This window comes from Castor canadensis, chromosome 6 (genome assembly GCF_047511655.1).
Source record: "Castor canadensis chromosome 6, mCasCan1.hap1v2, whole genome shotgun sequence".
Taxonomy (NCBI): Eukaryota; Metazoa; Chordata; class Mammalia; order Rodentia; family Castoridae; genus Castor; species Castor canadensis.
The window spans coordinates 168,785,253-168,907,148 of NC_133391.1; the positions used below are offsets into that span (position 1 = coordinate 168,785,253).

The window sequence follows — 121,896 nt, forward strand, 5'->3', positions numbered from 1 at the left end:
CTGCTGCTTGTGCTTCTCCGTAGAGTGGGCAGTTTGGCTCTACAAGAATGGCAACCCAACAACAAAGGCAACAGCCAATGAGCATCCCGTGTGAGGAGCAAGACCAGGGGTGCTTTCCGTGGCCGGGAGAACAGCATGATGCTCTTGGAGCCGTGTCTCATTGTGAAATAGTACCAGAGTGCTTTTCCTTCTCAGTAACTCTGTTTGCTTTTTGTTCTGGCCCTGCAGCCCTTCCCCCACTAAAACAATATGGTGAGGCAAGGCTCATTGCCCCAGGGAGGAGCTGGTCCCACAGAGGCAGCAGAACAGGTTACCAAACTGTGGATCTGGAAGCTAAAGAAAGGACTTCTGGGAATCAAAAACAGAGGCACAGTGTTAGAAACCAGGGTTTGAGTTGTAAGCTCCAGACAGAGGAGAAGGAAGAGGGGTTTTTGTTGTATTCCAAGTAAAACCAAAAGCCAGCCTGAGGGAATTCAGAGTAAAGGACTCAGCACACAGTTCTTCCTGGGTAAGGCCTTCCTTGAGCTCAAACCCAGCAGATTTGAAGGTTCAAAGCAGAGCAGGACTGTCTGAACATGGAGTGTCCTGAGCCACGTGGCGGTGTGGCACTCAGGTTTCACCAGAAAAGCAAAAGCAACACAAGATGTATGTGCACATATAGATAATAGGGAGATAGCGGAGCGGGGGCTTCCCTCTCCCACCCCTTTTGATTCTATTCAGACCCTCAGTGTGTCAGATGGTGCCTACCCACACTGGGGAGAGCCATTTGCTTTACTCGGTCCATTAATCCAAATGCTGATCTCTTCTGGAAACTTCCTCACAGACACACCCACAAATAATGTTTAACCAGATATCCGGGCATCTTTGGTCCAGTCAAGTTGGCACATAGAATTGAGCATTCCAGGTGACTCCTGGAGCCAGAAATGGGAGCAAAGCTGAACGAGGCAGTTGGGGCACTGAGGTCACCCAACCCTCATTCCTACTCCCCTGGAGTCCTCAAAAGTTGGAGTGAGATTAAAGGAAGGGAAACTGGGGAAGGGAGAAGTTGCCATAACTGACAGGAAAGGGACTTTACTATAAGCCCAGGGACCATGGGGCAACTCAAGCTGGGGACTAGAAGAGGACCTGGCAGAATCCATGGAAGCTGAGCTAGGAGCTAGGCAGGCACAGAGCCAGCCAGGGTGACTTCCCAGTCCCCTGGGTCACCCACATCCTGTTGCCTATCAAGGTCAGAGGTCAGCTCCCAGCCCAGACAGTTTGCCTCCTTTCCATGCTTGCTAAAACGCAGATCTCCCCTGGTGAAAGCAATGTGATGTCCTGAACTAACTGATCACCTGGCCAAAAGATGCCAAGCTTTAAACTAGGACTGCCAGCATTGCCTAGAATTGGCAAGATTAAGTTCTCTGCTATCAGCAAAAATGAGAGTTTGTGAGCTAAATTAAGCTCAATTATAAAACAATAAAGAAAGTTACATTTCTGCACACTGGAGTTTTATGGTTGTAAAATTTGTACCTGCCATGCAAGAACTGTAATTGTAATTCAAGGCAATATGTGATATGTGCCATATCAACTACGGAAGCAAAGTGGTTTATGAATTCAGAAAAAGTATACCTAGTGGAGTTTTAGAGGCTGCCTCTGTTTATAGTTCAGCTTCTCCATCTTATAGATTACCTGACACCTTTCAACAAACCCAACTTCCCATAACTGTATTAGTTATGATTCTTTCTGCTGTGAGTGACAAAAATCCTAACTCAAATCAGCTTAAGAGAAGGAAAAAGAATTTATTTGCTCACAAAACAAAAGAATCCAAGCTTCAGGTATAGCTTGATCCAGGACTCACATGAATTCACAGGAATGGAACAGGAAATCTGTGGATTTCTCAGCCCTGCCTTGTTAGGCTTAGTTCATGTGCTCACAAGACATCTGCCACAATTCCAGCCCTATGATCCTTTCAGACTCATGCCAACCGAAAAAGGAAGTATAGTTCCCTAATAATTCCAGCCAAAGCCTAGAAATTGATTCTCTTTAGTTACAATGGGTGGGGTTTGTGTCAGGTGACCATCAAGAAGCCAATAACTCTGGTCAGAAGGCCAGAACTTGCTGACTGGCCTAAACGTAGAGTAAGTTTTACTCACAATGCATCACTGGAGAATGATGAAGCAATGGTTCCCCAAGGGGGTAAGGAGAGGTTGCTGGTGGCAGAAATAACAGATGCCCAGTACTCTTTTCTCAGACGAGAGCACATGGTATAGCTGCTTTTCCTTCCAAGGTTGAAAGACTTCCTGAGCCTGGCAAATATTCTATTTTTTTCTTATCATAAAGTTATGGAAAACTGATGAGTAATATAAATCAATGTAAGGTCCCTTAGTGGGAAGGAAAGGGGAGGGGAGAGGAGGGGAGGGGAGAGGAGGAGAAGGAGGGGAGGGGAGGGGAAGGGAGGGGAGTTTTTTCCAGGCCCAATGTGGATATAAATCTATTCTTATATACTAGGGAAAGTTTTTCTCAGACACAGCTTGCATTCAAAGGTTATTTAAATCATCAAAATGTATTCAGATTTGCAAATCAGTGAAGATTGCAGCAGTACTAATGTAAACAGGGAACAGGTGCAGGAAGCTGTGAGCGATAACCAGACAAGAGTGGCTGTGCCATATTGAGTGACAAATGGGAGGGGACTGAAGTTAAGCAGAAAGCCTGATTGCTGAGTAATACGTGACTCCAATTACTGTGTGCATCAGGCAGGTTCCAAGCAAAGAAGTAGAACCTAGGATATGCATGGCACACATATGTACGAGTGGATCGATTCCACTTATATACCATAAATTGTGTTCCTGTGTGATACAGTATACATTTTACATTATATACTATGTATTCTGTAATTACATAGCATATATGACAGATAATAAGTACCTCATATTATAAACAGGGATTTGACCTTACACAATCGTGGGAGCTGGCTAAGTGGCCTCTGTAGGGCTGTTGTCCTGGAGTGCGATGCTGGAGCTTGAAGTCTATCAGGCAGACAGTCGGGAAGAGAAGCCGCTTATAAACTAGAAGGGGTCATGAACAAGCTGGCACCTCAAGCAAGCTGGATCCCAGCAGGTGCTGGATCTATTACCTTTCATCTTAATGACATAGGTGTCCTGAGGAAGTCTGACCCTTTGACAGACTAAATTCACATTAGCCCAGGAGAGCTAACACAGGCCTGGTTGCCACTTCAAGCCCACAAGTCAACAGACCAGTGACAGACATGTGAGCTGAGCTTCAAAACGGCCACCACTTCACTTTGCCCCCCAGTCTCCTGCAACCGCCGAAGGCACACCCTGACCAAAATGTGCAGGGAAAGAGGTTCTAAGAAATAAGTTCAGCTTACCCAACACAACACATATCAAATCACCCCACAGAAGGTCATAGAAGAAACAATAAGTGTATGAAGAGAAACTAATAACCCTAATTCGATCAATACATGTTATATCCACATATGGAAATATCACACTCTAGCCCTGAATATGTACATTTATTACATGTCAATTAAAATAAGATTATATATGGTGTGTGTGTATTTTTAATCGCCACTTAAATAATTAGGCTGAAACTCAGTGGTGTGAAAAACCAGTAGCGACAGTCAGTGGGTCAGGAGTTGGGATCAGGCACTGGGACCATGGCTCAACTCTGCTTCACGTCATCTGCAAGCTGAAAGTCTTACTCACTCACAAGTGTGGAAGGTGATGCTGGCAGAGGCTGGGCCCCAGCTACTCTCTACACAGTCTCTCCTTGAGACAGTGCCAGGGAAGCTGCATGCCTTTTACTTCCATATTTTCTCCAGATTGGAGCATCACAAGACTCACCCATGTTCATAGAGAGAAAACATGGACACCATTTCTCAGGAGAGAGATGGACAATTGTATTACAATAAGACAAAGTGGGAGTCAGATACCAGTGGCTCATGCCTGTAATCCTAGCTACTCAGGAGGTAGAGATCAGGAGGATGGCGGTTCGAAGCCAGTCCGAGGGAAATAGCTCACAAGACCTTACCTCGAAAAAAACCCATCACAATAAAGGGCTGGTGGAGTGGCACAAGCAGTAAGAGCGCCTGCCTCGCAAGCGAGAGGCCCTGAGTTCAAACCCCAATGCCACCAAAAAAAAAAGAAGAAGTGGGGTGAACTGAATCTGTATGTCACTGTCTCTGGAGAACCTAACTTGCCACAATGACAACGGTCAACAGTGACTGTGATTCTTCCACAGAAACAGGGAAAATCGCCCCAGTGTCATTTTGTCTGATTTGGAAATCAGCTTCATTCTGACAATACAGAATTAAAAAACAACCAGCTCTTACTGAAGGTTTGCCATGGTCCTGAAAGTCGGAGCAGTGGAACAATCCAAGACTTCCAAAGGCCATGAGGAGACAAAAATTGAGTAAAGATCACAGCCTTGCATGTGCATTAAGACACTTTCAGTTGAAGTGTCAAATACCCAACTCAAACTGGCTTAAAGCACAGAAGAGAACTTACTGGCTCAGACAAAAGAATTTGCCTGCTTTCAGCTAGAGTTTGACACAGAGATTAAGAATTCTGACCAACCCTCTACCTCTTGCTCCAGCTTGACCCCTTCATTTTCATTGAGGGTTTTTTGTTTGTTTGTTTGTTTTTGTTTTAGTAGTGCTTGGGTTTGAACTCAGGGCCTTGGGCTTGCTAGGCAACTGATACACCACCTGAGCCATGTCCCAGCCCTTGTTGCTTTAGTTATTTTTCAGATAACATCTGAGGCTTTTGTCCAGGCTAGCCTTCAACTGTAATCCTCCTACTTATGACTCCTATATAGCTAAGATTACAGAATGTGCCACCATGCCCGGCTTTTTTGTTGAGGTGGATCTCACTAACCTTTTTGCCTTGGCTGACCTCAAACTGCAATTCTCCCATTCTCTGCCTCCTGAATAGCTGGGATTATAGCTATGAGCCCCCACACCCAGCTCAGGACTTCTAATTTCTGACAAAAGTGATTTTTTTTTTCCCTAATCATGCCAGAAAAACTCCTGGGGAACATTGTGATCGGCCTGTCTTGGGCCATAGCTTATCACTAAACCAATTACAGTGACGAGAGTAACAGAATGCTTTACTGGCTGTCCTAAATACCAGTGAGCTCCAACCACAGCATACGACAGAGCAGGAACCTGGATGGTGGTGCAGGAAAGAGTGTTGCAAATGAGGTGATACAGAGCAGACCAACATACTCAGCTCCACCACCCAAACAACAAGCATATACTCATTAGGTAAAAATATGTCACATTACTTAAAGTTTCCCAAAGGAAATTTTGCACTAACATTAGTTATAACCCAGCCACTGAGGACACTTCACACCTTGTTGCCTCGTACTCACACGCATGGGCTCAAGAAGCTGGCTTAGGTACTACTTTGCTAGGAATACTGTAACAAAATATCACCAAATAAGTGACTTAAGCAACAGACATTTATTGTCTCACAGTTCTGGAGGCTGGAAGTCCAAGATCAAGGTGCTGGCAGGGCTGGTTCTTTCTAAGACTGTGATGGAGAATCTGTTCCATGTCTCTCCCTGGCTTATGGTATTCCTTGACTTGTAGAAACATCATCCTGACTTCTGCCTTTGTGCCACTTAGCATTCTCTCTCTCTCTCTCTCTCTCTCTCTCTCTCTCTCTCTCTCTCTCCCCCTCTGTATGTGTATGTGAATTTCCCCTTTTTATAAAGAAAACAATCATGCTGAATTAAATCCTACTCTACTGACTCATTTTAGCTATAAAGACCCTCTCTCTAAATAAGATTGCATCCTGAGGTTCTGGGGCATAGGATTCCAACCATTTGGGGGGACATAATTGAACTCAAAATAGCTTCATTTAACAGTAGAGAGACTAAATCAGATGGGTAAGTACCCTTAAAATACAGTTCGCCCTCCCTAAAATCTACAAGTCATAGAAGCATTTTATTAAAGACCATTCTTTTCTTCTAGAATACTTCCTGCTACCATTAGTAGTTTAATCTCTCTCTTGTTAGCATGTGATCACTGCATACTTCTTGTTATTTAGATATTCTGTAAGATGTTAGACAACATTTTCCTCTATCTACAAGTACTAAAAATGACCATAGTCCCAAACCTAGCAGAGCAGGAGCACACGTTACCTGTGTGAAAGTAATCAAACTGCCTTGCCATTCTCTGCAAGATTGTCAGGCATTTTAATCAAGTATAACTGATTACTTGGATGATAATATAGTGCACTTGAAAACTAAATCCAACACAAAGTCTTGAGATACTCATTGGCTCAGATGAAGTCCACTCGAAACAAAATTTATACGTTATTTTCCCAAGATTTATAAGATTACATTTCTCCGTAGTCAGCAAAAATAGTGACTTCCTTCTTAAATGGAAAAAGAAAGCCAACGTGTGTCGCAAGCTCACCAATGTAAGTAGGTCTTAGCCACTGCACCTCCTGAGAAATGGAGACTGGAGTCCTGCCTGTTCACTGTGAAATTTTGTTAACTGTTAAATCTCTTCATCAGAGGCTGCATCTGTGAATTATTGATTAGCCCTGACTTTAACTGGACTTTTGGGGGAGATCCAGAATTCTAATTCATGGAGGTTACAACTATTTGCCTATAACTTTCAGTCTTCATTTTCCCAGTCAGTCCACAACATGACTGTACTAACTATATTAAGGGATCCCAGTTTTCAAAGTATTAAAAAAAAAAAAAAAAAGATCTCTGTCCCTATCAGAGGGACAAATGCTTCCCAAGGAAGTAGAAGTAATTCAGTAGGGTATTTACCAATAAATATTCAATGTTTACAGTTAAACAGATGATAGGGAATACTAAATTGTTAGACACACAAATTCAAACTGTTTTTGTCTGCTGCCTTTTTATTGGTTATACAGGAATAGGGGAAAAGTTAAGCTGAATTCATTTCGTTTCTCATTAAGGTGTGATAGCAGCACTGTGGTTACTTTCAAAGATTACTACTTACTTTCAAATGGTTTTGCATAAAATATGTTTATAATATATGTTTATACAAAAATCATATATACATATCACTTTAACAATTGTCAAACTTAGAGTTGAGCTTTTTATTGTTATTCTTCCTACTTTTCTTTATACTTAAAACTTTTTTAATGAAAAGCTGGAGAGGGAGACTAGAGGCATAGAACATCTGTTTAGCAAGTACAAGGCCCTGAGTTCAAATCCTAGTACCACCAAGGAATGAAAAGAAAAAGAAAGTTGGGAAGGAAAAGGGATGTGAAGAACACTTAGTTCGTGACTACCACTTCCAAAATTCACCTCCTCTTCCCTCCATTTGACACTGCAAAGGACACAATAAGGTATAAATCCCTTTAAAATATTTTGGAGAAATAAGACATTTCCCTTGCCATTTACAAATTAGTCTACTTAATAGAGTTTTTTGAGGGTTAAATGAGCAAGGCACTTATGATAGCACTTGGCACAGAGTATGACCACAGTATAAGTTGGCAGTTCTGACTTAACATCTCAGAATGCATGCACACTGCCTGGTGGTGGCAGCAGGTGCCATGTGTATGGTTCTACAAGGAAGTTACAGGCATGGTAGGAAGAAAAGATCCCACTGGCTCTGGTGAATAGAGACTGAGACAGAGCAGGTGGGTTTGGAGCTTCCTCTCTTCAGGGAGTTTAGAACTGAGAGTTGAGGAAAGGAGGACTTGACTATTTCACACCTTCGAGGAAAGGGATGGTCAAAGTCATAGAAGGGCAGGTCTTGAGATACACGAGGGCCCCATTCATAAAGAGCCCAAATGTAAAAGCAGAGGAGTCCCTTTCTCACCAAGCACTTGAAGTGAGAAGGAAATTTGTATGAGAATCCCAGTGTGATGGTTAATCTTGGTTGTTCACCTGATTGGATTGAGTTATCGTAGGAGATTTAGTAAAAATGCCCCTCTGGGTGAGTCTGTGAGAATGTTCCAGATATGATTTGATCATGAGAGTTCTGAACTAATGAATGATTTAATCCATTGAATAGAAGTTTTGGAAGTGGTAGAAGTGTGGAAGGTGATGCCTGGTTGGAGGAAATGGGTTCATGGGATTGTGCCTTTGAAGGGTGTGTCTTGGTCTTAGCTCCTTCCTGTTACTCATCTCCCTGCTTCCTGGCCTCCAGGGGGTGAGCAGTCACTGCCATGATGCTCTGCCATGTCTCAGACCAGGAGCAATGGATCCAGCTGATCATGGACTGAAACCTAAACAAGTATATCCTCCTTTGAACTGCTTCTCTCGGGTATTTGTCAACAGTCATGAAAAATAACACACATTGAGAGCTGGAAAGTTCAACTGCAGGATATCTGGAATGATACATCACTTCTTCGGTGCTTTCTTTACTCCCACAACCCAGCACACATATTTGCATACATGCACAACATGTACTCACTTGCATATACCTACACATGCATACGCACACTAATTCTTCAGGAAAGAAAGAAAATCTATTAAAATACGAATCTTGCTCGGTGGGGTGGTACTCACCCATAATTCTATCAGTCAGGAAATTGAGGCAGAAAGATTATAAGTTTGAAGCCAGGCAGGACTACATAGTGAGACCCTGCCTCAAAAAATGAAAATCTTTAATTGGCCAAACTCTGACCCCACCCTAAAATTGTGACATAAAAATCAAAGTACTGTGACAAGCTCTCATTATGGTTAAACGAATCAAGGACATTTGAAGCCAGAAAAGCTACTCGCTCCAGATGTTTGTTGACTTGTGTTATTAACAATGTCAGTCTTTCTTTATATAAGAAATTTCAAATTTTCTTTGCAAAACTTTAAGGAGTTTAAAGCCACCACATGTCACATCAGCAGGCTAAGAATCTATAAACAAAGCAGGACTACATTGGTCAATTAATATGCATGGTACATTATAATGCAGAAAGCGTTCTCCAGGTCTCCTCTGAACATCCAACAGTCAGAGAGCAGTGGGGACGTGAGCCCAGGTTGTGGCTCTTGTGTGGGAAGTTTGGAAGAAAAGGTCAGCACACGCATCTCTGGGGCCTGACTCTCCAAACTTCCAATTTGAACATCTGGAACCTGATTAGATTCCAGCCGGTTGATGGGCTCCATCTGTGAGCTATATTGGTTGAATAGCCTCGCTGGAGACTTTTAACATTTCTGAGCCTCAATTTCCTCATCTTACTTCCCACTCCGATTATTACGTTGATTAAAGAAGTACACAAAAGCATTTTATGCATTTTAAAGCACTAGATGAATTTATCAGTTACTGTAGAAGGAATGCTTGTGTCCATCTCCCCCAAATGCATCTGCTGAAACCCTAAGCCCCAGTTGGACGGAATTTGGAGATGAGGCCTTTGGGAGGTAATTAGGGTAGATTAGGTCATGAGAGTGAGGCTTTCTATGATGGGATAAATGTCCTTATTAAAAAAAATCCTTTCTCTCTCTCTCTCTCTCTTTCCCTTTCTCTTTCTCATACAACATACGTGCTCTTGATCGCTCACGCTCTCCATGCACAAGGGAAGGGTATAGGAGTGAATACATAACCAGAAAGAGAACCCTCATCAGAAACTAATCATGCTTAACCCTGATCTTCAAATTGGAATCCACCCTCCAGAATTATTGGGTACAAATGTCTGTCTTTAAGCCCTCCAGCATATGGAATTCTGGTGTATCAGCCTGACCAGACAGATGTCAGTGTTGTTCTTAATGACCAATTTTCTGAGGAACTTAGAAAAAACTTAATAAAGAGCAATTGACAGTTTCACTTTAGCTAATTAATTAATCTCAATCTTGCTGAGTGTTAACTATGGACCAAGCGCTGTCCACCTTTTCACCTATTATCTTCCTAATACTTCCAGAATGATTCCATTAGGTGAGGATGGTTATTGTACCCATTTTACAGGGGAAGAGTATGCAATTATCCTGTCAGGACCAGGTACCTGGGCCATGGCAAAGCAGGATTCACACGCAAGGGCGAGGAAGTGTGCAGCCAACCTTCTCTCCTGCCATGTGTCCTCCAAGGTTCAAATTCCCTGGTGGAGCACATGGGTTCATAAGATTGTAACTCATCCTGGTAAATGTGTGTCTCATGGAACAATCTATCCAAGCACATCAGATGCTCATTGTCTCGCTCCATTGTGTGGGTGTGGTTATTTGTTACACCGTGAAGAAGAGATAACTGCTGTATCAGGCAATCCATGTGCAGCAAAGGGGAAGAACAAACCGGTTCATCCAAGAGTCCTGCTCTTTCCTACACACCTCCTTCTGCCCCAAACACAGCTAGCTCATCCCGCCTCCCCTCCACCACCCCATGCATACCCTGCTGTAGGTTCTTGGTCTAAAGTTCACTTCCTCTGGAATAATTCTCAGATGGCCTCCCTCCCCCAGTCCCTGCCTCCCAGGGCATCACTGTGTACCAGATTAAAAAACCATTATTTTCAGGGGGTGGCAGGAAAATTCTTTTGAAGTAAGACACTGACTTAGTGATAAAGAAACCCTGCTCAACCAAGGGCTGGACAATACAGGGGAAAGGCGTGCTTAGTGAGAGGAAGGGGTTGGAAAAGACCAAACTCTGTTTCTAACTCTGCAGAAGCAGCGTTTAGAAACGGTTGAGGAGAGAAAGGGGAGAGGACCTGAATGTCACGGTCACGAGTAACTGTCCCCACCAGAGAACTTTACAGCTTACAACATGGCTTTTAGGAATACATTGTTCGAAGAATGTTTGGACATGATTAGGATTTCCTCATTACCTGTGCCCTCTGTTTGAAAGAAGAGTTCTACACACTCTTCTACATGTTCTGTGATTATATGCAAGCTAGATTAATATCAAGGCCAATGCCACCTCTAAACCCAGATGATCTGAAGTGACAGAATGCAGTCTAACTTACGAAAGAAATTGTTCACTATATTGAAGTATAACAAACTCAGACCTAACAAGGTCACCACTGTAAAGGACATCTTATGGTAGCCTGTTTATATTTCTAGATAAGACCCATCTGGTGTGTTATATACAGTAAACATAGTTTCTAAAGTGTTTGATGAGTAGCTCTTAATTTGAAATATACCCCTCAAACTGAAAAAAATAATTGACATTATCTTTAAGGAAAATATTTGCAAAATAAAAGCAATCTCAGTTCAATTCCAGTCTGAATTATGACACTTTTCGAACTGCTAAAGTCGAAACAAATGAGGCGTGTTTGTTTTCAAAGATGTTGACTTTCCAGAAAATGTAGTTGAGATTATTAACACAAAATAAAATGGAAAATTATGCTCTTTATATATTTTTATGTCTCCCAGTGGAAGAACATCAGGATTCAAAAACAAAGTCCCTTTACCACAAAAAAAAAACATGTATTTATATTAACAAAAAAACATGTATTAAATGTTAAAATTAGGATTATTATCAATAGCTCTGAACTGGAAACCACCCAAATGTCCATAACTGTAAAATAGACAGTTACTTATATTCTAGAACATGTCTTATTAAATAAAAAAATTATACAAAGCCATTGTTTTGGAATAAATTCCTGTACTAGGCCTCAACAAACCAGGATAAGAATAAAAATTGAGTCATCTATGTGAATGTGCCTTATCACCAGCTGAAACTAAGTTACTTATCTGGCTTCCCAAAAAATTAGGATTAGAGAGATGACAGCCAAATTTCCCAAACAGGCCAGTTTTAGTTGGCACAATAGTGAGGTGCCCTCAGCCTTAGTTCTCACACAGAAACAATAACCTGTTATTAACCAATCAGTTATTGTCCATTGTTCTGTCTCCCTGTCCCCACCTTACAAGGAAAGTAACTTTAAAATGACTGATCCGCCTTACATTCAAGCCCTTTCCTGTCCATAAAGCCAACCTCCTCTGCCTGGCTCATGGGACTACTCGTTCTATTTATGGAATAAAGACTTGCCCAACTCTTGAATCAAAAATAGCACCAAGATTGTTAGGACACCAAGATTTGTCCTTTGACAGTGTCTATTCCAGTTATTGTCTATTGTATCACAATGTATCATTTTATTCTATATAAAATAATATATATATTTTATTCTATATAAAATAATATATATAAATATATAATTTATTGCACTAAAATAATAAAGTCAAATGGAATATTATGTAGCATTGAGCATAAATACCCCACAACTACATTCAACAGCATGGATGAACACCCCCAAACATACTGCTAAGCCAAAGAAGCCAGACACAAAAGATCTCATGTATAAAAACTATTAAAACAAGCAAAATGAATGGATGCCATTGGAAGTCAAACCAACAACCTTTAGAGGGGGTGGTGACTGGGAGAGGACATCAGGGGATTGGTTTCTGTTTCTTGCTCAGGGGGAGGAACACACAGGCATGTGCTATTGTTGAAAATTTATTGTATGGAATTTTTCTGTATGCATGGTGTACTTTAATACAAAGTTTTTCTTATTATAATTGGAGTAAAAAAAATAGCACCCAGATTGGAGTGTGGGGGGTAGAGAACTTGACTCAGAAGAAGGTGATTACAGTCCACATTGTTGACGCTGCTTTAGAATTCTGTCTGCAAAAGAACAAATTCAAAGCTGGATGCAATGATACACATTTGCAGTTCCAGCTACTCAGGAGGCTAAGGCAGAAGGATGGCTTGAGCTCAGGAGTTCGAGACCAGCCTGGACAATGTAGCAGCATCCTTAAAGGAAGGCATGCAAAGGCAACACAAACAACTCCAAGCATGGAGTTCAGGGGGCCAGGGAGAAATCCTTCAGTTGCAAGTTGCAAATTGCAAATTGTGTAACCCTGGATGAACCATAACTTCCCAATTCCATCATCTATCAAATGAGGCAGCTTTAAGAGTCAAGTGAGATAAAATGTAGGAATATGTTTTCCAACAGTAAGGTATCACATAAATGGAAGTTAATCAACTTTGAATGATTTGATTTAGTGCTTTGGTCAAGCCAAATGAAAACACAATGTCATGCCTGGTCACAGTGAGCTTGTTTTCATAGTTCAAGTTAAAATTATTCAGCCCAAGCACCCACTGCCAGAAACTGGAATACTGCTTCATTATTCATTTACTAAACTTTTATTTAAAACACAAAATCCAAGATTTCAAAACACCACCATTTTAACTCAGATTTACCCTTCATAATCCTTCAAAGAAGTGAGATGTCTCATTATCTAGTGTTAAATGACCAATTTTTAGCACTCTGCAACCAGCTGCAGCTTACACTCTTCATTTTTATGAGGTGTTCCTTCCAATGCAAGTGGCACCTAACTCTAATTTAGCCTAATTTTGGATCCACAAACATAAAGCTAAGTAGCATTTCACTTATCGCTAAAATAAAGTTATCACTCCAGTTCTAAATTCCCTTCCAGAACACATTATTGTTTCTTGAGTTATTGATCTCACTTGGAAAATTAGAATATTAGCTTTCAAGTCCTTTACATTAAAATGTCATTTGTTAATTTGCATTAAGTAGCTGGCATTATGGGCCCACTGAGAATTCACTTTGCTTCTAGCTGTTACTAATTATCAACATTTTTTATCTTTGGACTTCAAGTATTTGTTTTGATACCCTACTTTCCTATCTGTTCCAAGTTATAAGTCATCCAGGAGGAAGCAATTAAGCCACCAGATTGCCCTAATGGCATTCATCCTAGGGACCATTTATATTACGAACTAGAGTTTGCCTCTTAGCAACAGCAAAGATCAATCTGTTTCAATATTGAGAATCAAAAGACAAAGACTTCGTCACTTTGTAGGGAATGTCCAGAGCTTCCTTTGATTTCTGGCAATGGGGAGACAAGCTGTGGGGATACCCACTTCTTCCTAAAACACAGAAAAATCCTGGATAACTATACAGAATGTTTAAAGAGACACAGGCTCAAAAGTAAGAGAAATCTTCAGGTGCAGCTGTTACCAGTCAGCTGGCTGAGGTCTTTTGCTCTACCTGGGCCTTTTGCTCATCCTGAGTGGATGAAAAGAGGCTCATTCAGTGCTGGCAGTCCCAGGCCCTTGGCTGCCCATGGCCCAAAGGCTGGGCTGGCAGACTCAGATCAGAGACTTACAGCTCCACACCCTGAGGGCTAGGCCACTGCTCCAGGATGTACCTCTAGGGTTGGAGGCTGATTGCTCTCGGCTTAATCGCCAGTGGCCCTGGCACTTGGCAGTCATTGTAATTCTCAGCTTCTAGCAGCAATGAGGGGCAGCAGCAGATACTAAAGATATGCCGATAGTCGAAACGGAAAATCAGAAGATTAAGTGTCTATGTAACAGGGATTCGGAAATCATGAAAACTGGAGAAAAAAAAAGAAAACAGGAGAGGTAGCACAGTGAAGACCTTGAGAAATTGGAAAAATCTGGAACACTCTATAAAGCACATCTCTTAAAGATGATGAATGGCCAAGCATGGTGACTCATGCTTTAATCCTAGCTAACAGGGAGGTAGAGATCTGCCAACATAGGCAAAAAAATTCTCCAGATCCCAGCGCAACAAGTAGGCAGTGCATGGTGGTGTGCACCTGTCATCCTAGCTATGCAGAAGATATAAATAGGAAGATTGCTGTCCAGACTGGCTGGGGAAAATATGAGACTCCATTCCCAAAAATAGCAAAAAAAAAAAAAAAAAAAGGGCTGGGGGGTGTGACTCTAGTGGTGGAGCACCTGCCTCTCAAGTGCAAAGCCCTGAGTTCAAACCCCAGTACCTCCCTCCCAAAAAACATATAAAGGAAATTAACTATAACAGCAAAACAAGAAAGTATGGGGATGGAAGAGTCAGATTCTCCTAGGAGGTCAAATAAAACTTCTAAAAGAGCAAATATGTAGACAGTATGGAAGAGAGGAGCAGCTGATGAGAAGTTCTAGATCTGAACAAATTATTTAGAATGCAGCACAAAGGGATAAAAATTTTTCAAAAAAGGGTACAAACTGTTTAAACACGGCAGCTTTAACATAGAGTCTAGCCACCCAGCCCTCCTTCCTACAAGGGCCATTGGAGGAGCAGTGGTAAAAAGAAAGCAGAAACCCACAAAGGCAGCCATGAACACAGACTCAGGTTGACTTCCACCGCACAGACTCTGGTAGCTGAAAGAGCAGGGGAGCACACAGCACTCAGACACAACTGAGGAAAGGCTCCAGAAGGAAAGATTGCATCGTCTCCCTCCCTTCCCTAGGGGAACTCTCTCTGCAGAAGTTAAACTAGGCAGACTCTGGATTCAGCAACATCGACCCAAGCCAGGGCCAGGACCATGTCCAAAACTGAGGGGTGTGTAAATTTCCACAAACTGCGTAATGAGCAGGCAGCCCTTCCTGCATTTGGCTTTGAGAACGCTGGTATCCTCAGTCTACCCTGCCCCCTGCCAGGCACAAAAGCTTCAGAAGCAAAGGAAACATATATGAATGAATGTTCATTTTTGTCTAGGTTCACACTTAAAAGGGAGGGAAGGAAAGCTGATTGGAGACTCTATGTGAAGAAAGAAAGGAGGGGGAGGGGATGGGAAAGGGGGGAAAGGAAAGAAAAGGGGGTGAGAATGGAAGGGAAGGAAAAAGAAGTGGAAAGGGAAGGGAAGAGAAGGGAGGGGAGAGGAGGGGAAGGGAGGGGAAGGATGAAGGGCTGAGGATGTAACTCAGTGGTAGATTACTAGCCTAAGATGCCCAAGGCCCTGGGGTCAATCCCCAATAGTGTAAAAAAAAGAGAAAGAAAGAGAGAGAGGAAGGAAGGAGGGAAGGAAAGAAGGGAGAGAGAGAGAGAAAGAAGAGAATTCTGAGGGAACAGAAACAACCCACAGAAGCAGAAGAAACAGAAGAGAAGCAAATAATAAAAACAGCAAACAAATTTTAACAAATGTCCTCGGAATACACCAGGAGGAGAAGGAAAGGAGGAGGAGAAGGAAAGGAGGAGGAGAAGGAGGAGGAGGAGGAGGAGAGGAGGAGAAGAGGAGAAGAGGAGGGAGGAGAGGAGGAGAAGAGGAGGAGGAGGAGGAGAGGAGGAGGAGGAGGAGAGGAGGAGGAGGAGAGGAGGAGGAGGAGGAGAGGAGGAGAAGAGGAGAAGAGGAGGGAGGAGAGGAGGAGAAGAGGAGGAGGAGGAGGAGAGGAGGAGGAGAGGAGGAGGAGGAGGAGAGGAGGAGGAGGAGGAGGAGAACACAGAACGTGTGAAACAAGAACAGGAGGCAGGTAAAAAATAAACTGGGGAGCAAAAATAACTCTTAGAAAATAAAAGTATGGGACTCAGGTTTCTGGGTCCCCTTCTCATTGGAGAAGTCCCTGCTTTACTTTCACTTCCATTTCCCCAATAAATCTTTGCTAAACTCTCAAAAAAAAAAAAAAAGAAAGAAAGAAAAATACGACAAAAGGAATACTTTCATGGAAAGTTTGAAAGATGACAGAAGGAAGGGAGAGCTGTCAGAGAACGTGTAAAGGAGAGCTGGTTCCTCGTCTTCTATGGTAAGACATCCATAGATGACACCCAAGCCTGAAAAAAAATAGTATCCGTGCGGCACAGTAATGCAGAGGCAAATATCAGAAGAAACAAGTGTTGAGGATGCTGTGCTTGAGAGTTAAAATCCAGGGTGAGGCAGGGGCTCTCTTTGTTTTATCATAAGTCTTACAGAACTACTTGATTTAAGCAATGAATATGTATTACTTCAATAAAAATAAATTAAATCCAGGCCTGGTGATATATGCCCGTAATCTCAGCACTCAACAGGCTGAAGCAGGAGGATTTCAAGTTCAAGGCCAGTCTGGGCTGCATAGCAAAACCCTGTCTCAAAAGATAAATAAATTTAAATTTATATATATTTTAAATTTATATATTACATATTAAATTATATATCATTATATATTTAATATAATTATAATTATATAATATCAATATATTATGATTATATATCAATATATACTTATATATTATATAATCATATTATATATTAAATATATATATAAACTAAAAACTATATACATATATATACACAGTTCCAGTCTTATGATGGTTCAACTTAACGATTTTTCAGCTTGATTCTGAGGCCAAAGCAGTAAGCATTCAGTAGAGACCGTTTGCATTTTGAATTTTCCCAGGGACAGTGATATGCAGTACTATCCAGGACTGTGTCTGGCAGCTCCCTGTCAGCTCTGAGGTCACAGTGAGACCTCTACAGCGTGCTGCATGGCTAAGGCAGGTGTTCTGTAGGTTAGGTTAATTCAACTCATCTGCTGCTTACAATATTTTCAGCTTGTGGTGGGTTTACTGGGACAGAACCCTGTCACGAATTGAGCACTATCTGCACACACATGAAAGCATCACGAAGAGGCTATGGAGTAAGAGGAGAAGGTCCAAGGTCTGTTCACAAACTCAGAGAAACGGAGATGGGGAGACAGGAGAGGCTGGCTGAGCTCTGCGGTCCTCTGAAACACTTCAGATTCCAAAAGTGCCAAGTCTCAGGCAAGATAAAGACAAGTACACAGTCGCACTTGATCCTTCCGCCTGCCTTTTGCATTTGAATTGTGACCTCATCTTTAAGGCAATCATCTTCCTGGGGTCATGAAAATCTCCCTAAAGACAGCCCTGCCAAAATAGGTCTTTTCCAGGAGTGGGTACCAGTGGGTGGGGGGTTGGCATATGTAAAGGGTGAATGAGGGTGAATATGGTGGGTGTATTTTGTATTCATATAAGAAAATAGGAGAATGAAAGCTGTTGAAATTGTTCTAAGAAGGGAGGGAATGGGGAGGAGGGAGAAGGCTAGAGGGGGTAAATCTAACTAAGATACATTGTAAGCACAGAAGTAAATGTCACAATGTATCCCCTGTACAACTATTAGTATGCTAATAAAATTATAAAAATAAAGATGAAATGAAGATATATCTAAAAGAAAAAAAAAAAAAGACACCCTGCCATGTCTCCTTTCTATGTTGATTTCACGGTTTGGGATTCCTAAACCAGGAGGGCAGATTGTATTCAGACTCCTAGTGCCTTGTGGGAAAGATTTACAGATCCTCAGAAATCTTTTTTTTTTTTTTGTCTTTCCCACTCAGAATCCTGGCTGTGTTTCAAGAATAAGAGAGTAAGAACTATGGAAAATAATAAGAGAGTAAGAACTATGGAAAATATTATTGGCAAATTGTGGAAAAGATTTATCAGGTTTAGATTATCAGAAAAAAAAACAAACCAAAAAACAACAACAAAAAAGGCCTGGGTGCCCAGAAAGCGTAATATAGCATACCACATCTCAATGCAATATGACACAGCAGGAGGTTTGAAAGTCGAGGGGTGGGGAAAATGCACCAGGCTAAAAACAAGAAAAAGATAATTGGAAAAGCGAAGTTAATGTATTTTAAGAACCACCTTAGGTAGACATTTCTATCCTGAAGGCATCAATCCCCGAAAAGCCCCAGGAAAAATGTTCTGAATTTATAATCTGGCAAGTGTCTGTTGTGGCCTGGTGACAGGTGGCCACCAAACCATCTGGCCACCAGGCTCTTCAACCCCAGTGAGCTCCCTCTGCTTTCTCCCCTCCATCTGCAGCGCTGGAACTGGCTGGCATGTGCGATGCCCCCTGGAACTACACCAGCAGACGAGTTGTTAACAAAATACCCATTCTTCCTCCTTCTTCTCATGAGTTCCTGCAGCCGAGCTCAGCCCTCCACCTTCCTGTGTCTCCATGGGCTTCAGCACAGGGCTCACTTCCTGCTCCCACCCTCCCTCTCCTCAGTCTTCCCTCTCACTCCTCCTCCCAAGCTGCCTATGCTCTGTGCCCTGACCCCCCAAGAGCCTCAGCTTTGACTGTCACTACTGCTGATGACTCCCAAATCAATGTTCAGGGCTTTCCAACAAACCCCTCCTCTTGTATTGAAATGTCACATTATACCCTATAGAGATGTACAAATACTATGTGCCAATTAAAATTAAAATATAGCCTATAATTCTTTAAATTTTTTAAGTAAGCCATTTTTAAACTTCCTTTTGGAGAACTGAATATATCAAGTGGTAGAGTGCCTACCTAGCAAGTGCAAGGTCCTGAGTTCAAACCCCAGTACTGCCCCTCTTCAAAAAAATGTGGTCTTTTGTGACTGGCTGCTGTATTTAGCAAATGTTTCAAATGTCATTTGTATAATAGCATTTCATTTTTTTATTGTCAAATAACACTCCATTCTATAAATATACCACTTTTATTTATTCATCCATTGGACGATGGGCTTTTTTCCCTTGGCCTCTGTGTCTTCTTGATAGAACCCAGCAGTTTTTGATAGCGTCCTTTCTTTCTGGTGTGACAAAATGTCCCAGAATCTTCTCGTATATGACTGCCCCATGCCTGGAAGGGCTTATTCTCAAGTAGCACTTACTTTTTAGTGGGAAATGAAATGTCAAGACCACAACTCTGGGTGCTGGCATGCCCAGTGCTGCTGGGCTGGTCAAAGGACTTTCAGTAGACAGAGTCAATTTCCTTTTTGTTTATTTGCTGTTTAAGATAAACCATCTGGAGTTAATCCTGATATGTGAGCCATGATGTTCTAGCCTCATTAATCTTACGTGTGTGCGTGTGTGTGTGTGATTCTAGGGATCAAAACCAGGTTTATTTGTTTTTTAACACTCTTAAATTCTGGTTCTCAGTGACACCAACATAATAATTCATTTCCATTACCCCCTAACACACACATACACTTTAAAATCACAATGTCAACACTTGCGGGAACAATATATTGAATGAAAACAATTTAAGATTCATAATCAGTTATTTCACATTATGGATTTGTCACTGGAGATGAACAGTTGGAAATGTGTTTTAACAGAGTTTGGAATAGTTCCTCTGTGTGGCTATGCTATTGACAAGACACTATTTAATTTCACTTGACTCATTTTATCTTTGATTTTTTAAGCTCTGCCGTTTTTCGAAATTAATTTTATTTTACACTGTGTCCTAAAGTTAAACCTACAAAATAAGATCTATTCAACAAAGTCCAGCTTCTATTCCTACCTACTGTATCAAATTCCCTCTTCCTTCTGTAGGCAGCCACTAACAAATGCTTATATCCTCATGTCTTCTACAAACGCTAAGCAAACACTCCACGAATTCATAATCTTTTTTTTGAAATCTACCATATTTAGCAATCTTCGTTTTGCTTTTTTGCACTTGACCACAAATCACTATGTGATCACTTGATAATGGAAATCTTTCACATCTTTTTACTTTATAGCTACATAACACCTCACTTCTGTGAGATACTATGATACCTCAAATAACTTACCTCCTACCTGATTGATGGGCAATTGGCTTGTCCTAATTTTGTGCATTTCACAAATAGTGCTGAATGAGTAGCCTGTTGAATTTACATTTTCAAATTTTTGCTGGTGTTCCACTGAGTTAGGTCCTAGAAGAAGGCTAGCTGGGCTAAAGTTACTTGTATTGTCAAATTTGAATTTCTGCCAATGCATCAATACATTAGGGGTTGCAAAAAAGGCAATATTTAAATCTCATCATTCTTTATTCATTAGCCAGAATATCTACGAGGAGAAAGCTCCTTACCACCACCTCTTTGAGTGTACTCAAGGACAGAAAACTTAGGAAAAAGCTTGGTTCTTTCTCTTCACTCACTCAGTCTATAATAGTGAAGTGGTTCTCAGGCATCCTCCAGAGGTAGCCAATGATGCTTTGTCTTTTGTGCCTGTATGTGTAATTATGAGGATGAGGATTTAACCGTATTTGATGTGTTTCAATCCAATAGTACCTTAGTATAATTTTAATTTGCATTTCTCTTATTATAAGTGAAGTTGAACATCTTTGTATTTTTCTAAGAGTCAGTTGCACTAATTTCTTCACAAATTATCTGTTCATATTTTGGTATTTTTTTTAGTACAGGTATTGGCATATCAGAACCTCTTTATAAATGAAGTCTGTTGACAGATGTGTATTTTTTTTCTTAGTGTGTCCATTTGTGTTCATTTTACTTTAGATAAAATAAAATAAAACCTCTGTCCTCACTGAGCTTACATTCTAGGAAGAAGACAGAAAATAAATGAAAGAAATCAGCAGAATATAGGATCTGTTATAGCTCTACTCCTTTAGAAAGCTGAGACTGAGGTAAAGATTTGGGAGGTGGTAGGCCAGGGCTGGGAGGGTGTAGAAAGAAGGAGAGAGATGAGACTATGTGGAACATTGCAGTGTGTCTTGAGCAGGCTCCAGCATTATAAGCTACAAATAAACACAGCAGGTTGTACGTATGTCCTCTGCATGTCGTCAGAGTCTACGGAAGGAACACACTGAAGAGCAGCATCTCTGCCTATTCACAGAACAGAGAGATTTCCCAGCATGGCTTCATCCCATCTTTTCTTTCTATTGGTGGAAGTTCACACTCTGAGGAGTTAACTTCCCCACATTTCCAAATTATGCTTTCTGGCTTCTCTGTGGCCTCTCATGGAAGGCTCACTTGGCAGACATGGGGTATTGACTAAGGAAAAGAAAGAAGGCAGTCAGTGACCCAGAGAGATGACACAGCCCACAACAGGGTGAGACACATCAGGTGAACCCACAGGGGGATTGTATAGAATTTTCTAAGTTCTCAGAAGGGCACTGGCTTTTACTTGACAGAAACCATTGGAGGAGGTCTTGGAGCAGGAGAATTTCTAGTCTGACGTATTTTCATAGGGAATGAAAACCCTGCATGTTTACTAATTCTGGCTCAAGGAAATGAAGTAATTTTCTGATGGTCACATGGAGAGAGAGTGGTGGAGCTGTGATTTGAACCCAGTTTCTCTTAATGAAGTCCTTGCTCTATCTACTAAGAGCCTTTCCTTTTATTCTGTACTTCTCTTCTATGCCTACTTTTTAGGTTCATCTCTGCTTGATAGAGAGTGAAGCTGTGCTAAGTCTGTATCCTCTAACGCATTCTAAAAACATATATTCATTCCTGCTATGTGCATAGCACCATAAATTACACCATGGCAACAAAAGAGATGGACAACAAGGTCCCTTCACTCAAGAAATTTATAGACTGCCTGTAAAGAAAAGATAGGATTTATATTTAAATTATTTAAACCCAATGATTTTCACTTTTAGAGAGGTTCTTGCTTGTTTCATTTCATTACCTAAAAGAAAAATGCTATTCCTTTTTTAACAACAGCTGTATCTTAGAACTGGAAGCAGACAAATACGGGATTCCCTCTTCGATTTTATGGATTTTGACTTCTAGCCTGACTGTTCAGTTAGCACTGTAAAAGATGACTCTCTCTCTCCCCACTTCTAAGCTTTGCAAACCCAGCCTGTGATCAGAAAATCCAGCTGTGCGCTTTCTATTTCTCGCCTCATTGCCAGGAATAAAGATTCAGCAATCCCTGCTTAAGTGACAATGTTGCCAGTGACACCTGAGGCAAAGTACAGACCAGCTCAGCAGATCTGCCACAGCTGAGCTGCTGTGATGCAGCATTAATAGGGTGAGGCGTTTACAGGCCACTTCCTCCTCCCTCCCTACACCGGGGCAGCTCCCCACACAGTGGGCAGCAACGTCCAGGGGTCTGTGGCTCTCACCTTGATAAGATGTGACCCAGTCAAATGGCATGTGCCGAGTCTGACCTGGTGGTGCACACCTGTAATTCCAGCTACTTGGAAGGGTGAGAGAAATATGCAGTGGCTTTCATCTTAGCTAGTTGGTTCTTAGTTAATTCATCCTTTCCAGCCAGTGGAACTCCATGCCAGTTTCTTACAGTTATTCTTAACATTCCATAGTTCTGGAACTGTTACCTTTTGCTTACCACCCAAGCTTCTTGTACAGCTATATGCGTGAGTCATTCACTGCCATGCATTCGTTCAACTAGTACATGGTTTTGAAAAGCTAACTGCATGCCGGTGCTATGAAAACCCATCCTACCCCTTTGGGAAGCTGATGGTTTCGGAGGGCCTTGTTTATATGCCTGTTGTCTGCCTGTTTGAATACCTTCATTGTAATAATTTTACAAAAAAGGAAACTTTTCAGGGAACTATGGTTTCTTTACAAAGTCATTATAATTAGGAAGTCTTGACTTATTTGTATGCAAAAACCTACTTAGTAATTGTGAACTTTCTTCCCCTAAGGTGCCAAAAAAAGATAGAAATGAAATTACTTTTAATTTCTTTCTTTTTTTGAATAAGTTATTTGAGCAAGTTCCTCTGGGCTATAAAAACATAAGCAACAGTGGTAACAGTTTCTGAAATAAAACTGAGGATATGTCTGCCATATTAACTAGTTGGAAATTTCTACCTAGAATAAAATACACATGGAAGTGCAGAATTTAGCTTGCCAAACAGTTTTGTACTTTAAAAAGCTTATAACTCTTTTTTTCATATATAACAATTGAATTTATATTTGTACCTACCAAATAGTATGCAAGCATAAGAATCTAGTTTTTTGTCAGTTCTCCTACCAATTTATTTTATTGGTCAATTCAAGTTTAGATTAAATTTTTCATGCACACAAAGTGTGTATTCAAATGAAGGTGACCAAGCAGACTGGAGTAGAACATTAAGCTTTCAGATGAAGGGGTAATGGGTAGTCTATACCTCTCCCATCTTAAACCATCGTGCATGTTCAGATTTCTTCTCTCATTTTTATGTAAGTCACACAGAGCAGAACCAAATGCAGGAGGCATCTTAGCATTGACAGGATGGGCCTTAGATGTTATCATACATGCTTAGTGGGCTGACATACAGCAGTCCCAATGCACACGGGTTGATCATCTGTAACCATGTCTGTTTCAATTTGGACTTCCCACTGTCCCTAAAACAGCGCCTTACCACACATGGTAAATTCTCAAATAAGTGTCACTGAAGACAAACATTGGCGAAATACAGGTGAAAAATACTGGGTGACCAATAACTTTAGAGGGTGTGTTAGCTACCATAATCGGTAAGATGGAGACTGCTTGTCTAGATTAGATTGACGATCTCATTGGAGTGTTCTTATCCATTTGTGGTCATTCATGTATCATCCACATATGCCCTCTGCATTGAACGGTGAAATCAGTGTATCCACTAAAATGTTGCCCAGTTTTCTTAAATCTGAGGGATTGGGAATATTGCCTCTGGGCTCACAGGTCATTCCCAGGTGTGATAGCTCCTGGGCAGCCAACTGATTTGTGGGACTACTGATGATAAAATACCTTCGATTTTACCAGCTCCAAGGATGGAGATGACTCCAAAGGGTCTTCATGTTGTTTACAAAACAGGAATCTTTTGAATGTCTCTCGCGTGCATTGAGGATGCAGTGGTGAGTAAGACAGATGAAGTCACTGCTCTGGTGCAACTGAAGTTCTAGAACACTGGAATATGTCAGCTCATCAATGCAGCACCAGCATTCAGCAGGTGTTCCAGGTGTGTTAGTTTACAGTCTTTCCAGGACAAAATCACAACCTAGAAATGACAGGGAGGACAAGCATCTGGTCACCCACACTCTCAACTGTCTCTTCAGTCCTATGGCATTGTTTCCTTGCAGCAAAACTTCTGCCTTGGTCCACTAGAGAAGACATGTGGTAGCTACTAACGGGAGCCTGGCTGGAAGGAGCTGCAGCAGACGTCTGTATACACTAGAGTCTAAGAAAGTGTTCCCAATCCTTTAAGAAAACCATTACTTGGCTCACTGCAAGCTAATTGCATTTGTTCAGTCATTGTGAAAATGGATGCAGATGGGATGAGCTACGGAATATCCTACTGTTAAATCACAAAATAAAGCCATTTGTTCAGGAGACATTATGGCCTGGGATGAGATTTTCACCAAGAAGTGGGAAATTGCTTGGTAAATTTCTCTTTTCTGCTTAAGTAACTCTTTTAATTAATTTTTACTGACCTACTCCTCCTTCAACACAACAGGTGTGAACAGATAAAGAATTGGTTTTGAGACCTTCTGAAGCCAAAACTTGAATTTGAAGGCAATGAACTTGTTTTTTTAATCTGGAACAGAGCTTTGGCATGTTAGGATCTGCAGCTTTGAAAGGGACACAATACTGTTTGAGTATCTTATTTCTACTTTGTGTGATAAAAGCTTACTTTTTAGATAAAAAGCCATAATGGGATTAATGACTAAAGCAGCAAGAACTATGTTTCAATGGGAGAAATACACAATATTAAGGTAAAATTTTATGTAATCTCTCTACTTGAAGAAGGCAGGTTAAAATCGTAGCATGGTTTCTTCTAGGACAAGAAGCCATCCCATCACTGGTTTAATTAGATGATGCCATATTGTTACCTTTTCATTAGTAATTAAACAGAAAGTTGTAATGTCATTTAGTAACCTGCTTCCATGCAGTAGAAATTCTAGTTGGTTCAAGAGTTTGGAGAGAGATTTAATGCTGATCATGAGAGAAGGGAATGTGCTAGAACACATCATTCATTAACCTTATCGTTCTGGTGGAAACTTATTAGTAGCCTGAAGAAAGATGTCCTATGGAAGGACAGTATTGTTGATGCATGTTTCCCCATAGTGGAGACAGATACACGAGGTTATGAAATGGTGATGAAGAAATTTAGCATAATAAATGATGTATTTTACAAGTAACACTAAATTCTATCACAGTCCCTCATCTTAAACATCCTGCAGGGCCTGTGAAGAAAGGACAATGAGAAATCTTGATAAGGTTGTCTGTAGGACAGGTGTCATGAACTGTGTGTCCCCCAAAGCTTTGACTTCCAGTTCCACATGGAAGGAAGACTGCTTCTGATGCTAGCGTCAGGTAATAAATGAGTTCTCATGTCTTCCTTAAGGCACCAGGGCCTTCCTCTATGAAAATAATGGGAATATCACAGCTGAGGACAGTCAACTGCCCTATACTGCCCAGGACCAATATGTTGCCAGGAAGGAAATTTATACATTGCATAGCTGGTGTGTGTGTGTAAGCATATGAGAGAGAGAAAGAGAGAGACAGGGTGACAGAGAGATCATAGATTTGGCTGTGAAATGTTAGCCACCTGGTTACCCTCATGGATAAAAAGGAAAAGAATATAAAAATATTTGGGCTGAAACTCTATTTGAAATTTGCACATATATACAATCTGTTCTCTGTGTCGTAATTTGAAACTGATGATGGTTTTTGTACGTTGACAAAGTTTGACACATAGCACTGAAGTTTCCAGAGTGAACTAGAGACCGCCTTTATTTATGCTTTTCAGAGTTTTAATGATTCAGTAAGGGGCAAAGACAGACGCTCTAAGTCGTAGCACAGCTAAAAATTCTGCTGCTTTCTCGGGAGCAAAGCCCATCTGTTTTTAAACAGTGAGGGAGCAGCTGACGCTTTATTAAGCTGTTGTTAACACAACAACTTTAGTTGTCTAAAGTCATGCTTTCCTTTCCCCTCCTGCTCTCCAAAGGACAGTAACCATAAGTACTTCTTATTTGGGAAAATTGCATGTGGCTGCCCGCTTAGCTGATTAATTCAGAGTCAATATTTTTGCTTTATTTTAAAGCATCACAGTATATGGCTATTTTTCTTGGATTTTTACTTTTCCTACCTCCCTTTTTTCTTTTCTCCCCTCCAGGGTAGATATACTGAATATTCTATTTCTAGCAAGGGGAAGAGACTCATGATTAAAGGAGGTCTTTTGGCATTTATTTCTCTTGATCACAGTCTGCAGCACACTTGGACATATTCATTGTTTCAGGTCTCAAAATGATGACAAACAAGGGGCTTCCAGACTTAGTGACTTGCCTCCTTATGCAGGAAACCTGCACTAAGTCATTGCTGACTTTCCTTTTCTCCTGCAGGTCACTTGACCTGGGCTGTGAACTTGAGCCCTCTTCTGCAAGGATGCTCTTCTCATCACTGTGGATGAACATTTCATGTAAGAGGTGCTTTAAGTGTCACAGCATGGCTAAGCCAAAGCTCTTAAAAGAACATCTTCAAAGAATTGTTTCCCAAGGAGCCATCAGATTCTAGGGCTGCACTCTCTGTCCGTGCTCTTGATACTTGTGCGTGTGTTTTTGATTTACAGATTTCCTTAGTTAACATTCAGCTGTGTTAACATTCAGATGAAAAAAAGAGAGGCATAAGTCAAATGAAGATAAGTGAAGAATCCTGGAAGAATTAGAGAACTAAACACAGTATCTCCAAAGGTTTGGGTCTTCCTTTCTCTCCCTTGAGCCTCGTAGTGCCTTCTTGTCCGTCTGCTGGTTACATTCCACACTCAGGCTGGGGACAGAGCCCCACTTAGGAGGTGGCAGAGCGTCTTCAGGAAAGAGGATGAACAGGAAAAGTTCATGGCAGAGTTCTAAGAACCTGGGCAGGTGAGAGAGAGGACTTGGTAGTCCAGGACGAACCTAGGAAATCCTCAAGAGCAAGAGAACCAGAGATTCCAGAAAAGGAATCTTCTATGGCACAGAGTTAAATCCCCTGAGTGCGTTTGTGGGTGTAGACATGCATGTGAGTGAGATACTGGAATTAAATAGTGCACAAGAGCAGGAAACATTTCCACTGGAGTTACCAAAGCACCAACAAAGTGAGAAGTCAAATAATACGCACAACTAAACCAACAGGTCTGTTTGTTGTTTGTTCCTAATTATTGTGAAGCCCAGATACGGTGTGTTGGAACAGCCTTGCAAAAAAGTTCTATGTACTTGCAAACTTTCATTTTACACTAGCCTGGCTCCTGCATGAGAAAGAGGCACACAGTCTCCTGGATGTGTAGACACCAGGGGTGATGGACTTGGCAGGCTCAGGCTCCAATGGCAAGATGATTCTTCACACTTCCTGCTCCCTAGAACTCTGCCCACACATCCTGTCTTCCCCAGCCTCTCTTTGGGAAGAAACAAGGTTCAGAGAAGGGCAAGAGGAGATGAGGCAATCCTCCTTCACGTCTCTTTTGACTCATCCACACAGATTTTGTAAAATGATCCAAGCCGGGTTACCCACAAGACAAGGCTTAGCAAGAGCTAAAAAATCATTCTTGTGCCTCCCCTGGCCCACATCAAATCTATTCTGATCTTCAGCTGAAACTGCATTCCTCTGGTTGAATACAGACCGCAGGGCTTGCTATGTAAACATAATGCAAGACAACAGGTTGATATAAAAAGCATTCTGCCAAAGCACGGATGAGGGACTTAGATTAGAACCTGTTTTATCATTAGAAAAGTAAGGTACTCCTGAACAAAAAGAGGGAAAAGGAAAAGCAAGAGCTCCTGGGAATCTTGGTTAAACCTCAGGGTTTTAACTGAACTTACTGAATTCAAAGCAAGATGTGAACTTAAAGATCAGCTGGCTCAATTTCTGTCATCTCATAAGTGAAGACCGAGTACCCCTGGAGGCTAATTCCTTGCCAAGGGTCGTTGAGCTGGCCCACAGGAGAGGTGCGTCTAGGACAGATGTCCTGATTTGCAGTCTTTTGTCTCCAGTGTCCATGAGCTGAAACCAAATCCATGGGCTATCTTCACTGCCCAGGCTCTGCACAGGGAACACCTTGGCAGGGATGAGAGACCAGAAAGTGAGGAACCAGCAGCCTCGAGCAAGGCCTCTGGAGCAGACCCACCAGCTGTTCTCGAACTTCCTCTTTGTAGCAGACTTCCTCAGGATCCCTTCTGCAACTCCTGGGGGCTTCATGTGGCCGTATTTATAAACTCTGAAGTTCTCAACGCTTTAATGCTGGTCTAAATTTGATCGATTTGTGGGTATTTGTGTAGTTGCAGTGTTAAAAATCTGGTTTTGTCTGAGCAATTGTGTTCTGCCTTATCTTCTTTATCTCTCTCTTTTCCCTTAGGTTTCTTTAAATTCAGATAGAATCCATTGATTTGAGCCTTTCCCACCCCCATTTTTGTTGAGCTGCAGCATCTCAAAAAAGTGAAGGCCAACCACTGTGGAGAGCATGAAGTTCCCCTCTCAGGTCAACACGCAGTCTTTGTAGCATGATGGACACCGCCGTAATGAGAATCCCAAGGCGGGTGTTTCTCTCAGCACAATTTTGTTATGTGATCTGAAGCCAGGGGCTTAAGCTCTCTGTGCCTAAACTCCTTCATCTGAGACCAATAATAGCTCAGTTAGCTCTGTTTAACTCACAGTGTGGAGAAAATAAAATGTAGAATCAAAACACATTTGTAGCTTTAGAAGTGCCGCACAAACAGTAGATACTGTGTAATTGGACCCTATGTGTCTGTCAAAAAAAAACCCTGTTAAATATAATATAGGCTTTATTTTGAAAACAAGTTAGTTTTTTTAAAGAAGAACTGATGATGTTTAGAAAACAAGAGCACTATCTAATTATTTCAAAGAGGATAGTTCTGTTTTAGAACTCTCCAGACTTTGTCTGCGCTCTTGGACCATCTAGTGTTATAACACTACTTACTGCTCCATGTTCCTCTGACGGTAGGAGGTTGAGTCAATTGGCAGAGGGCTATGGGCAATTCACTGGACTGCAAATGGGGAGTAGACAAGCTGCTCTCTGTCATCTTTGCTGACAGTTCATTCTAGGGATTTCCATTTTGAGATCATTTTAAGAAGTCACACCAGTGGGCACGTGGAACAAGCAGCTGCAGCTTGTGCCTCAAGAATGTACACTTCCAGAACATAGATCACTATACTCAAAAATACTTCCATACTGTGAAAATGAAGCTCAGATCAGATCTGCTCTACTTAGAATCTGGAATGTCCACAAAGGCCCATGAGTTAAAGTCTCCATGACGAAAGGTGTCAGAAAGAACCACTCCTAAGTTTGGTTCTTCTCTGGGAAGGAAGCAACTTCTCCCTCTCCCACAAGGTAGAGAACAGGTGGCTGCTGTAACTCCAGTAGCCTGTCCCATGAAAACATGCAGACTGCTATGGACCTGTCCCCTCTCCATTTCCCTGTCTAACCTTGATTTCTACGGTGACAACTGTCTCCTCTCATTCTGCGGTGTTCTACCAGATCAGGGAGGCTCTGCCCAGCTTCAAGTGCCCTGCCCTGCTTCCTTCACATACGGGCCCCGGGCAACCACTGGAAGTTGGAGAGGCTCTCATCCTTCCTCTCACTTCCTCCTTCTCCCAGGATTCTCCAGTCTTCTTAGCCATTCTGCGTCTTTGTGAAGAACAGTGATTTCCAAAACTAATCTGTACTAAGACATTAGTGCTTAAGAGCCATGGGGTCTTTTTAAACTCGTGGATCCCAAAGGCAGCTGGATGTGAAAAGTGCCAGAGGAAACCAGTGGTTACGATGGAAATTACCCAACTCAGTGCTTGTTGTTCAGTTCTCTGTGGAGCAGGTGCTCCCTGTGGTCCTCTGTGCCAGCTGGGAGCACACTGTCAACCAGCTCCTGAGAGAGTATTGGCTAATATTGTGGGCTGAATGTTGTCATTCTCCTTCCTATCTCCACACGCCATCATAAGTTGGAGTCCCAACTCCCAGCATTTCAGAATGTGATCTTCATTAGAGTTAGGGTCTTTACAGAGGTAATGAAGTTAAAATGGGTTGCTAGGGTGGATTTTAATCCAATGTGCCTGGTGACCTTACAAAAAGAAGAAATTCAGACACAGACACATATAGAGGGAAGAAGATAGGAATATACTCAGCAAGAAGGTGGATCATCTGCAAGCCAAACTGCACAAACTGTCCTTGCCCATGGACACCTTAACCTCAGACCTCCAGCCTCCAGAACAGTGAGAGAACATGTCTGTTGTTTAAGCACCTAGTGTGTGGTACAGGGTTTAGTGTCCCTAATCCAAAATCCCAGAAGGTTCCAAAATCCGAAATGCTTTGAGTACTGACAGGACAGCCCAAGTGGAAAATTCCACACCTGACCTCATGTGTGATTTGCAATCAAAATGCAGACACACTTAAAAATATAGTATTATTTTTAATGACCTTCTGGCTATGTGTAGAAGATATGTATGAAACATATGTTTTTCATGTTCTTCCTCAGGTCCCATTCTCCAAATTTCCCATTATGTATATGTAAACATTTCAAATTTTAAAAAAAGAAAGGAAAGAAAAGAAAAAGAAAAATCCCAAACACTCCTGGTCCCAAGTCTTTTAGACATACTTTGTGCTGCCAACCCCTAGCAGACAAATATAGCTGACACCTCATTACTGCTTCCTTCTCCTCTTGTCCTGGTGTGAAGTTACCTTACCCACCACCATGGCCATGACAAAGGAACAAACAAAGAGGATGCACTGTGTCTCCCATTTCATGCTGTGGAGCTCCTTTGGGATCAGCTGAAGCTTCCTTGGGGAGTCTTAGTCTTCCCTTAGCTCCCGCCCCCAGCAGAGACTTCCCTGATTCTTCCTCCCTCATAAACCCCTTCCCTAAATCTCTGTCCATACCCTCTTCTCAGGAACCCACAATAAGCCCCTAGCGTCTGAGAAGGCATTTCTGTATCCAGGGCATCTGCCTCAGCCTGCTGCTATGCAGTTCCTGACTCCACTTCTGTCTCTGCTTGACATCTTTCCTCCCAGAAAGCTCCTGGTTTTGACACGGGGACACCAGGAAAGCCCCAGAAATGAGGCCAGGGAACCGGAAAATCGGTCAGGCAGACCCACAAGACCTGACTCTATGCTTTTTCCCCTCTGAGCAGCAGAGCCCACCATCCCAAGAACACCAGTCCTTCTCATTCCCCAGGAAATTTGTACACTGCTGCTTGACTCCTTCCCTATCCCAGAAAGTTTCTCAATCCATTTTAATGTGTCACCATGTTTGGAAATACCTGGGGATGGTGATAGAGCCTACTCAAGTCCCTGTCAGCAAGCCTTACTCATGTGACACACCAGGGGGGAAAGAAAGAGAAAAAAAAATTCTTGCTGCTTTAAGACTTGCTGGGGTGAAAAATCCACCCATTTTCCTACTACATTTCATAAGGTTAACAGTTTCAGATCTCATTTTTCTCCTGCAGAAATGAGAAGAAAATATCTTCTCCTGATTTTGCAAGTTTGGGGGAGAAGTAGCATTTTTGTGCTTTGTTTGTGTTATGTTTTATCTCTGATTAGGTTTCTCACCCTAATGACAGCCTGAGGAGCAAATGGGAAGGGTGGGATTACATGAACCACTCGCCTTGGATCCTCTCTCAGCAGTCTGAACAAACCCACACTTACAATTTATTAATAGCATATGGTTTTTAAAAGTATATATTCAAAATCAGAAGCTTTCTCCCTGCTGAATTCCACTGCTCACTCTCCACCAAGCCCTCTCAAAAGCAAGTGAATTTCAGAGTGAAAAAACTTCAGGAACCCTTCCAGCCAGCCAGCTTTCCATGGTGAAGCAAGCATCTGTTGAGAGGTCTCCAGGGATCAAATGCCTTCCTTTCAGAAAATATTCCAGCATATTCAGGCAAAATTCTATCTTAGATAGCTTAAAATACATTTGAAAATAGGCTGCAGTGTCAGGGGAAGCAGTTAACTCCTTCTCTTATTCAGGATTTCTCCCTCCCAGGGTTTCACCTTTTCTTTCAGGTCTTCAGAGGATTGACACCTTTTAATGTGTTTGGTATTTCTCATTTTCTATGGACATGGTTTTCATTTTTTGGCCCTATTTTTGATCCTGTATTCCAATCTAGCCAATCCCACTCATGTTTGTGAAAATATGCTACTTCGCCCACCTTCTAGACAGAAGACTGAAAGATGAGTAGACTGGAGAACTTGACCTTGAAACTTGCAGTCAGCTGGAAGGCAAACAGGTACACACATAAGAGTGATACAGGACAGACTCAAGGCTGTCATGGAATTTTACCAATGGATGCAAAGAAGGTAAATGAGTGACCCCCCTCAACTGGGACTTTGGGAAAGAATATGCCCTTATAAAGGAGGCAGTACTTGGGCTTCATTTCAGGGATTGATGGGATTTCAGCAGGTGGAAATGGAGAGCCCTGGTCTTGAAATGCAACTGTTTTCTGTGGAGGAAACAGGCTGTGCAAAGGTGCACAGACAGGGACGCACATCTACTGAATGGAATCACAGGAGCTGACACAGGGAGCATGGACAGGAGGCAGAGACTACAGAAAAGACAAGTTAGTGTCAGACCTACAGGGCCCTAAAAGCCCAGGGAGAGGTCTGCCTCTCCGTTAGGAAATCAGGAGGTGTTCAAGCCTTGAGCAAGAGTGTGGCAGGAAGTATGAGTATGCCATAATGAAATGAATCAGATTGGGTGGTTAAAATAATAGACATCTGTTTTCTCACAGTTCTCAAAGGTGGAGAGTTCTAATAGCAAGGTGACAGTAGAGCTGGTTTCTTCTGAAGCCTCTCATCTTGGCTTGTGGATGGTCATCTACTCCCAGAGGAGACTCTGTTCACGTCTGTGTCCTCATTTCTTCTTTAAAGATACCAATCATACTGAATTTACACTCACCAAGGGACAAACCCAGTTGTGTAGTTACAGAAGAATTTGGGCAAAGGAATATGCAATTTCCTGGTAGCTGAAACCCTCATACTCTACACTGAACCCTTCATGAGTTTGTGCCTTCTATTCTGGAGCAATGGTGTTGCCTGTTCCTGAACTCCATCCAATGTTTTCAGCATCCTGGTGCTTGTGTTTCTAAACCCTGATTGAGAATTCCAACTGCGGATCATCAGCCTTCTCCAGACGATTGTTTTGTGTTTGCCAGTCTTCTTTTCTAATATGAGCCAGAATGCTATTTCTCCTGGTAAGCAAGCAAGTCAGTCTCCCACCCTACCACCCTGGGCTGTCTGCCATTCTTTCAGGTCCAATCCCTACTGTGAACTTGAAATAGGAGCAATCATAACAACACCTTACATTACATTACATAGTTCTTCATAATTTATAAAGCATTTTCACACATGGTATCTACCTTAATCCTTGCAATGATGTATGAGATAAGTAGAGCAGACATAATTATTCCTGTTTTACAGAAGAAGAAACACATTTACAGAGGATGGCTGATTGGGCCAAGGTAAAATAGCAGAGAGCTGGCACAAGTTGAAGTCAAATCCTGAATTAACCAGGTTTCTCTCCATCTAATTCAACTCCATTCTACACATATTTAGCCAGTCTTTCTTTCATATTCAGTAAAATTGGGGCTTGCCTGGGACAACTGTGAGAATGAGGACTGATGTTCACAACCCTGCTGAAAAGAAGTAGAAGGAGGTCACACTGATGTCAATCAGCAGAGCCTCTCATTTTGTATCTGTGGTGTGATTTTAGCGTGCTTCCAAGTATTTGCTACATTCTGCTTTTTCTTCTATCAAGATGAATCCCTTTGGGTTTGTTTTTTCATGGGCAATGGGAATGAAGAGAAGAAGGCAGAAGACATTCAGTAGTCATGAAGCCAGCTGATGCCTGTGCAGAGCAGGGAGCAGAGCCTGTTACACCAGGAGGGGTGGAAGGTGCACAGTGGTGAACTGGGACATATTTGGTGAGCTGAATAGAAAACTAAAAACATGAGCTGTATTTGCCAAGTGTTTTTTGTGGTCCAGGTGTATCAATTAGTCATTGACAAGTAACAAAAAGACCCAAACTCCAGTACCTTAAAACCACAAGCATTTATCATTTATGAATTAGCTGGGTGTTTCTGTTCTCAGCCTGATTAGCTCATGTCTGTGCAGTCAGCTGGCAGGGTGGCTGGGGATGGACTGCTCTAGGCTGGCCTTGGCTGGGACAGCCGATGTGCTGTACATGACCCTTCACCCTCTCATGAGCTAGCCTGGGTCCCACTCTCATGGTGAAGCAGAAGAGTGTGAAAGTGACGGATGTTTGCTAGATCTCAAAGGTCTAGACTCAGGCCTGCTGCACTGTCAGGTCTGCTGCGTTCTTGGAGTCCACACAGGTCATAAGGCCAAGCCACAACAAATGGCAAAGAAACTGATGTACCCACTGATAAGCAGAGCTGCAAAGTCCCATGACAAAGGGGTGGGAAAGAGGAAGGGGTGAGAATGGGGCCGTGACCCATGTTGAATTTTGAGGACTAAAAGCTGTTCGTAAGATTGCCCTGGCCTTACCATATGGAAAATAATTCCAGGTTGCTCCTATAACCTGTCAATATTCACTGAGTAGGACCACCAGAAATGCATTAATTGAGACTTCCTTGATGATTAAAAGGTCAAGAAGACAAGTTTGTGTAAGAAAGTGCAGCGACTCTTACACCTAAAAATAAAAGAACAGACCAAAGAAGATGACCTTGGTCAAAGTCAGAGCTAGTGACACCTCCTGAGACAAAGCCACTAGAGTTCAGAGAGCTGCCAGTATCGAGAGGTAGAATATGCCTTCCCTGTGACAAGGACTTCACACACATTGTTTTGTGTAATCCTCGAAGCACCTCAAGGTAAGGAATATTCTGAAATCCGTTATTGAGTTTTACTTAGCATGCTTTTGACATCTCTGACGGGGAGAGCAGATGTCAGGTTCATCTGAAATGTATTTTATAAGATCACCTCTTTTAGAGAAGTAAGGGAAAAAGAATCCACCTATGCTTTGTGTCACACAAAAGGAACACCATGATTTCCCGACAGGCCCCTCAGGCTTGCCATTCTTCTATTTGAGACTGAAATGAACTATCAGAAAAAAAAAAAAAAAAAAAAGAATACCTGAACTGAGTCATTCTCAGCATGTCTTTAATTATCTAATTACAACTATTCAATGAATTTATAGAATGCTAAAGATCAGATTCTATCTAACACCTAGTGCCAGTAAATAAGTGGGAAGAAAATGGACATCTCTCATTGAATCCATTCATGGAAGGGCCTTGTTTCTTGTAAAGAATGCTTCTCTTTTCAATTAATTAGAACGACTACCCTCAGAGCAACTGTTAATAGGTGGAAGGTGTGAAGTGAGCCTAAAGCACCTGCTAAAAATCAAAAACTTTATGAAATTCATAAATTGTAACAATCAAGCATTCACTCTATTAGCAGGCAACAAAATGACATCCAAGCTCAGACAAACAAGTGATTGCAATTAAGAAATATAATGTAATTGAGGCCTGCTTTGGTCTTTGCTAGGGCTAGACCTATTAGAAGATGTTCTGGCAAAAGAAGCCAGCGAAGACAGCCAACCAGATGAGTCCTAGACACTCTTGTTGGTTGTCTTTGTTGATTTATTCCTTCATTAGCATTCAATTTGAGCACCTGCTTTGTACAAGGTGTCACTTCAGAGGTTAAAAGCAAACCTTCCTCTGATCTGTGATATCTGTGGCTCCAGCAGTCACCAGTATTCTCACTTCACCCAGGCCCAACCTGGCTGCAGCCCCTCCATGCACCCAAGACACTTTTGCCCCTCTTCTCAGACATGCTCAGTGTTTTCTTGCTGCATCTCTTCCTAGTGGCTAATAGCCATGACCTCTTGTCCCCTGCCAAGGGGTTCCTTGTGCACATACCATCCAACCCACCAGAGTCTATACTCTCCAGCGCAGAGAAGATGAAATGGGCCTGTGCTGGCCTGGCTGAGCCTGAAGCCCCACACTCTACAGCAGGTGGAGCTCTCTCACTCTCCCTGCCTTAGTTTCCCCCAGGGTGGAGCAAGGGGTCAGGTCAGCAGATGGAGACCCTTCTTGGGCATTAACCTGCTAAGTCTGCATAAGGGTCTGTCTACTGGACACAGCAAAATCAGGCATTGAGCAGGACTAGCATTAAGGTCTCCATAGCCGAGCAGGCTCTGCAATAATGGATTCTAGTTCAAGACCCACACCTTTACCTGGAAAGGTAGAATTTCTGTGATTACATTTGAGTTTCAAAATGAGTTAGACAATCACACTAGCGATGACAGAACATAGCAAGAAGCTAAAAAGTTGCTTCTGGCTCTTAAGAGGCTGAACAGAAATTTAGCTGAGAGCCTAGTACGGAGGCTTCCAATTCTGCCACTTGCGGCTATGAGATTTGAGGCAAGTTACTTCTTCTCTTGGGACTTCAGTCTTCCCAGGAGTGAAATGGGAGCATGAAGAGCCTTCCTGTCTGGATTCTTGTGAGGCCTGAACTGGCCATTGCGAGTAAAGATTGCAGAGCAGGGAGCAGGGCAGGCAAACCACACGTATATATCAGGCTCAGAGAATCCCAGCCTCAGAGCACAAAGAGAAGGCTGGATGTCTTTGGGTGCTGGGAAAGCCCCAGATCAGTCTTTTAGATAGTGACCTTCTGTCTAACATCTGTCACTTATCTTCTAGGGTTTGTGGCGCTGAGAAATGACAGCCTCTGCACTAGAAGCCTATAAACATCCAGAAACCACCCCTCTGGGTGGTAAGGGTGAAGGGGTCCTGATTTGTAGGGTTTGCTGATTCCTGTGGTACAAATTTTCCTTTTTGGACAATTATAATCTATTAATGTGAGGTCATAGAAAATGGAGTTGGTCTTGTTTATTTGTTTTTACACTGCTGGGAATCAAACTCAGGGCCTTTCACAGGCTAGGCAAGTGATCTACCACTGAGCACCCTGAGCCCATGAAAGTGGACAGGGGAAGAGACACTAACAAGCAGTCTTGTAGACAATACCAGCCTGCTTGGGAACTAAGGAACCACATGTCATGTGAAGAGAAGGAATGACCTTCCAAAGCAGGCAGATGCCAAAAGCCAATGAGAGACAGAGATGACCCCATCTAATGTACTAGCCAAAGCTTATTTATTCAGCAAACCAAAACAGAGAAACCTTAGGAAGGAAAAATTCCTCTGACTTCCAGCATGATATATAGTTAACAAATGTAGAATGGATTCCATACAGAAATTGGCAAAATGACAAATAGTACTGTATAAGTGATGGGAGACATCCACTCTTAGGAGATTTTTTTACTTTGCTTTGGTTTAGTTTATAATAACTTTGAAGCACTTTATATCACACCCAAATTTAAAAAAAAAAAAAAAGGATCTTACTAGAAATGCACTCCTTTCTACCTGAGGTCAGTGTAAGATGGATCCTCCACTTCACATGTGTGGGGTAGTGTTGCAGAGAGATTAGTGGTCATCTGAACCCTAGGAAATGGCAAACCGGGTGGACAGAAGCAAACTAAGAATTCACAAGGACCTTCTGCAAGAAGCAGCCTTATACCACTGTTCTGCACAATCACTATGCAGCTCCTTCTCATTCCTTTGCTTCCACCCAATTGTTTGCAGCTCACATTACTATTAGGCTTTCTGGATGTAAACCTGAGATGACTCCCAATGAAAACAGAGAAAGCTCTGGTTACAGTCCATTTGAAAAGCTGCCCGCTGGAATAGAGGAAGAGAAAACATATTCTGTATTTATCCAAAAGCAATGGAGCCTCAAACAATAAGTTAAGATTATAATATTCTTGAGGGAGGCAAAAATCTTCAATTCCATATAACTACACAATTGGTTATCTCTGTACTGGTACCTGGGAGGCTGAGGCAGGAAAATTACAAGTTCAACGCCAGTCACATAGAGAGAACCAGTCTCAAAAAAAAAAAAAACCACAAGAAAAAGAAAGTACCCCAGCGGAATGAACTAGATATGCCCTGTATAGCCAAGATCCTTTCCAGAAAAGCACTCATAACAAAGGCAAAGAAGAGATTAAACATAAACATACAGTGCCTTTCCCCTGGACAGGCCCCCCCAGGCAGAGAGCTGTGACCACACAGAAGTGTGGGTTTAACGTCACATCCCTGGCCAGTTGTTAATGAGACTATGGGACCATCCGGCCTGTATTTAGGAGGCCCAGATTTCTTTCCAACCTCAGATAAACACTGAATTCCAGTTTATAAGCGGAAAAGGATCAAAGACTATAGGGGTGGTCACTTTAAGTAAGCACAGTGTCCAGAGCCTTCCTCACAAAACATACAAAACGTGGGAAAGGGGCAAAAGCAAGCTGGTTACTCTGCGTGCTAGCCAGTCAAGCTTCACATCCCCAATCCCAAGGAGCTCCTGAGGGAGGAAACCAACACTCAGCCAGGTGAACTTCCACTTGTGCTCCTGTAGCTGGCAAGTGGAGGAGTCAGAATCAAATCCACGTTTTCCTGGCTCCAAGACAAACTATCTTTCCATGGAGGGAAGTCATGTTGATGCCATGTTATACGAAATGTGGAGGAAGGAGCCCCCTTAAAGGGACATGGTGGGGACAAGGGTGCTAATCCAAACAAAACAAGCAATTGAGGGCAGAGGCCCCAGTGTACAGCTGCAAAAATGCTTACACAAAATGTTTTGAGAAGGTCAAGGTCATGGCTACAAGATGTTCCAAAAGCAACCAGCAAAGACCACTCAGACTAAGAAGCCCCCACATAAAAGCCTGCCCCAAATATCATAGTGGGGCAGCAACTATGTCCTGCTGTGTCCTGCTGCCTGCCACTTCTCTTGGCAGTGTCTGCCCTAATAAAACTTCTTGTTGCTCCTTTTTGCTTATCTTGGTAAATTCTTTTACCCACCAGTGGTACCAAAAATCTCGGATGGAAAGCATTCTTTCCCTAGCATTCCTTTGACAAATAATTTCCACCTCATGACTTGTGCACATTCTAGAAAACTGTATATTAAATGAACAGAGGTAAATCTGTTCTTCTAGATCACAGGATGGTACAGAGAGGGACTAACCTTGTGTTCTCCAGAATACTGAGACAGGAAGGTTGAACCCCATCCCCTACCAGGGATGAGAAGGGGAGGGAACCACAACAGCTTTCTCTTGGCTTCAAGTTGCATCCTTTCTCCCTTAGATCAATTTAGTTCATGGTGCTGTCACAGCCTAGGGAATGCAAGAGTTAACTCTGCTTTCCAGAGGTAGTATGGTAGTCAGATTTCTGTCTCTGTGACAAAATTTCTAAGCAAATCAACTTCAACGGAGGAAAGATGTATTTTGGCTCAGTTTCAGATATTTCAGTCCATGGTCACTTGGCTTTGGTGTTTCTGGGCCTTGGTAAGGAAGAACATCATGGTGGAAGCATTGCTACAGCAATCTGCTCACCTCATGGTGAGAAGCGAGCCACCAATGACCTCGTTCCTCCTACTAGCCCATTGCCACCACCTGCCAATAGTCCCATGAGGTTACAGGCCTCGTGATCCAGCGTGTCAACTGGCAACCAAATCTTTTCACATGGCCTTTGGAGACATTTTGGATACAAACCATAGTAGATGGGGACTTTGTGTGGGCCTTACAGGAATGAAGAAGGCAGGAGAGTGAGGCCAGGGTGGGAGGGAAGCAGTCAGACTTTCTTCTTTTCTCACAGGGTCTGGTTTAGCCCAGTCTGGGGGCCCTCCTTTCAGAGCCCCATGGTGACCTGGAGTTGATAATAGGTATCGTGATATGTAATGAGCAACACAGTTGAAAGTGTTCGATGATATGAGGTGAAGGCTCAGTGGTTTTTAGCTGTTTCCATACTTCACCAATCCTAAAGCACATTTTTTCACATTTTAATGTTTCTGTTTAATCTTTGATATTCTAGCATTAGGACAAATTGTAATGGTGTCTCTTACAATCACAAAAGTCTTAATTTGATGAAATATGTTCTTGTAACTACCAGTACTATTATTACTGAGAAGACTAACCACAAATTAATAGCTAGACTGCTTCTACGAGCTGTGGACAATAAGCCACCTTATTATTTTATAACAACTCAGCATAGGTTTCCTGATCGGAGGACTCTCCCAGGCACCTCCAAGTGATGACAATAGTGCTGGACTGTCTGTATAGTAGGACAGATGTCCTGTTTTAAGCAAACTCAAGATGTGACTTCAGACTTCTGACTGAAAATGAATTAGCAGGTGATATTTTTTTAAAAGAAGAGCTTTACAAAATTGTCCAAAGCAGTGGTTCTCAACATCTTTATCATCTCCTCTCTCCCTCAACAAGCCTTTGTATACATTTTTGTCCTAAGCACTCCTAAAGGAAATTTCACTATCGAAGACATACTTTATATCTATGTATTACTTGTACATCTTTGCTTTATACATAAAACAATGTATAAATCAGTACCATGTTTTGTGTATACACACACACACACACACACACACACCCTTGAATTTTCACCTCTGGGTACAATATGTACTCTTTGAAAATACACGCAATAGAGACAGTTCTTAAAAGACATTTGATATTATGTGACTCAGTACATTTTGGAGGAGGGAACAGTCAGTTTTTCCTTGAAGTGTCAACTATGTACAGGGAGACACACAATAGTGTATTTGAGAAAAACGTCCATAATGGGGATCCCACTCCATGTCTGTTACAGGCTAATGTCTGACTGGTTACTTTTAGGTCTACTACCTGAACAACCACCAGTAGGTTGGGATACATCTGAGCCATATTTAACTCTGTAACTGAAGAAAACTTGACTTGAAGTTAGGTAGACATTTTGTAATGTGCATAAGTGTTAGTATATCCTAATCATTCATTCAAATAATCATTATTAACATTATTCCTACAGAGGCTCCCCAATATTTTCTCTTTCTCACATTGTTATTTCTGAAATAAACATCCCAATCAACAATTTCCCCCAATACTCTACAGTTTAACTCTGTGTTAGTAAGACTTCTATCACAATAACAGATACCTGAGATAAGTCAACTTATAAAGAGAAAAGGCTAGCCCTGTTGTTTGAGATCTGTGGTGAGGCAGAAGTTAAGGCAAAGCAAAATCACTCACCTCATGACTGGGGAGTGAAAGGAAGGAAGAGGAAGAGGTTGAGGTCACACTGTCCACTTCAAGGACATGCCCTCTAATGACCGGAAGACCTCCCACTAGGCCCCACCTCTTAAAGGTTTCATCACATGCTTTACCTCCCTGAAGACCAAGCCTTTACCACAAGGACCTTTGGAGACATTCCAGATCCATTCTGAAGCAAACTCAAGGGTAGGGTTCTCTGTATCTCTCGTGTCAAAGACCATGGCCAGGTAGAAGTTCCCTGGGCCCTCATCCTGCCTCTAGTCCCCAGGACCCAAGAAGGACTCCTGACACAGCACAAACAGCAGCATCTTTCCTACTTCAGGTCCTTCCCACTTCTTGCTTCATGCTTCCCACTTCCAGCTTCCAGTTTCCTGCTTTGGCTGAGAGTCCAAAGCAGCAGGGATGATGGACTCTTGAGCTATAGTGCCTCTGCCTCAGAGAAGATGGGGGAAACACAGGCAGAAGCTTGGTTCAGAAGGCAAACAATAGTACATGGGAAATGATCCCTACAGGGTTGGAAATCTTTGCATAAGAAGAGGAAGAATAGAGAATAAAGGAAGGGGAAGGGGGATGGGGTGGGAGCCACAGTTTATGTGAAGGTAACACAGGGAGAGTTAATCCACCTCATGGAGCAGAACTCCTAGGAAATGATGCACTATTCCGGGGCTGCAGGGGCCATAAAGCTATAAAGAAGAATGAAATTCTGTCATTTGCAACAAAACGGGTGGAACTGGAGGACATTATGTTGGTGAAATAAGCCAGGCACAGAAAGACAAGTACTGCATGTTACCTCTCATGTGTGGAAGCTGAAAAATGTAGGCCTGAGTGTAGATTAACAGAGGCTGACACATGTATGGGAGAGGGGAAGGGTGTATAAAGGAGAATGGATTTGATCAGTCTATGCTGTATGCATGTGTGGAAATTTCACACAGAATCCCATTAATGTGTACAATTAATACATGTTAATTTAAAAAAAAAGAAAAGACCTTCTACCTCACAATATTAGATAAATTGTCTACAGTGTTTAAAACAAAATATAGCTTGCAAAAATTTTTGCCTCCATTTTGGGTCAGTCCAGGAAGTCTGGAAGTTTCTGGGGCATCTGCTGTGGCCGCAGATGTCCTGCTGTGCCTTGGGCCTTGCTCAGATCCTCTTCTTCCTGAGGTCTGAGAACTTTCTGTTACCCACAGAAGGTCATTTCCAGTGAGACAGCCTTTACTCTGCCATGCACCTGGGCTGCCTTGGCACCTTTCCAGGGTAGATAGGGCCCATTTAGCCTGGAGGCTCCTCTTTCCTACTGTGATGTTGTATCAGGATCCCTGACCTACAACCCAGCTGGCCAAGATCAAAGTCCCGCGGGATGTAAACAGATGAGGCTCTAGGAAAATGTTCTACCTTCATTCCTGGGTAGAGGGTCTTAGGCCCAGCACCCCTGATCTTGATCTTCCATCTTACCATGAATAAATGATAGCAGCTTTTCCTTGTTTTGTTAAGTGGAGACAATCCAAGCTGCAGAGGGTGCAAAGGAGCGAGGAGCTATCATGGAGGAGATAAAAGGGCAGAGAAGCTAGAAACCAAGGCCTGCTGGCTGGCTTGACTGCAGCTGCTCAGGGCTCTCCTCCCTTCAACTCTCACAGTACAGGGGATCCAGGAGGTCATTTCATAGCAGATGATCAGGATCGTGCGTGGCTTAGAGTGAGCACTGGCAAGAAGTGCTTCTCCCTGTAAGTTGGCTGATTGCATATTTAACAACTTAAATTCTGCAACTGGGGTAAAATCAGCATCTCCTTTGCAGACTCCATCTGGCAAATGAAGGGGGATGATGCAGGTGCCTTAGTGCTGACATGAAGGTGTGTCAGGGAACTCTTAACTAGAGAAGCGAGAAGACTTAGCATACAGGAGCCTATGAAGGCTGACTCTCTCTCTCTCTCTCTCTCTCTCTCTCTCTCACACACACACACACACACACACACACACATACACACACACACACACACACACACACACACACACACACACCCTATTATCCTGTTCTAATTCTTTTTTTTTTTTTTTAGTGGTACTAGGGTTTGAACTCAGGCCCTCACACATGCTCTAACCACTTGAGTCACTCTGCCAGCCCTTTTTGTGTTAGATATTTTCAAAATAGAATGTCGAGACTATTTCCCCAGACTGGCATCAAACCATGATCCTCCTGATCTCTGTCTCCTGAATAGCTAGGATTACAGCCTGTTTTATTTTTATTGTTGCATTTGCCATAACCTCTGGTATGGTGATTGGATTATTTGTGTGTCACCTGTCAGGCTACCATTAGAATAGCTCTAAGAATGGGAGCCTTGTCTTGATCAACTTCATGGTTTCTAGGACCTGGACCAATGCCTGGAACCAGAGCCCTGTCACCATTTATGAAGAAGTGGGGGAGGGAGGGCTCAGCAGCCAGGCCGTAAGAAGAGCTGAGACCATCCAGGTTGTTCTAGCTTTGTCCTTCGGTTCACTGGTGAGCTCCTCATTAGGGTAGCAGCACAACTTAAACCAAGCATTTGGAGAATACGCATCTAACTGTAGTTACCCGAAGGGCACCTACATGAGCTAGGAATACGGTAAACAGGAGAAAAGGAAAGTCCTTTCTGCTTCCAGACACTGGGGGCCTTCCAAAGTAACCCAGGGAAGGAGCCAAACTCACACTCACCACTAACAAAACCCAGCTGCCAGCTGGACATGTGCATGTGTTTGCTGTGAGGAGCACTTTGTGTTGGCACACCTGCTGAGCTGGATCCCCAGGGCAGGGCCCTCGGTCCTCCAGGGATCCTAGGGCTTTCTTACTTCAGTTAATAACTTTGTCCTCACCTAGACAGAGGAAATATGTTCTTCAGATTGAAATCAAATGTGCATAGAAGTCACCCTACAATGTTTGTTCTTTTTCCTTGGAAAGAAGAGAAACTGCACGTGACCTGACTTCATGGGACACCACGACCAGAAACTGAGAGGTTTTATTTATGAGGAATACAATAAGCCAGCACATTTGGAAGAGGATGGCGTGCAAACACAACCCCAGTCTGCACCGGTGGCAACACTTTACAATGTCATTGGCAAACTGGAGAGCAGGGAGAAGATGGGTCCTGTGGTCAGAGGATGTATGTGTGTCCCCCCAGGGAAGAACAAGGGGTGCACATGGATAAATGAGGTTTCCAGAGGGCCTGGGAAACTTCTGCAAGCACCTGACTGTGGGGAAGGAATGCAGTCACTCCGCTACAAAAGATTAAACCAGCGATACAAGGAAGCAAGTACTGGCAAAATGCAAAGGGGGACTGTGTCCCCTGAAAATTAAATATATGGTATGGAAAGCATGGCCCCTGAAACCATTTCTGCCTGGATTGGTCCCCACCCTGCCATTTACTGATTGTGAAGGCTTGGGCAAATTACCCAATTTCTTTAAGCCACAGTTTTATCATCTCTAAATTAGGAAGCATAATAACTTCTTTACAGGGGTGAAGGTTAAAATTAAATAATGTACATAAAACACCCAGCACGGATAGTAAGCACGCAACAAACATTAGCTATGGCCATTTTACAATTACAGAATACTGTAATACCCATTAGGTGAAGGCCCCTTTGTGAGCTTAGTTGTGCCACACCCCTTGGAGTCCTGACTGCCGGGACCTCAGAATATTGGCTTACTTAGCAATAGGAGTTTTATAGAGACAATTGGCCTGAAATTTGGTCACTGGAGAGAAAGCCCCATGTAATATCTCTGTTCTTATAAAAACAGGGAAATGTGAACACAGATCTGAAGAAGACAATAATAGACCTAGGAAGAAGATGGCCATTCACAGGCTGTGGAGAGAGATCTGGAGCAGTTTCTCCCTCAGAGGGAACCAACCCTGCTGCTATAGGTTGGAGCTTAGATGTCCCCCAAAGGCCACAGTGTTAAAGGCAACCTGTGGTAGTATTGGGAGGTGATGTCATATTTGGGGGGTGGGGCCTAGTGGGAGGAAGTCAGGTCATTGGGGCAATACCCTAGAAGTGGATATTAGAACATATTTCTTTTTTTTTTTTTTTCCTGTGGTACAAGGGGTTGAACTCAGGGACTTCTACTTGCTAGACAGGTATTCCATCACTTAAGCCACACCCCACTTTTGCTTTTGGCTATTTTTTAATAGGATCTCACTTTATGCCCATACCAGGCCTGGACTGCTATTTTCCTATTTACACTTCCCACATACCTGAGATGATAGGCACAAGCTGCCAGCTTTTATCGGTTGAGATAGGGTCTCGTGAACTTTGTTCTCCAGGGCTGGCCTCAAACCTCAGCCATCCCAATCTCCACCTCCCAAGCAGCTAAGATTACAAGTTAGAGACACTGTGTCTGGTCCCTTCCTATTTCTATATTTTGTTCCCAGCTGTCATGAGTTAAACAGGCCTACTCCACCATGCACTTCTCACCATGCTCTACTGTGTTACCACAGGCCCAAAGCATCAGTGCCAAGTGCCCATGGACTGAAGCCTCAAAAATCATAACACCTGGCTATCTGAGGCATTTTTGTCGCAGTGTGGAATGCTGACACACCTGTACACCTTGCTGTCAGATTTCCACTCTCTGGAAGTGTGTGACAAGAAATGTGTGCCATGTCAGCCACTGATCTGGAAGAGGTGGGAAGGGTATAGGTAACTCCAAAGGCTAAGTTATTACCAAACTACAACCTGTCAAAATTAGACACCTGCCCCCAACCCTCTGCCACCAGAGACTGCCACTTAACCGGTCTGGACTGGAACCCAAGGCTGCATTTTTAAAACAGTCCCAGTTTACCAAAAGTGAATGTTGGTTTGGAGCCGCTGGGTGGACAAGTGTCAACGCATTTTTCACTTCTCTTTGCTCTCAACAGGAGACAGAGCCTGAGAGGAAGAAGGCAGGCATGCCATGTATGCCTAGTGCTCTAGCACAAGCACAGAGTCTCTTCATTTCAAGGTTCACCTGTGTAAATGACAGAAGAAAGGTGAAGAACACATGTTAAATTGATTTGTCTTTACCAAACTGGTCTCCATGTAGACCAAGGCTGTACTGGCAGCTGTCCAGTTCTGCCTTCCTGGTCCTCACAACTCCAACTGATGGTTGCAGAGCTTTCTGACTCTACAGGCCACTCGACAGCTGCCAGGGGCCTAAGGAGCAGTGGGGACCACAGCATGCAGGCCGGGGACAATGGGCAGTGGCAGCCGCTCATGTCTGGTTGCTCACAGCTCCTCTGCCAGTCACTGGGGGTGGCAGGAGTGGTGGAGCGCAAATGCTGGCCTACAGGCTAAATAAAGGTCAAAACAGGAATTGGTATAAAGTCCAAACGAGGGCATCTGTGACATTCTGTAGCTTCATTTTCAGAGAAAGAAATAGTCCTTCAATCCAAAGGGGAAATTTTCTGACTTTTTGTTTCATATAAAATTAGTCCATTTTTAGATGTGAGACCATTTTTCCAAATGAGCTATGACATTATGTCTGTGCATAAAGACAGGTAAAGACCCACCTGCAATATCTGCCCAGTGCCAGGGTAGTATACAGCCTAGGAGAGGACAGATGTGCCCTGGACATGAGAACTCAAGAGGAATAACAGTACACAGTCACTCTCCTGTCACTGGGTTCTGCATCCATGGATTCAGTCAACCACAGACTGAGATAGTAAAAAAAATTAATAAGGAAGATATAAAATTTTAAATTTTATTGTAGCAACTATTTACATAAAATATCGTAAGTAACCCAGAGGCAATTAAGGATAAAGGAGGAGGCACACAGGTTATTTGTAAATGCTATGCCACCTTATGGAAGGGAGTTGAGCAGTGAGGACACTTGTACCTGCCAAGGGACCCTGGGGCCGAGTCCCTTGTGCCCAAGCCATCCCAAGGGATGACTGCAACTACAAAGAATGATAATTTTCCTATTTCCTGTGCAATATTTTTCAACTTAAATAAGGTACATTGGACAAGTTATATCAGCCTAAAAGTTGTGCCATTCTCTAATTGTCTGGATCCGTCCTCTCTCCTTGATAATACTCTATACCTGCCTAACAAATTACCCCAGAACTTAGTGGCTTAAAACAAGCATTTTTAATCTCACAGTCTCTCAGAGAGGATCCGGGTGTGGCTTAGCTGGTGCCTCTGGCTCAGAGTCTCTCAGGAGGTTGAGTCAAGCTGTCAGGGCTGTGGTCTCACCTGAAGGCTCACTTGGAGTGGAAGGCATGGATCTGCTTCCAAAATCATCCATGTGGTCATTGGCAGTGCTTGGCTTCTTGTCACATGGCTCTTTGCAGTATCATAGTCTGTTCTGTGCCACTATAACAGAATACTACAGACTGGGAATTTATAATGAACTAAAATTTATTGGCTTACAATTCTGGAGGCTGGGAAGCCCAGGACTGAGAGGCCAACATCTGGTGAGAGTGAAAGGCAAACAGAAGATGGGAGAGTGTGGAGGGCATGAGCTTATTCTTTTATATATACCCCATTCCTATGATAATGAACCTATTCCCATGACAATGGCATACTTCAGACAATTTGATTTGCCTTCCTGGCCTATTCACCTTTCTTTAGGCCTCACCTCCCACCACTGTTAAACTAGGGATCAAGTGTCTAACTCATACTTCTGGATGGGGAACTTTCAAATCATAGCAACAGGCAGGGCTGCTTGACAACTGTAGCTGGCATTCCCCAGGGTAGAGTGAAAGAGAAAGAAAAAGAGCAAGAGAGAAGCCAAGACAGAAGTGACAGTCTTTAATGACCTAGTCTCAGTGTGCTATCCCATCCCTTTTGCAATATTCTATTCATTAGGAACCAATTGCTAGATCTGACCCACACACAAAGGAGGAGATTGCACAAGGACAAGAAAACCAAGCTTACCTTAAAGGGTGCCTACTGCATCCTCAATCATAGTGGTTTCAATATGGACATTCCACTGTTAACTGCTTCACTAGAATATTCTGTCAAAGTATTTAACCATCACAGTTCATACCACAGATCGGAAGGATAGAAGGATCCACTTGTGACATATTTGTATAAGAAATAAAGGGTTGGAGTCTTTGTTCCTATTTCCTGCTTGGGGGACAGGAAACGTCTCTCTCTTTCTCTTCCCTCACTCTAAAGAAAACCCACTTTCAGTTGTTTAAAGTGTAATCCTTTCCTAATAAACTTTACTATTAATTTTTTGTCTTGCTTGAATTCTTCTCATACTGAATTGAGATGACAAAAATCTTAACTCAGAAAAAAACATCTAAATCTGACCTTTTTCCAGAGAAGAAACCATTATTAGCTGTAGGTTCCTATACTAATGATTCTGGCCCTCCCAAGCATGCCCCAGGAAGCCTCCAGCTAGCCTAGAGGGATCTGCACTGTGGGGCCAAAACCAACATCTCACAGTCCAGGACTTCGGATAACCAGAAGGGCCTATGGGAGGTAACTTACAAGATTTAAATTAATTTGGTGCTGATGATTCTGAACAAATACAGCTCTTTTATCCACGGTGTGTCATTTTGAAGACTGAGACCTTAGAGTTTTATCCTTGATGATGATAAAGGAAATCCTTGAGAATCTGTATTTTATATAGCAAACGTGAATTTCCAGATGGAATAAAGAGCCTACACAACATAATAGACATTGATGGGACTATTTATACCCAGTTAGCTTGAAGAGTCTCAAATGGACCCTACCACTGAGAAATCAAGGTGGCATCCACTATGGGGAACTGAGGAAATGGATTAATACACCAGAGCTGTGATGATATATACCCAATACAGGGTTCCTTTAACATGAATTCCACGAAATAAATGAAGACAGCTTTCTTGCCCAACATAAACAGACAGTAGACTTGACTTTCTAAAGACTTTTTGTGTCTTAAAACCAGTACATTTTTGACATTTGGAGAAGAAAGATAGAACCTTACCACAGATGATAGTTTGTATGTCTGGAACTTTTTGAAGTTTGAATTATTTAAGTATGACCTCATGGAAAGTTAACTTCAATAAAATTTCTAACATTAAAAAAAAAAGAAAGGGTTAATAAAAGGGGATAAGAAAGAGTAAAATAAGGGGTGAATTTGATCAAAGTATAGTATATACATGCATGGAAATTTCACCTCTTTCTATAATTAATATATGCTTAAAAGATATTGAAAGAAAAAAGAAATAAGGGTTACAAAGAAAGCATGAAAACCAGGTGCCAGTGGCTCACACCTGTAGTTCACAAGACCCCATCTCCAAAATAACTACAGCAAAATGGACTGGAGGTGTGACTGAATCCCACCAAAAAAAAAGGAAGAAAAAAAGAAAAAGAATCATGAAAATCCTAAAATGAAAAACAGCCACTTTTTGCCTGAGTTAGTGTCTACAGTTAAGTCCATGTCTAACTCTGAGATACTGCCATTAAACTGTCTACAAATGACCAGACAATAAAAATATTTTACTGTGAGGGCCACATAGCCTGTCACAGCTACTCTCCCTATATTGTAGTAGAAAAGCAGCCATAAATAATATGTAAATAAATGGGCATGTCTGTGTTCCAGTAAAACTTCATTTATACAAATAGGTACCAGGTCAGATCTGGTTTACAGGCTATAGTTTACCCATCCTATAGTAGAGAACAACCTGTATTCCATGTGAGATTAAAACAAAAATTAGAAATAAAGGTAGGTGGAGCTAGTATGTTACCATTTCTGACAAAGTATTAAGGTGATGCTTCACCATAAACGTGCAGATTATATTAAAAGGGTGTATCGACAATCACCAGCTAAGTAGTGAAAATATGACCTGACACTTCTCCTATTATCTATCATTTAAAGAGTTATGTGAAACTGTTGAACCAATGAGGTGAGGGTGGTAAGACATAAAAATCTTTCCTTTGTCATGCTAATGATGAAGTTCTGCTTAGCCACCTTGAACAGTGTTCAAGATAGTTAATCTTGATTGTCAACTTTATTGGATTGGGAGATGCCTAGGAGATTAGGAAAACTCACTTCTGGGTGTGTCTGTGAGAGTGTTTTCAGAGATGATTGGCACGTGGGACAGTAATCGATGGGGGAACACCCACCCTGAATGTGGGGGACACCATCCAACAGGTTGGGGCCTAGAGGAAAAGAAAGGAGAAGAAGAAGGAAGCCTGCCACCACCACCTCATTCTCTGTGCTGTCTGCCTCCTGTCCACCGTGAGCTAGGCAGCCTCCTCTGCCACATGCTCCTAGCATGATACTCTGCTGCATCACACACAGACCCAGAAGCAACGGAGCCAAGTGACCAGGAACTGACACCTCCGAAACCACTGCCAAAATAAATCCTTCCTGCTTACGTTGCTCTCTCCAGTGTTTTTGTCACAGTGACTAATACAAACGGTACCATTAATTTCTTTTAGTTGATGCTATGACAAAAAAAAAAATTACTGGAGGACAGGAAACAGGGCTCATGCCTATAATCCTAGCTACTCAGGAGGCAAAGATCAGGAGGATCGCAGTTCGCAGTCAGCCCAAGCAATTAGTTCACAAGACCCTATCTCAAAAAAACTGTTCACAAAAAAGGGAGGTGGGGGGCTGGTGAAGTGGCTCAAGGTGTAGGCCCTGAGTTCAAATCCCAATACTAAAAAAAAAAAATGTACTGGGAAGCCCCTGAAAATTCCATCTGTTTGGGAGATACAGTTAATACAAGTGAAAAACTCTCATAGTCATCATTACTAAGCCTGAACTGAAGGCATAGGAAGGGCTTTGGTCAAGACTTTTCAATCTGAGTATCTAGAAGAAAGAGTCTGGCAAGTCACAGTTCTCACTCATAAGGCAGCCACATAACCAGAGAGGCTTATTATTTCAAACAGTGCTCTGATGGCTCCTAGCGTCTATCTCCCCTTCCATTTCACCATTCCCACTGAAGCTCAGATGGCCGAGACCTTGAAACTCAATTTGGTATGTGGCCATAATGTAGCTTTCTCCTCTTCAGAGGAGATTGCTGGAGTTCGAATGTATCTCTCCAAGTCATGTCGGAAACTTAATCCCCAAAGCAACCATGTTAGGAGGTAAGACTTTTAAGAGATGATTAGGTCAGGAGGCTTTGCCCTTGTGAATGAGTGAATGTTATCATGGGAATGGGTTTGTTCTCATGAAAGTGAGTTGTTAGAGCAACTTCAGGTCTCTCTCCTCCCCTCCCCTCCCCTCCCCTCCCCTCCCCTCCCCTCCCCTCCTCTCCTCTCTTCCTTCCATGCAAGGCCTTCTACCATGAGGTCTCACCAGATGCAGCCCCTCAACCTTGGTCTTCCCAGGCTCTAGAGCTATAAGAAATAACTCTCTTTCTCCGTGAATTACCCAGTCTAGAATTCTGTTACAGAGCACAAAATGAGCCAAGACAGAAAGCACTCGTGGACAGCAGGCAGCAGACTCAGATGCAGCATCACAACTCGCCCCAGTCGAGAGACACAGCGGTATACCGGCCTTTCCAGAACCTTGTATGGATGTCAGAAAATCAGGCTCATTCAAGGCCTACTGGGACAACAGAGAGAGCTATTTATAATCACAGCACATTAATAACACATGACCAGTCAATGTCTTCTCCTCAACTGTGATCAAAAATTAATTTAAAAAGATTTAACTTTAAAAGCAGACATTGATGTGATATTCATAAATCAATGAACTAAATCTTAACCCTCCTAAGTGTTATAAAATCAGTTAATGATATTTTCTATAGCAAACAAACACAATTTCCATTCACTAAACACCATTATACACAGCACCCCTTGGAAATGCCTCAGCCAGTACTTCACATCACACAGCATTCACTTTCTAAGCAGTTGAATTAGGAACTCAAAAACTGCTGCAGGTTCCTGACTTCCTGGAAGGCTAGAGTTCCCTAGAAACTGTGAACCATGTGACAGTCCATGGTTCCCAAATTTGAATATGCATCAGAATCACCCCTCACCCCACAACCAGAGTTTTTGATGTAGTAGGTCTGGAGTTGGATGAGAACTTGATTTCTTTAGAAATTTTCAATGAGGCAGATGTCACTGGGCTAGGGAACAAACTTAGAGAACTATGACCGTAAAGAAGACAGAACACTTTGTGTAAAAAGCCAAATAAATGCTTGGGCTTTTCAGCCCACACTAGCCCTATTGCAAATACTCAACTGTGTGTCTCAGGTAAGGGTAGCATGGATGACATACACACACATACACACACGCACACACATGCACACATACACACACACAAGCTGTTGAAAATGGCGGGTGGGAAGTAAAGGGGTAAGGGAGAGTAATGGAAGGGGTTGAAAAGACCAAGTAAATATACCCACAGGAGAGATACATTGAGAAACCCCTTTAAACATTGACTTAAATATTAATAATGAAAGACAGAACTGTAAAATAGGTATAGTGTGTGAAGGGTACTAGTTGGGGGTAGGGGAGGGTGAATGAGGGAGATGAAGGTGAGGGTACATGGTTGATGGACTTCATATACCTATATGAAACAGAACAAAAAAACCTCTTCCAACTGCTTTAAGTGGGACAGGGAGGGGGTTAAGGGGGAGAGACAATGGGGCTGATATAACTAATGTACAATATGAACTCAATAGGAATTGTCACTATGAATCCCTCCCATATCATGAATATATCCTAATAAATAACAAAATAAAATAAATCAATCATATTGATGGCACGCATCCCTTGACCTGATGTGATGAAAATAGCACAATGGGCTTCCTTCCAAAAGCCTACAGCTGCTGCTTAGTAATGAGGAAAGCATCAGACATGAATTGAGGGACTGCTACGTAACGAGCCAGTTAAAAAGAACTCTTTCTACCTTTCCCTGGAAGTCAGGAGGGGCACACCGCAGGATGGTGTAAGTGGTCAACTCTACAGGTTGGTACAGTGTTGATTTGCTTTTCCCTTTGGGTATTTCTCTGTTCTGTAGGTTTTCCAAAGTGTTTTGTTTTAGTGGTTTTAAAAATGTACTCATAAAAAGTTTTTCCTTGAGAGAAGTCCAAATAGCCATGTGGCCTATGGAGAGAAGATACAACGGGTAGCTTTGGAGGAAACAAAATGGTTGTCAGTCTCCTGGGTGAGATGTTTTGTCATTCTTGACATGGGAGCCCATGAAAAGAGCCCTTTGAAAAATGGTGTCAAAGTTCCGAGATCACCAAACTACCCAGCACAGCGTGAGGTTCCGTGCTGGAAGCTCAGATGGCAGAGGCTGCCGTTGACACCAGGGGAACCAAGCCCAACAGTCCCATCTGTCAAAGGAGCTGCTCAGTGGCTGTGAGTCTGTCCAGAAGAGGGGAGCCCCCAAGGGTCCATCTGCTGAGTTCACTAGGGTGCTATCAGCTCTCATTTCAGTGCCTGGTGTAGAGCTGACACCACACCTCCTACAGTGTGGTGGTTACTTTATTAATCAAGATTGTTTTTGATTCTACATCTTCAATCAGGAATAAACTCGGCCAACAGATCTCAGTTTGTGTCCTGGGGAAACCTGGGGCGTTCCCGTGACTCTCAGAAGGGCTGGGAGGTCAAAACTATGTTTATAATAAATATTAAATGTTATTTTCTGTTTCCTACCCTCGTTCTCCACTCTTTGGTGGAATTTTCCAGTTGCTACATGATGGGATATTGCAGGAGACTGAATGCAGAGATGAGGAGCCAGCTAGCTTCTCTTCAGCTGGACTTAGGGCAGGACTTCTGCTACCTGTCCATGCTCATCGCACCCTCACATCAGATGTGTTGAGGATGTGGTCTGCTGTCTCCTGCCTCCATTCCTCCCCTCTGCTCTTCCATCCTATAGAACAATATCCCTCCTCCCACCAACTGACAGGAGAAAGACTTGGATCCCTGCTCCTGGCCAGGAACCCTGATCATCTATCACCCTTTCTCCCACTCACAAAACAGTGAGAACTTCTCATTGCTCTGGCGTATCCATCAGATTCTGCCTCACAGTGTAAGTATATTGTACTTTGCTGGTTCTCTAAAATCCCTGATAAACAATGTGCTTTCAGTAGATCTGTGGTTAGCTCCTCAGGGTGACAAAGTATTAGCAATGTGACCTCACATCTGCCTCTTATACACATCAAAGAGGGGCATTATTGTCCCCAGGGTAAAGTAGGGTGCCAAGAGTCGGATGGTATATTCCGGAGGCCATGTGTTCAATGTGCAGTCAGTCTGGGTGTCAGTCCTCAGTCTGGAAACCTCCAGCCCAGTGCTTAGTCATTTAGAGACACCCCTTCCCAGGCTGGTCCCACGTGAGAAGTCTGGGAAGAGTCTCATGGGTTTGGAGAGGCAAGGACAACCCCCAACTACCCTTCTGTTACTTGTTGCTCCCTTAAACTCTCTGGAAATGACACCTAAGGAGGCTTTTGAAAGGTTTCTATGCATTTTTAAGGGCAAAGGGATAAAATAAAGACCTAGTATTACTGTCTCCTGGATGGATTCTTTAAAAAAAAAAAAGCAACAAAAATACATTATTCTTCATTTCAAATTTCAGGCTCCCTTGAGATTATTTTGTCTTGCTGAAAGCCTCTTTATTCTTGATGTCTCTGTCATGTTTATTTTTATACTTATAGCAACTCATATTCCCTTGTAAGAAATTTTATGCAAGGAGATGAATGTTAAGACATAATATTGAATAACTATTTGAATCCCTAAGTAAAATAAGTATTATTGCTTCCAATACAGAATTATAATCACAGAATGTATAAGCAGCGTGCACAGGGTCAAATAATGACTCTGAGGAAGAGCTAGAAATAGAATTTATCCCAACCCTTCCCTTCATTTCTCTGCTGAAACACATTTTTCACAAATAACTTACAAAGCACTTAGAAATTCTGCAGGAAGTCGCTGTTCATGGCTGCATCACTCTCATCGTTTTTGCACTTCCTATTTTCTGACTTTCAAATAAAGAGAAGAAGAATATTTTGCCAAGGTTCAGGTTGGTTATTTTTTTTCTTCAGATGTCTTTTACTAAAATATAACTTCATATGTGACTAAAATTGACTACATTTTCTCTATTAACTGTTGAATTACTTTTGAAAATTTCCCCAAGTGTAATTACAACTGAATGATAAGTTAGGCCACAGTGAAACCCCCAGAGATTCCTCATCTGTGTGTATGTGTGTGTGTGTGTTTCTGCATGTAACATACATGATATTTTGGTTTAGAACTTGTGTGTCCTCTTCAAGTATATTTATGTGTATGCATTTCGAATCAATTATACTTTAATTAATATTATTTAAAGTCTATATAGCATAATAAAGAATAGCCTAGACGTTACAAAGCTAAGTCAAGATTATTGCCCTCCCTTTAGAAGCAAAATCAACAATGTAAAAGGAATTCTGTCATGAGTAAGAATATAAAAATTCTTATCCACCAGATATCAGCACAGGAAGACAGGAAACAGAGGCTAGCCTGGAATAAGCAAAGATCTTTAACCTGATTGATACTTGGAGTTATTTTAATATACCATGGGGCAATTCATGTATTTCATAAATTGTGATGAAAATTCCCATTGAAGAAATCAGAGCACATTCTCGAGGATATTATGGTTTACAAAGCATTTTCAAACATGCAACCAGACGGTTGCAAGAGCTGGGTTCTCTTGGGTCTCCAAGAGCACAGCCCTTCACAGGCTCAGTTCTTCTATCAAAAAGAGCAGAGAAGTCCTGCATCTCAGGATGCTGAGGGCAGTAAATGACACCGAGCTGCAGGAACATTTAACCAAAGCCCTGAAGTTTCACACCATCCCTGAGAGATGCTATGGTTGGACCTGGAGTGTTGCCTGCCCAAAGGCTTGCATTGTAAAGGCTTGATACCTCGCTTGGTGCTATTGGAGGTGGTGGAACCTTTAAGAGGTGGGGCCTATCAATAGGCTTTCAGGTCATTGGGGTTGGGCCCTTGAAGGGGATTGTAGCAGTCTGAACCTTTCTTCTTCCTCTCTTTTGCTTCTTAGTCATGAGATGAGCAGTTTTCTCCACTGTACTGCCTCACCACAGTTCCTGTCATAGACAGGAACATCCAAAATTATGAGTCAAAAATAAACCTGTTCTCTTTGTTTTCTAAGTTTTTTAATTTATTTTGTGGTGCTGGGGAATGGAGCCCAGGGCTTCACACGCACTATGCAAGCAATTTACCACTGAGCTACGTCCCTAGCTCAACTTTTTCTCTTTATTACTTGATTTATCTCAGGCATTTGTTATAGTGATAGAAAGCTGACTAGCACAAGAGGTTTTAGTGCCCTCATGTCTGACAGGTAAGGAAACTAAGGCTTGGAAAGGCCTCTATTTCTTCCTCAGATATTCTTTGCAGCATCCACATCAAGCAGTATCAGATTTGACGCCATTTTGTTCCGCACAATTGAAGACTGGAAAACAGCCTTCTTAGAGAAAAAGGAGACAAAACTCCACTTAGAAGTCAGCCTACAGCAGGGGAGGGGGATGAGTCTGGGGCTGAGTAACTCAGCATATGGGCTCAGCTCACACCCACCAGAGTTAGGTCTCATACAAGTCCAATGAGCCTTCTCCATTTCATGGTAAAATGGGTTATCCTGCCTTATTCCCAGAGTTCTCGTGAGAGTCAAATAAACTCATTCAGCCAGATATGGTGTTATACCCCTGTAATCCATGCACTTGGGAGGCTGAGGTAGAAGGATTCCAAGTTCAGAACCAGTCTTGGCTACATAGTGATACTTGTCTCAAAACAAGCAAACAAAAAAATCAATCATTGAAGAATTCCAATAATATCTGTTGAGCATCCATTTCTGCAGAGGGCTTCTGAAAGGTGAGGCTTGACATTTATTCTCAGTGTCTAGGACTGGCGGGGCTGGACACATCTCTACTCATCCACTTGTTCCACTACCCACTTGTTCATAGTAAATGTCAGAACATACTGGAAAAAATGTATCATCTACATACTATGTATATTCTTCATTCTCTGCGTGGTCCTCATTTGTTACTCTTCATTGAGGCGGCAGTTGTAAGAAATTAAATGTATCTATGCCCAGGACTGTGGGGGTGAAATGTCTATTTAATTCTTCTTATACAGCAGTGGGCAACTTAGGCAAGATCTCTCTCCTCATGGAGCTGACATTTTAGTGAGTGGAGGAATATAATGGGTGAGGAGACAGAAAAATGAGGAAGAACAGCCAAGAAGATCATAAACGTGGTCTGAGTCAAGCACCTGGATGGCTTCTTCAGATTGGATGATCAGGGAGGCCTTTGAAAAGCTGGTTCCATTTCTGCTGGGTGTTGAGGGGGTGGGGGGGAGCGGGAGGGGGCGGAATGGGTGGTAAGGGAGGGGGTGGGGGCAGGGGGGAGAAATGACCCAAGCCTTGCGTGCACATATGAATAATAAAAGAAAAAGAAAAGAAAAGCTGGTCGTGTAAAGCTCTGGAGGACATCGTTCTTAGTGGTGGACATGGCTAATGTTAAGTCCCAGGGGAAGGATTGACCTGTCCCACTAAACAAGCATCAGAAAGGCTAGTGTGGACAGAAGAGCCATGAGTAATTAGCAAACAGTTGAGCAGGAGCGCCTTCCATGCAGAACCTGGTAGGCTGTGTGTGCTAGAGGTTGCATTTGGCTGCCCATAAAGACTCCAACCACAGAGTCTTTTAACATGAATTTGTTTTCCACACAACAAAAAACATCTGGTAGAAGAGTCCACTGCTGTGCAGAGCCCCCTTGGATCCCCAAAGTCCTTCAGTCTTTCTGCCTTACCACCATTAATATGTGGATCCAGGCTTGGATTTGCTCCTGATTGCAACCTGATTGTTCTGCCCTCTGATTTCGGTCTGAAGTCAAGGTGGTATGTATAATGAAGTTATCAGGCACAACGGCTGTCCTTGTTATCGAGTGATCAAAATAACCCCAGAAATTCCCCAACAGACTTCTAATTACATTTCCATGGTCAGAGTTGTGTCACTTGGTCACCCCAACTGCAAGCATGTGTATTTTTTTGAACTGAGTTCATCACCTCCTGAAGCAACAGTATTTCCTTCAGCAGGAATGCTACTGAGTAGGCAGATTACTCCACACTGCAAAAAGTAGCTCAGATTCTATTCTAGCTGGGTAGCTGGGTAGCTGGAGTAAGCAAGAGTTCTGCTTTGACTCTAGACAAGCTGTTACACTAGAGTGTACTACATCAGTGGATTTCTGGAGAACACATCACAGGCAAAGATAGAAGCTCTCAGGACAGCCCAGTGTGTCTGGGGCCTCTTGAATCCTCAGGTGGCTATGCTTCTTCCTCAGAAGTCCCCTTCTTCCACTCAGTATATCCTACAAATGCTGTTTGCTAGTGAATCTAGAGTACCACGGTTCGTGCATGCAACGTTTTATTCTACATAAAAAGGAAAAATACTACCAACTAAACTGTGATACAATGTCTTCTGTCAGTGTAAAATTCTTATTTTATATTTCATAGAAATTTAGTTTAGGATATGAAGTTTTAGCCATATAGCACACACATAAAAAGGAAAATATTCATAAAATTGGTTTAGTTTTTTTTTTCTTTGCAGTACTGAGATTTGAACTCAGGGGTTCATATTTGCTAGACAGGTGCTCTACCACTTGAGCCACAACACCAGCCCCTTTTGTGTGTGGGGGGGGGTTGTTTTTTTTTTTTTTTTGCTGTACTGGGGCTTGAACTCAGGGCCTTCACCTTGAGCCACTCTGTCAGCCCTATTTTTGTTGTTGAGTAGCTAGGATTACAGGCGTGAGTCACTGGCACCTGGCTTTGTTGTTGTTTTTGAGATAGGGTCTTGCTTTTGTTGCCTGGGCTGGCCATGAACCATGATCCTCGTGATCTCTGCCTCCCAAGTAGCTAGGATTACAGGATTGAGCTACCAGCACCCAGCTGGTTCAGAATTCTTAAAACTTCCCTCCATTCAGAATTCAAGTCACTACTGTCAGATTTTCTCACTCTCTTCCTTCAAGAGTGTTAGTAATGCAGTGCCTCTTAAAAGAATTCTCTGGGGTGGAAATGTAGCTCAGTGGTAGGACATTGCCTAGTATGCTCTGCACACATCCATTCACATCCACATTCTCTCTCTCTCCCTCTCTCCATCTCTCTCATCTCTCTCATAAACCACAAATGATTCCAGGATGTTCAGCTAAGCTTCTGGCAATAGTCTGTAAGTTTTGATGTGAGTGCAGCACAATGACAACTGTATCTTGACTGCCATTTGGCCCACAGCTACTAGTGATATTGAAATATGGGAAGGGGAAGAACAAGATCAGTGTATGGCAAATGCATTTTTATGTGTGCCCTGTTGCAAAGAGTTGGACAGTGCTGAGTTAGACGTCCAGATGGAGGCTCAAAGACACAGTGGGATATGTACCTCTGAAGCTCAGTCATCAGATAAGGCTAGAGAAGTAGATTGCTGATTTGGCATTCATAAGCATCCTGAGGAAAGTCATACCCATGGGTCTGCATGTGACCATCTGCTGTGGTTTGGCTATGTTCCCCCAAGTTCATGTTTTGGAACTTAATCCCCAATGCAGTAGGGCTGGGAGATGGGGCCTAATAAGACGTGATCGGAACCCTCATGAATGAACTAATTTCGCTATAGTGGGAGTGAATTAGTTATACTGAGTGGATTTGATACAAAATCAAGTTTATCCTTTTCCTACCCCCTTGCTGCCACTTCCACCTTTCACCACGGAGCGATGCAGCACAATAGCTCTCAGATGGCATCATGCTTTTGGACTTCCCAGCCTTCAGAATTGGGAGCCAAATAAATCTCTGTTCTTTATAAATTACTGAGGCTCAGATATTCACTTATAGCCGACAAAACAGACTAGGACACCATCTAAGGACTGTCTAGGGAAGAGGGCCAATGCTAACACTTGAGATACTCAAATATTTAGAAAACTGCAAGAGAAGAAGCCAGCCAAGCTGAGTGGCGGCCAGGGTGGCCTGAGAACTGGATGACAAACAACGCAATGTGGCATCCCTAAAGCTAAAGAGGAAGACTGTCAGCTGCCTAAAGTGCTGCTAAAAGGTCAAGGAGGACAAGAGTGGAAGAGTGACCAGCCAGGGTGGCTGGTGGTTCAGGAGAAGTTAACTGTAGTTGCAAAGAGCTGGGGAGGGCAGGAGGGATGCGATCTAGCGCACAAGAGCAGTGAACTGTGGACCGAACTCAGGGATATCGCAGAAGGGAGACGACCGCAGAGAGTGGGATGCAGATGCAACCCTACAACGCTGCCCGGGTTTCATAGTGCTGTCTTTCTGGGAGAAGGCTCCACCCTTCGCATCTCCTCTGAACAAATCCCCACTCTAGGCCCAGTCGTCTTATCTGGAGTTGCAAATGCGCTCTTCGTTAGGAGCTGCAAGTGTGGCTGGCTGGGGACTTTCAGCAGGCGGCCCCTTTCCTCCAGGGACACCTCGGCCCCCAGGGAACCTCACTGTGCGACTCAGCTCCCCTCCGCGTCTGTCTGGAGGAACTGCCTGAGCGGTTCCACGGAGAAAGCAGCTGTCCTTGTGCAGGGCGCTCTTTAACCTCCTACGACGCTTCTTCACTCCTGCCAGCCTGGGCCCTCAGTCTGTTCTGACCTCAAACGCCCCGCCCTCGCTCCCCACAGCCGGCTGCCGCAGTTTCCAACGTGGCGCTGCTCACTGCGCATGCTCCGCAGGGCGCGCGTGCCAGGTTTACGGGGCGGACCGCCCACAATAACGTCATCGCGTCAACGCGAGCGACGCGAGTGGGCGGGGCCGCGCCACGTCGGCGCCGGGTGCCACGCCCCCTGCCCGGTGGCGGTGGCAGTACGTGTGCCCGCGCATCGCGCGCCTCACTCACGCGCGCATTCCCGCCTCTGCTGCGTCGCCCGCCAGCCGCGCCGCCGTTACCCCGGCTAGTCCCTCGGAAACTCGGTGGCACCATGTCTTCGCCTCCCGAAGGGAAACTGGAGACTAAAGCTGGACACCCGCCCGCCGGTACTGACTCGTTTCCACTTTCTCTCGGGGGCGCCGGGCGGGGGAGGGCCCGGTGGGCCAGTGGCCGGGGCCGCGCGCGCAGACGACGGTGCGCAGGGCGGTCAGGTGCGCGCAGGTGAGTGCGGGCGTCCAGAGCGCCGCGCCGGAGCCCGCACCCCGCACCGCGCACCGCGCCCCCCGCAGCCCCGGGCGCGCCCGCCCCGAGGAGTTTAAACAAACCGGGCCCGCGCCCGCGAAGACGGACTTCTTGTGCAGCTTGCGGCACGTAGCGTACCTGCGGGAGCCGCATGCAAATGAGAGGGCTCTAAGCCACTTGCACAACCTTAAAAAAACTTTCGGCGGCTATTATTTACCGAGAAATGTACAGATTTCTCTTTAAAGACAAACAGTTAAAGGGAGTGTTTTTAATATCTTGATGATTAATTGTGGGATGACAGCATTTCATACTGACAAAAGAACCAAAGAAGTGGAAATAACTTTCATCATTAGTCACTCAGTATGACTTCTTTTACTCCCGCTTTCTTTCACAGCCAGCTTTTTCTCAGTATTTTTTTTTTTTTTAGTGCAAACCCTAAACTTCTGAGCCAAGGAAGTTGAGCCCCGGAAAAAGCCATCTGTTTTAGAAAACAGGAATCTTAAGCAGCTTGCGTGTTTGTCGCCACTGCTTCCTCTCTCTACCCACAGTTCCTGTTTGTTTTTTCCACTTTGTCCATTGATTTCTACTGCGCTTTTTAATGGCAGTCAGTCCATATGGAAAGACACTGGTGAATAGGTCAGAGGCCTTGGCTCCCAGAAGCCAAGTCACATGTAGGCGTGAGGTTCTCTTAAGTTCCTAGTTGCACACATTCATGCTATAAACTTAGGCTTCTAGTAGCAAACCGTAAGGGATCATGCCTTCTCTTTGTGCCACATTTGTGCCATCTTCTTGTAATAAAAATTCCCATAATCTCCATTTGTTGTCCCCAGCTGTGGGACACCACTTCTCTGCCTCATCACAGGAAACAGCAGCTCTTTAAGTATTCCGGACTAGGAATATGTTTCACTGGTGACCGAGCCTCTGAGCAGTGGTGGGGTGTAAAATGGCTGATTTGACTCTTGAGGACTTAGGAGGCATGGAGTATTAGAAAAGTGTCCCACAGTAGTAGAAATGCTGTGGGAGCTTTTAGTTGCGTTGATGTGAAAAAAGTGTGGAAGGGGGATGCTAGGGGCATAGCTCTGTGGCAGTAGAGCACATAAAACCCTGGGTTCAGTTCCTAGCACTAAAAAACCAAAACCACCCACAAAGCAACTTCTTTAGGATAACTGTGACCTTTAATTCCTACAGCAGCCATCCATTTCCAGCTACCTGAAGATCTGGGCTGTCACTGTAGGGAACAACTCTTTTATTACACTCATCACAGGCCTGACACCCCAGGACCTTTGGAGCAGTTGTCTGCCCCAGGCTGTCCATTCTCCTCAAATAATGAGTTAATTAAAGTGGATCTGTTGGAATGATACCAAATCAATGTAGCAGTAATTAGATTGCATATATACATACCCATATGGTGTTTTTTAAGGTCAGAGATATAACCTGTACATATTATTAATTGCCTTGGAGAAATTTCCTGCAGGATTCTGATTTTTTTGGACCATAAAGTAAGCTTTTGAATCACAAAATAAGTAGCTTATTTATGCCTAAGGAGAGAGGAGGGAACTTATTGTGCCTGTGTAGTTCTTGAGTTCCAAGTTTTTAGGCATGCTACTTTATTTCTCTAAGGCTGCTGTTTCCTCATCTGTGAAATGTGAGCTTGGGCCAGAAGATATTCCTCTGGGCAAGTCACAGGGTGGGGCTGCTTTTGCCTCTGCAACTCTTGCTCCATTGCCTCCATCTGTTCCTCTGCAGACAGAAGCCCCAGGGTTGCTAATTCCACAGGTAAGGGCAAGGGACATCAGGGTTTGTCTGTTAGCCTGTGGGGCCCAACTCTAGCAGTAGTGCTTAGCACATCTGTCATTGTCACTCAGCATTTTCCAAGGCCAGTAAGACTTGGCCAGAGTTAGAGGAAGGGCGTGGCACCCTGGGCCCAGAAGTGTATGTTAGAAAGGTGCCATTTGTAGGCCATGGTTCTCAGCAGTGCCCCTTGGTTGCATCATTTCCCCCCTCTGCAGAGGACTCTGTGTACAGACCTCTTTTTCACAGGAAGTTCAGTATTCTTGTTTAGTCTGGCATTGCCAGCGAGTAGGCGTTTCTGCAGAGTAAATGTTAAAAAAAAAAAAAAAACCCATAATAAAATAAGCATCAAGAATAGCCAAGAGCACTGTTCATAAATCAAAATAACTGCCTTCCGGACTTTGGGAATGCTTTCATTAAGTGCTTAAATTGGATAACAAACTTGTGCTTAAATTTGCAATCAAAAATAATAAAATTCTTTTTCTGAGACTCTCTTGCTGTTCTTTTGTGTTTTCTCTTTATTGCTGTCTGGACCAGGTCTCCTCCTGTACATTCCCACAACACCCACATTTTCCTATGGCACTGACTCCACCTGTCTGCCTCTATTCTGGCATCCAGGGTTGCATCTTACTGATATCTTGACCCCCCAGGTGCTGCCACAGTGACTGGCACAAGATGCTCAGTAAAAGCTCCAGAGTGAGTTTCCTTGGGGACTTTCCTCACCTCTCACTTCCTCCCGCTATGCCTGCAACTTTCCCAGCTCTGAGCCCTTTCCAGTGCAGTAATGATGGGGGTGGTCCCATAGCCAGTGTAGGTAGCAGAATGTGAAAATAGTTGCTAGAGTTTGTTAAAGTGTAACAACTTGGTGCTTTTATTAAGTTAGCAATCACTTCATCCAGATACTAAGCACAGTGCCATTTTAAAAAGTGGTTGAGCTGTTTGCACTCTTCTGCACCAGTTGCCAGGGGACCAGCCCGAAGGGCCTTTGTGTCTTAGACCCTTGGCAGCCTGACAGAGAATCATCCCTTGCTGGTGCTACCTCCCAAAGCATGAGATTATTGAGGCAGTTTGTAAAGGCTTCTGAGGAGTGGGAAGGAAGGTGCTGTGCAAATACAAAGTATTGTTATGGATGAGTGATGAATGGGTTGCATCACGTTCTGCAAATGTCTTCCTTAAAGTAATCCATTCTTAATTTCAGATCCACCATTGCTGTCCACTACAAAATAATCTGCAGAGAAATGGAATTAGGCTACTTGTTTTATGAGTTGCAAAACTAGAGTAGCAAATTAGAACTAGAGAGATTCTTTGTTCCACCTAACATAATAGCATTCCACAGCAGAAGGCGAACACAATTACAAACCACACTAGTACTCATTCCTGCCCGTCTCCATGAGTTTTGGCAGTGATGTGGGTAGAATCTCTTTGGTAAATACAGGTTGCTGACTCGTTAGCCACACCACCCCCTCCGCCCCAAAACACACACTCATTTCCTAGGGGGGCCAAAACCAGTCTCAGTGATGTCTGAATTCTAATCTGTGACTGTGCTGAATGTTACTAATTTTATGTAGTTTATGTTTTGTACATTGAAAAGTAGACTTGTAGAACCTCGTCAAATGAAATACAAGCATGACCATATTTATTTAAAGTAAAATGGGAAATTTTGCTATTTTTAGTAAACCAAATAATTCAATTCTCTGTTACATTAATTGGATGTGAATTAAGGACGTATTTAAAAGGTGATGGGTGATAATTCTCCCTGACTTGTCTTCCTGCGGGAAGTTTTTCAGCTAATCTAGACCATTCTGTTGGTACAAATGGAAGACACATTTGTCTTTTATTGCATTAAGTATCTAGTCATGTTCTCATCTCAGTCACCGATCACAGGTTCAAGTCCTCAAGTACAGATCTGCTCTTGCCTCCAGCATGCAAGGAGTAAAAGACCCTTTAGTTACTGTGTCTTTTTTGGTTATCTTCCCCTTCTCACATCTTCTGTGTATGTCTTTGGCATTTCAGCTGATGCCCTGGGTGTTCTGACTTGGGTTTGTGAACATTTTCCCCTTCCCAACTTAAGAAATCTTTTTGTTTGTATACAGATTATTTGTTTACTTTTTTAAAAGTACTAGGTTAAGTACAGTAAGTAAACTGAGCAACTGAAGATTTATTTTTCTCCTGTACAACCTTCCCACAAGGAGCAATCTAGAGACCTGTCCAGACCCCTTCTGCTGGGAGACGCTGCCATTTCAGTTATGACTGTTGCAGAGAGGATGAGTGGGTCTGAGTTGGGGGCTGTGTGGTGGGCCTGCAAGTGTCATGCTTTGTTGTGCTCACTAGCTTCTATGACTACTGTTGCAAATTACAATGAACTTCATGATTTGAAACTACTATAAACTTAAAATCACTCTACATGTGACTGTATTTGCTTAAGGTGAAATGGGAAGTAGATCACTTTGCTTTTTTTAAAAAGTACAAAGCAATTCAGTTCTTTATTATCATAGTTCTGGATGTAAAAAGTCCAAAATAGGTCTCACTACACTAAAGTCAAAGTGTTTCAGAGCCGGTTCCTTCTGGAGGCTCTAGGGAAGAATCTGTTTCCTTGCCTTTTCTAGTACTAGAGGCCACCCACATGCCTTGGCTTATGGTCCCTTCCTCCATTTTCAGTGACTGCTTATGTCCTTTCCACATCTGCCTCCCTGTTTCACATTCTGGATAATCCAGAATCCCTTAATTAAGAGCCATTTGATTAGCACCCTAATTCCACCTGCAAACCCCTTGCCATAGAGTGCATTCACAAGGCCCAGGGGGTAGGACGTTATGCTGCCTACAGTCACTTTCCCCACATTGTCGCCCAGAACCCAGTTAAATGATAGCAACCCAATTGCAAGGGAGTCTGGGAGTGAGACTGGCAAACACCTAACCAATACCCACCTCAGCCACCACTCCCCTGTGACAGGTGTCTCCCATGTACTTCCAGGAAACCAATCCCACTTCCCCTGGACTTCTCAGCCTCATCTTCGCTCCCTACACTCCAAGCTATCTGGATGGCTTCTCCCACCACCACTCCTCAGTTGGAAGGAGACCCAGTCATCTGCCCAACAGAGTGCCTACCCACTTTGTCCTTTGTGTCAAAGTTGTATTGCCAGTGGGTCACACAGTGCTGTGAAAGACAGACCTGACCTTTATAGATAGTTCTGAGTCAAAGCTCCTTGGCCCTAGATGTCATATCATGTCTTTGACCTTCACCACCACCTATGGAAAGTGAAAGGAGTTGTTCTCAATGGTTAAGTTTGTTAGCACTTTCTCAGTCTTTGATTCTAAGTGCGAGTAGTAGTATCCTTCTTTCTTCCTCTGATTCCTTAAGGATGAAGCCATTACTTCCATCTGTGTGTACATACCAGAAAGCCACTGTCCGGACCCCACAGTCTGGTGGCAGGGTGTTTATCGTGATCCCCCATTGTATCCAAGCAGATGTCAGCACCCACTCACTACTCACGCTCTCGCTGCCTCTCCCCTTTTATCCTCTACCTTCTCCTTATAGGTCTTCTGCCCTCATGTGCATGAGCTTCCATTAACTGGGGTCCCTTTGCTTGACAAGTATTTCTCCTCTCTCCTGGTAGAGACATTTCTCTTAACCAATATAGACTGCATTTCCTCTCCCTAGTCCTTTCAGGAAGTTCTGCCCTCCCCTCCTAATCTCACACATCCCAGGGGAGCTCCAATTGCATTTCCCTTTGTTTACCTGCCACTCCAGTCCTCCACCTGGGATCATTACGTTTAATCCTGTCCTACAGCACACTGGTTGCTTTCTGTTTTGCTTTCTTTTGTTCTTCCCACTGGAACAAGCCTCAGAACCTTTCATCTTTGAAGGCGGATTAGCATCCCTTTGAGCAACATTTCAGTAACTCTTACACAGAACAGAGGTAGCTACCCTTGCAAGTCATGCTCCAGTACCCACAGTTGGGGACATTTGTGTGCTTTACCAGCCCTTTCTCACTCCCTGCAGACCCCACACCCAGGCTCATGGGGCTAGTGACCCCTGAAAGCCTTCTTCCTCCTCATCTTTCCACTGTAGATTTTTCTAGCCTGCGGTTGAGCATTACTAATAGCAAGCTGCCAGTGGCTCCCTCTCGCAGGCAGGCACCCATCAGCTGAGTTGAGCTTGGGCCAGGGACCACAGGTGGTCCCTTGTCTCCTCCGTTTACTTCCCTGCCAATGGCTCACAGAGCGAAAGCTACCTCCATTCCCTTTCCATTTGAGAAGGAAGCTGCTCTGCACAGAGCTTGGCCTTTCAAATGTACTTTCTCAGAAGTGATATGATAGCCAAGACTTATCTATTACTTTATGTCACACTGAGGAGCCTCCACACTCTGCTTCTTGGAAGAAGTCCCAGCAAGGAGAGGTCTGCATGTGCTTAAGGGTACAGAACTGCCTGGGTAGATCCAGCTGTGCCACTTGCGGGCTGTGCCCTAGGAACAACTGGCTTTGCCCTTTGTGCCTCAGGCCCTATCCCACAGCGCGACTGTGAAGTGGAACAGTGCATGGACGTCCTGGCAGTGCCTGACACAGTGTAATAGTGAAGAGCAGAAGTGGCAGAATTATCAAAGATCCGGGGTTCTTTGAAGCTGTGGTAAAGTAGTGATGAGACTTCTGGTGACACTGGCCACATATCAGCACCACAGTAGGCAACCATTCTTAGCTGTCATCTCTGCAGTGAGGATGCATTCAAGCACCAAGGATTGCAGTACAGTGAAGATTTCTAAGCAGTAAGTTCTAAGTTTTAGAGACTAACAGTTGAGCATGTTCTGTGTGCCAGGCCCTGTGGGAGATGTTTCAGGGTGCTAACTCACTTAGTCCTTGGCTATCACAGACCCTGAGTCACAGCTTCAGAAGCTTGCTCAGGCACACATTTGCACATGCACACATGCATGCATGCACACAGGCGAAGCTGGGATTTGAACCCAATGCTCTGGCTCAGGATCTAGCCCTTAAGCTCTGCATAGCAAAAAGAACCTTGTTTCTTTTAACTTGAAGCTCTCATTTGAACAACCACCACCACAACAGAAATCTGAGTTCTTTTATATAATGTCTCCAGATTTACACATAATCCAGAGATTTCTGACAAAAAGATTTTGCCATTGTAGTTTTATGAATAGAAAGTTCTGGAGACAATGATACAACAATCACAATAAACATGTGCTGTCATGTTTTTGGCAGTGTTGCAAGTTAAAATGAATCTGTCTCTGCCTTGAGTTATTATTACTGCCACTTTTTATTGCTGCATTAATCACCAAACATACTGAGAGGGATTAGGGAAGTTAATTGTTTTTAGAAACTGAATTAAAAGCAAGTATGAATGCTGGGTGACTAATCCCTGACACTGTACTTATTTCAATAGAGGAGTGGACAGGCTGCTCCACAAGAACTTCTGGAGACTTGATCATTTCAAATGTTACCTTGACATTCATTACCAGTTTTCTTTGTAGTTAGTTACACAGCTTGTTTTACTTTTAGTCAGTTTATAGAACACATCTGTGAGTTACAGTGTAAAAGTTTTCTGTCTGCCAAGTTGAAATGATTCAGAGATCATTTTTAAATGGGCATCTGTATTAGTTTACCAGGGCTGCCATAACAGAATACCACAATTAGCTCAAACAACAGACATTCTTTCTCATGGTCTGGAGACTGAAAGTCCAAGATCAAGATGTTGGCAGGGCTTTTTTCTCCTAAGGCTGCTTTCTCTCTGGCTTGCGGATGACCTGCAACCCCAAATGGTCTGGGGTTGGCCTCTTTCTCACTGAGAACTAACTTGGCCATTTTTCCACGCTTGTGCAGCACTATGTTTCTTCCTCTTCTTATAAGTACAACAATTTGATTGGATTAGGATACACCCTAACTAATAAGGCCAGTGAAGTGCATAACCCACAATCACCCAGCACAGGAACAAGAGTCAGCAGACAGAGACAAACAGCAGGAGTACACTCGAAAGGACATCAGATAGCAAAGTAATCTGACGTAAGCTATCAGATGAATGTAACTAAAAGGATTATATGTATAATTAAAAACATGACAAAAGGAGAGGACCTCATCAAATAAAGACCTGATGAAGTGTAGACAAAAATATAAGCTCTGGAAATGAAAAGTAAGATGACTGAAAACAATTGCTGGATAAAAAACAGACTTTTGAGAAGTCACTGTGAACAGGATCCTATTCTCTTTCTAACGTAGGATGTCCCCTGCACATTGAAAGAAGAGGTAGGAGCGGAGGGAGCTTTTAGTTCTAAACCCAGACCATAGGCACAGTGTCTAAACACAGCCTTTAACTTCCTTGCCCCCTGTTTTGAATAGCTGCTAGGGTGCTGTTGGCCCTGACAAGTCAGCATGTTTGTCTTCCTGAGGTCTGGAGTTGGCAGTGTTTCTCAGAGAAATTGAAGGCTAATAAAGTTGAAGTGTGTGAGCCTGAGGTGACCTTTCACATTTGCCTTCCTATTCTTCAGCATCATAAGCTTGTGCTGGACTTTGTGACTCAGCAGGTTCCAAGCAGATTTGGAACATCAGAGATGAGTTGACTGTACCCTGGGATGCAGGCTCTATTGTGGTAGAAGGTGCCATAGCTATCTTGAGGAGGTGAGGATGGGGTTTGGTGAGATGCTGCACCAGGAACCTGGGGGCGAATGAGTGCCACAGAAAGGCTGTCCTTTCCATCAAGCACTTGCTGTGCCAGGACTCCTCCAACACTGCTTACTTCATTTAAATGTCACCATCCCAGGAGATATGTTGCCTTTCTGCAGATGAAGCAGTGTGCTGGTGAGCCCTGTTGACATAAAATAATGGCTATGCTTTACAGGAAACAAGAAAATAGTTTATTCTGAGCCAAAGATGAGTGGCCTTGGCCCGGGGACCCAGATTCAAGTGACCCTGAATGACATTCTGATGTGAAAGAGGTTACAAAGAAAGTCATAAATCAATACATTTAACAAATGCACAGTGGGGGCATCAGGTAGGCAGGCTACAGCAAAGTGGGAAATCTTTCCTGTAGGTTTCAGATATTCTTAGAGCAGTCTTACCTTGAGAGTCATTGAAGGCTAGAGCCCTGTTAAGCTTAGCAATACATTCTGAGAGCTTTACTTAATAGTCACGAGAGCGTTAGGTCAGATACAAAGGTCAAAAGTAAATGCCTGTTAAACTGCCTCAGATAACCCACCATGACTCTGGCTCTTGACCTGCAATTTCTATCTCTCCGCAATCATGGCCAGTCTGCAGGATTTTGAATATAGGTGCAGCTTCTTCAGAGAACTTCAGCTCCACATTGCCAAGTAAGACCATCTTTTTGGATGTAGGGCCAGTGTTTCCATACTACCCTATGGAACACTGTGGTGCTAAGTGATGATAACCAATGTTACTGGGGGAAAAAAGTCTGTCGTCAATATATCTGGGCAAGACTACATACTCTGGCCCTCATAAAGCTTCACCAGGTCAGTACCTGAAAGGCCCATAAAAGTTTCTCTTGAAACTCATTCGATTTTACTCAGCCTGGCATTTCCTATACTCGGGAGATCCTGGAATCCCCATGCCCCACTCTGTTCCGTCATATTAACCATCAGGCAAATGCAACTCAAACTACAGCTAGATCCCACTTTGTATGTACTAAGATAGCTACAATTAAAAGAAGATACAAGGGACTGGCTGTGGTGACTCATGCCTATAATTTCAGCTACTTGGTGGGCAGAGATGGGGAAAATCACAGTTCGAAGTCAGCGCAGACAAAAAGTTGACAAGTTTCTATCTCAGCAACAACAAAAACTGGGCATGGCATTACATGCCTGTTATCCCAGCTACATGAGAGATGTAAGGAGGAGGATCAAGGTCCAGACCACTCCAGGGAAAAACGTGAGACCCTATCTGAGAAATAACTAAAGCAAAAAGGGCTGGGCATGGCTCAAGTGGTTTTGAGCCTACCTAGCTAGCATGAAGCCCTAAGTTTAAACCCTAGTACCACCACCAATCAAGCAATCAGTCAGTCGGTGATGGAGATACAATAACAAATGTGGGTGCACATGTGCAGAAATTAGAGCCCTAATAATGGTGGGAATGTAAAATGGTGCCTCAGCACCATTTAAAGCAGTCTGGCAGTTCCTCAAAAGGGGAAGTAGAGTCACAATTTGGCCCAGCCACTCCATTCCTAGTATGTACCCATGAAAATGGAAACATGCACGCACAGAAGTTGTGTGACCGCTCGGAGACGCAGGGCTCATAACAGCTGGAAAGTGGAAACAACCCAGACACCCAGCACCTGATAAGAGGCTGAATACAACACGCTGTGTCCCTGCATGGGGTATATCTGCCAGGAAGAAGGGATGGAGTCCTGATACACGCCGCAGCAAAGGTGAACCTTCAAAACATTCCCTGCGAAACTGGCCACTTGCCACGATTACATTTGTACCCTAAATGTCCAGAATAGCCAAATCCAAATCACCGGCTGCCAGGAGCCAGAGGAGGGGTGGACCGGTGATGACGGCTCATGGCTGTGAGACTTCCACGTGGGGTGAGGAAAGCTGATTGTTGTGTTGGTAGCCTAACTGAATACACTCCAAACCACTGCATCCCACAGCTTAAGGGGTGAAGTGTATTGCCCATGTATCTCAATAAAGCTGTTTGTAAAAAAGGAATTAACGTCTAGTAACGGTGGGTTTCACAACAGTTTGGGAAGGACTGCTCTGATACCTTAGTTGTTCCTGGCTGGGCTCTGTGACTGACCGTGGCTGTCCTGTGTCATCCGTGATTATGTAATCCCGTTAAAACCATCACTGTCATTTGAGGAAATAAACATCACTGGGCAGGGTCTAAGTGGCCCTCCTTGTGGTCAAGAAGATGTGCAGAACCTAAGCAAGCAGCCACTTCACATGCTTTGTGCTGTGGTTACCTCACTCAGCTTAGCAAAATACTTGTGAGGTAAACATACAGAAGTTCCTAAAAGATGTGGAGAGAGAGACAGCACTGAGTGCAGTCCCAGTGTGTCTCCTCCCCGTCACCCTCCCCTTCCCAGTTAATGATTGTCACTGCCAAGTTCTCCAGACTGACTTGTGGCCATGGGGCAACCTGCTGTCCAGCAGGTCCCCTTTGATGCATAGACACTTCCACTTTCACCTAATCATACCCACCTTTGTTTTCATTTCAGTGAAAGCTGGTGGGATGCGAATTGTGCAGAAACACCCCCATGCTGGAGACACTAAAGAAGAGAAGGACAAGGACGACCAAGAATGGGAAAGCCCCAGGTAGGAGAAGTCGGTGAATGTTGAGCAAACTGCAAATGACCTCACTTGGTTAAACGTTAACGTTTGCAGGATGCTGTTGTTTTTCCTATCCCTGTCAGTGAGGCAGGGTTTTGGGCTGAGGCAGGTGGGAGCCACAGTACCTAAAGCACACCCTCTTCCCAGACAGCAGCCTGCCATCCCTGCTTGGGCCACCGCACTACCTGAGGAGGTGTGCTTGGGTTGGTGGGCACAGGCCTGCCTCCACGTGCGCCCTGTGCCCTGGTGTAGTCAGGGCTAACTCCTTCCCAGGAGCCAGGGAGCTGTGCTGAGTAGGACACACCCTGGTGTAGCTTACCATAAACCCTGGATTTCTGGCAGGGCACACCAGCTGCACCCTCTCACCACAGGCCAGACCACCAAAGTGGAAAAAACAGAAAAATTCTTGAGCCATGCCTCTAGCCCTTTTTGCTTTAGTTATTTTTCAGATAGTCACTCACTTTTGCCTGGCACTAGCTTTGTACCATAATCTTCCTACGTCTGCCTTCTGCATTATTGGCATTACACATGTGCACCACCACATCAGGCTTCTTCTTTGAGACAGGTTCTCATTAACTACTTGCCCCAGCTGGTTTCAAACTAAGATCGTCCTATCTCTGCCTCCCAAGTTGCTGGAATTAGAGCTGCATAGTTGGGATTACAGATGTGTACCACCACACCTGGCTTGTTCTTTGAGATAGGTTTTCATTAACTATTTGCCCCAGCTGGCCTCAAACTGAGATCCTCCTATCTCTACCTCCCAAGTTGCTGGGATTACAGGCGTGAGCCACCTCTGCTTGGCCTTGAGTTAAGAAATGTTTCAAACACATCTAGAATCAGCAAGGTTAGCCCTTGTTGGTGACCAAGTGACTTTAAGTGACATCTCTGCCTCCGCTCTCTTGATCCTGGACACTCTCTCTTTGACACCTACTTTTCTTGGCAGTTCTGATTTCAAAGTTTGGCTCAAGGAACTCACTCATTGTGGATGACCTTATCATACATGCAGTCACCATAAGTACACACTCTGCTATGAGTGTGTCCACATGGAAGAACAGGAACAGGAAGTTTTCTGCTCATAACTTGTCTCTCGACAGTGTCTAAGCCAGGGAAGAAGAGCAAGGATGGATAGGAAAGGAGGATGTAGGCAGAAGAGAGCCCTTATTTCTGTGGCCTAGGCACGTGGTTTGACTTCATTTCACACCAGCAGTGCTAATGGTGGGTGGCATCCTCTCCAAGGTGCACAAGAGGAAACAACCCCACAGGGACCATGCCTGACCCCCATCATGCACCTTCCCAGTACAGGAGGAAATTAAGTGCAGCTCTGGTGAGGTCCAGAGCTAGCCAGGCTTCCAAATGAGTGATTCCCAAGAGCACACACTCGCAGGAGGAGGACAGGTGTGTTCTTGGTACCCCATGGGTCTGCTTGAATAGGGCCTTCCCAGTGGGATTTCCTCTGAAATCTCATATGAGATGACTCAGATTCAGCCACTCCAGGGGAGGATGACATTTTGCGTGAAGTTTCTGAGTGCTTTATTGCTCATTTTAGATCATGTGGTCAGCAATTCAGCCCGCATTCTGTTTTGTTTGTTTGTTGTTGTTTGTGGAGGGTTTGTTTTAGTGCTGGAGATTGAACTCAGAGCCTCATTCATGCAAAGTCCACTTCTGAGTTCTGGTTTTCAATGAAGAAAGCAGTTTAAAGAAAATTCCACCCTTGTGTTTCTCACTAGTTGTTTCTACAGAGCTGTGTTTTTGGCCTACAGCACCAGTACTCTCCTGCAGGTCCACAGTTCTGGATCTGAAAGTCTTGGGCCCAGTTAATTTTGGGATTCAGAAATGTAGGGGCTTAGAGAGGCTAAGTCAGACTTCAGGAGAATAAAGCGGTGTGTGTGCCAGCCAGCATCTCTGATGGGGCTTAGGCAGGTGTTGTCATCTGCCTGCTGTGCGCCATGCAAGGAGGCAAACGCTCAAATGCAGGAACTGTATCATTTCAGGAGACACAATCAGGAAATCTCAGTTCTCAGGACATTCTTGATTCAAAATAGAGGGTAAGAACATGCAGGCCTGCAGTAGCTTCCTTCTTCAGGAAACCCAGGGGTGTCATTGCCCTTCCTCACATCCAGCTGCCTCCCTAAGAAGGCAGGAGGAGGACGAGAGAGGAGGTCTTGCCTGAAATAAAGTCCTGGAAGGAGAAGGAAAGGCTTGCTCTTTTGTGTGCATGTCTGGGCAGTAGAGGACAAGCAGCCAGTCTCCTCCCCAACCAGCATCAAGACAGCGGTGCTGTGTCTATTTGCATGCTTAGAAGTAAGGGCAGAACTGTCTGTTTAGGTCTCTTCCTACTGATTTTTCCACAAGATGAAATACAGCATTTATAGAAGATGAGCAAGTTAAATAACTATGCCAGAGGATCTGCAGTTGCAAGAGAAAAGATGTAGTACCCCAGCACTTAGATTCTAGCCTTTTCGTCACCTGAAAGGTTTCTTCTCCATCTCTGTAGACCTGAGCCTTTTGAACTAAGCCATCTGCAGAGTATTTGCATCAGCATGTGCAGGGTGGCTGTGGTGGTGTCTGCTGCTGATGTTCCTGCAGCCACACTGCTCTCCTGTGCTCCTTGTGGATGCACTGGCTCTTCTCCTCTTGACTTTGGCTTGGCTCTTCACCAATGCAGGTTAAACCCGTGACACAGCATGTATGGAATGAAAGAAGCCTTGTGTACTCAGAAGCTATTGATCTGTGTTGCCAACACAACTCCTAAACTCCTGTGTCAGGCCTGGTATCCTGTGTGACATTTTACTTCTACTACCTCATCCTCCCCAGTTTCTATTGGCTGAATGGATAATCATAGTCAGTTGCTTATTCTTAGAGTACAGTGAGCCTGCCTGTTCTGAGTGTTCTGTCGACCTTCGTTCATTAGATCCACACAACTGCATTATTATCTTCCTTATTTCACAATTAGCTATTGATTATTGTCCCCATTCCAGATTACTACTCCCTTTTCAGTGACCAGAGAGGTCAGTTGCGTTTCCAAGGTCCCACAGCAAATACATGGCAGAGCACAGGCAGGGTCCACATTTTCATTCTTAGCCATGAGGCTATGCCTGCCAAATGAAATCCTCTTTTGTACTGGGCACTTACAGAGTGCTTCACATCAGGTTTAGTATCACCTATAACTTGGTACTACTATGCCCATTACATAGCTGAAGAAAGCAAGGACCTAGTGTGTTATAGAAGCCCCTGGTCAACATAGACTGCAATCTGGATCCTTCAACAAATAAAACTTGTTGATTCTGAGGTTACAAATAACCTTTTGTAAACTTCTCAAACCCATAACCCTCCCCAGCGCAGTCTCACTCAAGAGATGGTCTAATTACCATTTCTCAGCAAGGTTTCAGCAGACTGGGCTGGTTGCGCTTTGCATATAGAAAAGCTTATTTATTTGCAGAATTTATAAAGCACGTAATTATCATCTTAGAAATGCCATTTGGCATGTAATTTGACCTTCTCCATCATCCTAACTTTATATTTTGCATGTTTTGGACCAAGTGTTCTCCAGATATGCAAGTAAGTGTATCATGTCGTGTGCCAATTTCCCCCTTAGTCAGAGGTCCACATTTACAAACTCTTTGCTTTCTTTCTCAGATCTTAAGTTTACCAGCTCACCTCTGGTGGCTCCTTCTCCATTCATTGAAAAATTGAGCACTGATTACAGAGAAAATCAATAAGCACAACATTAAAGAGGTTACTATGTGACTAAAAGAAACCCCACAACATTTATTAGTAATTATTTTTCTTGAAAATGTTTGTGCAGTTCTCTTTAATCTTGTAATTTTCCAGAAATTTATAAATAATTTCTTATGTTGCCAAGTTATTTTGAGATGCTACATTAGAAAAAAGAGCATAGTCTTTGTTGAGCATAAAAAGTGATGTATGTACCCAGTTTCATTATGCAAGGGAGATTTCAGGCAAGGCATGGACTTCAAGAATCAGGAATCACTAAAGAAATAGGTTCACAGTGAGCATTTGTTGAGGACCTGGCACAAACCAGGTTTAGTGCAAGATATTAAGAGCAGTGAGTGACAGAAAGAGTAAACCAGAAATGGATAGGTTTGGTCGTCCAAGGGGTTGGTGAGAGAGGGTTAAAAGAAGAATGTAAGAAAGGGTAGTAAGAATGCTCAGGGAGAAAGCAGCTGCTCTCTGAGCTCAGCTTCTTGTATGGCTCTCACCTAGAACCACCATACTCCTCTGTACTCCCAGGAAATAAGCAAGTCATTCACATCAGCCAAGACGTGGGTAGGACCCAAGTTATATACAATGAGTAACAAATGGACCTTACTACTATACAGTTGATAAGTGTGAGGGTTGGAGGAAGTAGGAAGTTACCTACATCAGTTTTGAAAGCAACATTTTGATTAGATACCACGAGGCTAAAGATAAAAAAGAACCTAAAGGTTACAGTGCAGTGAGTAAACAGGTTTCTTATTGAGGTTTGGATTAGCAATCCTGAAATTGTTTTATGCATATACTAGGTTTGAACAAATAAGTACATATATTGTGGATCCTGAGAGACGAGTTTCTCACTGTCAGAAAAGGAGACTGTAAGTCAGAAGGGGGAAGACTAAAATGACTAAAACAAACTTGTGTTGCTGGATGGAAGTGGTGGTACCTTTAAGAACTGCTGGTTTGAGATGGTGGGGGGGGCATTCATGTGCAGGTGAGTCTGCAGAAGTAAATGCAGATGAGTTAGGATGGGGCCATACAGCCATGAACATCCTTAGGGCCCAGAGCTGCTTTCTAAATAGCACTTCCCAGTCAGGAACAGGGCTCCTTGGACAAGTGGTTGATTCCAAGGTGAGGGCAAGAAAGATTCTACAGGAGCCTGGACTATCGTCCAGTGCCAGAACAGAAGGAAGTGCTTCAAAAAGGGCTCAGGCATGGCAGAACATATGGAATTCCACCTGAAGGACTCCCCTCTAGCCAAAGTTGGAACAGTTTACAACAAATAAATAGTGATGGTATTGAGTTCTAATTGATACAGTAAAATACATATCTATGGGCCCATACTGATATAGATAGGTAGGCAGTTAGATAGATAGATAGATAGATAGATAGATAGATAGATAGATAGATAAGTAGGTAGATAGATAGGTAGATAGATAGATAGATAGATTAGATAGATGAGGGATAAGAAACAACTCTTTTTTTTTGGCGGGACTGGGATTTGAATTTAGGGCTTAATGCTTGCACAGCAGGTGTTCTGCTTGAGCCATACCTCCAGTCCATTTTGCTCTTGTTATTTTGGACATGGGGGTCTCATGAACTATTTGCCAGAGCTGGTCTTGAATCACAGTCCTGCTGATCTCAGCCTCCCAAGTAGCTAGGATTGCAAGTGTGAGCCACTTGTGCCTGCAAAACAAGTCTTTATTGAAGAATTCTATTTAATAATGTACAAGAAAGGAGGGAAATGGAGTAACTTCAGCAGTAATTGTTACAGGCAATTAATCTCAGATTATCTCTCCATATATATATGTTAATTACAAAACAACACAAAAATATCTTTACAGTGGGAACCATGAAAAGGATACCTGTTTGCAATATGAAAGCTGAAGCAAGAAGGCAGTCGCCTTATTTGACCTGTGCTGGGAAAACACATGTTAAGTGACTACATTTTCACTGCTCTGTGCATGTCTTCTAATGACAGTGAAAGCACCTTGTGTTTAGTTTGGGGATTGCAAATAAATTTTAGCAAGTTCACAAAACGGATATGTGACTAGAGAAGATTGGCAGTACTTATTATCTGGTCCTGTATAGAAAAGTGTTATCAAACCCTATTTTAATTTATTTTATACTTCTTATTTATAATTTAATGTTTTCTTCTTGGTGCTGTTGTGTTTATGTTACTTCTACCTATACTGTAAAGAATCACTGGCTTCTAACTGCTTAACTACCTGCTCTCCAGGGCACAAAAGCTAATTGGTAGCATTTGCTTTTTTTGTTTTTTTGGTTTTTTTGGCAGTACCGGGGGATTGAACACAGGGCCCCCCACATGCTAGGCAAGCACTGTACCACTTGAGCCATGCCCCCAGTCATTTGCTTTTAGTTTTGTTTTTCAGATTGGATCTTGATAACTTTGCCCTGGCTGACCTTGAACTGCCATCCTTCCTGTCTCTACCCCCCAAGTAGCTGAGATTATGGACATGTGCCACCACAGCCAATTTTAAGCTACTAGTGTGACATCACTGAACACAAAGGTTTAAAGACGGGATCCCAGTCAGCTCTCACACACTCAGCCAACTCCAGCAGCCCATACATAGTAATTATTTTTCAAAATCGGTATTCTTTTTAGAGATGATTACAGGAAGTTACAAAATATTTTTAAAGAACCATTACATATATCCACATATTTATCTTGTCTGGTGTTCCACATAGCAAGAGACAGGGAATATGCTTATGTGTGTCTCTCTGGTCTTTCTGCCTTCTTAAAAAGCCGCCAGAATTCAATCATGGGGCCCCACCATGGCCAGCTTTTCTCATTGAGATGGGGGTCTCACAAACCTTTTTTCCTGGCTGACCTGGAATCATGGTCTTCCTGATCTCAGCCTTCTCTGTAGCTTGGCATGACAGGTGGAGGAAATTTGGAAGCATCCAACATTCAGGCTGTTGCATGGTTATTGTTGGCTGCTTTTAGCCAACAATTGTGAGCAAAAAAACACAGAAGAAATGTTTGAAAAACTTGAAGTTGTCCCAGAAAAGAAGTACACGTAAAACTGGGGCCAAGGAAAGTGTGACTACTGAAGAGATTAAGACCATTAAAAATAAAAGCTAGATATTACAGATAATTTCACTATTGAATTTCTAGTTGAGTTTTCTCTTTCAACATTTTTTTTTTTTTTTTTTTGTGGTACTGGGGTTTGTGTTCAGGGCCTACACCTTGAGCCACTCTTTCAACTTGAAAGCTGGCATTCTATTGTCTTTTGGTCTCCATGGTATACATTGAAAAGTCAGCTGTATTTTTCAGTTTTTCTTATGTGTAATGATTCTGTTTATCTTTGATAGCTTTCAAGATTTTCTTATTATTTTTTTCAACAGTTTGTGGTATGCCAAGTTTGGTTTTCTTTGTATTTGTATGTCTAGGATTCATTGACCTTCTTGGATTTATGGTTTCATGTCGTCCATTTGGAAAAATTGTTGGCCATCATCATAACTTTGTTGTTCATGTCTCTTCTTTTTCTGAGACTTCATTTCCATCTATATTAAACCACTTACTATATTCACAGGTCTCCTGCTCTGCCCTGACTCTTCTGCCTCGTTGTGTTTCTGTTGACCTCTACTCATGGTCACTGATCCCTCATCTGTTGACCCTCATCGTATGATAAACCCATGTAAAGACTCTTCATCTTTGATATCCTATTTTTCATTTCTAGCATTTCCATTTGCCTTTCTAAAAATAGCTTCCATTTCTCTGATGATTTTTCCTATCTTTTCGCACATTTATCAGTTATTTTTAAATTTCCATCTCAGAAGATAGCGTACCTGTCTGTTCAAGCCCATGACAATGTGTGTGTATGTGTGTGTGCATGCACATGTAGGAGCTAAGTCAGTCCAATAGCTATACTTAAACTAGACCTAGGCCATGTTGTTGCTTTAGTTGGATTCAAGCCTTCCCAAATTATCAAATAATTGAAAGTGGGATCATAACCTTCTCACTTCTAGTGGCTTAGGGTATGAATGCCTGGAAAGTTAGTCTCTACCCTAGTCTCAGACTTCAGCAGGCTTTATGTGTGAGGCTAAGTCTCATGGGAAGGAGGTTCTCAGCTCTCCTGTCCCTCCCAACCAAGTTGAGCCTCTGTGTGGTGAGGGCCTGAGGGCTGGTGGGAATTAAATTTGCCTCATGAGACTGTAATTTATTGATTATTGTGACTATATATATATATGAATGCCTTTAACCACTTTAGTGGTACTCAGTGGGTAATAGCCATTACTGTAATTTTTTTTAAAACTTTATTTTGAGATAATTTTAGATCTGTAGAAAAGTTGCAAAAAAGAAATGACCCAAAAAACATTCCATCCACCATATTCCCTGCATGGTAGGATTTCATCTCCTATACTCTCATTTCTTACCCTCACACATATTTAAATCTTTGTCCATCTATGTCTATGGGAACTTTCCTCTGAACAATTTGAGAGTGAGTTCCAGATGAAAGCCCTTTTACTTTTGGTTGTACTCACAAGAATCTAAATTAGAAAATTAACATAGAAGCAGTGCTATTATATAATCTACAGACATTTTTCACATTTATCAGTTGTCCCACTACTGTCTCAGATTTAAATCCAGGATAATAAACTTCATTTAGTTATGTCTTTTCATTCTGTTTCAATCTAGAACAGTTCTCCAGGATTTTTTTTTCAATTTCTCATGACCTCAACATGTTTTAAGAGAATGTCCCTCAACTTGACTTCTCTGTGTTTCTCATGGTTGGAGTCAGATCATACATTGAAGACACAGACACCACAGAAGCAATGGATTGTCCTGAATCCATCATACCCGAAGGTTCATGGTGATGTCTCCACATCCTGTTTCTGGTGATGTCTCCTTTGTATTCTGGCTAAGATGGTCTCTGCCACGTTTCTCCTTTGTACAGTTACTGTTTCACCCTCTGTAATTGGTAAGTGTCCCGTGAAGAGCTACTATGAAACTATGTGAATGCCCTGTGTCTCATCACATATTCACTGCTACTTTTTGCATTCCCTGATGGGTTTTGCCTGAAATAATTACTACTATAGGGATACTGTATTCTTTTCCTAGGGGCTACCTTAACAAAATACCATAACTGGGCAGCTTAAAAGAACAAGCTTATTGCCTTGCCATTTTTGAGACTGGAAGTCTGAACTCAAGAAGTCGGCAACCCTAGATCTGGCTCCATCAGGTCCCTGGAATCTGCTCCATGCCCTCCCCTGGCTCCTATGATCTGTTGGTGATCTGAGGTGATCTTTGGCTTGTGAATATGTTCCTTGAATCTTCTGCCTTTACCTACCATTTTCCCTGTCTCTTCTCATAACCTTCATGTGTGTTGGCCTCTGTGTCTACATTTCCCCTTTTTGTTGAGTTAGGGTCCTTTCTGATGACCTCATTCTAGTTGATTATTTCTGTAAAGATTCTTTTTTCAAACAGTGTTACATTTTGAAGAACTGGAGTGTTAGGACTTCAACAGACCCTTTTTGAAAGATATAAATGGACCCATAACAGATGCCAAATTGTGATCCATACCAAATTCTAATGGCTGTCTCAGTAAGGTTAATTGTTAAGATAATAAATCGAAAACTAAGAACTCAGAAGCTAAAAGATGGCACAGCTAGCTTAGATCTCATGGGCTGAATGTCTGGCAATTTTTATCTTTGCACTGGGATCTGTGTGTTTGAACTTTAATGACTCCATGTGGTAAACCAGTGTCAACAGCACCCTGAGTTTCAGTGGCATCTTTTATGTCCAGGCTAGTTGTTAGGGACTTTTTAAAAGAGTGTGTCCTTGACCCATGGTATATGTAGCGATGCCAGTCAACCAGGGATGCTGAGTGCCAGCAGCTACCAAGTCTCAAGTTGATTTGAGTCCCTCATGATGCAGCAGCAACACCTGTCCCAGGTGCTCGGGCCTCAGAGCCCTGTCTTGTGCCAAAGCAGAGTATCCATGTGTCCACCACCTTGTGTGACATGCAGTGTCCTTATGAAGGGGCTAACAGTTGTCACCGGATTATGGACTGAGCACAGTAAAACCCTCAGAACAAACAGCATTTGGGGCACAATATCATAGTGAAATCAAGTAGTAATAAGCAGCCCTGTCTGCCTGGTAAGAAACATGAGACAACGCTAGCTGCTGTGATGCAGCTCCTCGTGTCAGGTCGTCCAAGTGCAGCTCATACACCAGTTGTCTAAGTCTGGTGGGGTGCCCCACTTTGCGCACCAATCAGGGAGGAGGGAGAGTTATTTTGCTTGTGGCAACTCGGGCAATAGAAAGCTGATGGATCCAGTGCCAAGGCCACATCCCCTGGCAGCCCGAGTCAGTGGTGGCATCAGCTCTACACAAAGTGCCTGTCAGGTAATGTCCCCAGAGGTCTGCACAGGAGTGGCGGTGTGTCATCTGTCTATTCACAGTCTGCAATTGTCCTCATGCATAGCCTCCCTGTCACTCTGCAGAGGCTCAGGCAGACTCCCCCACCAAGGCTGCCATCATGGAAGGCAGGTGTCCTTGCAGGCTGGCTTCTCTTCTGGGCACTAGTTTTCTCTCTGACTGTGTGCTTTAAATGACAGAAGTATGTCATTTCACAATCATGGAGGGCAGAAGTTTAAGTCAAGGTGTCACATGTTCCCTCTAACTGGGGAAGGATCTGTTCCAGGCCTCTCAACTGAGGCAGAACTCCAGCTCTCACATGATGTCCTGCCCATGTATAGATCAGTCCTCATCCCCCATTTCAGAAGGTGGTGGACATGCCAGATTAGGGCCCACCCTCCTTCACACCCTCATCTAATCCCATCTGCAGTGACCTTCTTTCAAAAGAAGATCACATGCTGAGGTACACGGTGAGGCCAACCCAACAGGCATTGGCACCTCATGCCTGTCACATAAGTTGTCGACACCCAGGCCTCTGACCTCCCAGTGGCAATAGTGGCACAATGATTATCAACTTGCCCTCTTCCTCCTGTGCCAGTAGTACCCCATCAATTAAAAGAATGCTTTCTGCATTAATCCTGGATGTACACATGTTGGTTGGTTGTTTGAAACAGGATCTCGCTGTGTAACGTAGGCTGACCTGCAATTTACTATGCAGCCCAGGCCAACCTGAAATTTAGGATCCTCTGCCTCTGTCTCCTGGATGGCAACGTGTGAAATAAGCAATGTTTTTAACGTGTTGCTAATCATTAAGGATCATGGTATCATTAGCTAGTACCTCAAGGTCCAAACACCCTTGAGGTAAAGTTTCTCCTTAATGGTGCAGCATGTGAATCTAAATTTTTGTGGCCCCTGGGTCATCTCAGGTTTTGTGGGGAGGGTGCTTCATGTCACATCTGATTAAATGGGCTCTGTTTGTCCTTTCGTTAACAAGCAAGAGAGTGTGCTCTTCTCTTTGTTTTTGGTCACTTGTGCTTGTATTGGGATAAACTTCAGCCTCTGTGTGTGTGGGATTTTTTTCTTTCAGGAATATTTTTAAGTCACTTGTTCATTTTGCAGAAGTCTAAATTCATTCATTAGTATGACATTTGAGCACAATTGTAGGCCCTTGGGGTAGAACAAAGATGAAACGAGAGAATTTAATTCATTATTCCTTCAACCATGCATAGTCATCTATGCTGCAAGGCAGTGAAAGTAAGTGCAGGGACGTGGGTCTGTGGGTGGCGACCCACCTCCCTCTGCAGAAGCCCTCAAGACACTACACTGAGTCAGAACACCATGCTGGGTCAGCATATCACACTGGGTCAGGACCACCACACTGGGTAAGCTACAGCCTCCCAGTGAACAAGTGAGCTAGTTCACGTAGTAAATCGTGGCAGGCTTAATTCATTTTGGTTTGTTTATTTAAATAAAAGGAAATGTAAATAGAAGAGGTTTTCATACTTATCTCATTTTCCTGATCAAATCAGAGCCCTCTTAAGCACAGAGGACGGCCTTAGTCATTGATTGGTTTGAGGTGGCCTAACACCAGTGTTGTTGTGCATAGTAGAAGTTAAACATATCTTCCAAACTTAGTGGATGTGTGCATTTTAGCATGATCAGTAGGAATGCAACCATGTGCATTTTAAGAAGTTTTGGCAGAATCACCACAGGAACAGAGCATGATATGAGTGACACAGACACTTCATGTCCTAGAAGTCATTGGTGCCAGCACTGTCAGGAACTTAGCCTCTGATGTCTCCTGACACCAGCCTGATGCCTCTTGCTAGATGGGCACCAGAACAGGGCTGGGGCCAGCAGGTAGTGGCTCACAGCCTCACCATGCAGCAGCCGAACATATGGGCATCCATATGTCACAGGAGCCTGGCTGGACTCCTTGAATTTGGGGATGAGAAAGAAAGTACAGAAGGCTCAACTCTCCTCCAGGGCCTGTGGTGCTGGGGACAGGTTTTGAGACAGTATTTGTACAACATCTGGTCCATAACGGCTGTGGGAACCAGGTGTGATTTATTAGCTTCTGAGCAGCCTTTAGCAGACGGCCACTTATGGGATGGATGCCAGAGGAGAAAGAAAGTGAAGCTACGTTTTCTTCCAGATGCTGCTCCTGCCTCCTCATCAGAGTCGGCCTCTCCTCTCTTTTGTTTGTGGTGTAACTAAAGGATTGCCCTGATTATCAGGATATTGTCTTATTCTATGAAAATGTGAGCCAAATTTAAATCAACACTCTCACAGTTAGACTTTATAGAACAAAGTACATTATAATAACTACATAGAAACAAGAGCCTCTGTTGAGTTTATTACATTAAAATTACTTTGTCTGAAACTTTTAAACCCTCTTTAAATAAACCCATTGACTGCAACTGTCCCAGAATGCACAGCAGTCTGTAAATACTCAGCAGATCAGGAATAACTTGCTTAGACTTTAATTCTTTAAAAATATAATAGATACAATAGTTAAGCAACTTATTGATTATTTCTTCCTAGCTGGTAAGACTAGGTGAGTGGGGTAGTACTGGTGTGGGGAAGAAAATTTTTTATTGGTAGGTATGTTCTGTTGCCCTCTGCTCTCTAGGCATGATGCTTATGTGTTTTTTGGTTGTGTACATCCCCTAGGGCAGGAGGTAGTCAGTAATGGTGACTTACTGAGGCCTGGAGCTCTGAGGGCACCACCATGCTCCAAAGTTAGACACAAGCATCGAGGACCTCTGCTCCCGGCTCCCAGTGGTGTCCTGGAGAGATCAGATACTTGGTTTCACTGAAGATCCAGTAGGCTCCAGACACCAAAAGCAAAATAGCCACTTGGTAGGAGATCCACAAAGTTTTTTATATTAAAAAGAAATCCCTGTGCACTTCTGGATGCATCCAAAAGAGATGAAAACAGGGCCTTCAAGAGATGTTTGTACTCCCGTGTTCATAAAAACCCTATTTACAACAGCCCAGAGATGGAAGCAACCCAAATACCCATCAGAAGATGAATGGATGCACAATGTGATCTACACAGTCAATGGAATATTATTCTGTCTTTTAAAAGAAGGAAATCCCATCGTCCCATGCTTTAGCATGGGAGGACTTGAAGACATTGTGCTAAGTGAAAGAAGCCAGTCACCAAAGGACAAATGCTAGGTGGTCCATTTCTGTGAGACCCAAGTGGTCACATTCACAGATACAGAAAGTAGAGAGGAGGTTACCAGGGAGGCAGGCATGGGAGGCAGGGTTCAATATGTACTATTTCTGACTCCCAACAATATAAATATGCTTAACATTTAAAATGGTGAGGGTGTAAATTTTATTATGTGTTTTTACCATAATAAAAATATGTTTTAAACAGAAGATAAATAAGGGTTGGTGGAGTGGCTCAAGTGGTAGAACGCCTGCCTAGAAAGCTTGAAGCCCTGAATACAAACCCCAGTACTGGGGGAAAAAAAAACAGAAAATGACAAAGATGCTGTGTACCTTCTAGGGATTTGTATTCAAACAAAAACTTACCTATGAATGTTTATCACAGCAATATGCACAAAGCCAAAATATGGAAACAAGCCAGGTGTCATTAGCTGAGGACAGGTAAACAAAGCATTTTGTGTACAGTGGAAAAGGTTTCATATTACAAAATCAGATGAACCTTGAAAAATACTATGTTACGTAAAAGAAAGCAGACAGCAGTGGCCACATGCAAAGGAAGCAAATCCAGAGACAGAAGGCAGGTGACTGTCACCAGTGGCTGAAGAGAAAAGGAAACACAGAATGATAGCATTGTGGGTCTGTGTTACTTTTGATGATGACAAAAATGTTCTAGAATTAGACAGTGAATAGCATAAGGTAGGAAATTCATTAAAAGCCACTAAGTTGTAAAATTTAAGGTAGTTTAAATGATGATTTTCTTAATGTCCTATGAATGTTACCTCAAAAGCAAAAGAGGTCCTTTTGCAAGAAAAGTGAGACCCTATCTGAAAAACAACTAAAGCAAAAAGGGCTGGGAACATGGCTCAAGTGATAGAGCATTTGCCTAGAAAGCACAAGACCCAGGGGCCCTGGGGAGAAAAAACAACACTAATTCCTTCCTTTTAGCTAACAGTCCTACCTACAGAATCACAACATGGTGGCCTTGTAGCAAAGGTTAACTTTCAGTTCATGTGTGTTCAATAGAAAGCAGGCATGAGGCCCTTGTGTTGAGTTTTTAAACCTACATTCTTTGTGAGGAAAGGGTTTTTGACATCCTGCTGTATTATTAGTCTACTTTGCATTACTATAACAAAATATCTGAAGCTGCATAGTGATCCATAAAGTGATCCTGTAATGAAAAGATTTATTTTGGCTAATGGTTCTGTAGGTCCAAGGCCACAGAACTATATCTGGTGATGGGCTTCTTGCTGGCAGAGTCCCAAGGCAGTCACAGCATGACCTGGCAAGAACAGGGAATACTCATGTGTGTGTCTTCAGTTCTCTGTCCTTAAAGCCACCAGAACTCAATCATGGGGGCTCCACCGGGATGACCTTATCTAATCCTAATCATCTCCCAGCGTGATTAAGATTCCACCTCTCAGTATTGCACAGTGGGGATTAAATTCCCCTTGGGGATACACGCAAGCCATGGCACCTGTAACTAAGAAAGTTCTGTGAGTTGGGAGAAGACCTAGGACAATTACAGTGTGACTTGTTGATTGGCGCTGTGGGATCTATATGGGAACGGGGCACATGGAGAATCCTGACAGTCAGAGCATGGGGTTCTGTGGGTCACTAGTACTGAAGAGTACTAGTGACCATTTTGGCCATCAGCACTGCTGATGGTGGAGAGAAGACTGGACTGCCTGTGCCTGTGCCTGCCTGCTCCTCCTTGCTCTCCCACATCAGGTGCTGAGTGGGGAGCTGTCCCACTTGGCACAGCTGTTCCAACGCCCTCAAGGCCTGGCAGAGGCCCTGGCCCTGTGCTGTGGCCCCATGCTGTGGGTTGTGGTCACATAATTCGCATTGTCAAAGACATGTGTCCCCTGGTTTGTCATTGATTTGAACCGAGGAGGCCAGTGACCATGTCCCCTTACTATAGTTACTGGCAGGTCAAGTTTCTAAAGAACACTTGGAATTGGCATGATAATGAATCAGCGCTGGTTGAACTCCTTAAGCCCAGAACCTGCCACTGTGTACATCTGTTTCTGTCTCATTTCCCTGAAGCTCTGGAAAATCAGGCAAAACTGTAGTCCTGGGCCACCAGAGGCCTCCATGGTTGTCTTTCTTGCCTGTCCCTCGGGCTAAGTCTAAATCATTTCCCCAGCATTTTAAATAACTCCATACATGTATATATTTTAAAGTAGCCATGAGAAGTAAGGTCCAGTGCACTGTCAAAATGAATGGGAAGCTCACACAAAATAAGAGCATCAAGGTCCCAATAGATTAAAAAGAGCACAAATGTTCACCAAAGAGTAAATAAAGTTCACTTTCTTTCACATCAGAAAAACTAAATAAACTACCTTGGTGTTCTGTTTCTTTTCTATTAATTACATGCTGATTGGAAATCTCAGACTAATTCCCAGGCATGTGGCAGAGTGCCTGCAAGCTGAAACCACAACTCCCCTCTCATTTCGCTATCCTTCCGGGGTTCCAGTTTCCTTGTTAGGCTCACAGTCCTGAGTTTCCCATGCCAAAAGAGAGCAATCAACATTTGCTTCTTCTCCCTGGTGGCCCCTGACTAGAATCTCAGGATAAAGTCAGGCCCTGGGCATCGGGTTCAAGGCTGTGCCCCTCCCCACATACCTCTTCACCCATCTGCCATGCCTCTCTGCCTTGCGCTCAGAAGCAAGCCACTCTGAGAGCATTTGGGCTCAGCTTGAGGTCAGCAGCTCTGGGAACTCTCCTCTCTTCTCCCTAGAGAGGGGGTGCAGACTCAAGGCACCTCAAAGCCCCCTCATAGCACTTCAGTCATGGCTGCTTCTCTGACTCCAAGTCTGTAGGCCAGTGGCCAGCTCTAGTCTCCTGCCATGTTCCTGACACTGGGCACATTGAGAGTCCTTCTCCACAGGCATCTCAGATTTCTGCAGACTGGGTCCTCTGGGCAAAGACACATACAGCCAAGTTACTGACATTGTATAAGGTGACATTCCAGGCCAGACTTCCCTCCCCCAGAGATGGTCCAGAAAAGTAAAGAAAAGAAGAGGAAGGGAGGTCACCAGAGCCCTCTATAAGATCACACTCCTTAATTTCAGGGTTCCATTGTATGTACAAGTGACACCTGGTTCTCACCACACAACATCACTGTCACTGTGGAAATTGATGCTTAGGAAACTATTGCTAAACTCACTCTGGCTGCTCTTTCTCTACCCTAGAACAAAGTCTTAGGTCTTCTATGTTTGTTCTCTCTCTCTCTCCTCTCTCCTCTCTCTCTCTCTCTCTTTCTCTCTCTCTCTCTCTCCCCTCTCTCTCTCTGTCTCTCTCTCTCTCACTCACTGTCATACACACACATTGTAGCAGGCTACCTTGAAAGGGGCAGAGGCTGCCCAGCAATCCTGATCCTGTTCTGAGTCCCTGTGGCAGTGTGACCTTCCTCCTTTATGTGAGAGGAGTCCACAGAGCCTCCCAAACTCTAATACACTTGCAAATCACCTGGGAACCAAGTCAACAGGCATGTCCTGCAAGAACAGGTCTGGAGCGGGGCCTGAGGCTCTGTGCTGCACCCCCTGCTCCCAAGACTGTGCTGCCCTTCTTTCTCCCCACCCCACTTTGAGCAGCAGACCCCCCACCCCCAGGCTCTGTAAGCACACTCTGCAAAAGAAGGAAAATGCTAGATGACTAATGAACCCTTTGGTGTGGGTGAGAAATTATGACTTCCTAATTGACTGCCACATCTACAAGTACTCCAGAGGGGAGAAGGAAGACAATATAAATGAGACTGTTCATATGGCAGCACTGAACATTTTTTCTGTGGGACTTTAATCTGTTTTGAAAATATCTGTCATTCAGTCTGTTGAGTTTATGATTATGTCTCATCTTCATGATGTCTTGAAGAATGAGAAGTTCAGATTGTCCCGGATATTAAACAAGCAATACAGCCTCATTCAGAAAGCCTAATGGCCACAGAATGGCAAATGCATACCACCTTCAGATCTACTGCTTTCTACCCTTACTCTTATTTTATCTTCACATGCTGCCTGTGGAGCCAATGCTGTCCATTTTATGGTTGAAGAGTTTTGCTGAGAAAGGCTAAGAACATGGTCAAGGTTCCTCCAACAACAACCACAGAAATAGGACTTGAATTTGAATATGTCTGACTGCAAAGACACCTGCCACTATCCTACCCACCGTTTGTGTTACGGAAACTAGTGGACTTTTTCCCGAGATTGCAGGGAAATGATTGAGAAGAATGTCTATTGGTCTACCTGTCATCTTTTAATTCAGAGACATCTTTTCAGCAGGAGGATTCAGCAGTAATAGGTACTGGTTTCTGCCCAAGCTCATTTAATACAGAGGATTTTCTGTGGTCTTTCATCCACCCTGATTGTCAGCTCAGGCTTTGTGGTTTTATAGGGCACCATGGCAGTGATACCACATGTTAGCCCTATGGTGGCCCCTGTTTCCTCAGAGGCATCTCCTCCTATGGTCTCCCCATCACCCACTGCTCTGGTACCACTCAGATCTGAGGAAGGAGCCTGAGAACCAGGCAAATGACAGTCCTTGCTCAAGCCACCAGCCCAGTGTGTGGGACCCCACACCTCAAGGCTAGAGACAGGTTCCCCAAGGCAGTTGCAAAGAAAGGAAACCAGGAGGAAAAAAATACAAACAGGAGGAAATTTGAGTCACCATAAAAACTGATGACTCACTGCCACTAAAATTCATTATAACGTGAAGTGAAAAAAATCTGCCTTAAATGGGAATGATGGGGTCAACAGGGCCCCACACAAATCCTGCTGAAGAAGGCAGTTTGTTTTCCTTTTGGAGAGGTTCCAAGTGGAATTGCAGATGGAAAGGACAGCAACCTCCCCAGCTGTGCAAGGCAGTGCCTGCCAGGGCATTGGATGGATGGATGGATGGACGGAGCCTCTAGGGAGAAGGCAGGAGAAGGCAAGTGGGGTCAGCAGGCATCGCTGGAGCCCTACTTCTCCTGGGAAGAGGATGGAGCTACACCCCAGGAGCCTTTGGGGTTTTCAGATGGCTGCTTCTCTGGATGACAGGGACTGAAGCCCAGGCCCAGGGGAGCACAAAGGCCTCTTCCCCTCTGAGTCACTGTGGACAACACCCCTCAGGGAACAGAGCCAGAAAAGAGACATTTCACCCTAGAGCTGCAGCTTGACACAACACAGTCCAGGCCTCTTGCCTGCTGGTCTTTATAACTTCATTTGTAACACTGAATTAAGCAATTTAGGTGAACATAGTTTTTAAGAGCTGGCCTCCTCATTTCCGCCCAAAATGTCAGGAAGCATTTTTGTCTAGGAAAGTCCAGAGCTAAGGGAAAGAGACAAACTCCCCCAGGCTCCTGGGTGGCCCTACATCAATCACTCAGTTTTGGCACTTGTGTGTAGCACAAGTTTTATTTCTGGAACTGTTATGGTGAAAACCAAATTACATAAAAATGAGTATCTGTACCTTTGGAAAAGAATTGGAAGCACAGCATGAGTTAGTAACGGTCCCATATTTGTGAGGTTTCTGTTAATGAGACTGGAGCCTCGCCAGATACTGGAGGACACAGGAATATAGATGTTGGTCGGCAAGAAATGCAGGGATTGGCCAGTCCTCACAGAGGCCATGCTCTGCTCTGGAGGGAGGGAAGTTCCCAGGTAGCTGTTTGTAAATTTACAGGATTGGCATGCGGGCTCTAAAGACATTTTAATTTAAAGTTTTTACCGGAAATCACTGGGCACCATTTGTAGGATAGCACAGAAATGGAGGGCCCGTGCTCAGTGATGTGCTGAACCCACCTCACAGGTGTACTTTTGTGCTCTTTGTTTTTTTTCTGTGCCCAAACAATACACCATTTGTTTTTGGCATTTGCTTCAATAACCTTCCAAACAGATGCCTGGCAAGTGCACTCGGTAACAAACAGTCCCTGTGATGCAGAGTAAGATGGATGAGTCTCCTTTATGGTATCCTTAGGTGCTCTGCTCACATGGAAGGTGTCACAACTCAGGATTCTAATGAGGGCAAAGACAATAGCATATAATAAAATGTATAGCCAATGCAGACCAGAGATTTTTTAATGAGGTGGGGGCTTGATCTTGCGATTTATTCTTTGCTTTAGTGTCTGGCTGGAGCCTGTGATAGAATCTCTCCCTGGAAAGGGCTATATGTTAATCAGTGTCTAGAGCTTGCAGTCTTTTTCTTTACTACATATGCTAAATGTGCTCGGGAGCACTTCTGTTTTATTGCTTGCCTGGGCCCTCTTAATATTCCCACACGTGTGCCAGCCCTCATCTACTATACCTTCCCCAGCTGTCCAAGGACGCAGGCTTATTTCTATCTAATAGACAGAAATCCTGCTAGGATGACCCATGGATGCCAGGGGCTGTTTTCCAAGGTACAGAGCCTTGGAATCAAGCATAAGAGCACTGAGTTGTTCTTACAAGGCATCCTGCTGAAATGCAAGATCCCCATGAGGAGACCCGAGTTGGGTCTGCTGTACCACTTGCTAGCTCAGCGACCTTGTGCAAATCAAATTATATTTATAGAATTGTGTGTGTGTGTCTGTGTGTAGTATAATTAATTCCCATGGTTTTTATCATTCTTTTAATCTTTTTGATCTGATGAGCTATTAATACAGTATCTTCCCTCTTCTATCAGAGCAAGGTCTATTACCACAAATACTGGTCTAGGGGTGTAGACAGTTATATTTTTTTTTAACTGCTCATTCTGTCTTAGAGACCATGTGAAGGAGGAGAGATATGTGAGGCACATCCTTCTCTTTTTCTTTGGCATTGACATTCATCAGGGAACACAGCTCTGAGGGACGCCTGTCGCTTCTAATGGCTGGGACTTTGCGGCTGCAGTGCCCAGGAGCCTAGAGATGTGTAAAGAGGATTTTTTGGTACACCAGACCCATCTGGCTGTGCGGCCACTGTGATTGAGGCAGTTCTAATTGAACTCCTTAGAGGTATCGGACGATTGTAATTTCAGGAGAATCTCGGCATGACTGTCAGTCTGTAGGTGGTGGTATGAGAAGGGTGTTGCTGTTGGTGACTGAGGCATCACCCTTTCCCCCAGTGGTCTTCATCAGGTGACATTCCTGAGGTACCCGGGTCCAAGCAGGACATGACAGCCACAGCCAGCCATGTGCAGTAGCGAAGACGTTGAGTTAGTACAGGGAGAGATCTAAAGAATTACTTTCTTTCTTGCTACTCAAAGATGTCTGACTTTAAAGGGAGTTTATTTTGCACAGTAGATGTGTCTCTGAGAAGTTCGTTATAAATCACAAATTTTTAATCATTTTGAGCCTACTCAGCCTCATTTTCCCACTGATTCTCCATCAATGGCTCTCAATTTCTGCTTCTCCCCCTTACATTCCCTTCAACTCTGGAAACGGTAAAGTGATCCTTAGGCAACCTGGGGACACCACACTTCCTACACTGGCCACAGCAGTTAAAATGGGCCGTGTTGGTAGGAGGTAGGCACCAAGTTGAGTGAAATGGAAATTAATGAAAGCGACCCTGGCTGATCCCCACATCCTCTGCTGGAGAAATTAATATCAGTGTTTATCCCTGCTAAATCTAGGCATGGTGCAGCGAGAGGCATCTTGTCAGGCCCAATTTGGGATCATCAAATTAATTGTTACATGTGACAAACTGACATGTACAGAAAGTGATAAATAGCTCATGCTGAAATTGCACTGTGAGTTCCTCTCGTGGCCCGGGGCCTCGGATGATGAGCAAGGCTGACAGCCTCCCTTCTGACAACAGCTGCCCTCCTTGTGACGTCAGAGAATGGTCCTGGTGTCCTCAGATCTCAGTTAAGCCACCTACTCCCAGTCTTCTCAAGGATGCTATGTTCCTAGAATTGACCAAGCAGCTATTTTAAAAGGACATTTGCCAGGTCCTTGGGAACTGCCAGGTAAATGCCCACAAGACATTGCCAGTTGGTGTGAGTTTCTCAAGGTTAATAGATGTTGCTTTGGGAATGACAACTGATCCTACTACCACTCCTTGTCCCATGGGTGAGTGCCGCAGGTGCGGCCTTGTGCCATTAGTGCACTGTTGGTAGAGGCTGGGAAGTTATTCCCATTGCTATCTAAGGTTGAGCTTTGATCACCATCCCGAAAACACTGCAGTGAGAGGTACCATGGCACTCGGAAGTTATGGAATATCAGACAGCTGTGTCTTCAGCCTCTCTAGCATTTTCCCTCTGTAAAATAGGAGTATGGCAACTGTCCCTTTAATGCCCTTCACTTTGGGCATAAATGAGTTTAACTCACATATGATTCACAGCTCAGGAAATATGGACATCCTTATCATTTGCCTGTCTGTGCTTCCATCTTTCAAATATTTTCCATTTTTCTCTTTCGTATCTTTCCTGACTTTGTGGTTGTTTGCTCATGTTACAAGTTTTCCTGCCATAAGAAGTATGAGATGCAGTTATCAAACTCAAAAACTTAAGTTGATTTGTTTCTTTCACGATTTAATAACAAGGTAAGTCACTGCTATCATTTGAAAGTAATGATGAATGTTAACAATATTTACATCCACAGCAACAGTAATATGATATGAAATATACATTATTTTCATTGGTGATACCTGACTTCTGTCGATGAAGAAGTTAGGGGTATCACCAGTACTCCTATGGTTTGTTCCTTGAATTCATAGAAGGAATGTTAAGTGTCAACTAGATGTTGGTGGAAATAAAGATGGAGAGTTGGTCGGCCAGTATACTTCATGGATCTCTGAATCCTGTTCATGGTCCCCTTGGATATACTCTGATCAGGAAGATGGGACACACAAAGCTTGCATGGCAGGACAGTGGGACACAATAAGAGAATGAAGTGGAAGAGAAAGCACTGGAGGAGTTTAAAAGCCAAAGACCCAGAAAGGTAGACATCCTAGCTCTCAAGAGTATATGCACTCAAGAAGGCCAGGTGTGTCCCTAGAGCATGAGTGTGGGAGGTACTGGTTAGGGGAGCCCTGTAACCACCTGCATTTTCATAACCAAGGTAAATATGCCTCCAGTTGAACCTCTGCCCACCCTCACCCTGGCTGGGGCTGGTCTTCTGCCAGGAGTGAACAGAGGCATGGAACTCTTGGCTTTGGGGTGAAATTCTAATGATGATGAGACTCCAACCAGGTGGGAGGCCATCCACTTGGCCAGCTGGGAGTTACCCTCTGTTCTTGGCCATGCTGACCACTAGTCTGCCTGCCCTAACTGTCCCTTGTAGTGTTCAGAAGAGTAGACACCCATTTCCTCTCCCCTCTCCTCAAACCCAGAAGAGCAAGCCCCATGGCAGGATTTCTTTCTTGTTTGAGAATTTCAAGTATTTGCAGAGGTCAAGTCTCATGTTCACTCATGTTTTGGTAAAGCCCTCAGCTGTTACTTACTAGCCATATTATATTTTCCCACTCACAACATGCTCAGAGAATCTCACTTAAACCAGTTTTCATGCCATTTGTCTACAGGTAACCCCCGTACTGCTCCTGCCCTCACTGCTGCCCTGCTTCAGCTGAGTCTTGCTCACTCCCTGCTGGGCATCTCACTTTGTCCCACACTAAATTCCATTGGCCCCCATCCTTCATCCCCACTTCTTATTTGCCCCACCTTGTCCCCAAACATGAGCACATCAGCCCGTGAGCAAGAGTCTCCACGTTTCTAGCAGAAAATCAAACCTGGCTGATAACTCAGTTTCTCAGCAGGTGCTCTGTACAGTTCAGCCCTCAGGAATTCCCACTTCCAGGCAAGACTCTCATCTTGCATTCCTCCTCTGCTCCGTGGTCACTCTGGGGTCCCACTGGGAGGAGCTCCTTAGAACATCAGAGCCTTGGCTGTCCGTACATTTTTCCATCCCAAGTCCTGGCAAGGAGCAGCATTCTGACGACCATTGGTAAAATGCCACAAGCCTTCCCCTGCTTCACCTCAGTGACCCCACCTGGATGCTCCCAACATCCTCAGAAGACAGGCACATTCCTTAAGCTGGTGCCTTCCCCAGCCACCCTCCCTGTGTTTGCCCCTAGCTTAGCCCTCCTCTGCACACTCCCATCAGGCTTCCAGACCCCATGACAAAAGCAGCTGAACTCACCCAGAGCCCTCTGACTCCCCTCAGGCCCCTGAGTACTATTGTTCTGTCACCTTTCTGTCTGGTATTTTGGCTTGGACATAACTCCCAGGGGACTCTCTGTGCCTAAGCCAAGCACAAGGTGGGCTCTTGCTTCTGCTGGATAAACTCTCTGAGCCTCAGTTTCTCATCTTGGACATGGGCTGTTGAAAATTTGTCTGTAGGATTTTTCAGAGGATTTATACAATTAAGTCTGGTCAAGGATGCTCCACCCACAGCACCTGGCCCACTGAAGGCATAAAGACACCTTTGTTCAGTTCCACCCCAAGCTGTAGGACTGGGTTGTTCTGGAGGGGGTTGGGAAGGAGGGGAATTAAAGCTTCCCGTGGTGGTGGTGTTTGTTTTTGGTATTTTTGATTGTTATTTTGTTTTTTGTGACAGAGGCCTGTATAGTCCAGACTGACCTCTAACTCATGATCCTCCTGCTTCCAGCCCTGCAGTGCACGAACCACTACAGCCAGCTCGACTCATGTCTTTGTTTTTCTTAATTACCTCCACAGAGGTGTGGTTTCTCCTGATTTATATCTGAAGGTGGATGTGGCCAGACCTCCGGGGCCACTCCTTCCAGCCAGCTCTGTCCCTTCCACCACAGCAGGGCTGTCAACCTGGAGCCACACTGATACATGTACATAACTTCACTTCTTTTACACGAGCCCATCTGCACTGCCATCGTGGAGTGTGGGAGCATTCCTTGTGCAGCATCTTGTGATTTTTTTTTGTTTTGTTTTTTTGCGGTACTGGGGTTTGAATTCAGGGCTTCACGCTCGCTAGGCAGGCACTCTATTACTTGAGCCACTCTGCCAGCCTTGTGTAGCATCTTTCAAAGCTGGCTTTTTAGTGTGCTGGTACTATAAAATAGTCTCTGATACTCTGGAGTCAGGGGGTCAGGGGATCAGAAACATAAGGCAGGCATTCTCCTAGGGTCACCTCTTGGAGATTCACCATTCACCTTTGCTTAGAATGTGGCCAAGGGGCAGCCTTGCTTCAGAAAAACCCACACGACCCTATTTTAACCCCATGAACCTTGCAGCAAGGCACCCCTCAGGCAGGGGTTCCGTTGAGAAAGTTCTTACCTATACCTACTAACTCCAGAGTATTTCCTACTCTTTCCTGTATCAACTTTAGAGTTTGGGGTCTGATATTAAGATCCTTGATCCATTTTAAGTCAATATTGGTATAGGGTGATATACATGGATCTAGTTTCAGTTTTTTGCAGACTGTTAACCAGTTTTCCCAGCAGTTTTTGTTGAAGAGGCTGTCTTTTCTCCATCGTATATTTTTAGCGCCTATGTCCAAGACAAGTTGGTTATAGTTGTGTGGCTCCATATCTGGGTCCTCTATTCTGTTCCACTGGTCTTCATGTCTGTTTTTGTGCCGGTACCATGATGTTTTTATTGTTTTGCTTTGTAATATAGTTTGAAGTCAGGTATTGTGATACCTCCTGCATTGTTCTTTTGACTGAGTATTGCCTTGGCTATTTGTGGCCTCTTGTGTTTCCATATAAATTTCACGGTAGATTTTTCAATCTCTTTAATGAATGTCACTGGAATTTTGATGGGAATTGCATTAAACATGTAGATTACGTTTGGGAGTATCGACATTTTTACTATGTTGATTCTACCAATCCATGAGCATGGGAGATCTCTCCACTTTCTATAGTCTTCCTCAGTCTCTTTCTTCAGAAGTTTATAGTTTTCCTAATAGAGGTTGTTCACATCCTTTGTTAAGTTTACACCTAGATGCTTGATTTTTTTTTTTGAGGCTATTGTAAATGGAATTGTTTCCATATATTCTTTCTCAGTTTGTTCATTATTGGTGTATAGAAATGCTAATGATTTTTCTATGTTGATTTTATATCCTGCTACCTTGCTGTAGCTATTGATGGTGTCTAGAAGCTTTTGAGTAGAGTTTTTTGGGTCTTTAAGGTATAGGATCATGTCGTCTGCAAATAGGGATATTTTGACAGTTTCTTTACCTATTTGAACTCCTTTTATTCCTTCTTCTTGCCTAATTGCTCTGGCTAGGAATTCCAGTATTATGTTGAATAGGAGTGGAGATAGTGGGCATCCTTGTCTGGTTCCTGATTTTAGAGGGAATGGTTTCAGTTTTTCTCCGTTAAGTATAATGCTGGCTGTAGGTTTGTCATATATAGCTTTTATAATGTTGAGGTACTTTCCTTCTATTCCTAGTTTTCTTAGAGCTTTTATCATGAAATGATGTTGGATCTTATCAAAGGCTTTTTCTGCATCTATTGAGATGATCAAGTCTTTGCTTCTGTTAATGTGGTTTATTACGTTTATTGATTTTCGTATGTTGAACCACCCCTGCATCCCTGGGATGAAGCCTACTTGGTCGTGGTGAATAATCTTTTTGATGTGTTGTTGAATTCGCTTTGCCATTATTTTGTTGAGGATTTTTGCATCAATGTTCATTAAGGAGATTGGCCTATAGTTCTCCTTTTTGGAGGTGTCTTTGCCTGGTTTTGGGATAAGTGTAATACTGGCTTCATAAAATGTGTTAGGTAGTTTTCCTTCCCTTTCTATTTCGTGGAACAGTTTAAGGAGGGTTGGTATCAGTTCTTCTTTAAAGGTCTGATAGAATTCAGCAGAGAATCCTTCAGGTCCTGGACTTTTCTTTTTGGGGAGACTCTTGATTGCTGCTTCAATTTCATTTTGTGTTATAGATCTATTCAGGTGATTAATATCCTTTTGGTTCTGTTTTGGATGATCATATGTATCTAGAAATCTGTCCATTTCTTTAAGATTTTCAAATTTATTTGAATATAGGTTCTCGAAGTAGTCTCTGATGATTTCCTGGACTTCCATGGTGTTTGTTGTTATCTCCCCTTTTGCATTCATGATTCTACTAATTTGAATTTTTTCTCTCCTCATTTTAGTCAGGTTTTCCAGGGATCTGTCGATCTTGTTTATTTTTTCAAAGAACCAACTTTTTGTTTCATTAATTCTTTGTATGGTTTTTTTGGTTTCTATTTCGTTGATTTCAGCTCTTATTTTTATTCTTTCTGTCCTTCTATTTGTTTTGGGATTTGGTTGTTCTTGTCTTTCTAGGAGTTTGAGATGTATCATTAGGTCATTGATTTGGGATCTTTCAGTCTTTTTGATATATGCACTCATGATTATAAACTTTCCTCTCAGGACTGCCTTTGCTGTGTCCCATAGGTTCCGGTAGATTGTTTTTTCATTTTCATTGATTTCCAGGAACTTTTTAATTGTCTCTTTTATTTCATCAATGACCCATTGTTCATTAAGCAGTGAGTTATTCAGTTTCCAGCTGTGTGCATGTTTTTTGTCTTTATTTTTGTTGTTGAGTTCTAGTTTTACTGCATTGTGATCAGATAGAATGCATGGTATAATTTCTATTTTCTTATATTTGCTGAGGCTTGCTTTGTGCCCTAGGATATGATCTATTTAGGAGAAGGTTCCGTGGGCTGCTGAGAAGAATTATATTGTGTAGAAGTTAGATGAAATGTTCTGTAGACATCAACTAGGTCCATTTGATCTATGGTATATTTTAGATCTAGGATTTCTTTATTGATTTTTTTGTTTGGATGACCTATTTATTGATGATAATGGGTTGTTAAAGTCTCACACAACCACTGTGTGGGAGTTAATATATGCTTTTAGGTCCTTCAGGGTATGTTTGATGAAATTGGGTGCGTTGACATTGGGTGCATATAGGTTCATAATTGTTATTTCCTTTTGGTCTATTTCCCCTTTTACTAGTATGGAATGTCCTTCTTTATCTCATTTGATCAATGTAGGTTTGAAGTCTACTTTGTTAGAGATAAGTATTGCTACTCCTGCCTGTTTTCAGGGGCCATTGGCTTGGTAAGTCTCCCAGCCTTTGCTTCCAGAATTCTAAAGTGGAATCCACACACTTGTCACTGAGTTGAAGGCACATGGTGTGCCATAAACAGATCTGCCCATGCAGAAGGTGCAGGTGCTTCCCTGCCATGCCCAGGGCTGCCACCACTCTGTAGACACCAACAAGGCCCATAGCTCAATGCTGAGACTCGGTACATGAGCATACAGTATTCTACACTTGGATTTGAATGTTATGAGACAGTTTAGATCCCTAGGAAAAACCCTCCTATGCCCCAACAAGTGAGCTCTTTGTTCTGAAAGCACTTTCCTTTTTAAAGTGTGGCCTGCCACCCTAAAGTGAGTTATTCCACACAGACTCTGTGCCTCACTCCTGCTCTTAGTGCCCAGGAATAAATGGAAATCAACACAAATAGGGCCTTTCCTAATGCTTACATGCAGGTGATCGAACAAGCAATTGGGGGTGGCCATAGGTAAGGAGAAGAAAGTTGCAGTGTTAAGGCTTGGGTGCTTCAGTGTTTGAGAATCTAGCTGAAGAAGCATAGTGGCCCGATTGTCCCTGTGGGAAGTAAGGATGGTGGCTATATTTCTTTGTCTTCAGAACTTGCCTCAGATGTCATATTGCCTTTTGCATTGGGTTGGGTTGTTTATCAGGAGTGACATCACGAAGTAGGAACATGTCCATTTCTTTACAAAATGAAGCTACCTCTGAGCCTGAGTCTGACTGGTTACCTGCCCCTTCTGAACCATTTCAGACTTGTAGGGAGATACAGCAAGAATGCCACAAAGAAATCCAGGTCTGTGGCCATTGCCAGAAAATTGGGTGGGTCTTTTCCTGTTAGATTTGCTACTTCAATCTCTTGAAAGTGGTCTTTAATAAGGCACACATCCTGCCCCTCTCTCCCTTCCTGCCCCCACTAACTATTCTTATTATTGACGATTTAACTCTGTTCCATCGCCATTCTCCAGTTTAACTTTAGACTATCTGAAGAAGAACCTCTTAGCCTGAGCTCCCTTTAAGAGGCAGAACATCCAGCAAAGGCTGGAGGAAGAGCCTGTCAGCTTGGGAATACCAGGGTAGCACCCCATCACCAGTGGATCCAGCTGTGCCATACTGTTAGGTAACAAAAACCAATCCGCATATCTCTACTCACTCTTTTTGCAAGCCTTTGAAGCTCAACATGCACAAGGAGTTTACGCAATTCTAAGAAGTGAGCAACAGCCTAGGTTAACCACTCTGTTTAATCCACTCAACAAACTTGTACTAAACTGAATATCACTGGTCAGTAATGCTCATTTTGTGTTAACAGCAGTTACTGAGCCTCTGTGTGCAGCAGGCACTACGCTAGGTACCAGACATAGGACAAACTTCACCTTGAAGGAGACCCAGGGTGCAGACGCCTACGTCGCACTGTGGCTAAGTGGGAAGTTCTTGTGGTAACACAGCTGGGGAAGTGTAAGTTCTGCCCTTACGGGGTCAGGGAAAGCAAAGCAATGGAAAGATAACATGCAGGCCAGCTGGCACAAGTATTAAGCTCATAGCAGGCAGAGGGAAGGCAAGCATGCAAGCATTCCTTTCGCACACAAAAAATAGATTCTAGAATTGGTCTCAGCTTGGATGACCCGACAGTGTTTAGTCTGACTGTCATTGAGAGTGAAAGAAGGCACTGTTAGTAATGATACCTGGACAGACACCAAAACCCAGACTGTCCTGCAGAGCATGTGGCCACCTAGTGGTAACCTGAAGCCTAATTCTGTTTCCAAAAGTGTCCTCTCTCTGCTGGTCAGAAGGGAGAGAGCAGGGAACCAAGAACCCTTTACTTATTTTGTTTTTGTATTTGTTTTAAAGAAGAGGATGGAAAACAAATACAATGCCATCTGCCATTGCAAACATTTCAGAAAACTACAGCGCAGAAAGTGTTTGTGCTATGTCCCTGGCAACCAGTTTCGGGCTCTCCGCCCTGTTATTGAACCATAAAGATGCTGCTGTTTTCTTTATATTCATGTTGGTACCTTATTGAGGCAAATGCTAAGAAAAAACAAGAAATTGCATCTTGAACTCCCATTTCACTTGCATTCTTCATGTGTGATAGGACTTACTGCCTTTACCTGGTGTCTGGAGCAAGTCCTCCCTCTCCATCTTCACCACCTTTGGAAAGCAGGCAACATAGATGAAGATGGTTTTCACCTGGGTGCTTTGCTCATGTAGTGCATTTTAAATGAGAACTCAATACTCATAGAAAGGAGACTTCTGACCCAGACATACTCCATGGTTTTCCTCCTGGAGTTACCTCTTCTTGGACTCCTTCCCTCTGGACTTCAAGGTCACTCATGGGATGTATGGACAGTGCAAGCACAGGCAATTCACACCCTGCTATTTCAGAACAGGAGTACATCATCTGGGTTTTCCAGGACAGTTCTGTCCCAAACATTCTTTCCCTTTGTCTACACAGGACTTGGATTACAAGGCAGGTGTTTTGGTTTTGGATAGCAACATGCACAACAGTAAGGTCATTTTACCAGTATTGTGTGACCCAGAGAAGCAAAGGCTCTGAGTCAGTTTGCAAGCAGGTCAAGTTTTCCCTGAGTGCTCTCCCCCTACAGAGTCCAACACGTACCTGCCATTAGGCTTCAGTAGGGCAGGAACAGCTGTGTTGCCTGCCTCTGGATCTGCAGTGCTCTGCACTGTGGTGGGCACTCGGGTTTGCTCAATGACTATGGATCCAGTGAGCAAGTGCTGCACAGATGATGGCAAACACATCCCTTATGCTGACTCCTGTGCTCCATGCACCAGGGCTGCCCTGGAACTCCAAGAACAATGTACTTCCCCTCCCCAACCCTGATCTAGAACCTCTTCCTGCCTTCCATGCTTCCTCTGGCCCCAAGCCAGTTTGCATTCTGAGTCATCAGTCACCTTTGTAGTGGTAGTTGTCAGTTGTCAGTTGTCTTTGGCTCATTGATGATGATGGTGGCAGTTCCTAAACTCCTCTGAAATGCAGCCATACTGTTCTTATACTTTCCTCATCAGAACAGATGGGCATTAGGAGTGGGATGGTGGTTCTATTTGCCAGCTGTGATAGAATAAGGAAGTTTCTGGTGTGGGGGTCTATTCATGCACACCATCTCAAAGACAAGATTAAAGAACATGAATTTTCCAGTTTCTTAAAGAGAAAGTGTGTTTAATCCTAGTATTCCCTGGAAGCATGCTATGTCCAGCCTCCTGAGGGGTCAGCTTGAGCTTTCTCCTGGTCACTCTCTTTGTGCTATGACCATGGCTGTCTCCCCAGGAGTATCACAGCTCTGAGAAGGGCTCTCCAGGTCTCTGTTGGTTCAGTCTTTTTCCAAAGTACTGGGAAGGGCACCACTAGTCCTGAAGCCTAGCAACAGATTCAGAGCCATTTCCATTGCCAGTGGCGGTATTTCTCTGCTCTAATATTGGTGGCCATAGTTTGGTCCTCCCCTTCCCACATCACCACTCGGCCTCTGTAACCTGCCTCATACAAGTCACTTGCTAACAGGTCTCTTCCTGAGTCATGTCTGACATGTGGGAGCTCACTTGACCTCTCAGGTTCCTGTGAGCTGTGGGGGGATGCATGGCTCCTTATTTCAGAAGGAAAAGTGAGAGTCAAAGAGGTGAAATGAAATGCTCTGGGTTATCATGGGTGTCTTTTTCTTGCTGGTCCTGGCCACTTTCAGCCTTCCAACACTGCTTCACTCTCCATTATCTGCCTCCTCAGCTGGTGGTGAAAGCAGATGCCTACATGTCCCCTGAAAGGCAAAGGAAAGACCCCGGGGAGTAGAGCATTTGCAGGGAACCCCAGTGCCTGCTCGACTTCATGCTCCTGCTCCTTTGCTCCCCATTTGAAGCCCTTATTTGCCAAGTTCAAAGAGATGCTGTGGTTCCCCATGTGTCCTAGGACAGCCCCGGGTGCTCAAGTCCCAAAAGAGGACGTTTTGTGGAAGTTTTCCTTTTGGTAAGGACACACTTGGCTCTCATGGTTATCACAGAGACTGGCCACGTTGAAATAGGACAGCACTGTTTCTAGAAAATCATGGTGACCTGTTTCATATTTTAGCTTCTGGCAGACCTCAGAGGTTGTACCTCTGGCCTCTTGATGATCTTCAAGGGACCCGTTGGGACTAGTCTTTGTTTTCACCCCAGCCCCAAATGCAAATCCCACATGGTGGGTGATCCCACATGCTAGCACAAAGGAGGAAGAAGATGATGTATGTGATGACAGGTAGTCACAGCAGGCAGGAAACAGATGGGAGGCACTCCAGAGATATTGCAAATACTCCCTAAATTATGAGCATGTAAATAAACCTTAAGGCTCTGACCATTAATTGACCCAGAGTGACCCTGGATCAGACAATCTTGACCAGTACTGGAGAGTATGTGGAGACTTTATTCAGTGCTCCAAGTGCACTCAAATCCCAGACTTTAAGTCACTCGTCTGTACCACAGTCCACCCTGCTATGCTCCATGCTCTGTGGTTCCTCTGCTCGCTCTAAATGTGGGGGTGGTGGGACTCCTGGATAAAATGGAATCCATCCTCCTTGATATCTGCTTTTTCTTTATTTGTTTGTTCTGTTTTTGTATATTGGGGATTGAACCTAGGGCCTCACACATGAAGAGCTCCACCACTTGAACCACACCCCAGCCCACTATCTGCTTTTGAAAAGGAAGCAGGATTGGGTGGGTTTGGTTTTCTTCATACTTGACTCTGCTCCCCTCTTTCTAATTTTGGAAAAGGCCTGGGTGCTTTCTACAGTTTGAGGAGGGCCTCCAGAGCCTCCATTTCCAGTCAGGCAGCAGCTGCGTTTGCATACCCAACACCATGAGGACAGAAGCTGACCTGCCATCACTGCAAGGTGGGAGTGAGTGCTGCCCACAGCCCCATCCTGCCTGTGTGTGGAATGGTGATTATGGGTATAATTACTGTCCAGCAAGAGGAAAGTCAGAAAGCCTTGTCTGTCTCTTCATGTACTAGACCTTGGCCCAAGCGCTTACTTTTGCTAGATGCATAGCTCCATGATGGAGAGAGGCTGATGGAATATATCCTGAGAGCAGATGAAACTGGATTCTACACGAAACCTCCCCGTGACCCCGATCCCATGTAAGCTCAGCCACCTGTGCTTCCAGTGATGGAAGTAGAGAGAGTTGGGTGAGCTTCTTGGTGTCTGTATTTGATGAGCAAGCACATCCTTTCTGATGAGATGCTATTAGCAGTTGTCAGATCGTTCCACTCGTGAACATCCTCCTTTTTGAAGCCATCATAGCTGTCCTATATAAAATATATACTTTGTACTTTGAACCATGGACATCCTCCCAAAAACCATATAATTGTAAAACATTGCCATTGAACCTGAATCTTATTTCAAGATGTAACAATTGATACTCTGATTTTAAGCACATGTCTAATCAGTTTGACTATTCCTTAGTATTTCCTCAAAATTGAAATTCAAAAGAATGAGTGTAAAACATAGATGTGTTCAGAATCAAAGATGGAATAGCTTCACATATGTTACTTGCTGAAATCAAGAGCCTTGTAAAGGGTTTAATGTGTTTCTTGTTGTACATACAGTCTGATGATTACACAGGTTATTCTCAGGCTGCTCTGGGTAGTAGCACATTTTCCTGTGTGACGCACAGGCACTTCCTAACCCATTCCAGGAGACGTTCCAAACATCACAGGACGCATCCAACTTCTGACTGACCTATGCAGGGGCGGCCCACCTCAAGCCACGTCTCCCAGCAGGGCAGCTGTGAAGCTAGCCACAGGTGGGCTCCCTGCACCCTCAGCATCTGTTTCTTGCCTGTTACATAGTAAGAACTCACACAAAGTCTGTTTTGATTTTTAAATTTGTTCCTTTCCTTTGATGTTAACCTATGTTCTTCCTAAAAGTTATCTTCTCTGAAACATTTAGCAAAGTAAAGAAGACAGTCAATTTTTGCCCTGTACTGTTTGAAATATACAGGGTGCTGGGAGTGGAGTAAAACAGATTTACATTTATTGATACTGAGGCAACCTTTTCTCCTTGAAATTCCTGTCATGATACCTATGGTGCTTAGAACAGAGGAATAAAAAAAACTCAAGGTGGGCTCCTAAGCACTCCTCAAAGCTTTGAGAAACCCTGGAATTCTCTCATCTTAGAAGGAAGGAAGGAGGGAAGGAAAGAAAAGAGGTAGCAGGGAGAAAGAAAGGATGGAAAGAGGAAGACAAGGAAGCAAGGCCAGGGAAGAAGGAAGGAAAAAGGAATTCTTAAATTCCAATTTGGAAGACAAAATGTGGGCTGCAGAGTGGCTCAAGTGGTAGAACACCTACAAGCACAAGGCCCTGAGTTCAACCCCCAGTAACACCAAAAAAGAATCCTGGCTGAGAGCATCTTGCTGCACCTCTGCCTGAAGATAAAATGAAGATGCCAGCCCCTCTTAAAATAGCTGGCAGTGCTCACACTGTGTTCTGAGTGAATGCAGGGCACATCAGTACCTATAACCCACGTTTACCCCACACTTGGACATTATAAGGGGTGGGTGAGCTTCTGACTTCTCCATCAACAGCCAAGCATCTAGAGAAAAATACATTAGATCTCTGAGCAAGAGCTGCCTTCCCTTGCAGAGACCTGGCCCCTCCTTGTCGCTAGCTAGGACAGGTGGGGTAAAGTTGTCCTCAAATCTTAGGACCCAGTCTGCAGGAGGAATGGACGCCTGCTGGAAGAGTGGAGACGGGTCCACGGAGCTGGGTCACACAGGCTGTCCCCACAAGCACCTGAAGCCTCTGGTTCATGTTCTAAGCCACCATTTCCTCACTGGCTGAACATGAGCCTCCAGCGCTGTGTCCAGAGTACCTCTGCTCCTTCCCTTTGGAAGAATACTCTGAATCTCTCATACCAATCTGGAAGGCCCTGGTTCCACATTGTTTTCTCTCGGGTTTAGAATAGCATTGACAGCACTTACATTGTGCTTCATTTGCCTTCGGTCAGTCTCACCATGACTTCTTAGGGAGAAAGGACACAGAGACTTCCCATTATCCCAGGGATGGCCACACCAGCCTCAGCCTTCCAGGGCCCTGAGAGGACCAGCAGTGCCATCTGGTGGGGACATTCTTAGCTCGTGAAGTCAGGCTGCAGGCAGGAAGCAGCTTCCACTGTCAGGCTCTGAAGAATGACATTACAAAGAAATGCCAGGGTGCACTGGAGTGAGCCGGTTCACTTCTGCTGACCAGCCATGCTAATTACTGTTTCGGTGCCCAGAAAATTAATAGCCCCAATCAATTAAGACCAGCCCAGGAAGATATTTCAAGAACTAAAAATGGCAGGAAGGGATTTGTTTCCCATCTATTTACTAGGAAATGTTTTGAAACACTCCAGGAGGGAATATCTTTTTCAATAAACTTCATGAAAGCACAAAGCCGCTGGTTCCGAGCAAAGTTGGGACAGTTAAAGAATTTTCAGTCAGAAGAGCTGTGTGTTTTCTTGAGGAGTGGGCCACAAGAGAGTTCTGGCCACTGGCAGGCGCCCCGCTTCTGTTGTGCGCAGAGAGGCTGTCTTGCGCCTGGTTCGCTTTGCGCAGATGTTCATTGAAGCCATACTGCGCTGTGGCCGGAATCGGAGCCCTGGGTTCTGCTACATAGGCTCAGAATCCCGCCCAAGTGCCGGGGTCCTCACTGACCCCTACAGAGCAGCCGCGCTGTTCACTGATGCGCCCTGCCCCCTCCAGCGCCTAGCACAGTGCGCAGCCCCCCCCCACCCCCACCCCCACTCCCCCGGCGACAGCTGTTCCCTCCTGCTCTGCCTGGCCCAGGAGGGTGCAGTGGATGTGTCTTGAGGTGCAGATATGATTTCACAGCTCTGGGTGAGGGACCAGGATGTCCTTTCCAGCCAGTGCTGGGTCTGTCGCCCAACAATAATAGGAAAGCTCTCGAAGTTCCCACTACTGGAACTGACGGGGAGGCTGTTGGCACTCCCTCCTCTCCTTTTGACCAGGTACACATGCCCCAAGGATTGCGTGGTCTTGGGGCAGCCTGGCTCCAGGCAGGTGCGGGGGCAAGGCAGAGCTGGGCTGCGGGTTCAGCCCCCAAGAGGCGCTTTTGGTGGAATTACTTAGCTTCTTACCAGAGACCCTCAGCTTTCCGCCCTATCCACTAGGCAACTTTGACTTGTTAGGAAGATTTTTAGGAGAAGATCCGTGTGTGAACACTGCCGTGCTTCTGCACTAGGCTGGGAGTGGAGCACATGGCCTGTCCAGTCTCCTAATAGAGCCTGTTCTGATTGGTGCCAGCACAGCTGACTACTGTCAGGACCTGCAGGGTTCCTCTGGTCACTGTTCTCTGGGCTATGATCAGAACAGGGGTGGTGGAGGAGCTAATGGCACAACCCTGACAGCTCCTCACCCCTTCCCTCCTAGCACTTTTCTCAGAGCATGGCTGGCTCCTGCTGTAACTTCAGGGAAGCTGAGCCAGGACCCAACTGCAGCTCTTCCATGTCCTTGGTCACAGGTCCCTTCTTGTCTTCAGTGGGCTAGAAAACTGAACAGTGGAGCTGTTTAAGTCAGGCCAAGCATACAGATCAGGGAGATTTTCTTCAAGTCCCCATGGTTTTTGTGATGTTTTGACTTGAGACTTTCCCTTACTTTGGAAACCATTCTGTCTCAGATATGCAGGAAGTAACTACATGGGGAGGATCTGAAAATGGAACAGACATGAGGGTCCTGAGTTAGAGTGGAAATGTGAGGCAGTGAGCTCAGGGAGGGCCCGGGAAAGTGTGGTCATTACCATCATCTTCATAGCTAACATTTATGGAATGCTAGCTATTGGCTGAGTAGCATGTGTGTGTGTGTGTGTGTGTGTGTGTACACCGTACAGGCACCTAGTGAGACAGATATGTTGCTAGCCCATTTACAGATGAGAACTAAGCCTCAGAAAGGTCAAGCTCCAGCCACCCAGCTGATGGTTGGTAAAGTCAGGATTCAAGCAAAGACCATCTGACAGTAGTCCCACTCACTGGTGTCTGTTTGTCACCTTTCCTCCCACCCTCCTGCTTAGACCTATCCCCTGCATCTCCACTAGGTGGATAGTTTGAAGCCTTCACTGCGTTTCCAAAGCCTGGGGACTGGCTTTTGAGATGCTGGCCTGGATTACCAACTATGAGTGCAGCTGAGAGCTACTTGGGCTCTGCCCTGAGCCCTGGAACAAGTTCTCTCTTGGCCTCTCTCACACCCCCTCCCCCGTTCTCCCATCAGATAGAAATAACACTGCTGGAGAGAATCGGATGCACTAGTAATTTATGCAGAACTACTCTGCCTACGTTAACTGCTACAGACAGAAGTGATAGTTCTTAAGAAAAAAAAATCTATTATCAAGTCAGAAAGAAAATGTTCAGATAGATTTGAATATAATGTACCGTCCAGCTGAATAAGGAGCTCTAGCATTACATTTTGAGCTTACCTTTAGGTCTGTGTTTCTAAATCATATACAGAAGACAGAACCTAAAATGTGAGGCTCCCCAAAATAAGGGGATTGCACTTGTGGCCGCTGTCATGGCCCTGGACAGCCTTTGTTCCAAGTCTGCCTCCCAATGCTTACCTGCTGTGCAACCTTCAGGCAAGTTGCTGACCCTCTCTGATTTACCATTCTTTTCTATAAAATATTATAACAGCGCCTACTTGATTGGGCAGAGAGGGTTAGGCAGAATAATTCTAAATAAAGCACTTATCTCAGTGCCCAGCCCATAGCATTCAGTTAATAAATAGTAGCTATAATCATTTAAGATCATCCCCATCCTCAAAACACAGAACAGGCAACACATCAAAAGCATTTATCCCATCTTCTGCATAAACACCTCCCACTGGTATGTTTAGAGTGCATTGACATTGAATAGGAGGAAGCATTTGTTAGCAACCACTAACACGAAAATGATTCTGTTAAGTGGAACTCCCCCAGAAAGTCCCACCAGTGCTTGGAAGAAGGAGCTGGTAGTCAGGAGAGCACTGGCCCCTCCCTCCCTGATGCCTAGAATCCTATTTGGGGGCTCTCCATTTTTCCAAGGTGGGGGGTGAAGAAGCCCCCCGGGGCTAAGAGGAGGACCCCACATCACCTGCTGGGAGAGCAGGGCTGGGCGGGCCATGGGCCCAGGAACTTCAACCCCAGCTGCACAGAAGTACACCTGCGCAGATCATCAGCAGTGGGTTCTTTCAGGGTCCCTTGCCTGGGCCGATGCGTTCTGCAGGTGGAATGTGCACCACTGGACCACAGTTGCCTGGCATGGGCTGCCCAGGTGTCTGAAGTCTGTCAAAACTAGAAACCACAGTGGACTGCAGTTGGGGACAGGGCCCAAAAAGTGAAGGGATTCAAAACCCTGCCATAGGCCTGGAGAGGGATGTCCCTGGTGCCACATGGTAGCCTTCCTCACACATGGAAGAGCCGTCCCATGGAAGAGGTGTTACATCAGGAGGGGACAGGCCACTGAGCAAGGTGCCGGGAGCTTGAATCCGTGCCAGTGAGGAGACATTGGCTGTCCCCAGGGCTCTGGCGCTCCTGGCCTGCAGGATGATGAGGCTCACACTGCACTGTGCTCACACAGCAGGGAGGCTGGTCACCATTAGGGTCCTGTGCAGACCTCTCAATGTCAGGTATGTGGCTTTAACCTGTCAAAGCTCAGGCAGAAATGTCATGTTGTCCCTGACCTCTACTGACAAGGGCAGCTGGGAAGTCCTAGGATCCCAATCAGATGTGGAGGTGTCACCATGGTTTTTATATCAGTGATTTGTTGGAATGGTATGTTTTGCATACAGAGTTAAATGAAATATTGAAGTTTAGTTCAGTGATTGCTGTTTTGGAGTTGGGGAGGGGGTGAGAATATGAACTCAGGTTTCTCAGGATTTTAAGTGAGATCTGAGACAACTCACTCTGGGTGGGGGCTGCAGTCCACAGGGCCACTTTCTTCCAGAGCATTGGGCATTCTTCCATCTTGCCTGTCTGTGGGTTCCAGGAAATGCCAGAGGACACAGCCTTACTCAACGAAAAAATTGCAAGAAGGAGAAATAGGGGCCAATAGTTGAGGACACACAACCCTGTGGAGAGTTTGATGTGGCCTGTAGGACTGTAGGGACTGGTGGAAACCTACATGCAGGACAGTGACAGCTGCTTGGTCCCAGGTGTGGCAGAGCTGCAGCTTCTGCTGACAGTTGGAACTGTTCCTGGACCTCTAACCTGGACTAATTCTGCGAGGTTTGCAGTTGCTGTAAATTTAAGTTAGTGTGTTTTTAAAGACTGGGAAGTCCTGACGATACAGGAGGGCAGGACTGTGCTTTGCACTGTTTCTGTTTCCTGAGAGAAAATAATGGTACATCTTCAAAATAGCACCTGCCAGAGTGATTTCCATGGAATGGAGTGAATCCTCGGGGCAGCCCTTGCAGGTGACAGAACCTGGCAATGTAGGCCATACATCGCGTGGAGCCCTGATGGGATTTAAAATGTGTTTTCTCAAGCACAGCATTGTACCCAGACTGTCAGGTTCCTCATTTGTGAACTTTTCCTTAGCTACCATATCTCAAAGAGTTCAGAAAGTCTCTTACTATGGAAATGTAATAAGCAATCACTGGCCAGCTGAAGATGCTGTTACTTGGAGATGGAAAGGCAGTGAGCTTGGGGGCTTTCGACCAAGCTTGATGGAAACCGGCAATTGCGGCATGTGCCCTGGCAGAGGAAGGGTTGCTGTAGCCCTTGCCATTATGGAGGAGGCAGAAGTTTTGTTTCATTAGTAGTTGAGTGAGCCAGAGTTCTAAAGTAAACTCACAAGGGCCAGGACCCTGTCTTTGCAGGAAAACCTTTCCTGAAGCTGACCAGAGCAAACAAGAGCCTCGCCGGTGTCCATGGGCAGTCCCACCCAAGTGTCCTCTCAGCTAGAAGACTGCATGCGTGGCCCATTTTCATTTTATTTTTAAAAGCCCCATCTTAAAACAAGAACTTCACTTAAAACAGGCTGGGTGTGCAGGGATTTTCTTTCTTTCTTTCAGTACTTCGTTTCTCACCAGCACCAAACAGGCATTGGAGAACAGCAGTAAGAACGAAGTCTTTGGGCTCTCAGTGACCGATGTCTTCCCCTTGTCCCCGAGCTAATCAGACAGGATACTCATGATGTAGGTTGTGTCCCAAAAGTCTGCTCTGGGCTAAGTTTGACACCCAGTCGTCACGTCTGCTACTGGACTCAGAATCCACCCCCTGGGGTGTATGCAAGTTCACATGCTTTCTGTCCTGAGTCCCTTTGACTGGGGCTACCAGACCCTGGGTCATGCCAGCCACTCAGCCAGGTCACAAGCACCCCCAGCAGAACAGATGGAACCTGCCATGGCTGTGAGGCCAGAACATAGGATTGATGAGACCTGGGGTTGCATGCATTTCTGGGGCCACTGTAGCAGGAACACCATGCAGGGCTCCCCAGAGACCTTGGTGGTCCCTGGGCAAGGTGAAACCTGCAGGTGAGGTATCTCAGTTGCATGCCCTTCACTAGGCATGTGGTAGGCCTGTAAACTGATAGACAAGTGTACATTTTAAGACATACCCAAAATGCATCTGAAAACATGATTCTATTACTAGTGGGGTATTACAGATGCTCCTCAGTACTTTGGCTGGGATTAGGATGCTGCCCCAGGTGCAGCAAAAATCCCACAAAGAATAGGAAGATAACAAGGAATGATTTAGTAGGAAAGCAGAATTGCACCTGAAGGCGTAAGGCGGCAGTTGGATAAGGGCTTGGGGTTTTGTTTTCCAATAGGGTGGGGTTACTAGATGGCATAAACTTGAGGCTGACTCGTTATGGTCCCTCCCCAAATGGTTTGACACCTGTGCAGTGACTGCCCAGTGTGGGAAGTCATATGCCTGTGCTTTTGAGAACGGGAGGTAGACGCCTGGGTATCTGATGCTCTTCGCCTTCCCACATGCCTGATGGTGATTGGAGGATGTGGAATCCTTATAGTCGCAGTGGTTGTCCAGGGTGTTGACCATCAGGGGGTTTATGGTCCACCTTCTCAGAAGGGCGTGGAATCCTGTAGTCCAGGGCATTTCCCCATTCCTGCTCTTGTCTACCTGTCTGCCTACTCTTAACCATACTTGAACTTTTACTTCTCCATTTTTTAGTATTTACTTATTCTTTAAATATTTAATGCTAAGTCAGTATAAACAACTTAATATTTCTTCCTGTAGTGTTTAATGTTTACCCTTTCCAGATGCCTTCCCAAAAGGGTCTCCTGGACTATGCACACCCTGGTGGGAGGCCACTATTATGGGGACATTGTCCTCTGACCAAGAAGTACTTCATCAATTTCAGGGATAATGATCTAGAAGTCTCCCTTCCTCAAACCTAAATACCCATAGTGTACAGAATATACCACAAAGCTCCTGCTTTGCAAAGTGAGCCAGCACCCAAGTCACACTGCATCTGGTGATCCCTGCCGGCCTCCACCTGCCACCCCAGCTGTCCTTGGAAGCGCATTGCTTTTCTGAGTCCCACATGCTTTTCACCGACACGTTAGCAGTATCCACCAAGCAGCTAAAACTCACAAGACTGAGCAATGCCTTGGGGAGTGGTAGGCACCTTCTGCAGGATCAGGGGTTAGTGAGGACAGTGTCAGCTTCAGTGCCCTCTGTGGTCCTCAGATTCTGTGACTACAGTCCCCAGACACCTGTGGGAGGAGCTGGATCCAGGATTGCCATACTTATTGCTGGTGTCTCCACAGTCACCATCTCCCTGGGAGGCTCCACAGGACAGTGGGAGCCAGGAAAAGAAAGCATGTCTCTAGTTTGCCCTGGGATCTGTGCCAGGTGCAGGCTAAAGCTACACAGTATTTTCTAATGTGCAGGCTGGAGCTTAATTTATACACCCACCCTGTCACATTTAACTCAGCAGACACCCAGAGGCCCTGGCTAGAGTGGAAATAGCAGAGCATTAACAGGCCTCCCTGAGGAGTGCCGAGGGCAGAGAGGCTGTCAGGTGGAGGAGTGGGACCCATGACAGCCTTGGGGCCTGGACCCTATCTTTGATGCACACAGCAGGGAGCAGGTGCTAGGCACAGACACCTCCTAACCTAGTTTCCAAGAGACACAGGTGGCAGATGCTGCATGGTGGAACAGGGCTGTCCGGAGGGAGCACCAAGCTCCCTCCTGCACCCAGATGGCACCTGACTGCCCTCAAGGTGGGCATGCTCCAGAGGCTCCTCTGGAGTCAGATCCTCAAAGGGTGATCTGCTCAGGGTGCAGCTTAATTATATTCCTATTCGGTGTGTGTGTCCATTTTACACAAACACACACACACACACATAGTAATATAGAGTTATAAGCACTTTTATCTTTTTTTGCTTGTCTACTTTCAACACTGTGTGTATGTGCGTGCGTACGCAGAGGAAGAGCATGGTATTTATGTGTCCCCTTTGCTTTAGGGCTCTTTGGTAGGGAGAACTGAGCCCCTCTGTCATGACTCCTTCATTCTCACTAGCATTGCTATCTGGATGACTTTCGTAGTCAGTTCTCAGAATGGGCTGGGTCTCCTATTTTCCCGCCTTTCAGAGCCTTGACTAACGTTAGAAAAACCAGTAAAAAGTGGGACGATTGAAACAACACCTCTCATACAGAGAGATGGCGGTGTCTTACCAGAAGATGTGATTTGTCACCGAGTAGAACTGCCCCTACTTCAGGTTGTTCCTGGATGTTTAAAGGAACATGCAAGAGAACTTCAGAAGCTCTGCTCCCATCCCCATATCCCTTTCCATAGCCTTCAATAAACATCAGAACACAGTCCACGCCTCCAAGAGAATCCCTGGGTGCAAAGCCAGCAGCCCCAGGCAGATCAACCCCTCACAGCAGGGACCTGTTAAGAATCCTGGTGGGGCTAGAGACCCCTCCCCTGCCGCCCTACCTTTAGTTCCGGGGGCTCTTTGGGCTCTTCAGCTGGATGGGAGGCCAGATTAACTCAGGGTGGATTAACAGGAGGAACACACACAAACTCTATCAGTTGTGTATGTTGTTGGATCACCACATGACAGTGACGTCCTAAGAAACAACCTGGCCCAAACATGATGCCTTTGTACTGTGTAGACAACAGTGAATTTGTGAGTGAATGACAGGAATATGGATCAGTAGGCCATGTGAAGAGGGGTAAGTTAGTGGAAGGGAAGGGTCACTCTGGTGGTTTTGTTCATTCTGGTGCATTGCCGCCCCAGTGGCCAGTCCCTGATGATACAGGCTATTTTCCTGCCTTGGCAGAGGAGGACAGCCCTCCCCAGACGATCTTTAGGGCTTACTGCATTCGGGAACAGAGGCCACACGTTCCTTCCTCAGTTAACCACTCCTCTGTTGATGATTGAGCTGGAAGGAACCAAAACACCAGATCTGTGTATTTTAGAACTGACACATTCGTAACTCTACACAAAGAGACTTGAACTGGAGCTAACTTACTCATCTCTGGCTGGCTATTCATCCTATAGTTAAATCACACACATGATATAGAAAAACTCAACCTAGGTAAGCACCCCATGAACACTGGATAAACCTGAAGTAATGCAGAGTCTCTGTGCTGCTTAATAAGGCTTAAAATTTCTTCATCTCAGGCAGTAATAGAAATTACTTTGGGAATTTCTAGTGTTTTTATGAAATTCTTTGGAATGTAAATAGTCAGTGAACTTTCTAAATACTGGAACTTTTGCCTGAAACAAAACAAAGCTAAAACGTGTGGTTTCCTTCACAAGACCCCAGCAGCAGAGCCAGGCAGCACTGTGGAAGGCAGCCTGGCAGCTGGTGGAATGCTTTTCCCACCCTCTGCCCAGCAAGCCTGCCCTTAAGCACAAAATTGTACGGTGATTGAGGGACCTCCTTACTGTCCCACCTGCACCTCCCACCTCCAGTATGCCTGGTGCCTTCCGTTCTCAAGCCTGCTCACCTCTCAGGGAGCCATTCCGAGGCCTCCTACATACCTTGTGCACTGCCTCTGTGTCCTGGTGCTTTTAAACTATGAGGCATGCACCCATTAAAAAAAAAAAAAAACCAGCAGAGAAGAGTCTATCATGCCATGGAGGTATGCTCACCATAAGTCACAGTTGAGATGACAGATCACAAAACAGTATGACTATTTTTGTAAGGAAAAAAAAAAAGAAAAGAAAAGCCTGTGCGCATATCCATAAAAGGGAAGACTGGAAGGAGTCCAACCGATATGTTAACAGTGATAGAATTACAAGTGATTTGGACATGGTGTAGCTTGTCTCCTTTTCCTCAGTGAACATAGATTACTTGGTACTATATTCCACCCTTAATACTACTGGCACTATGAATTAAGTTGTTAAGAAGTGACAATGATGCAATAAAACCCATCATTTTGTACAATTGATATGTGCTAGTAAAAAAAAGAAAGTTTAGAAAAAAAGAGTGACAGTGGCTCTGCAAGGACCCACAGTTAAAATTCTTGAGGACCCATAGAGGCCAGGAGTTGACATTGGCTCTGGGATCTTACTGCTTAGAAGTTTCTGGAAGTTGTAAATTCCATGAGACTAGAGGAGAAGCCCTGGGTGGGTAAGGCAGGAAGTTCCTCCCAAGTGTGAAACTCCTTCGGTGCTACTGCTGGGAAGCACCTGTTTACACACTGAGCATTAAACCCAAACTGGGCTTGCCCATAGTGCAGATCTGAGGATTAACCACTAAAGAATAGTTGCCTTTGACAATTCACCTGCTGTTTTCTGTAGTCTGTTTTCTTCTTTCTGTCTGCCTGGACTAACCTCAGCAGAGGCTCCTGAGCCCCATAGCCTGGTCACTGTGACAGAGAAACACAGAGGAAGAGGTCTGCTTCCCAATTCCTCCTCTGTTTCCTCAGTTGCCAAAATCACCATTGCTCATTGCACGCCCTAAGACCAGTTTACCCACATTCATGTGGCCGCTGTGTTCCCCTTCTGTGAATTGTTTTATTAAATCTGTCTTCCCTTGTTTTCCAGCCCACCAAAGCCAACCGTGTTCATCTCTGGTGTCATTGCCCGGGTAAGCACACTGTTATCTTGAAGCATCTGCCCTGGGCGGGAAGCACTGCCCCTATCCCCTCAGATCAGAACAGTGGCGTGTGAGAACCAGCACCTCTGGCCTGCTAACTTTGCTTGGAATCACCAGCAGCCCCCTTGTGCAGTCTGGGGGCCGGTAGCCTTCTCCATGTCATGTTTCACTCACGGAGCATGCTTCTGTGATAGAAAATCCACGAATCCCTCAGCAGAGTGGATCTGCATGTTATGGAGCCACCTGCCTTTGCTCATCCCCTCTGAGACTCAGCCAGGGCCCCACAAGTTACAGTTGTTTTTAAGTTACCTGAGTTGAAAATATTTTGTCATTTTCAAATGATTAAAAAAATCAGCACAAGAAGTATATATTGTGACACATGAGGATTAAATGAAACGCAAATTTAGCGTCCATGAGCGAAGCTTCTGTAGCATGCAGCCATGCCCACTCATTTCCACCCTATGGCTGCTTCAGTTTGCCAAGGCTTGGACTAAACCCATGGCTTTTTTCACTCCCTTTATCTTTCTAGAGCCACTGTCTTGCAGAGACCCACATCCCATCCTCACTGCAGACCTCCCACCAACATACCCCACACTACCAGTGTTGTGTCTGTTACATGTGAGAATGTAAAATGTTAAATGCCAGTACAGGTCTGAGCTCATACCTTGGCCAGCTGGCTCACCAAGCCCACCAGGGCTCTAGCTACCCCAGCCCTGTCACACCCCACCATTGGCACAAGAAGCCAGCCAATGTCTCTCTGGAACACAGTCAGGCACCTTCTCCAAAACTCAGCAAGTCACATCTGGCCCCATTTCCCAACTTCATCCTTCCCTGTGCCTTTCTTCCCCATCACCACCCCAGGCCCTGCTCATGGTGGTGGTGGGAAATCCAAATTTGCCACTCTGGATTTGGTCCTGTCTTGTCCCAATTCAGTTGATCACCTGAGCAGATTTAGTGGAGGAATTTTCAGTGGGAGGGCTTCATGTGGTACCTGTGTCTCATGGTGTGGGGCAGAGCAGGGGCGCATCCTTGCTGTTCTCACCACCTTCAGTTCCCTGGTTCTGATGGCCACAGGAGACAGATTTCTCCCTGCCAACCGGCCCACACTGCATCACCCACTCAGTCCCCACCTTCCTGCAGGAGGCTGGTGGGCGCCGGCTTTGGGGAATTCCTGTCTAACGTTCCTTACTGTTTCCTACTCTACAAAACTAACAATTCTATAAGGAAAACTTTTTATGCTGTACATCTGTGTCTTCTGACAGGGTGACAAGGACTTCCCCCCAGCAGCTGCACAGGTGGCTCACCAGAAGCCCCACGCCTCCATGGACAAGCATCCTTCTCCAAGAACCCAGCACATCCAGCAGCCTCGCAAGTGATCAACACACAGAGCCCCGTCCCGGCCCCCGCAACAGCTCCCTGGCAAACCAAACTGGCACTTTCCGCAAAATACTATGCGACTGGGAAAGTGAGGCAAAGCAAAGAGCTCTTTCTTTGTCTTCAATTCCCACAGTTAGAACTAGAAGCAGCTCAAATCCCAAACTCTGTTCATAGGAGCCCTAGCTGGGTGTCATTGAAGGATCTCTACCCCCGAGAAGTGTCATTCTCAGAATTTGCTATGTCCTCAGTGAGATGAGTCCCTCATACTTTAACCTGTCTCAGCAGTTGCCCCTGTTCCTGAAGACAAGATGATGGCCAAGCAGAGTCATTTCACGCTTTTCAGCAAGAGGCCAACACGTAACACCTAACGTGGTGGCAAGTTCCAGCAAGGCAGGGGGAGGCTTTGAAATAAGCACAGCAACACTGAATTTCCCTCCCCGCAAGTGACCAATGGCTTTCATTCCAGAAGTAATAGTGCTGAAAACTGAGAATGTGGGCAGAGGTGGGGCTTCTGAACGCCACCAGTCTTGCCCTTGTCCAGACAGACTTCCTGAGAGAGCAAGGTGGCCGGTAGGCTCAGTACTCACCTCTAGAGCTGCCTTTGAGCTCTGGAAGTGACCACTGACCAGAGTGGAGGAGAGACAGTGAGTTCTGGAACACAAGCAAGAAAGTCCAAAGTGTGAGAAGATGGGCAGAATCCTGCCCTTCGCCTCCCCAGGGACCCGAAGCACCACATTCCACTTGAGCTAGAAATGTTTGGGAGTCAGTCTGTCCGTGCCCAGAATCCCCGCACACCTCCTAGGCCCATCCTCGTGGGCCTATCAAGTTGTCTACTGTCTGCTCCAATTGCCCCCCGCCCCCTGTGCTTATAGCATGCCCTTCTTTCCTGAGAACCAACAGGCTCATTTAGCCAGGTATTAGAACACTGCAAAGTCTGCTCAAGGAGCCACTGAACCCTACTGCCCACCAGCAGTGGAGTTAGCTGCAAGCCACAGTGGTTCTGTGAGCAGCGTCTGCATGGCCAGCCTTCCTGGTACCCTTGTGTGCCGACTGGCAGAAGGAGGGGCAGGTTGGTCCCTGAGGGAGAAGCATAGCACCTCCTCCTGTTTTATAGGCAGGGTTTGGTTTCCCAGTGATGGCCTTGCAGGAAGCAGGTGTGTAACTCTGTGTCCCATGTTGTCAAACTTGTATTTCTTAATCACTAGTGTCATGGTGAACCAAGGGTGGCTTTGGAGACTCAGACCTAGCCTGGAGCGCTACTGTGAACATGCCAAGCAAGCAGCCTCCTCCTGCTCTGTCTTGTGAAGCCAGGCAAAAGCCAAGAAAAGGACCTTAGAGCAAGCAGCACCAGATCAGCACAAGCTGAACAGTGCACCTTCCCCTGCAGAAATCCAGAAGCGTCCATAAGCTCTTTGAGATCTGCAACCAGAGGGGTGGCCCGTGTTTGCAGAGGTGCGTGCTTTGTGCGCTTGCAGCTGGATGGGGTGCATCATGGGCTCTAGATACTGAATGTGAGGTGTTTCCCAGATGAGTTCCTGTATCGACTTCAAGAATAATGATTAAAATAAACCCAGCATCTCTTCTCATGGTTTGTTTTTCTTACATTCCCTTTTTCATCTTACTCAGGCAGCCACATGGGTTCAGAAGAAATAGAAACATGCATACGTGATGGATATTTTCAAAACTCATTTCCCAGACACAAAGGTGAATGGTTGGACACCTGGCAACTCCAGCATAATCACCCACTGACATAGTTGAAAAATGGAAACGCTTAAGACGGTGGATTGAAGAGTATTAGCTAGAGCCCGGCCGCTGGTCCTGTATTAGGTGGGCCCTGGGGGAACAGGTTTAAAAGAGAATCAGTAGTTGTAAGCCCAGGTGGTGAAGTGCAAGACAATTGCCTGTATCACAAGGTCTCTGCAGCCCTTAGGAGGAAGACAGGAAAATAATCACAGCTGTTAACCTAGAGCTCCTGAATCAAGTCCGGTGTGAGCTGCAATGGTCCTGAGGTTTTCTCACCCAGAGCGACACACTGGGGGAGGGGTGCTGAGGACTGGAATCTACAGCACCTGACAGCCCTGGCCTTCCTGATCCCCCTCCTGTCACTCATGGAGGCCACTGCTTGTTGTCTTGCCTCTCATCTCCCACACCAGATTGAGGACAGGATTGACGGTCTTACTCATTTTGTTCATCTGGTGCAGAGTTGCTCTCAGTAGATATGTGGTGGTGGTGGAAATGCCAAGCACCCTACAAACATGGAACAGGTCTGCCCCCAAGAGCTTCTCACACCTTAATAAACACCATGGCCACCCACACTGGTATCCTAACAGGACCACAAACTGGGTGGCTTAAAACAACCTAAATGTTAAACTGGAGGCATGGCTCAAGTGGTAGAGCGCTTAGCTTCCAAGCACAAGGTCCTAAGTTCAAACCTCAATACCACCAAAACAACCAACCACCAGAAATGTGTTCTCCCGCTGTCCAGAGGCAGAAGTTTGAAATGGTGGTGTAGGCAGGTCCCTGCTCCCTCCAGAGGCCATAGGGGAAGCTCCTCCATCCCCTCCAGCTTCTGGTCTTTGCCAGCACTGCCATTCTTTGGCTTCTAACAGCAAAACTCCAGTCTCAGGCTCTACAGTCACCTGGATGTTTCCTTCTGTGTGTGTCTGTGTCTAGTGCCCTTCGAAGGACACCAGTCATTAACTCGTGTCCACTCTACTCCTACACTACCCCTCTTCACTGATCACATCTGCAAAGACCCTGCTTGCAAATGAGGTCACAGCCACCTAGGTAGTGGGCGTCAGGACTTGAACATTTCTCTTGAGGGGACACTATTCAATGCAGGACGTCAACCACATGCTCCAAAACCAGGAGCCTCACCCCCAGCTTACACCAAACCGTACTGCGAGACTGCTTCACCAGCTGCAGGTTTCATAACTGGCCCCAGAGGAGGGAGAGAAGACCACATAGAGATGAGGAGGGATAGGGCCCCAAGGACAGAGGACTGTCTGCCTGGGGTCCAGTGGCTTGTGAGACACAGCTCACAGTCACAAGTGTCCTTGGTTCAGGGAGCCACAGTATTTCCAGTTTCCACTTCTTTCTGTGCAAGAGTGTTCCATCAGTGGGTCTGTCCCACTCACAAATGGGACAACTGAAGTGTAGTATCCAGTGTCAAGATGCACTGTTACTCCAAGTAAGATCTACAAACAGCCAATAAGCACACAAAAAGCCTTTAGTCACCAGAGAAATGCAAATCAAAACAACAGTGAAAATAACACCATTTCACCCTGATGGCTCAGATGAAAAAGAGTAACAAGTGCTGCCGCAGATGCCCACGCACACAGTGCTGCTGGGAGTGTAAAATGGTGCAGCGACCTGAGAAAACGATCTGGCAGGCCCTCGAACAATTAGAATTGTTACCATATGACCCAGCCATGCACTCCTGGTATATCCCCGAGGGACAGTGTCTGCACAAAACGTGTACACAAATGTTAGTAACATTATTCGTACTAGACAAAGGTGGAAGCAACGCAAATGTCCATCTAAAAATGTGACATATCCTCAGACTGAATATTACTTGGCCATAGAAAGGAATGTGGTATGACATACAATGACACTCAGCATTATGCTGAGTGAAAGAAGCCAGTCACGCAAGATCACATGCTATGTGATACCATGCGTGTGAAGTGTCCAGAATGAGGAAGTCTGTACACCGGCTGCTCAGGCTGGTGGACGACAG

At 44.3% G+C, this 121,896-nt stretch overlaps 1 protein-coding gene across 1 annotated transcript; it reads left to right on the forward strand.

Annotated features, from left to right (window-relative positions):
• Positions 1-61,112: 61,112 nt before the first annotated feature.
• Positions 61,113-119,746, forward strand: Dap (death associated protein). The gene is made up of 4 exons (XM_074077733.1): positions 61,113-61,319; positions 72,419-72,515; positions 116,732-116,774; positions 118,046-119,746. Exons 1-4 carry the CDS (start codon positions 61,265-61,267, stop codon positions 118,157-118,159), a joined length of 309 nt encoding a protein of 102 aa, XP_073933834.1. The 5' UTR covers positions 61,113-61,264; the 3' UTR covers positions 118,160-119,746.
• The last annotated feature ends 2,150 nt before the right edge of the window (positions 119,747-121,896 follow it).

Excerpts from the sequence above, each read along its gene's own strand:
- Dap (XM_074077733.1), top strand. The coding sequence starts at position 61,265 with ATGTCTTCGCCTCCCGAAGGGAAACTGGAGACTAAAGCTGGACACCCG. Across the intron at positions 61,320-72,418 it reads AGCTGGACACCCGCCCGCCG|TGAAAGCTGGTGGGATGCGA; the intron begins GTACTGACTCGT and ends TTTTCATTTCAG. Across the intron at positions 72,516-116,731 it reads CAAGAATGGGAAAGCCCCAG|CCCACCAAAGCCAACCGTGT; the intron begins GTAGGAGAAGTC and ends CTTGTTTTCCAG.